This window comes from Dipodomys spectabilis, unplaced genomic scaffold (genome assembly GCF_019054845.1).
Source record: "Dipodomys spectabilis isolate Male_0828 unplaced genomic scaffold, ASM1905484v1 ptg000023l, whole genome shotgun sequence".
Classification (NCBI taxonomy): domain Eukaryota; kingdom Metazoa; phylum Chordata; class Mammalia; order Rodentia; family Heteromyidae; genus Dipodomys; species Dipodomys spectabilis.
In genome coordinates, this window is record NW_024870700.1 from 5244132 (window position 1) to 5374919 (window position 130788).

At 43.1% G+C, this 130788-nt stretch overlaps 3 protein-coding genes and 1 long non-coding RNA gene across 10 annotated transcripts; 1 reads left to right on the top strand and 3 right to left on the bottom strand.

Moving 5' to 3' along the window:
- The first annotated feature begins 2756 nt into the window (after positions 1 to 2756).
- Positions 2757 to 19029, top strand: Tmem218 (transmembrane protein 218). Of its 4 annotated transcripts, XM_042674853.1 has the most exons (6): positions 2790 to 2869; positions 3700 to 3806; positions 11877 to 11938; positions 12274 to 12449; positions 13284 to 13386; positions 18562 to 19029. In XM_042674853.1, exons 4-6 carry the CDS (start codon positions 12340 to 12342, stop codon positions 18691 to 18693), a joined length of 345 nt encoding a protein of 114 aa, XP_042530787.1. In that variant the 5' UTR covers positions 2790 to 2869; positions 3700 to 3806; positions 11877 to 11938; positions 12274 to 12339; the 3' UTR covers positions 18694 to 19029. The 4 variants fall into 4 exon arrangements, with proteins under 4 accessions (XP_042530788.1, XP_042530787.1, XP_042530785.1 ...); XM_042674854.1 differs by lacking the exon at positions 11877 to 11938 and having other exon boundaries at positions 2757 to 2824; XM_042674851.1 differs by lacking the exon at positions 11877 to 11938 and having other exon boundaries at positions 2791 to 2869.
- On the bottom strand, positions 14253 to 54379 carry Slc37a2 (solute carrier family 37 member 2). Of its 2 annotated transcripts, XM_042674849.1 has the most exons (18): positions 54254 to 54379; positions 35910 to 35991; positions 35391 to 35484; positions 35212 to 35290; positions 33762 to 33897; positions 33113 to 33189; positions 32270 to 32436; positions 31794 to 31831; positions 31400 to 31552; positions 31179 to 31269; positions 29708 to 29770; positions 29332 to 29417; positions 28831 to 28879; positions 28649 to 28722; positions 28332 to 28410; positions 28116 to 28213; positions 27886 to 27950; positions 25288 to 26333 (listed from the first exon to the last, which is right to left on the bottom strand). In XM_042674849.1, the coding sequence occupies exons 1-18, from the start codon at positions 54310 to 54312 to the stop codon at positions 26318 to 26320; spliced, it is 1506 nt and encodes a 501-aa protein (XP_042530783.1). In that variant the 5' UTR covers positions 54313 to 54379; the 3' UTR covers positions 25288 to 26317. The 2 variants fall into 2 exon arrangements, with proteins under 2 accessions (XP_042530784.1, XP_042530783.1); XM_042674850.1 differs by lacking the exons at positions 25288 to 26333; positions 27886 to 27950; positions 28116 to 28213 and adding an exon at positions 14253 to 14264 and having other exon boundaries at positions 28272 to 28410.
- Positions 54380 to 57169: 2790 nt separating this feature from the next.
- LOC122104199 lies at positions 57170 to 71031 on the bottom strand. Its single transcript, XR_006146892.1, has 3 exons — positions 70397 to 71031; positions 69039 to 69040; positions 57170 to 57179 (listed from the first exon to the last, which is right to left on the bottom strand). It is a non-coding gene; the product is annotated as an uncharacterized LOC122104199 (long non-coding RNA).
- Positions 71032 to 71706: 675 nt separating this feature from the next.
- Positions 71707 to 119917, bottom strand: Ccdc15 (coiled-coil domain containing 15). Of its 3 annotated transcripts, XM_042674884.1 has the most exons (15): positions 119391 to 119917; positions 115711 to 115860; positions 114786 to 114965; positions 105548 to 105598; positions 101556 to 101678; positions 98693 to 98812; positions 96683 to 97243; positions 95639 to 95758; positions 94849 to 94971; positions 93009 to 93128; positions 88515 to 88607; positions 86562 to 86665; positions 75151 to 75324; positions 74240 to 74388; positions 71707 to 72363 (listed from the first exon to the last, which is right to left on the bottom strand). In XM_042674884.1, the coding sequence occupies exons 1-15, from the start codon at positions 119568 to 119570 to the stop codon at positions 72188 to 72190; spliced, it is 2424 nt and encodes an 807-aa protein (XP_042530818.1). In that variant the 5' UTR covers positions 119571 to 119917; the 3' UTR covers positions 71707 to 72187. The 3 variants fall into 3 exon arrangements, with proteins under 3 accessions (XP_042530818.1, XP_042530820.1, XP_042530821.1); XM_042674886.1 differs by lacking the exon at positions 94849 to 94971; XM_042674887.1 differs by lacking the exon at positions 119391 to 119917 and having other exon boundaries at positions 114786 to 114968; positions 115711 to 115778.
- Positions 119918 to 130788: the final 10871 nt, after the last annotated feature.

A 130788-nucleotide genomic window follows, 5' to 3' on the forward strand; every position in this document is an offset into this window, starting at 1 on the left:
CGAATACTTTCCCAATTAGGCGGTGAGATTGGGTGGATAGAGCAGAGAGGAGCTTAGGGAAGGAATCCCTTTAATTTTATGCTTTTGAGAGTACCAGGGTTTGAACTTAACCTTTTGATTGCTTGGCTTGCTTGCTTGGCTGGAACTCTACCACTTGAGCAATGCCTGTAGCCTGGCTTTGTACTGGTTATTTTGGAGCTAGAGTCTCAACAACTTTTCTACCCAGGCTGACTTTGAATATCAGTCCTCCCTATCTTAGACTCCTGAATTGTTACTACTACAGATATAAGCCACCAACCAGGTGCAGAAGAATCCCTTCTTATGGACTAGGGCTTGAACTCAAGACCTCTTCACTATCCCTTAGGATTTTTGCTCAAGGCTGGCACTGTGCCACTTGAACCATAACTCCAGTTCTGGCTTTTTGGTGGTTAATTGAAGAGAAGAGTCTCACAAACTTTCTTGCTGGGGCTGGCTTCAAACTGTGATCCTCAGATCTCAGCCTCAACTAGTAGCTGACAAGCATGAACCACTGGTCCCTGGTTCTCATGTTCATTCTTCATTTATCTTTTAATTCAAACCAGTTTGATCATTAGAAGTATAAGGAACTCAACTTTTCTAATCTCAAAAAACTCTTGACTGGGCTGGGAAGGTGGCTCAGTGGTAGAGTGCTTGCCTTGCATGCATGAGGCCCTGGGTTCGATTCCTCAGCACCACAGAAGCAGAAAAAGCCGGAAGTGGTGCTGTGGCTCAAGTGGTAGAGTGCTAGCCTAGAGCTGAAGAGCTGAAGGTCAGTGCCCAGGCCCAGAGTTCTGGCTCCATGACTGGCAACAAAACAAAACAAAGCAAAAAAGATCTTGACTACTTTCCACCAAAACATTAAGACCTCAGAATTAGCTATGACCAGTGGGGCAATAGTGTTATATTTTTCCATGATTTGTCTCCACATTGTTTTCCAGACACTCAACACTCATTCTTGTCTCAGCCTCTTTGTTGAAATGATCTCCCCTCTGTGAATTCCCTCCCACTTTGGTTTCAACTTTCCCATCCCACCAGTATGCTTGGGACTCAGCATTATTCTTGCTTACAATGAAGATGACACACAGACTCCAGCAGGAACAAAATACTCTGGGAATAATACAAGTGAAGAAGTACTCTAACAACTACAGGATGTTCTGAAATAGGAAGTATTATCATTTGAAACAATTAACTGGAAATTAGGTTTGGTCCTTTGCTATATCTTCAAGTGTTTCTTGTGTTGTTAATATCACATTACAAAACCACATGAAGCTCATTAAGACAAAAGTCACCTCTTATTTTTTATGTATCTTCATCATCTCTACTAGTGCACAGCTACATCTGACATTCAATTCTAATGCAATGAATTAATCAAAACAATGGCTTTCTTAACCACAGAACACCTCACTGGGCCAACTAAGGTCAAGTTTTTAAACACATAAGAAAATGATTGGTTCGTTTATAGAACTGCAAATGAAGTCATGATGGTAGAATAAACTTGATTTCTGCAGTCAATAAAATCCAACCATCTTCTTCCATTTCATTCATAAAGCTCTGAATTAGAACCTAATTGCTCTAAATCAGAGATTCAGACTGAGTACTTTGCTTCATGATATATCCGTATTTTGTCTAAGGGCAAAAATTCAAGTCCCTGCAGCTGTTCAATATGGTATTATTTGATTTTCTTCTTTTTTTAAATTTTACTTTTATTTTTAATTTAATTAATTAACTTTTGGCCAGTCGTGGAGCTTGACTGAACTCTGGTCCTGGGCTTTGCCACTCAGCTTCTTTTGCTCAAGGCTAGTGCTCTACCACTTGAATCACAGAGACACTTCTGGTTTTTTTTCTGCGTAGTTTATTGGAGATAAGAGTCTCATGGACTTTCCTGCCTAGGCTGGTTTCGAACCACGATCCTCAGATCTCAGCCTCCTGAGTAGCTAGGATTATAGGTGAGCCACCAACGATTGGCTATTGTCTGTTTTCCTATGCTGCCTCTGCAATGAGGTATGCAGCCTTTGTCCTCTGCTCTTTGTTGGCCTGATTGATGGATTTTGTTGTTCAAGATCCTAGAAGCGCTGGTACAAAATCTTGGCCAATTCTGGTCACAGCAATCTGCTAAAAGGGGAACAGCTCCAGTTCCAGCTGCCTGGTGAATGTGGTTTATTTGATCGATCTGGAGCCTCTTTCCCAGTCTGTTCCTTGGTTAGAATGATCATTACCTCAGTTTATCACAAAGGCTAAGAGAATGATGCTAACTGAAATGATAACGCTAAATAAAATAAGGGGGGATAAATGAAACGCAAACTGTTGCTTTGGACTCTTCAATCCTGGGACTGATCCGACTAGCCTCCAGAATCCTGCCCCTACAGAACCTGGGAACAGGCACTAAGGTATAGATTACCTACCCCCCCCCCCCGCACCCCCCCCCCCCCCCCCCCCGCCTCCCGCGCAATCTCCATGGCGATAGTCAGGAAAGGAGAAGCGGCTCCACGCAGCACAGCAACCCAGCAACCCGCCCTCAGGCTACCTTGACCAATGGTCCCCTGGGTTAAGGAGGAAAGGGTGATTGACACTGAGGTAGGGGAGTGGCGAAGCACCATTATCCAATGGAAATCGAGTCTAATCCCAGGACGCACAAGCGCCGACCAATCGGAGGGTATAACGGAGGACAGCGTACCCACCGACTGTACTCGGCGTGGCCTAGAGCCGCGGCAAACATAAACTAATAAGGAGGAAGTTGGACATTGAAAGAGATATGCTGATTGGAGAATCTGAAATAGCTTGAATAAAAGCCCACTTGTGATTCGTCGTAAGTACACGGAAGCCCGTGTGGGTTGGAGCAGGCCAGATTCAGGTGTGTGTAGGGGCCGAGGTAACTTGGGGAGCCAGGTGGAGAGGGGCGGGGAGGGGCGGAAGCGAGGGGTCCGGAGCGCTCGTGGAGACGACAAAAGGGGAGCCTCGGGTTGCGGGGCCTGCAAAGAAGGAGGGAGTTGAAGGCACGAGGGGGGACCCCCCCCCCCAGACCCCTGAACATGCCGGACCTAAAGCCTGGCGGCTGATACCTAACAGGGTGCCCAGAAGGAAGGGCTGTTGTGTTTCTGGCCCTTGAGAAAGTAAAATGTCTGCGCCGGGTTCAAATGCCTGTTGTCTGACACTTTAACCCATGTCCTACTTCTAAAGAGTAGCCGAGTGAGTGTCCCAGGGAGACGGGCTGTCTGCTGTCACCCCTTGGATCGTGCAGCAGGCCTGGAGGTCCTGTTGCTAGGTGGCCCTGGGCCTCAGTACTGAGCTGTGCTCGGTGATGGAGACAGGAGGCCCAGGCCCTGTTCCTTACTAATAATAAAACCAAGAGGTTTTCTCACGCTTGCACATTTAGATTACAGGGAAGTGTTTAACGTAGAAAAACAAATGTGTGACACTCCCCTCACCCCGGTTTTTGGATGTTTGTTTTTGTTTTTGTTTTTGGTAAGGATTGAAACAATCTAGAAAGGAAATTGAGAAGGATTTCTGCAGAAGGGCAAATGTCTCCTGTAACCTGTTGTTTTTGTTTGGGTTTTTTTTAACTGTATTTTTTTGTCTTTTCTTTTTTGGTACTGGGGATCGAACCCAGGACGTTGCACTTGCTAGGCAAGCACTTTGCTACTGAGCTACATCCCAGCCCAACCTGTTGTTTTTGTTTTCAAGGGCATTTGAGTTCGAGTGAAAATCAGGAAATGGCTGAGGTTTCACCCACTACCAGCACCACTTAAGCCACGGTATCCCCTTCTCCGAGTCTACATTTGTTCTGGGCAGTAAGTAAAGTCATCTTAGTATTCTTTGTGAGCCTGTTTGTGAAGGGTGTGTTTAATCCCATAAACTTTGGTTGAGGTGTCAATCTTCTCAGTTTGTGCTTTTCTCAATGTTCTCTGTTACTTTTAGCAGGAAGAATGCAAGTCATTTTTGACATTGAACACAGAGGGAGAAAATCAACCCTATAGTTGTTAGCTAGTAAACTGTGCATTCAAATTTAGCTTATTCTTTCCTGAGTTAGGGTACTTCTTTAAATGCCATGGTATCACATAAATGGACTTACTCTTGAAATGAAGTCGGCTAAACTATCAGTTTTCAAAGAAGGTTTGCAAAGGTTCTCAATCTTTCAAAACACTTTTTTGTGTTGTTGTCTAAATCATACCCAGTTCAAATAATTTAGCTATTCCATAGGGTACATAATCACAAGTATTTTCTCACAGTGAACTAAAAAAGTAAAAATGATTAAGCATTTCTTCTACAGCAGCATTCTATACTATAACCAGCATCTCTTTGTCATGCTTAGGAAGAAAATGTGTGTTTAGGTTATAAAGTGAAGGGCTTCATTATTAGAAGAGCTTGGGTCTATTTAATCATAAAGCCCTACCACTTATACAGATCAATGTCTCTATAGTTTTTAAGCTTTTATAGGGGTATTGAGAGCAATGTTTTCTTTTTTTCTTTCTTTCTTTTTTTTTTTTTTTTTTTGGTTGGTTGTGGGGCTTGAACTCTGGGCTTAGGCGCTGTCCCTCAGCTCTTCAGCTCAAGGCGAGCGCTCTACCACTTGAGCTACAGCACCACTTCCAGTTTTCTAGTGGTTTATTGGAGATAAGAGTCTCACAGACTTTCCTGCCTGGACTGGCTTTGAACCATGATTCTCAGATCTCAGCCTCCGGTGTAGCTAGGATTACAGGCGTAAGCCACCAGCACCCTGCTGAGAGCAATGTTTTCTTAATCAGCTTCAATACTATTGCCCTGTATCCTAGGTATTCAATTGGTTTAGGTTTTACAGGTTATGTGTGTGATACCCAAAACTGCACCAAAGTATCCTTAAATCATTTTCTTGAACTTGGCACTGATGACTCACACCTATAATCCTGACTATTTGGTAGCCTTTGAATGGGAGGATCACACTTTGAAGCCAGTCCTGACAAAGACCCCCCTTTCAATGCGCAGCTGTTGATTGCACCTGTCACCCTCAACTCCACAGGGGAATGAGCCAGCGTGAGCAGACAACTCTGTGAGACTGTCTCCACAGTGGGAAGCTAGATGATGGTGGGAACTAGATGAGGTAGTAGTGGGACTATTATCCAATAGCAGGAAGCCTAAAATGGACAGACTACAATACCTATGCCACTAGGCAGAAAGTGACAAGCGTAGTCGGGGGCATGGCTCAGTGGTTGAGTGTCTCCCTAACAAATTTGAGGCCTTGAGTTCAGTGCTATGACCAAAAGAAATAGAAAAGTGATTTTTTTTTTTCCAGAAGGACCAGTACTGTCAGCTCAGCTAACCAAACTGGAAACCTTTGTCCACTTTCTCTCTTCTGCAGTTTAGACTCTTACCATTCCCTGTCTGGAAGACTACCATAGTCTAAATGGTGACCTCTGGTATCTGATCCCAGTACGTATGTGTGCCCTGTCTTCACATACCTCTTTACAAATGAATAATTATCCCAAATCCTTAAAAATAAGAGACCATTATTGGGTAGTAGGACAAATATCAATACCCCCGTAAACCAGATTAGTGAATGTTAGCATACTAGCCATCTGCTTCACTTTTGTCTTGTTTATCATTCTGAGGATCAGACCAAGACCTCACAATGGTCGACAAGCAGTCTACCATTGACCTACTATTCCAGCCAATGCTTTTTATTGTGAAGAACTGAAAATATCAAAGATTCTGTTCAGATCCCTTCTTTTCTCTTTGCTGGCCCCATTCTGCTCCCCTCCTCTCAGAAGTACTCCTGAAATTATCCTATCATCCCTGCACATATTTTTATACTTTTGCTGTATGTGTCTATCATCATAAACAATATATGTTATGTAAATTTTTTTCCTTTTTAAAATATAAGTATACTGTGGGTTTCATTTTTGCAGCATTTATGTTCATGTGTGTATGTCCTCAAATGAAGAATTTCCCTGCATCCTGTACAACCTTTCCGTGTCCCACAGAATATTTATTTATAATTCTCCTAGACCCTAACTCCATTTTGTGTATTAACATAATGGTACTCTTTGGGGCACAATTTAATATGGTGAAATTTCCAGGAATGTAACTCAACTGAGGAATGTAAATGAAAGAGAAATTATACAAATTTGTGGTTTGGAACTTTAACAAGAGTTATTCGTTACTCTAGAAAAATCATAGACGTGAAGGCAGGCAGCACAGCTCGTGGTATTTGAGTTGCCAATACAACACACCTGCGGAGTCTGCCTTTGTAGCTTCTGTGCTCGGTGGTGATGCTAAGTTTAGGTGCAAGCATCTGACTACCGTACTTCATTATGTATTCTAGCCCAGTCAGCCTGAACATTCACATATTTAAACATATGCCATTTCATTATGAATTATTTCCGTTTAAAACTGGCTTCTGTATATGATACAAAGTAGAGGTCGAGTTTTTATTATTTTCCGGTTGGGTAATCGTTCTTGCTGTCACCCGTCTGTGACATTCTTTGCCCCCCAACCCAGCCAGCGCCTTCCTGTGCCAGATCCTCGCAAATGCACGGCTCGCTCTCTCTCCCTCTTCTCTCCCTGGCTCTCGGACCATGTGTCTTTGTACCACTCTCACACTGTTTTAATTACCTTGGTTTTATAATATGTCTGCAGCAGTTGGTAACAAGAAGGGCAGGTTGCCATCCTAGTTCTCAAAATTGTTTCAGCTATTCTTGGGTCTTTACTCTTCCGTATGAATTTAGGATTTGTTTTCAAGTTCCACAAGAAATTATTTTTAGGCTTTGGTTAGAATGCACTGAATTGATAGATTAAGAAAAATCGAGATCTTTTTACTTAACTACCTCATCTAGGAACATGGATTATCTATTTTTCTACTCAGGGTTGCTTTAGTTCTCTATCCAGGTACTTAAAAAGAAAAGACCTTGAAGTTTTATAATTTTGGCTATAAGACTCTTAGAAATCATTTGTTTATTCTGATTTATGTGTATACATACAAACATATATATGTATACATACACATATCTCTTTGCTCTGAAAGTTTCAGATACTCAAAAGTTTAGAAGCCGGGTGCTGGTGGCTCACACCTGTAATCCTAGTTGCTAAGGAGGTTGAGAGTCCATGAGACTCTTTATCTCCAATGAACCACCAAAAAGCCAGAAGTGGAACTGTGGCTCAGACGGTGGTGGTGGTGGCTGTCCCCTCAGCTCAAGCCCCACAGCTGACAAAAAAAAAAAAAAAAAGTTTAGGAAACTATATAACCAACATCCACTTACATGTTGTCTAGCTTTCACAGCTAATGAACCACCAGTCACATTTCATAGTCCCTCATCCTCTCCCCAAATAATATGAAACACCCAGAATCATAATTTTTGTTGTTTTCTTTGTGTGTGTGTGTGTTATAGTCTTCAGTTCCATTTGTGTGTGTGTGTGTGTGTGTGTGTGTGTATACGCTGGTACTGGGGCTTGAATTCAGGGCCCGTGTGCTGTTCCTTAGCTTTTTTGCTCAAGGCTGGAGCTCTACCACTTAAGCCACAGCTCTACTTCAGGCTTTTTGGTGGTTGATTGCAGATAAGAGTGTTAAGGGCTTTCCTGCCTAGGCTGGCTTCAAAGCTTGGATCCTCAAGTCTGAGGATTCTCCTGAGGATTATAGGTATGAGCCACCAGCACCTGGCTGACACAATGCTTAAAAAAATTTTTTTTTCATTGAAAAAAATAATTCCTTAATATCAAATATCCAGATACTGTTCAGATTTTCCTAGTCATCTTAAAAGGAGTTTTTATAGTTAGTTTGAATCAGGACCCAAATAGTACATGTATTGCATTTGGTCGATAAATTTCTTAAGATTACTACTAAGACAAAGTTTTAGTCAAGTATAATACACGTAAAACAAAGTGTATAAATTCTAAAGGCATAGCTAGATACAGCTGACCCAAATAAAGCCAGATGAAGAAACAGTTTGACAGTACCCCAGAACACTCTCCAGTGAAAGTGTTCTACAAGGAAAACATACTCTTGCTCCTAGCCCCCCCAAATTAGTTTGACCTATTTTTGAACATTGTTCTCGGCATGCAGTGTGAACCTTTTGATCTTGAGATAAGATTTCACTGTAAAGACTAGGCTGACCTTGAACTTACAATTCTCTTCTTTCAGCCTCTCCTGGTGGCTTGTGCCACCATACCTGGCTTAGTGTAACTTATGCCCGTATCTTTTAAGTTGGTATTTGTAAAATTATCCAGATTATTGGGTATAGTTGTAGTTAGTTTATTTTCATTGCTTTATAATAGTGCATTGTATGAATGAATAGATTGTTGTACTTTATTCTATCGGTAAATATGTGGATTGTTTCTACTTGGGGCTGCAGTGACCTTTTTGTACATGTCTTGTGTGTGTGTGTGAAAATACCATACAGAGGGGTTACTGTACATGTCTTTTGGTGAACTTACGTACACATTTGTGTTGGGAATACATCTAGAAATATAAGAATAATATTCCATTTACTGTACATTTTTGCTAATACTTCACTATCTATTATTATTTTCCTTTTTGCTTTGCTGGTGGATATATAGAGGGTACTGCATTTTGGTTTTCACTTGTAATTTATCTGATGACTAATGAAATTTAGCTCCTTTTCATATACTGGCCATTCAGATATTCTCTTTGTTAAGTACTCTTTATTTTTTATTTGATGGATCTCTTAGTAAATAAGTATATTAAATCACTAAATTTGTGGGCTTATTTATTGTAGAGTTATATCAATTTTGGCCTTACATATTTTGTTGGTGGTGGTCGTGGGGTCTGCTGAACTCTGGGCCTGGACCTTGTCCGTCAGCTCTTCAGCTTAAGGCTAGCACTCTACCATTTGAGCCACAGCGCCACTTCTGGTTTTCTGGTGGTTTATTAGAGATAAAAGTCTCACAGACTTTTCTGCCTGGGCTGGCTTTGAACCACGATCCTCAGATCTCAGCCTCCTGAGTAGCTAGGATTACAGGTATGAGCCACTGGCACCCGGCCAGTTTTCATTTCTTTTAAATTCACTGTGAGAATCTTTGAATAATCATGTGTGATCTGTTTGCATTTACTATGATTGTTGTATTTGTGCTTATATTTACAGTCTTCTGTATTTTTATTTTCCTGGCTTTGTTTACCCACCATCACCCCTCTTGTTTCTTTTCTTACTTTTTTCATTCTACTCATGTGAATGTTATTTTATTTCTGTTGTATGGCATTTATATTCATCATCATCATCATTATTATTGGTATTACTTGAGGTTTGAACTCAGGGCTTTGCACTTGCTAGGCAGACACTCTACCACTAAGCTACACCTCTGGCCTTAAAAAAGTGCAAAGAGCACTGATTACTTTTGAGATAGGATCCCTTTTCCTGCCTAAGAATGAGCCTGACAGGAAACAACCCACCTATTTAGGCTTCCTATTATAGCTACAATGAAAGGCACATACTGCCACGTTCAGCTTCTTTTGAAATGGAGTTTGTTGTTGTTGTTGTTGTTGTTGTTTTTGCCTGGACCAGCCTGGAACCACAACTCTTCTGATCTCAGCCTCTCAAGAAGCTAGCATTGTAGATGTGAGCCCCTGGTGCCTGGCTTCCTCTATATAGATATAGATATCCTATAACATGTATACTTCGCTTAATAAAACCTACAGGTTATCACTGACAGTTACTCTAATTTCCCCAGGAGGAGGAAATTAGAGTCAGTCTGCTTTAATTTGAACTGTTTCCCATCTTGCATGTAATACTGAGTAATATTTTAGTCCTTCCTTTTTTTTTTTTGTGATGGTCCTGGGGCTTGAACTCAGGGCCTGGGTACTGTCCCTGAGCTTTTGTGCGCAAAGGTTTGTGGTCTACCACTTGAGCTACAGCTCCACTCCAGCTCCATTTACGGACTAGCTTCGAACCATGATGCTCAGATCTCAGCTTCCTGAGTAGCTACAATTATAGACGTGAGTCACCAGCACCTGGCTTTTTACTGAAGGTCACTGTGTGTTTACTGTTGTATAAAGACTTTCATTGCCCAGCAAATTGACCAGAAGTTCCAATCATCTTTTTTTTTTTGGTTGGTCAGGGGGCTTGAACTCTGGGCCTGGACACTGTCCCTGAGCTCTTCAGCTCAGGATTAGTACTCTACCACTTTAGCCACAGCATCATTTCCAGTTTTCTGGTGGTTAATTGGAGATAAGAGTCTCTCAGAGTTTCCTGCCTGGGCTGGATTTGAACCACGATCCTCAGACCTCAGCCTCCTGTGTAGCTAGGCTTACAGGCTTGAGCCATTTGTGCCTAGGACGACAATCATCTTTCTAAATCTTCGTGTGACCACACTTGATTCTTGCAAGCTTATTCTTCTGGTTTATAATCTCTGTGCTAAGAAGTAACAATATCAGAATGAGAAATCCAACGTTTCTGCTTTCCTGAGGTTAATTGAAGGGACAGAAAATAAATTGGTAAGTGAATGAATAAAAAGGTAGCTCAGTGGTAGCACTTGCATAGCATTCATGAGGCCCTGGAAAGGAAAAACAAAATGAGTTAGCTACCATTGGTGAAGAGTGCTCTGGAAGAAAGAGAGTGATGGAGAGGAACTTTTGGAGGTTACTTGTGGGCAGTGGGAGAAGATGTGACGAAATGAATTTCTTCTCTAAAGATTGGAAACATGATGAGAGTCTGCTCGTGCAGGTGGCTGGGGATTAAGGCTTGAATTTAGGCAGAAGACATAACATACTAACACACGGAGGGAAAATGCTTGACATGTAAAGATACTGAGATGAGCCATGAGGCTTTAACAAGAGGAGACTGCTCCCCCAATGAGGCTATAGAAACGGCTGGGAAGGTGGGCGCTGATGGCTCAGGCCTGTAATCCCAGCTACTCAAGAGGCTGAGATCTGAGGATCATGATTCAAAGTCAGCCTGGGCAGGAAAGTCCCTGAGACTCTTAGCTCCAATTAACCACCAGAAAACCAGAAGTAGAGCTGTGGCTCAAAGCTCAGGGACAGTGCCCAGGCCCAAGTTCAAACTCCATGACAATCAAAAAGAAAAGGAAAAGGAAACTGGTAGGAGTCAGGCCACCCCTAACTCAGCCTAGCATGCACTTGTGGCACTGACCCCTTTCCAGGAGGGCCCAGTTCTAACAATACTTTTCTTGTCAAATTGTGGTCTCAAGAACAGTGAGAAGCTAAGTGCTGGTGGCTCACACCTGTAATCCTAGCTACTCAGGAGGCTGAGATCTGAGGATTGCGGTTCAAAGCCAGCCTGGGCAGGAAAGTCTGTGCAACTCTGATTGCCAATAAACTACCAGAAAACCAGAAGTGATGCTGTGGCTCAAGTGGTAGAGCACTAGGCTTGAGCTGAAGAGCTGAGGGACAGCACCCAGGCCCAGAGTTCAAGCCCCATGATCGACAAAAAAAAGAAAGAAAGAACAGTGAGAAACCCCAGGTGCTGGTGGCTCACCCTGTAATCCTAGCTCCTCAAGGGGTGAGATATGAGGGTCACAGTTCAAAGCCATCCCAGGCAGCAAAGTCTTGAGTCTCGTTTTCTCCAATGAACCACCAAAAAGTCAGAAGCGGTACTGTGGCTCAAGTGGTAGAGTGCCATCCTTGAGTGGAAAATTTAAGAGACAGAGCCCAAGCCCTGAATTCAAGCCCCATCTTGTATACACACACACACACACACACACACACACACACACACACCACACACACACACACAGAGAAGAGAATTTCATGAGATAGAGAAGTCATGAGATAGAAGATTAAGCCACACTCCTTTGAAGTTATATAGCACATACCTCCTCTGTTAATCATAGTCTAAAACCATGATTAAATAAGATAGGTCTGTGAAGTACTTAGCACATAGTAAATGTTCACAACTATTGACAGCACCTCTTCTGTTAAGGGCCGGAAGTTTCCTCCCTTTTGTGACTAAGAACTAGACAGCAGAGTGGAGATTTCTGCCTGGTGAGTCAAAGTTCATACCATGGATTTCACCAAAGCTTCAACTTCTGTTTGGCCTTGGAGCTCCCAAGCCCTGTACCTTCTAACAGTCCTGGCCAGGTTTTTGTAATGAGGTTCAGCCTTCTTTCATGGGTTGGGGGAAGAAACTCCAGCTCAGAGTGCAAACTTGGAAGATGTGTGCAGGGCTGGGAGCAATCTCAGACAAAGAAAGGCTTTGGGTTCTACATCTCTAGCTTCTACTCAGGGACTCAACCTCCAGAAAATGGAAGACCTGGAGACTTGTAGCAACATCCAGTCATCACATCCCATATTGAGTTCAGGCTTTCTGTGTTTGTCAGACCACCAGGAGCAGGTGCAGTCAGGCCCAGCCACGGCGTGGGCTGGTGCCTTCCCTCCCATCCCTGATGGCTGGCACAGTGCTGGGAGTGGGTGCCGGCGTGTTCATCCTAGCCTTGCTCTGGGTGCTGGTGCTGCTGCTGTGTGCGCTGTTATCCAGAGCCTCCGGGATTGCTAGGTAAGGCATTCTTTCCAGTTGGGAGTCCTAGGTAAAAGCAATTAGAGGCAAAATCGCTGATGCTCATTAAACATTTAGAATTCAGAAGATCATTTTTGTAATTACTGGCAGTTTGAACGAGTTGCATTTTAACCTCTTATCATAAGCACTAACTGTGTTATTTATGCTCTGAGGCAGAGGTGGGAGGAGAAGGGAAGTATATTTTTCAGCTCTTACTGTGGAGGAGATGGCGGAGAGACAAGAGATGACAAGAAAATCTGCTTTCGCTGCCTATTGAATTTCTCAGGGGGATGCACATGGGAGTTTTTCTTAATTGTTGTGATTTATGCCATGTTGCTTGGTCCAGTCTCTTAGGGCTCTAGGCGTAGGCCCAGGCAAAGTAAGAAGCATTTGGTGAGTTGAACTGTCCCTCCATACCAGGCACTTGACTTTAAGGTCATAAACAGACCCCCAAACACAGTTATACTATGGAGAGGACTTGTCAGTAAAGAGCAGAGAGTTACAAATTTGCTAATTTTTCTGGCCAAAAAGCAACCAAAGTGGATATGAATAGAGTTGCCTTGATTTTGTTGTTGTTGTTGTTGTTTCCTTGAACATGACTTTAGGCAGAAGCACAGATGAAAACTCTGAGTTCTCATTATGAGGAGTTTGGCGTAACAGGAACACGCCCAAGATGGTATCTCTAGGAAGAAAGGCCTTGTGTATAACAGGTGTCTGGACATTGTCAGGGGACTGAAACATAGAATGTTGACCCCCAGGGAAGAGCCAGGCCAGGCCCAACTGGTTGGGAGAAATTGTAAGCTGAGTTTTTAATACTTTGTCTCATTGCCCCAGGTTCTCCATCATTTTTGTCTTCCTTGGTGCTCTGGTCATCACATCAGTTCTATTGCTTTTCCCCCGAGCCACTGAACTCCCAGCCCCAGAAGTTGAAATGAAGGTAAACCTGTTGGTTTCATTTGCCTCCTAATACAAACCTTCATCCTTCTCTGCCACCTGAGATGTTAGCACAGCACTGTTGAAACATGTGTAGGGGAGCTCAGAGATAATTTTATATTTTATTTTATTGTTGGAAATGGGGCTTGAAATCTGGGCTTGGGCGCTGTCCCTGAGCTCTTCAGCTCAAGGCTAGTGCTCTGCCACTTTGAGCCACAGAGCCATTTCTGGTTTTCTGGTGGTTAATTGGAGACTTTGCTGCCTGGGCTGGCTTTGAACTGCTATCTTCAGATCTCAGCCTCCTGAGTAACTAGGATTACAGGTGTGAGCCACTGGCACCCAGCTTATTTTTATTATTTATTGTAAAGGTGATGAACAGGGGGATTACGGCTACATATGTATGGTATGTGCATATCTTATTGAACAATTACCCCTGCTTCCTCATTTTCTCCCGCTTTCAGAGGCAATTTTAAATCCCCAAGATCTTCTGGCCCCACTTGCAATACACGGTCTGAGTTGGTCTTGTCTTCAACTTAAACTTCATGACAGTGTTGAAAGACTACCTCCTATTATGAGGACCAAGCAAGAGAAACTGAGTGAGGAATGGATAGGCACAGGCCTGCATTCCCATCCTGGTAGCCTCGGCTCAAAACCTCAGATTAGAGGCCAAAATTTATGTGCTCTCAGGTACTGAGCCATGTGGCTTTCTCCTTGTGGTAGACTTTTTCTACTTGTGATGTGGAGAGAAGTATCTCCACAGAGAAGAGCAGTGGGGAGTGAGCAGCATTACTATGAGAAGCAGAAGGTAAAGATGCAGTTGAACTCACTAGTAATGATTCCTCTGGTCCTCATTCCTGGGACCACATCTGCCAGCTGACACCTCTGAAACTAGGTTTTGTGTGTGTGTGTGTGCGCGCCCGCCCATGCGTGTACACACACGTGTGTGCACGCACATGTTGGTACTATAGCTGAAATTTTCAGGGCCTTGTACGCAAGGCATTTTTCGCTCAGGGTTGGCACTTTACTACTTGAGCTGTATCTCTTCTTCCTGCTTTTTTACTGTTTAGTTGGAGATAATCTCTCAGATTTGTCTGTGTGGACTGGTTTCAAACCTCTATCCTCAGATCTGTCTCCAGAGTAGCTAGGATTACAATTATGAGTCATCAATGCTTGAAAAGAGATCTCTGGGGCTGGGAAGGTGGCTCAGTGGTAGAGCGCTTGCCTTGCATGCATGAGGCCCTGGGTTCGATTCCTCAGCACCACATAAGCAGAAAAAAGCCAGAAGTGGCACTGTGGCTCAAGTGGTAGGGTGCTAGCCTCGAGCTGAAGAACTGAGGGACAGCACCCAGGCCCAGAGTTCAAGTCCCACGACCGACAAAAAAAAAAAAATAGCTCTTTGTCATCGTGTCATTCTCTGGAGATGCCACTCATGCCTTACCATGATTGCTGTCACAACCATAGGATTTTGATCATTTGCCTTTGGCCATTATTCCGTCTAGTAGCCTTCTTCCTTTCAACCTCCACTTTTTCCCCCCACTTTTTAATTGCTATTGTTAAGGTGATGCACCGAAGGGTTACAGTTATGTAAGTTAGGTAGAGTACATTCCTTTTTGGTCAGTGTCGCCTCTTTTGTCGCTCTCTCCCAGTTTTTCCCTCCTGTCCCCACCCATAAGCTGTATAGTTCATTTTCAACATAGTGTCTGGTGAGTGCCACTGCTGTTTGTTCACCCTTTGTCTTCCAATTCTGTGTCTACTTTGATTTTTAAGTGGTAGTGATAATAAAGGGTTGATAAAGTTATATAGTGATGATAAAAGATTACTGCTGTGCCAGGTCATGTGCTAGACATGTGTGCATTACCTCATTTAAACTTCAGGACAGCTCTAAGTAGTATATGAACCCATTTTATATGTGAGGATACGGAAGCTGTAAGAGATTAAGCTAATTTGCTCAAGATCATACACAGGAAGAGACATAGCAAGGACTTGACCTGAGATCTGTCTTTAAAATCCACATTGCTGGTGCCTCAACTGAGTATCAGGGTGAGTCTACAGAACTTTTGCTTTATTCATTTGGTAGATAGATTATTTGATAGATAACAGTCCACAAATTTAAGACCTTTTGAACTAAAATGGATACACACTTCCCACTCTACCTGGAACTAACCATGGCCAAAGGAAGGAAATTAATTCAGAAAAGTTGAAGGAAACCTAGACTTACCTTACAAATTCATGAAAGCACTTCCATAGCTGCCTGCTTTTTTGTTCACATTTGGCAACCACTGTGAATGTATGGGTCCCATGTATAGAGTTAAGGGTGAGTGCCCACCCTGATACTCTTTGAAGGGGCAGGAATGATGGAGGCTGGAGATTTCTGGATTACTGCAGGTGTGACTACTGGAAGAAGGCATGGAGCAAAAACCCTGTTTTACAATCAGTCCGTTTCTGTCATAGGAGTTTCAGACTCAGGAGAGAATGGTGTTTAAGCAAAATCTGTTTGTCAGCATGGCCCGCAGAATTGGAGTTCTCATTTTCAGGATTTGAGAGCTGGCCCCTGCAGTAGTCTGGCTCAATACTGTATCAATAATACATGGGCTGGGCCTTCTGCACCCAAGGCCTGCTAATTGGCTAATTAAAAAGTGAAACAGTCGAACGAGCAAACATGTAGCCCACTAGAGACTTGTTCAGTACCAGAGCCAAGGTCAAAGTTATGTTAAAGTTGTTTTATCAAACTGACCTTTATTGTAAGTTGACTGTTGGGGTAATCTCTGGAGCAGATGGGGTGTCTGCAGCTGCCTCCTTTTTGGCGTCTTTGGATTTCACCGATCGAGTCCCCAGATTTGACAGATACTTTTTGTATCGACACTGTATTTTTCTAATGCTGCTATAATGCATGACTGCAAATGTAGTGGCTCCCACACAAACTTACTATCTTATAGTTCTGTAAGTTATAAAGTCCCTCATCAATCTCACTGGCCTAAAACCCAGGGGTCGGCATGGCTGCATTCCTTGCTGGTGGCTCTAGAGGAGACCCATTTCCTCACCTTCTCCAGCTGTCCAGGGTGCCACCAGCTGTCCAGGGTGCCACCTCAGTCCTTGGCCTGCATCCTCCCTCCTCATCTTCAAAGTCAGCACCTAACATCTCTTGGATACTGACCCTCTTTTCTGCCTCTCTTAAAGAGCACTTTTGTGATTACACTGGGTAATCCAGGCTAATGTCCCTATGTAAAGTCAGCTGATTAGCAACCTTAAGTCTCCTTTGTCATGCAATTTAACATACTTTCTAGGGATTAAGTTGTGGACATCTGTGGGCCATTAGTCTATCAGAGTTAGTTAAGTATTTTGGATTCTCTCTTACATATGTGGGTTTTCAAGGCTTTTTCAAGGTTTTCAAGGTTTTTTGCTGCTCCATTAGGTCTATACATTAAATTGCTTTTACCTGCCCAATGTTGAGTACCACTATTTGGCTCTGTGGGGAATAGATTTCTGGCAGTAAACAGCATACAAGTGGGAAGAACCCACTTAACACCAGTTACAGCTTTCTGTCAGTGAAGACTAACAGAACTATGGTATCAGTTTTGACTGGTTACCAGGCAGTCAGTTACATGATTTGGGACAAGCTACTTGTGCTATTCACATTGTAGTATCTTGGGCAAGTTTCCATTTTCCCTCTCCCTTGGTATGCTGGGTAACGAACATTAGGGTTCAGAACTCTTTCGATGAAAGCTTTGAAGAAACACATTCTTGTTTTGAAAATGAACCTTTCTGAATGGTAGTGGCTTGATGATTTTTTTTTTTTTTGGTTGGTCACAGGGCTTGAACTCTGGGGCTTGAACTCAGCTCTTCAACTCAAGGCGAGTGCTCTGCCACTTGAGCCACGGCGCCACTTCTGGTTTTCTGGTGGTTTATTGAAGAGTCTCATGCCCTTTCCTGCCTGGGCTGGCTTTGAACCATGATCCTCAGATCTCAGACTCCTGAGTAGTTAGGATTACAGGCGTGAGCCACTGGTGCCCAGCCTGGCTTGATGATTTTTAAGGTTTGGTCTTAGATACATAGAAATGTGTTGGGGTAGTGGGGTACAGGGGTTGGGAAGGTGACTCAGTGGTAGAGTGCTTGCCTAGCATTCATGAAGCCCTGGGTTCGATTCCTCAGCACCACATAAACAGAAGAAGCCAGGAGTGGCACTGTGGCTCAAGTAGTAGAGTGCTAGTCTTGAGCAAAAGAAGTTTAGGGACAGTGCCCAGGCTCTGAGTTCAAGACCCATGACTGGCCAGAAAAAAAAAAAGTGTGTGTGTGTGTGTGTGTGTGTGTGTGCATGTGCGTGTGCATGTGCACGTTGGTATTAGGTCTTGAAATCAGAGCCTGGGCACTGTCCCTTAGCTTTTTCACTCAAAGCTGGTGCTCTACCACAGCTCCATTTCAGGCTTTTTGGAGGTTAATTGGGGATAAAAGTCTTACTTTCCCATCCAGCTGGCTTTAAACCATGATCTTCAAATCTCAGCCTTCTAAGTAGTTCGTGAACCACTGGGACCCAGCTTGCAACCTGTTATATTTTAGTGTCATTAAAGTCCTCTATAATGAAAATTGTTGTTTGGGGGTCTTTTTGGTGCCTATCCTGGAGCTTGGACTCAGATCCTAGGCACCAACCCTGAGCTTTTGTGCTCAAGGCTAGCACTCTACTACTTGAACCACAGCTCTATTTGCCAGCTTCTTTTGGTAGTTAATTGGAGATAAAAAGTCTTTCCTGACTTCCAGCTGTGCTCCTCAGATCTCAGCCTACTGAGTAGCTAGGAGCAACTGGCAATGATGAAAATGCTAACACAAATAATTCATTCTAGGATAAGCCTAGTTTCTTCTAACTCTTTCAGATAACTGATTTCAGAACAGAAAGTCCTCCAAAACATTTATGTATCTTCTAAATTGAGCCATTTGTTCCTGTACCTTATTCATCCTTTTTTTTTTTAAACCTTCTGTCTCCAACTTGGGGATTTAAGAAAAAGACTCTTTTACTCATATATATACAAAGGGTACCCAAGGCAAGATGCTATGGAAAGATACACATATGATCAAATAAACATATTTCATCATTACAGATTAGGTGTGTTCATCATAGATTTCAGATTAGCACAGGCAGGTTGCTGGAGTGCTGTGATTTCATTTGATGCTTGCTTTCTTCCTCTAGATTGTGGATACCTTTTTCATCGGCCGCTATGTGCTGCTTACTCTGCTCAGTGTCATCTTTCTTGGAGGCCTCTCCTTGGTTCTAACCCACCATGTGCTGGAGCCAATCTATGCCAAACCACTGCGGTCCTGATGATCATTTCTGAGGAAACCAAGACTCTTCTCCTGTCCTTTTTGATGTCATCCTGAAAAAGGGGCAGTTTTCACATCTTCTGACCAAAGGAATATCCACTTACCACTAAGACAAAACTGTCTTGAGTTCTGGCTTCCAGAAACAAATTGCAAAATAGACCCCGAGGCCATGGAATCTCAGTTGACTTCTTAGACCATGTACTTCAGGGTTTCCATCTGTTTTGAAAGGGAAATAGTTACGATGATCTGCTTAGAGTACACTTTCAATCAATTTGTTAGTAGTAGATTTTGGAAAAAAAAATTTTCTTCTGTTGTCCAATAAAAGATCCTGATTCTTTTTGGTAGTTTGTAGAATTCTTCATTCTAAGATTGCAATCATCTGAAAGGGAAATACACTTAAGTCAAGAAGGATGTTTTAATTTGGAAGACATGTTTAGATGTTGGTTATTGATCACTTATGCATATAGTTCCACAAAACACTATAAAATCAGTAAACAACCACCAGTGGTCTGACTTGGACTTTAAACTCTTAGGCACAGCTTTCTGGAAGCTTGTATTTTTTTCAAGTTTGCTTGGTGATTAGAAAAAAGATATAGAATGTTGATTGTCTTTCGCCATGGATCTCTGGATTATTTTTCTTCCAAGATCTAATGACCTCTGTGTACCTCATTTAATTACCATAAAAATCCATTTTAGGTTTGATCCATTTTTGTTGGTGTTTTATTGCATTTTTGGTTTAGTTTTGTGACATTTTCACTGTATTGCTCAGGCCGGCCACAAAACCCTTCATTCTTCTGCCTTAGCCTCCTGAATGTTGGGATTACAGCCCTGTGTCACCAAGGTGAGCTTTTTCTTTCCACCTTTAGTAGCCCTTCTCCAAGCCCAGTAAGTCATGTACATTCAACAGGAAACTATAACTTGACCCCTGACTCACCTCCCAGACCAAGCAAGATTTGTCATTAGAGGGTGCTGCTCTGACCTCTGTTTTGGAGATGTCCTCCTGAGCACCTAAAGCTGTAAGCTAAGGAGTCTTGCTTTAAGTTAAGAACCATGAGAACAAATTGGGAAGATCGATTAAATTTGTTCTGTATGCCAGTAGCATGCTAATTCCCTTGAAGTTTGCTTAATTTTTATAATAGTCATTATCAGCCCGACTTTAAAGTAGAAACAAATGGAGACTTAAGGAGGTTCACTGACTTACCCGAGATTCACACAGCTGGCAAATCTAAGTGTCGCAGATGCCGGGGCCTGTCTCAAACTGGAAGAAAACCACTGAGTTCTGGAACTTGAAAACGTGAAGGGGGTCAGAGTCATTTCTTTCTGTCCTGGTAGGGAAGAACCCTCTCCTGCCACCTCAGGGGGATCTCAGGCCTAACTGACTATTTGAAAGTCATTGGTCTCTGGTGAGTGCCAGGAGAGGTTGTTCCCGCACTGAAACTGCCCCCTTCATTATCTTCCTCAGGAAAAGCTTTACAGATAAGGCTTCTTTAGAAAGGTTCAAAGGAAATAATTTCTTAAGTCTGGCCTAGAGTCCTAGGGTAAAAAAATAAAAAAGAAGAAGAAAAATTCCTTCCAAACAGATGGGAGGAAAGGGAGCATGCAGAGCCGCTGCTGGAAGTGGGTAGGCTGGTTACGCTCTCGAGTTTCTTTGCACACCACACTGAAGCTTCTAGGTGCCCATGAGCCTCTGTGCAGTGAACTTGAGCCAGCCCACATAGAGCATTGTCTCCTCACAACTGCCATTTGCACCCTTCTTCCCAGAGCCTGGCTGAGAAAGCTTCCTGACCGTCACCCCATCTTTTTTTTTCTTCCAAATGTCTCCAGCTACTGAGCCAGTGAATTTCAGAGGGTTCAGCGCGGGGCACAGCTGTGGCTGTTTGATAGGGCATTCCTTACTCTCAGGCTTTCTTGGAGATGGCTCAGAGGTTGGCCCTCTACTACCAGCAGAAATCATCTTAGTGTTCCATTTAGCTCTTCTCCAGTGAGTTTCTTAGGGTAGATGGTACCACTCTGTTCCTATCAGGAGACTTATTGTCCAGAGACTTTAGAAGTTGAGGAGGGACAGCAAAATCAGACTTTTATATGAAAAATTGGGCTATTTCATAACTTTTTTTTCTCGGTCACGGGGTTTGAACTCTGGGCCTGGCACTGTCTCTGAACTCTTCAGCTCAAGGACAGCGCTCTACCACTTGAGCCACAGCACCACTTCCAGTTTTCTAGTGGTTTATTGGAGATCAGAGTCTCACAGACTTTCCTGCCTGGGCTGGCTTTGAACCATGATCCTCAGATCTCAGCCTCCTGAGTAGCTGGGATTACAGGCGTGAACCACTGGCGCCCAGTTTATTTCATAACCTTCTATGTCTAGACAAACTAAATTATCAGGACCTCATCCTAACCCAGGGAAAATCATTTGTCTGATCCGGAGGTGGTGCTGTGTTTTAGAACTTTCTCAACAAGACACACTGGGCAATGGTGTATTTTTTTTTTCTTCCAGGACCCAGGTTTGAACTCAGTGCCTCCCTCTCCCTCAGCTTGCTTTCTTGACTAGTGCTGTACAAATTGAGCCATACCTCCAGTCTGATGTTTTTGTTGGTTAATTAAAGATAGACTCTTGCAGACTTTCTTGCTTGGGCTAGCTTCAAAGTGGGATCCTCCATCCAAGTGTCAGCCTCCCGTCTAGGATTACAGGAGTGAGCCACCTGTGCCCAGCTCACACACACTGGGTAATTTTTGTTGTTGTTGTTGTTGTTGGTTGTTGGGGCTTGACCTCTGGGGTTGAGAACTGTCCCAGCACTCTTCAGTTCAAGGCGAGTGCTCTACGCTTGAGCCACAGCACCACTTCTGGTTTTCTAGTGGTTTATTGGAGATAAGAGTCTCATGGACTTTCCTGCCCGGGCTGGCTTTGAACTGTGATCTTCAGATCTCAATTTTCTGAGTAAGTAGGATGACAGGTGTGAGCCACCAGTGCCCGGCACACTGGGTAATTTTTTAGATATGTATATAAGTTTTTTAAACTTCTCACATCAGTAAGGAGGCTGTAGTTCAAATGGTAGACTTGCCTAGCAAGCACAAGACCCTGAGTTCAAACCCTAGTGTCAGTCAATCAGTCAAGTAAAAAGAATTAAAACTAGCCTTTTTTATGCAGGTTTTTACATGTGCATACATGAACTAGAAGAATTGCACATAGCTGTTCATTCAACATTGATTGTGTGCCTGCTGTGGTGTGAGCCAGTTAAAACACTGGCTGAAAGGTCCATGTTGTCTTCCCAACTTCATCTTTGGATGAAGGTATACCAGTTGCCTTTAAATTTTTTTATTCTAATACTACCATTTCTCATTGTTCTTCAGGACACCTAGCCCTGCCTCCCAATGTATTCTGAACATCTCATTTCTTGTTTTAAAGATCATGTTGGCTTTCAGACCACTCCTGTTTTTCACAGTAGATATCAATGTATTTTAGCTATTTGTACCCTCTGATTCCCTAACTCGTATCCAAAAAGGTAAAAGTTCTAATTAACATGAGAAGAACTCTAATTAACATTCTAGGACAAATAACAAAAGATTTTGTTTAAACTCCTTGGCTTACAAGTATTTGGCTGTTGTTATGCAGAAACAAATTTCCAGATGTGGACTCAGAACTATAGAAACAAATCTGGAGAAGTACTGATTATCCTCAAGGGGGCAGAAAGACTCAGGCTTGGAAAGGAGCTTATGGTTCATAGAGTTCAACTTTTAATCTCTAGGTCCACCCACAAAACTTGGAAATAAATGCACTTCACATTGCTTAAATCACAATTTGTATTATATTTAATGAACGTGCCATTTTTTCAATGTTCATTTTTTTAATGTAAGTATTGACTCATGTTATCATACAGAGGCCTATGAAGTAGATTATCTTGATGTCCCCATTTCACAGACCGGAACAGGCACAGCCTGCCAAGGTGGTTGGCTTGAGATCACTCAGTAAGGGGCAGGTAGGGGTCAGGATTTGAAGTCAAGCAGTTTAGTTCAGTGTTTAAGCTCTTAACTCCTTTATATTTCACTGTGCTGTTCCATAAGGAAAAATGGGGATGGGGGAACCAGGTTGTTCACTTGGAGAATCAGCTGCTTTTTATTAATCACCCAGAATCTTAGGAATCGGGTTCAGGTCTTGGGCAAAGCAGTTAAAAGGTTCCTATGACAACTTTACTGATCAACCCTGGGGTTGGGGCAGGGCTCTGCTCTGGTGAGCTGAGGCTTTTCCCTGGCGTAGACATACTAGATGGTACAACCCCTAGCATATACAGTTTTCAATAAGCACGTAAAGGAAGCTGTACCTAGGCGCCACATGGATATCCCCTACTTGTTTTAAGGGATTGTGTATACTTTCCAGTGCTCCTCTATGTCTTTTAATTGATCAAGTACCACTTTTACATTGGGTATGTATATTTCCTATTGCTGCTGTAAGAGATTACCACAAATATAAAGTCATTTAGAACAATATAAACCTTACAGTTCTGGAGGTCAAAAAATGGGAAGGAGTATGAGGGGGCTGCAGTCATGGGTCATATGGTAGAACGCTTGCTTTTCTACCTTCTAGAAGTCACCCATATTCTCTGGTAGGTGGACTCTGACTCTTTCTGTATCTTCAAAGGTATTGGGATAACAACTAACGTCCAAACGCTACCCCTCCTGCCTCACTGATTTCGGGGTTTTTTTTTTTCCTTTTTTTGTCAGTAATAGGGCTTGAACTCAGGGCCTGGGCACCATCTCTGAGCTCTTTTTGCTGAAGGTCTACTACTTTGAGCCATAGCACCATTTCTGTTTTTCTGGTGGTTCATTGGAGATAAGAGTCTCACAGACTTTCCTGCCTAATCTGGCTTCAATCTGTAATCTTCAGATCTCAGCCTCATGAGTAGCTAGGATTACAAGTGTGAGCCACCAGTGCTGGCTAGCGCCTCACTGATTGCTAAGGAGCCTGTGGTTAGCTATCAGGCCCACCTGACAAGCCAGGATCGCCTCTCCATCTTGGGTTCTTTAATCATATCTCCAAAGCTGTATTTCATTGTACTGTAACCTTTTACTGTTTGGAGAATTAGGATGTGGACATCTTTGGGAAGGCATTGTTCCTGTTATGGAATGTATAGCCCATGTTCCAGCTATGAGGACTGCCTCCTCCTTCTACCCTTCATCCACCCTCTCCTTGCTCCCACAGCTTTGTAAAGAACAAGGTCTGCTGCTTTGTCCACCTCTCAGAGCTCCAGGCAGCAACTATCCCCATCCCTACCCTGAACCTCCATGAGTTGAGTTCCTTCCTCATAGTGCTAAGCTTTCTTTTCCTTTCCTTTTTTTTTCCCTTCCTCCTCCCACACTAGCCCAACCTCCCAATGGATCTCTAAAGAAGAAACGCAAAGAGTTATTGCTTTTTAATTACAAGTGCTATTGTAGCATCTATAAGGAAGAACATTTTAAGCTTAATTGAGACCAAATGTGAAGTTAAATTAAATGAATAACTAATTAACGTAATGCTCCTGCATTAGCCCCGTGTGAGTGCAGAGGCCCAGAGAGAAGGCAGGTACCAGGTCTCCAGTGAGCAGTCAGTGCCCAGAGCTGTACAGGGTCTGGAACCTGGCACTGGAAGGCTCTGCAGAGGGGCAGATCACCCTTCAGGCCTTTGGCGTTTTCTCAAATCTCCCGATAGCCCAAACCAGGCTCTGAACTCCTGCACATCTTTTGCATGTAAAGCCACACTTACCTACTGATAATCGAACACATGATAGTCCCTAATGCTCCTGACTTGGGAGTGCTTGAGTGGTTGTGTTAACTTTCTGCCTCACCCTGCTTCTGTGAGTTCTTCCTTCATCATCGGTTCACATTGCTTCTTCCTTTTCCCTTTGTGGCTAAAGAAGTCTCTTATCTCCATGGATTTTTTTCTTGTATAGTTTTTCTTGTATTTTTATATTCCCTATATCATATCACTCAAGGAGACAAGGACAGGGAGTATGTTTAATACTTATTTTTGTCCTCTCACTCCAATTCTGAGGCAGGAAATGTGCCGTGTTCAACTTGAAGAAACTGGCGTAAGGTTCTCGAGAATGAAACTGGGAATGAAGGCAAGGCTCTCTATCCATTTGCAGCAGCAGCAGGGAAGACAGTGAGTATGGGAACTTAGATTCCAGTCTCCCTTTCTAGAAGCAGGACCACACTGCAGGCCCACATGGTAGTGTACCACGGGCTTGTGTTGCCACCTAGTGGCTAAGAGAAGCAATGCTGCTTCCCCTTAAGTAATGATGTCACATAAATCTATCTGGTCTTAAGTGAGATTGGTGAATGCTGAGCATCGTACTGTGTAACATAGCTCCTGCTCCTAAGGCCTCTGAAGACACAGAGGTCGCTGACAGACTGCTGCTTGCAGAGCCGTGGGGCGTCGTCCTTAGCTGTTCCACTGCAGTAAATGCAGTGGTGACATTTTGGATGTAGGTTGTACTCCCCATGTCACCGATGCCATGATCATGGCCTTTGGGATGCCACATGTCACAGGCCCCAGCACACCAACCGTGCGACCTGGGCTTCCATACCCCATACCAGGCCCTACCAAAGATGAGCACAGGCACAATTGGCAAGTAAAATCTGTATTGGTGCTGATGGGCAGCTCTGGAGGTCAGGCAGAAATGCCAGGAGTCTGGTGTGTCATAACGGGACTTGGGGTAGAGGAGTACACACCACCAGAACCCTACGTGCGGGGCAGGCTGCAGAGGGCTCTGAGCAACTGCATCTTAGCAGCTACTCCAGAGAACCAGGAAGCACTCTGATTGCTGCTGGTCTCATCACCTTGGCACCTGTGCTCAGGGTGTAAGTCCTTCTGTATTCTGTCCATTGTCCATTCCTACAGTAGAGCTGGCATGCAGTAGGAACCCTGTCATCGTTGGTACACATACACTGGTGTTTTCGGCCACCCTCCTCCACCCCCAGTCCAGTCCGTCCAGCACTGACTTGGTGTCATGGCCCACTGAAACAGGTGGCTAAGGACCAGGGTGGGGCAAGGAGGACTCCAGTCAGGGAGCACTCACACGAGCCCAAGAGAGTGCACCTTACATTCTGTGCCCGATGCAGCTTCTTTGCCCCACCCTTGTCTTGGCCTAAAAGAGCAGCAATCCTGTTTCAAAGTGGCTAAGGGAGTTTTAGTAATGAGCAAATGGGAAGGTAGAGGAGTGTCCAACTTGGGAAACACACAGAGAAAACTGAGGCCAGGTACCTTAGAAACAAGTAAAATATCCCCTGGTAGTATAACTGATTGCAGAAGTGAAAAACTCAACAAGGGAAAGAAAGATGTACCCTTGCCAAGCCTCGATCCTTCTTAGAGTCTGAACAAGCAGGAATGTGAGTTTCTGCCCTCATCCCCATCCCTTCTGCTGGCAGCTCCCAGACTGCAGGCCCTCAGTCTTGCAGTTCTTCATGCCTGGTCTTTTCCCATGGAGAATCTTCTGTACCCTGAACAGCTCAGTGAGTTGGGCTGGGCTGGGCTGGTTGGTGTTGGATCAGGAGGCTTTGTCTCAGCTGTCAGTGGAAGTTTCCATTGCCTTGCCCTTGGAAAGCACTTTGGGGACCCAGTGGGGACCCTCCATGCTTCTCTTCCAATCAAGTCCTCATATTTCTTTATACCTACATGAAAAGGAGAGAGCAAATGTTAGACAACAAGCTCCTGTCTTTCAGCTCTCTATAATTAGGGCTTCCTTTACCTCCTGGACAGGGACCAGCAAGGCAGATTAGCATGAAGAACTCCGTGTTTCCGCCGTGTTTCACAGCTTTACAAAGCAGCATCCATGTCCCATCTCACCTTAGCTTCCGAGGGTGCTGTGACACAGCCCATCTATGCGTGAGCATGAGCCTCTAGGGTGTGCCCAGGTCTTAGGACTGAGTGAGCAGAGAGGCCAGGATTGTCCAGGGATCCCATTCCCAGTGCCCAGCCCAGTGACAGCTCTACTCTACTAAGTCTGTTCACACCTTCCACAGGCTTTTCACGCAGGACCGGCTTGGGATGGCAGCAGTGCCCGGAAAAGCAACAGTCCCACAGGTGCCCCACAGCCTCTCTACATGAGTGCCTGCCTCTCAGGGTGACCAAAAGAAAGGTGCGCTCACTAAGTACTTGTTCTTTTCCCTGTATTTTCTTCCTCTGTCAGTCTCCTCTCAGGCCTGGCTGGGAGAATCCAGACGGAAGTAGCTAAATCCTGCCATCAACCCCTCACCCCCAACTCCATAGTAGGGTAAGGCAGGTGAGATACTGCAAATGCTTTTTTTTCCCCTCTTTGTGACACTTTTCCTAAAATGGATGTGTTTCTGTGAACCCAGAAGGTTCTTCCTCACATTTGCCATCCGGCTCAGGTCCAGGCTCCAGCCAGCTCCTCATTAACAGTAGGCTCCTGCTCAGGAGGAGAGCTGGGAAAGGGTCCAGGGAGTTGCCCAGCCCTGGCCCCAGCAGACAGCCTCAGCTCCTAAACCTCTTACCACCTCCATAGCCACCACCGCCAAACACCAGGCAGACAGCACACCAGGCTAGCCACCTTGATTCAGATTTTTTCAGAAGCTCTAATTGCTGGCTGATTCCCCCCACCCCCACCCCCTGCCCGCCGCCCAACACTAAAGGGCAGAGGAGCCAGAAGGCCTTGGTTTCTGACCTTCAGGAGGCATTTGCAGCTCAGCCTGAGTTCAGAGGGAAAATGGTTCCCTTGGTCTGTCTCCTCTGCCCTACAGGCATGGCCAAAGCCATTCTGCTGTCCCTCAGGAAAGAGGCTGCCACCTCCAACCCCTTGGGAAGCACTTCCCAAGCACTATGCTCTGCCCAAGTCGAGTCTCCAAGACCTGGCTCCCAAGAAAACAGAGAAAGTTGGAAAACAAAATCACACCATGGAGGAGAAGATTTGCATGCAGCCCACAGACTTCACGACAATACTCACAAAGGTCATGGGACTTGAGGAAAATACTATCACGGGTGGGTTAGGGCCAGACTAGAGCTATGGAGACACATGAGGACAACAGAGGAAGGTTAGCAGGGCTGGGGCGGGGAGGGTGGAGGTCCGCAGCTCACATTAGGAGAGAGGGTTGCTTCCACAGCCCCGCGGGTCAGGGCTGGACCAGCCTTAGACTGGAGCATTGGATGGCTTCCTAAACGAAGTGAGTTGGGGAGAGGTGGGACCTGCAGAGCTGGTGGACTCACCCTCTGCTTCTGCCCAGGGCCGCCTTCCAGGCCACGATCTCTTTATACACCAGCCGGCAGAGGAGCTGCAGGGAGCCCAATGCACAGAGAAAAGGGTCAACCCTGGGTGGCAGTCATTCCGAGCAAAGAGCAGCTGTTCCAAAAACCCTGATGCTTTGAAACATTTGGTTCCAGCTTGCAGAGACAGAGCCCCCCCGCAGTACCTACATGGATACCCCAAGAACTCTTACCAAGCAAGCCAGGATGTCAGCAGAGATGAGCATATAGAAAACGTTGTTCCAGCCCGTGGGAGAAATGAGCCCAGCCAGCAGAGGCCCCAGCGCCGCGCCTGTAGAAAACGCAACGTCATCAGAGGGGAACCCGTTCACCTGAGATTGGGCACCCACAGGCCTGCCCAAGACCAGGCTCGGCTCCAGATGGCAACAGCCAAGATGAGAACCACAGACCTATGGAGCCGGTGCCGTCGATGATGGCTGTGACGGTGGAGAGGGCTTTGGCGTTGCCCTTGAGGCTCTTGTGAGTACCCTGTGGGGGAGAGCAGAGTGCGCACCTGAGCTGAGCAGCACCAGGACTGGGGGAGGGCAGCCTCATGCATGGAGAGTGGCACGAGGGGTCAGGGAGAGGGAGAGGGTCCTCAACGGTTTTGAGGGTCTTATCCCTAAAGGACAGGAGAGGAGAAAGGGATCCAGCGAAATGAAGCTGGAGACAAAGGTCCTGACTATGCCCCCAGAGTGTCCCAGACACCCTGGGGTGGCCAACTTACCAAGTCGGCGGAAACAGCTGTAGTGATGAGTGCATATGGACCGTTGACCAGGATCCCACAGATAATGAGCATCACTGGGCAAAGGCAGAGACAGCACCATTAGAGAGGAAAGGCCCCTCCCAGCCCAGGCCACGCCCCCTCATCTCCCACAGCCGCCTCTCAGCACCTGTACCCATCCTCACCTATGGAGCTAGTAATCCCATTCTGGCCTATGTAATTGTACAGGAACATCTGTGAGAGGAGGAAGGAGAGATGAAGTCGTGGCCCACTTTCCAAACCTGGCTGGTCTGGAGGCCCCATGTCTGAAACTGTCTCCGCCAGATCTGGAAGCTCACAAGTCACTTCATTCCTCCAGCCTCACAGACCCAGCCTTCAGGTATTTAAGTGTACCGCAGATGGAAGTCCAAACTGTGGTCATCTGTTATTTCCCTATCCCCAAGAAATCTCTCCTATCTAACCTCAGTTTCTTTCCCTTTTTGTGCTCTTCCTCTTCTCCTCCAAGGCCAAATAAGCTTAATCCCTTTCCCAGGTTTCTTAGGCCTAACCTTCTGCTGACTTTCACTACTCAACCGAGGTGCACACAGGGGTGTGTGTGCACATGTACAGAGACAGCAGCATGCACAACACAGAGACGGGCACACAGCGCTCAGAGCACACACACTTTGCACTGAGTTCATACGTACCATGGGGGCGGCCAGGATCAGCATGATGCAGCAAGTGGTGGCCCTGCCGTTGGTGTAGTCAGAAATGAGCCCCGCCATGATGCCGCCTGGAACACGTACGTATCACACACTTCGCGGACAGACTCGCCCCTCCATCCCCTTGCCTGCTGCCCAGTATAGGCCTGGCCCAGGGAAGACCTTCCCCTTTTTAGCCTCTCCTGCAACCCTCACTACAGGGAACCCAACAAGAGGGCCATCTTTCTTAGGCCCAACCAAGCAGGTGCAGAAGTGAGAGTACACCAGGAGCTCTTTCTCAGGGGCCACTGCTGAGGTTATAACCTGCTGAACAGTTTCCTTCTTTCTACAGAAGGAAGAGAAGCAGCCCACCAGGCCTTACCTATGATGCCACCAACGTCAAACAGCGTGGAAAGGTCTCCAGCCTCTTTGGCACTGAAGTGAGCTGTGGAAAAACACAGACACTCAGTGAACATCCAGAAGAAGCCCTTCAGGGCATCGGTCCCAGCACGGCCTCCTCAGAGGGTCGACTTGAAGGCCTGTAGCACAGGGATTGGTCCAGGCCACATGGTGAGTCTGCGTCAGTTTGTGATGTACCGCCCACTGCCTGTGTAGAGTGGTCTTGACCTTCAGAAAGCCTTCCTGCCCTCCAGGGGCCATCTTGCCCCTGGAGGGCAGTCACTTCCACTGAGCCTCCGCCTTTCCAGCCACTTTCCCTGCTCCGCTCTTGACCTGCTAGCCCGCCTGGCTGCCTTTGGTCTCTGCTGATGCAGAGCCAGGAGGAAACCAGCAGGAAGTTGGAAACTCTGGGTCAGACTCTAGTGCTGAGTTTAGAAAAGGGAACATCTATAAGTCTAACTGTGTAGCTTCATCTGCAAGGTTGACTCATACTCTGAATTCAGCCACAAGACAAAGGGTCACAGTGTCTACAGCACTCAATCACACAGGGCCTGTCACATACACCCCCAGACACGCTGCAGCTACAGGTCGGGTTGTGACTAATCCCCACTCCTTTCCAGAGCAAGCACGTGTGAGGCAGGGCTAGGAGGGAGTGGGTGAGAGGTGGGGCTCTGAGGCTACTGGGGTTGGGAAGGCTGAGCAGGCTGCTCCGTAGTAGACTCGCCCTCCCTGTGGAAAAGCAGAGACCCAGGGCCAATGGACCTCAGCCTTTATCAACCACAAAAATGATCTCGTTGCTGGGCGCTGGTGGCTCATGCCTGTAATCCTAGCTACTCAAGAGGCTGAGATCTAAGGATCATGGTTCAAAGCCAGCCCGGGCAGGAAAGTCTGTGAGATTCTTATCTACAATTAACCACCAGAAACTGGAAGTGGCGCTGTGGTTCAAGTGGTAGAGCCCTCACCTTGAGCTGAAGAGCTAAGGGACAGCACTCAGGTCCAGAGTTCAAGCACCATGACAAAAAAAAAAGTGATCTTGTATATTGTTCCAGCTCCCCCAACCAGTGGTCACCACGAGGCTCCACATAGGCCAAGTACTACATAGCACAGGGGCGCTCCAGGCCCTTCCTCAGCCTGGAACTGAGTTCTCAAGGCAGATCCTTTTGTAACACCTTTACCTACCTCTGAACCAAACAATATGCATTCAGGCTAGAGAAAGAGCTGGAGGCCAGCTGACCAGAGCTTTAGGTTCCTAATGCCCGACTCAGCCCCAAGGAAGGCAAGGGGCAATGCATGGGACTCAGTTTCCCACTTAACACAAGTAACTAAATAAATCCACTGAGTAGCTCCACAGAATCCCTGTGGTGTCCAGGAATCACAGTCAGTACCAGCATGGTGTCCTCCCCCTCCAGCAGCGGCCTTGGCCTCCTCAGAGCTGCTTATTCCCATGTACTCACCCACATTGAAGATGTACAGGGGCAGCCAATAGAGGAAGGTATAGCTGACCAGCTTGGCAAAGAGTAGACACAGTGAGAACTCGATCACACCCTGGGGAGTGCGGCAGACAGACCATGGAAAGAGTGCAAACAGGATGTCGTGCACAGTACTCCCATCTCCTGACACCCAGTGGACAAATCTAGAGGGCCCTACCCATCCCTCTAATCTACGGGGTTCTCACCGGAATCTTAAGGGCTCCCAGGAAGCTGATGGCAGCAGGCTCAGGGCCTGGCTCCTTGGAATAGCTGGCTGATGTCTCTGTGCTGCTGTCTCTGTGACCATAGGGACTGTTCCCAGCATCCTCAGCATTGTCCTGGTCCTTGTCTTGTTCGCTCTAAGCAGAGGAGAGGAGCCTTCGCTGTGAGCACAACCATGCACCACCTCCCCCAGCCGGAGGATGGACGGCAAAAGCGAGACATACGCGCACATCTTCCTCGCACTCAACTGACCTTCCAGGCCCATTGGGTTATGGGTGAGCCAACCCAAGGAATACAGCTCTCCCCACCCTCCTCTCCCCGCAAGTCTATTCCCTATGATGGAGAGGGCAGGCAGGAACAGATACATGGGACACTTACATGGTGCTGCGGAGGGGTGCAGTCCACATCTTCTGGGTCTGTGGGGGATAAAACCCATCTGAGAACCTCATCGAGCCAGGCTTTTACTTTACACTGGGCCTAAGCTGGTGCAGGAAGCCAGCCTGACACCTGCCAGCACCAGGGAGCGAGGCCTGACCCCTAGCATCCATCTGGTGTGAGGCTAGGGTAGAACCTGGTTTTGCCAACAGACAGGTCTCAGAGAATGGGAAAGACAGCGGTGCTCTGCTCGGCCCTCCAGCCCCGCCAGCCCCGCTCACAGATCTCAGATCACCTGCTTTGGACCAAGTACTTTACATTTTCCCCTTAAACCTTCTGAAATCCTGGAGTGTAGATACTACTGTTGCGGCTCAGAGTTGCACAACTGGTCTTTCAACCCCATGAATGTCCAGCTGTCTCCTCAAACCAGACCAGTGGGGCTCCCTGGTGTGGGTGTGGGGAGGGTGGGATGTGCTCACATTCGATGAGGAAGAGGAAGGTGGTGAAACCCATGATGGCCGTGATGATGCCCGGCACGATGAAGGACAGACCCCACTGGTGGTTCACCCAGACGCCAGCGATCAGCGAGCCCAGGATGTTGCCCACAGACGTGTGTGAGTTCCAGATGCCCATGATGAACCCGCGCCTGCAGGAGAGGGAGGGAAACAGGTAGCAAAGGCAACTGCAGCCTCCAAAGCCGAGCCCTGGGCCTCTGGGTGGTGCGGAAGACTGAGACCCAGGCCTTGGCTGGTGTTAAGCAGGAGACAGCCTGGCCTGGGGCACCCCACCGATCCCCACAGAGGGTGCAGAGCCCCACTCCTGTTTTACTATGTGATCTCAACTGTGGGGATGATTCACTCCCACCGCCCCCCTCCCTCCCCGCCAACATCTGGGAGCATCTGGAGGTTTTGTCACTGGTGTCAAGTGATAAGATGCCAGATATATACATACCCTATGGGGAGTGAGACGCCCCCTACACAAGAATTTAATAGCGCCCCAGAGGTCAATGCCAGGCACGAGAAATCTGCCTCACAGGCAACTTTTGTTCCCCCCACGAAACCAGTTCAAGAAGAGTTACAGAGGCCTCTCTGTCTTCATCTATATTATGCGAAGCATAAGTAAGGCTGCCAATTCTATGAGCTGCCCTTCTCCAGGAGAAAACCAGTCATGCTCCTTAACCACGGAAATATTTTCATCTCCGCACGTGAAAATAACAGTAAGGCAATTCTCATCTTTTCCCTTGAACATGCACCAGAGGGCGGCGGGGGACCGGCAGCCCTCCCTCCCCACCTCTCCCTCCCGGCTCCTCCCTCAGTACTCACTTCCCCTTCCCGAACCAGTTCCCAACACAGGTCACCACGGAGGGCCAGCCCGTGGTCTGCACAAGTCCGTTGCAGATCTGCGGAGAGCAAGCGGGGGAGGGGAGGGGGAGAGCAAGCCCGGGAGGAGGGGGTTCAGTGTCAAAGCCGAGGGGCCCTCTGCACCCCACACTGCAAACCTTGCCCGTCCCTCTCATGCACTTTCGTGCACACGCCAGTGTCATGAGCTGGCTTCTCTCCTAGTTCAAGATCATTTGAGCCAAAACCAAGCCTCTCACACAACTGAAGTAATCTATTTTTGGGGGGGAGGAGGGGTCCGGTCGTGGGGCCTGAACTCTGGGCCTGGGCGCTGTCCCTCAGCTCTTCAGCTCAAGGCTAGCGCTCTACCACTTGAGCCACAGCACCACTTCCGGCTTTTTTCTTTTTGCTTATGTGGTGCTGAGGAATCGAACCCAGGGCCTCAGGCATGCAAGGCAAGCGCTCTACCACTGAGCCACCTTCCCAGCCCTGAAGTAATCTTGTTGAAATGCTCAAGGCAGGAGTGAGCGGAGGACACGTGGCTCTGGACCTGGGAGTCCACTAGGAGCCTACGGGTGCCCAGGAAGGACCCGTGGCCTCAGGGTCCTCTCTGCCTCAATAATGGAGTTCATACCTGGATAAGCACAAAGTACCAGAGCATGTGGATGTTCCAGAAATATCCCAGGCCGAAGAGGGAGGTGAAGAGGCCACTCAGCAGCATTCCACTTGAAAGGTAGTAACGGAGGGGGAGCCGCTCCCCAAAAATCCCACTGGAGAAGAGTTGGGTTTGCACTTAAATCTGTAATGTGCACTCGGCCGCTGGTCTCCGTGCCCTGTGCAGCTCGGCCCACTCAGCTGCTGCTCCCGTGGGGATCGCCTCAGCCCCCCTTCCCATGCAGTGCTCTGTGGACAGTGCTGCCCGTGATGGTTCTCTTGCCCATCTTCCCCCCTTGACTGAGCATGCCCAGAGCCGCCATCTTGTGCTTCATTTTTATGATGTTAACTGCCAAAGGTATATGCCACACAGTCTCTACCTGCCCCCCACCCCCACATTCACCCAACCTCAAGGACATCTTTATCTGGATGGCCACCAAGCATCTGAAATTGAATAAAGCAATTCTAATTCCTCCTACCATCCTGGCCCCTCCTCCACTGCTGACCTGAGAAGAGAACCTCCCTCCACCTGAACACTGAAGCGAGGCTCAGGAGCATCCTCAGGCGCTGCCTCTCCCCACCCCCCATTCAGCCCCCAAAGCCCACCCAGCCTGCCCCTTGCATCCTTGTCCAGCGTGCCAATCCCATGCATCTGTTATCACCATGGGAACTTCCACTCTCCTCCCTCCCTCCAGCTCAGCAGCTCAGGCTGCTGGCAGATAGGTCCTTTGGCGTGACCCAGCCTGGCCCTCCTTCACGTGTGCAGTACTGCCTCAGATGATGTTTCTGACCTGTAAATCTGGGTAAAATCCTCCAGGCCGCCCCCCCCCCCCCCGAATGAAGCATAGGACCTGTGCAGCCAGCCTCATCCTCTGGCAGATCCCCCTCCATCCCTGTGAACAATGGGAAATCCTACCCCCCAGCCCATGCTGTCCCTCACTTGCCGTGCTTGGCTTGATCAGTACCTGGATCCCCTTCTCCACGTTCCAAGGAGCCGTCCTCAGCCCTCTGCTCTCCCCGCAGCTTGCACTGAACAAGCACCTCAGAGCTCCTGCACCCTTCTATAATGGTCACCCACTAGTCTGAGGGCCCTATGAAGTCCACACCTCGCCTTTTCTGTCTGTGCTTCCTGGCAATGAACTCACTGAGCTAGTCTACATGTGGAAGGTCCTCCTGGGCATTTCCGTGGCCACTGGTGCTACTCTGAGTGGACAGACTCCAGGGGAGCATGGAATACACCCTTCTGGAAGGAGGGCTGCTATCAGTGCATGGCCACGGGGTGAATGAGCGGCCTTGGCGCCCGTGGTGCCGCCGGCCCTGGGCTGATGGGCTGGGCGGAATCTTGGCCTCGTTCCCACAGCTCGGTCAGGAGCAGCAGTGGCTCTGAGCCATCTCCCCGTGGAGGGGCCGGCACGCTGCATTCTCCTTACCTGATAAACATGCCAATGGCATAGGCCACGAGGAACGCGTTGTCCACCGCCCCCAGCAGCTCCTTGTAGTCATCTTTGTCTAAAAGCAGGCAGGAGAGACAAAATTGGTTTCTTGACTGCGCCTGTGGAAGCCCTTTCAGGCTCTCGGGTGGGGTGGAGAAGGGCAGACTCATTCTTACCAAATGGACTCCAGCTGCACCATGTGGTGTCATTCAAACTATGGGTGTCGTTGACCGGGTTGATGAGCTCCGAGCAATTCTGGTGCAGCCGGCTCTGGCAGACGATGGCAAGCTCAGGTCAGGCGTAACCCTCCCCAACCACCAGCATGCCTGCCTCCCCACTGAGTCCACGCTCCCTGCTGCTGCCACCTGCTCCAGCAGGGTCCGGGCCCCAGGGGAAGGTGGTCACATGAACACAAAGCCCAGGCCTCCAGCACTCTTACCCCATCCACTGACTGGGCCTACTGGGCCTAGCCTACTGACTGGGCTAGGTGAGGAAACTCAAAAGGAAGGAGCACCCAAGGAAACATTGCTGGGAGGAAAAGAGCTACCGACGGTGGGTGTGGCCAGGAGGTAACCATGGTAACCCAGTGCCCAGGGTAGCAGGATGCCATCCTCATCCCGTGCACTGATTGGATGGAGGGTGATAGCCTGAGATCCAGACCGGTCCATGCACATAGTGCTGTCTGAGAGCCTCACCTTGACGATGCTGATGGGCTTCCTGGACATGTGGTAGCAGGTGTATATGAGAAAGGTGAGCACCAGGGTGAAGCCTCGGAACCTGCGGGAGAACAGCATCCGGGTCAGCAGAAGTCCAGCCCAGGCGTCTCAGCTGTGCCATCTCGGGCAGCCCAGGGCCTTGCCCCCACCGCTCTTTCCCTTCAGCCAGGGGGAGACTCCGAACCAAGGGCCTCTGAGGTTCCTGAACAGCCTACTGCTTGCTGGCTGGGTGTGACAGTCTCGTAGGACCTGCCTGCTAACCGGTACCTCCCATTCCTCTCCTCCTGAGTTCTCCACAGGGCAAGGGGCCTGTCTGTCTGGAGGTGTGTCTTAGAGGTGGGTGGCCACAGGGAGTTGAGGTCATTTTCTAAGTATCAGAAATGATTGGCGACTATCATCCTACCAACATAGAGGCTGAGATCTGAGGATCTTGGCTGGAAGTCAGCTCAGGCAGGAAAATCTATGGGACTCATCTCCAATGAACCACCAACAAGCTTGAAGTGGAGCTGTGGCTCAAGTGGTAGAGTGCTAGCCATGAGAAAATAACAACAAAACCCTAAAGGATAGCATCCAGGCCCTGAGTTCAAGCCCCATTACTGGTTTTACAGAAGGAGGAGGAGAATCTGTCTTCAAAGTGAAGCTAAAAGGCCACTTAGGCTTAGAACACAGCAGACGGAGCTCAGCCACATTTGGAGATGATCAGCTGGGGATGGAACTCAAGATGACTGCCCCATAGCTCACAGACAGAAAGATCATTCTTTCTGGTGGCTCACACATCCTGTCCTGACCCCATGCACTTGTCAGATGGAAAGAACAGCCAGGCAGCCCTCAGAGTTTCCAGGGTCTGGGGAAGGAGCTCCATGGCCTCCTTGACTCACCATCTGCTTCCCCAAGGAAGTTCAAGGAAAATAGACCTCAGAATGGGGGCTGGGGCGCAGCTCAGTGGTCAAGCAAGTGTTCAGTCTTCCATCCCCAGCACCACCAAAAAGAAAAAGAGGCCAGAGAGACAGGGCCAGACTTCAGAGGAAACACAGTGTCTGGGCTCTTCAGAGATCTCATGGGGAAGTGGAGGAGAAAGCTAGGAGCTTCCTGGCGCCCTTTCCTTCCCTCAGCCCCCTGAACCTGAGGGTGACACTCCATGCTCATTCTGTAACTTGTGGGAATCTGCCTCTGAACCCCTAAGTAACTTTCCTCTAATATGTCAGGCTACCCCTTGTGAAATAAATGGTATTGCAGCAAAGGCTTGAATTTGGGTTGGGCTCTTCCTCACCTCAGCTCTTCAAATGACCTTTCTACATGCATCTCAGCCTCTGTACTGTTCCCCTCAGTTAATCTTATTAAGCAAAGGAAGCTGAATGTGCTCCTTTCTTCATTGCTTACATTTCCCCCCTATGTTTTTCACTTCAGCAAGAATGAAGTTCCAAGTCAGGTGTGGTGGTGCCTGCCTGTAATTCCAGCCCTTGGGAGGCTGAGGCAGGAGGACCACTAGTTGAGACCAGCCTAGGCTACATATTAAGACTGTCTACAGGAGAGAGAGGAGAGGGAGAAGGAGAGAGAAAAGAAGGGAGGGGGAAGGGAGAGAAACAGGAGGGGAAGGAGAGGGGAAGGGAGAAAGATTCCACTCACATAGACCCAGCTACTGACTACTAGTTCCCAAAGGCTCTTGGCTGGATCACAGGTCTTCTAAGAACTTGAGTTCTACCAGGAAGCTGGGGCTACCCAAAGAGCCCTCACAGTGATTGGTACCAGCAAACCTGATGACAGGAAAGTTTTCGTGCTTCTAAATGGTTGCCAAATTGCTCTGGACTCTTGAGTCCAGGGATATATGAGACTCAGAGAACTGTAAATGATGCCCAATAGGGCTTTTTGTTGTTGTGGGTTTGGGTTTTTTTATTTCGTTTTGGTTTTGGTAAGTCATAGGGCTTGAACTCCGGGCCTGGGCACTGTCCCTGAGCTCTTTTGCTCAAGGCAAGCATTCTACCACTAGCGGGTTTCTGGTGGGTAACTGGAGATGATAGTCTCACAGACTTTCCTGCCCAGGCTGGCTTTGAACTGCCATCTTCACACCTCAGCCTCCTGGGTAGCTAGGATTACAGGCGTGAGCCACTGGCACCCAGTCGGCTTTTTGCAATAAATGCAAGAACACTGCAGTCCCCCAGAGAACATCGCCCAGAGCACTGCCGAGAAAGCCGTGAGGGACGCCATTTAGTTGTTTCTGCCTTGGATTTCCTTACTAGCTGTTCCCAGATGGAAGTACCCTGTCCATGGCTCAGGTCATGCATGGCACAGTGTCACTCCTAGCCCCGCCCCTAGGTCCTGGGTGGTGCCACCTGTGAGAGCCCCCAGACCTTGGCTAAGCCTACCTTGGCTGGCCACGTGGCGGTGCCAGGCCCTGGCCAGGCTGTGTGGCCACTGACCATAGTGCCAAATCAGATCGTCTCTGAACCAAGACTCCTGACAGGCCAGGCAGGGAGGCCCTGGCCAGCTCTGGAGCCTGGGCTGGACTAGGAAGCCAAGCTGCACCCGAGCAGACATGCTGAGCGCTTTCAGAAGCGGGACAGAGCCAGAGTGCCCAGCCGGACAACTCAGCCGCTGGTAGCCCTTTACCGCCCATCCCCACCACCACACAGCAGCAAGGGGGGCCTCGCTCACCCCTTCCCTTCTCCCTGCCTTTCCTTGCTTCTCCTTCTCCCAGACTTTTCCTTCTCCCTTTCATCTGGAATTTTATCCCGCCCAACCCTGCGTAGCCATTATGTGCCACAAGACAACGCCTTATGCCCATCTCTCACATCCGATTCACTTGGTAAAAACAAGGCTGCGCTTCCCTCTGCCTGTGTGCCTGCCGGGTACCCAGCACACGCTAGGGATCAAGAGACAGCAAAGGAAATCGTACGAGGGATCTCGGAGTCAGGCATGGTAGTGTATGCCTGTAATCCATTCAGGACACTGAGACAGGAGGATCGAAAGCTCTAGTTAGTTACAAACAAAAACAGAGGATGTCTGCCTAACTGGAGTGCACAGGTCAGTGGGAAAAAAGACATACAGAACGAGTGTGACCGTGCTGTGAGAGGCCATGCGTGACACGAAGGCAGGAGGGACACGGGGGCCAGTGGGATTGGAACTCAGTCAGGAGAGGATTCCCAGAGGTGTGACTTCAAAAATAAACAGGAGGTGGCCAGGCTGGGCAGGGCTGAGCAGGAAGCAGTATATGGAAAGGCACAGAGGCGTGAAATAACACTACCTGTTTGGGAACATTGTATGGGTCAGGATATCTGGAAGCTGGGGCTGCCAAGCACAGGAGGAGACATGGCTGGGAGCAGGCCGCTGGCATCTCTTGAGGATGATGGGAATCCTCAGAGGGCCTGGGCTTTCCTACGTCAGGGTGTTGCGTCACGTGGGAGAATTGCAAACCCCCTCCCCCATGGTTTATTGCCAGGAGTTGTTATCTATAAGAGAAAACAGCAGGGCCTTAGGAAGCAAAGCTGGTTGTGTTCACTCATCATCTTTCCAGTAGACCAGCCGCTGGGGTCGTGAGAGGATGCAGTCATGGCCCGTGGAGCATTCCTGTCACCCGGTGGACACTTACAAATGGCCGCTGATGCTCTTTCTGATTGGCTGGAGTAAAGGCAGCCTTTTGCTGCTCTATTTTAAAAACCAAGACTGGACCCAACCTTGACTGGACCAGCAGAGTTCCCTTCAACTCACCTGAAAGGTAGAGATTTGGGGATACCCTCTACTCCCCACCAACCCACGGTATATTACCCGGGCCCGCGGGGACACTGCTAGCGCGCTGGCCGTGCCTGAAGCACGTGGAGGTCTATGTGGAGTCTGCCATGATAAAGGGAAGTGGCTCAGGGGCCACCCCATGGCGCCCTCACGGAGCAGACGAGAGGATGAGGACGGGTCCACGCCAGCACCCTGCCCTCCTCTCAGGGCTGCCCCCGAGAGATCTCAACCTCCCACAGAACCTGACTCCCACCTGGACCGGCGGCTCACGCTTGCAATCCCACCCAGGAGGCCGAGATCTGAGGATCACAGTTCAGAGCCAGCCCAAGCAGCGAAGTCTGTGAGCTTCTCATCTCCATTTGCCCACGAGAAAACTGGAAGCGGGGCTGTGGCTCAAAGTGGTAGAGCGCTCAAGGCTAGTGCTCAGGGACAGCGCCAGGCTGTGAGTTCCAGCCCCATGACCCATTAAAACAAAAACAGAACAGAAAAACAGCTAACTCTGCCAAGATTCGCAGGAGAACGTGATTCCTGGGGCTCTGTGGTGTGGTACAGGACTCCAGAGGATGGAAGGATGAGTTCAAAGTCAGTCACACCACCGCTGGGACTGGGGCTCTTAGGGGCCGGGTCTCTTCCTGCTCCAGTGTTGCACTTGGTCAGGTGTTCGGAGAAGGCGCAGGTGCCATTGTTCACTGGGGACGCAGGGCCGGTGAAGGACTGAGCTCACATCGCCCTGAGCTGGGCAGCTATGGGTTTCACTTCTCCTCTCCCAAGTCCGTCCCTCGTGAATTGAGAGGCCCCAGTGAGGAGCAGGGTACAAAATGTGTAGAGCCCCTGAGCGTGCGCACGCACGGGGCTGGGCCTGGCAAGCAGGCCAGGGGCCAAGGGACACCAGGGGCATGGTGCTTGTGGTTCCAGGTGGGGCCAGATGCCCCATGACCCTCCAAGTCTTTTGTTAGTGAGAGGAGGCACCTCTTAAGAGTCCTACCCCCCCCCACACCCAGATACTGGTTACTGAATAACCAGATGAGATAGTGAGCGGACCTGGCTATCTCTTAGCTAGGAGCTGACAGTTCTTACTCTTTGGAAGGAACCCGGTAGTAGCCTCGTTGACCTTGTTAAGACTTTGCACTAAGAATGCTGCTGAGGTAGGGACAGGGAACAGTGTGTGCTAAATTAGCAGTAGATTAACAACAACAACAACAACAACAACAACAACGTCTCCCCCTCTCCCAGGGCCTGTCAATACCACCAGAAAACAAGAACCACACAGCAGAGGGACTCTGGCCTTGTAAGAAGTGGACACAGAGCTTTCCCTGATGCCCCGCATCATCCCTCTTCTTGGCTTGGCCAGCTGCTGACTGCGGCTGCAGGTGACTTTGGCACTTCCATTATGGAAATGAACCTGCTGACCTATGCTGGGGTTAGCAGAGGTTTTTTTAATTGTTTTTTTTTTTTTTTTTCTGAGACAAGGTCTCATCATATAATACAGGCTGACCTTGTACTTGTAATTCTCCTACTTCAGCCTCCCAAGTGCCAGGATTACAAGTGTGATCTACCACATGTGGCTCTTGGGGGGTAGTAGATCTGAAAAGGGAAAGAGGTTTGGGCACAATAAGGACCAAAGCAGCCAATGGCTCCAGTACCATCATCCCTGCCATCCTGGCTTGCGTGGAGGGAGGAGGGGGGGTCACAGGGGAAATATCCCAGTGGAGAAAGGGTTTCCAGGAACAGCTATCGCTCAGGCAGGAGTGCTGAGCCATGTCTTCAGAGGACAAGACAGGGCAGAGGCAGGCCAGGTGTGGGAAGGCCTCTCAGGACAGAAGGCACAAACTTCTGGGACAGGAAATCCTGTGTTTGTTGATCCTCTTCATCTAGCTGGCTGAGAGAAATCAAGTTGACTCAGAGCTCAGACCCAAGCCGCTTCTTAGAGAAGCTACCAGACCACGGTGGTCTGGTAGCCACAGGAACCCAGAACTTTCTAGATGAATTTCACAGCTAAGATGATGGTCTTTTTATTCTGATAGAGGAAAATATAGATCCTTTTGCTCTGAGAAGAAAGCTGTGTAGGGAACCCTGCGTGCTCTGACCGATGACTCAACATGGCCTTGTATTACATCATGAGGGTTTTCTTAGGCAACCAGGATGACGATGGAAGACTTAGTTCTTAGGCTTCAGAAGAAGCTGTTCAGCAGGTGTACGCCCCGCTGTCTCTGAAAGAAGGCATGTTGGGAGCGCGGTGAGCACAGCAGAGCTGTGATCCTGTCCAGGGAGCTACGAGGATGGCCTTCTGGAGGCCTAGCCCGGCTCCAGCCTCCACTGCTCCCCAGCACGGAGGACCCAGAGGCCAGCGGTGATTCCTCCAAACTCTCCCCTTGGTGTCTTATCTCCAGTTCCATTCATCCTTGGAGATTGTCTGGTTTGGGCCTCGATATTCTGAGGGTACAGCTTGGCTGGAGAAAGATGGCTTCAAGCAACCATGCAGACAATTGTAAACCCCTTGCTGCCCCCCTAGACTGGTCCAGGCAGCCTGAATCAGGCGGCCCCACCCAAGCCACACAGATGAGGGGAAAGAGGAAGCAGCTGCCCGGGAGAGGAAGTACAGGAGCCACAGTCATGAGGGGGTGGGGGCAGGGACCTGCGTGGTCACATGCGCAGTGCAGGGTGTGAGAGAATGTGCAGCTCTGGGCCCTTTTGGCTTTAGCTGGATGTTAAAGTAGGGAGAAATGGTGAAGAGAGAAGAACGCCTCCCAGACGCCTGAAATCTCAGAAGGCTGAGATCTGAGGATCAAGCTTCTGAAGCCAGTCTGGGCAGGAAAGTCCCAGAGACTTTTATCTCCAATAAACTATTCAGAAAAAGCTGGCAAGTTGGGTGGGGTTCAAATGGTAGAGTACTAGACTTGAGCCAAAGAAGTTCAGGGACAGTGCCCAGGCCCCGAGTTCAAGCCCCACGCCTGATTAAAAAAAAATAAAAGAAAAAGAAACATTCCCTACTTTCCATGCAGAAAATAGGAGTTGACTGAATGGCAGTTCCTGTCTGTAACTGCTGTACTGTGTGTGTGTGTGTGTGTGTGCGTGTGTGTACACTTGAACTCAGGGTCTCATGCTCTCACTAGGCTTTTGCATCCAGGACAAGCCCCCCGTGACTTGAGCCATGAGCTTCAGATGGCAGCCTCCTGAGTAGCTAGGATTACAGGCATGAGCTACCAGCTGCTTTTACACTTTTTGAACAGGGTGAACACAGGTGGCAAAGTCATCTAGCAACTCCTAATCCTGAGACCTCAGTTTTGGGTGGATGAGATGGGTGAGGTCCACCCAAAATACAGGTAACCTTCAGGACTTCCTTCTGCCACACAAGCCTTTCTTTCTTTGTTTTTACCCAGCCAAGACAAGCTCCCAGCATTTTCCATTTCAAAGGAGGAGGCCATTTAGACAGCTTCCTAGATCTCCTAAACTTACAAGTTTAACTTTTACCGGGAGGTGCCCTGGGAGGGGAGCTCATCGGCTGTCAGTTTGCTTCCTGATTTTGACTTCTGACTTTTTGACAGTTGTTGAATGGTAATTTCCAGGTCTTTCTACCCTGCTTAATCCTGCCCTGCCCCAGCTTTCCTTCTGTCAGGAGAATGTTCATCATTGCTCATCTTCAGCAGCTTTCTGCTGTCCTTACCAAGTATGTCTGCAGGAATTGGGAGAACTAGAGAAAGCTTAGTAAGGCTGCACTCAGGGCTGGCATGGAACAGGGAAAAAGACATCAGACTTAACCGAAAGAGGCTGAGTTTTCATTTTTGGTTCTGTTTCTTACTCGGGTAACTTGTTTAGCCTAAGGCTCCAGGGTTTTCTGTTCTGTTTTGTTTTTTAGTGGTGGTGGTAGTGGTGGTGGTGGTGGTGGTGGTGGTGTGTGTGTGTGTGTTGCTGGTACTGAGTCTTGAACTCATTTGACTTTTTTGCTCAAGGCTGGCCCTGCTCCACTTGAACCACACTTCCATTTTTTTTTTGCTGGTTAGATGTAAGCGTGTCACAGACTCCCCCCCCCCCTTCCTCCCTCCCCCCTCCCCCCGTTAGCTCTGAACCTCCTTCTTTAGCTCTCAGCCTCCTAACTCAGATTACAGGCCTGAGGTACCAGCACTCAGCCTGGGCTTCTTTGAATGACAGAATAAACAATGGTACAAGATTGTAATTGGATTAACAGACGTCGTGGTGTGTATTTCAGTGTCTTTCTGCTTCAGCCAACTCCAGGGGACAGAACCATTTGTCAGCCTTATTCAGTCCCGGTGGGAAGATCAGGGTGTGGGGAAGCTGAGGCAGTGTGGGAGTTCTCGGCTCCAGTCCTTCTCCCCGTCCGTCCGATCTGCGCCCCTCCACACCCATTCCTGCTTATCCAGCCGCTGTGTCACCCTGCTCCCTCCTCCCACGGGCTGCTCTTCTCTACCTCCTGAGTCCAGCCCCACACCCCAAGGCCCCAGGAAATACACTCAGTCCCATAAGCAGCAGCCGCAGTTATCTTTCTGGAAAGTTGCCTGTGTTACCAGCTGCCACCAGACATGGCCCATTCGGATCTTGGCACAGAAGGATTTAATTGGAAAGGGCCAGGGACCTTTCAGGTGCTCGGTGCTTCTGAAATGCCATGGCAGCTGCCTGCCCCGCATCCTGACAGGAGGAGGAGTAAGCTGCGCCGGGTAGAAACCTGGCAGAGCTGTGGACAGAGCTTGGGTGGTGCTGTCTCTGCACCTGCTGCCAGCGTCCCCAGCCTCTGCCCACTAGACAGAGGCCATCCACAGACAAAGACTCCAGGTCCACCATTTCCTCCCTATGGTCCAGCAGATGCTGAACAGGCTACAAAGCTTCTCTGTGCCTCATTTTACCTCTGTGATCCATGGGGAAAAACTAACTTGCAGTTCTAGAAAAACTACAAATTGCTAAGTGCAGGTGGCTCCCACCTGTTATCCTAACTACCGAGGAGACTGAGATCCGAGGATCGAAGTTCAAAACCAGCCTGGGCAGGAAAAGTCTGTGAGACTCTCATTTCCAATTAACCACCAAAAAGCCCTAAAGGGAGCTGTGGCTCAAGTGGTAGAGCACCAGCCTTGAATGGGGGAAAAAAAACCTAAGGGACAGTACCCAGGCCCTGAGTTCACAAAAACAACACAAATAACAATAACAAAAATGACAAATTAACCATTTCCACTGGGGATGGAATCCCTTCCACCACAGAAATTTATCAGCACTTAGTAAATACCAAGTATGTTGAATGCTAGGCTAAGAACCTTTTGTTTTCTTTTCTTTCTTTTTTTTTTTTTTTTGCCAGTCCTGGGGCTTGAACTCAGGGCCTGGACACTGTCCCTCAGCTTCTTTTGCTCAAGGTTAGCACTCTACCACTTGAACCACAGTGCCACTTCCAGCTTTTTCTGTTTATATGGTACCGAAGAGTCAAACCCAGGGCTTCATGCATGCTAGACAAGCACTCTACCACTAAGCCACCTTCCCAGCCCAGTACTTTTAATTTCCTCCGTTCCTTCCTTCCTCCCTCTCTTCCTTCTTTCCTCCCTTCCACCCCCTTTTTTTTTTTGGGTCCGGTCGTGGGGCCTGAACTCTGGGCTTGGGCGCTGTCCCTCAGCTCTTCAGCTCAAGGCTAGCACTCTTACCACTTGAGCCACAGTGCCACTTCCGGCTTTTTTTTTTCTGCTTATGTGGTGTTGAGGAATCGAACCCAGGGCCTTGAGCATGCAAGGCAAGCGCTCTACCACTGAGCCAACTTCCCAGCCCTTAAAAGATTGAGACTTTTTTTTTTTGTCGGTCGTGGGGCTTGAACTCTGGGCCTGGGCGCTGTCCTTCAGCTCTTCAGCTCAAGGCGAGCACTCTACCACTTGAGCTACAGCACCACTTCCCCACCCCCTTTTTGTAAACTAGGATTTGAACTCAAAGCCTTTTGTTTGCTAAGTGGGTATTCTACCACATGAGCTAGTCCACTAGCCCCTAAGTAGTTTCTCATTTAACTGAAATTCTCTGATACAGGTAATCATTTCCCTTATGTAGCTAACCAGAAATGGACTCTCAGAGTGATTAATTTGAGGCCAGTTTCCCCCAGCACACACTCTCATGAGGACAATGGGATGTGATGGCCAACCATGAGCTTAGGAACTGCGCTGCTCTGACCCAAACGCTACCTCCATCATCCAGCAGCTACCTGATGCTGGACAGGCCCTGGGTCCCATTCTTACCTTTACTGCAAGCTAACCTGCAGTTCTATAGAGATTACAAATTAACAATACCTGAGTCACAATAGTAGGAAACTGAATAATAGTACTCTGTGTGCTCACTATAAGCTGGGCTCCTATCTACACGAACTATTAACCTCATTTACATTTTACCCAGGTAGGCATTATTGTTGATCCCCATTTTATACACCAAGGGTCCAAAGCCCAAAGCCAGTTGACTTTCCAGCCTGTTCCCCTGATCCCAGGCTGCTGTTTGCATGCTCTCTTTGGGGACACGCAAAAGCAGGTAAGTTCATTTCTCATTTTATTCGGGCTGTGAGTTTTTATACTATTTGTCTCCACCCTAATCGACATTTTGTTTAGCCTAGGAAATTCTAATAGGATTAAGCTTCACCTAATATTATATAATAATGTAGCTGATAATGAGATTATCGCTAATAATGCTCGTAAAAGCCAGCATTTATCGAGTACTTCCTGAATACCAGGAAATTTACACCTACTTAATCTCTAATACTTCATGTGTCAGACATGCTCCATGAGGCAGCTTTTCTTCAAAACCAATTCACCCGACCTTGAAGAGACATAGCTCATAGGAAAGGTCACCCTTAAACCCTTTAATACATATGCTTGTGCCTCCTAAAATTGCTGACTTGGTCTGCATTGTGGCTACGTGGTAGAGGGCTTGCTCAGTATGTGTGAGGCCCTGGGTTTGGTTCCATCCCCACCATAGCTAAATAAATACAAATTGCTGACCGGGCCCATACGAGTGCTACTTGCACACGTATGCATGCGCAGATACACACACACACACACACACACACACACACACACACACACATACACACCTGCCTTCTCCAGCTTCACCCTTTGTTTTGAGAAGGTGAGATCAGGTCTTCATTGTCTCTACAGGCCTCAAAATTCAGCACAGTAAGAGCCACAATCCAAACCCTTCCTTGGGAGGGAGGGGCGAGAAGATCCATGGAGGAACCCTGCCCACGTTCAGAACCAGCACATGGATCCTCAGGAACCACCTGCTGACTGATAAGGAAACTGAGTCTCCACAGTGTTCACTACTGACAGCACACACTGGTGGAAAAATTCCAGTCCGGTGCTGTGTTGAGTTTTGGAGACGCTGGATGGAGAGCACAGTAATGGAATTTACACTTTGCAAGAAGTGTGTAAATTGTTGTCTGTAGCTATAGAAAGCTGTGTGTGACAGATTGTTTACAACAACGATCCACCTTCTCTATGCTTCATTTGATCTGAAATGTACGTAACTTTGGTTAAGTTAAAATTAAGAGCCAGGCACTGACGATTCACATCTATAATCCTAGCCACTCCAGAGGCTGAGATTTGAGGATCAAAGTTCAAAGTCAACCTGGGCAGATGAGGCTGAGACTCTTATTGCCAACCAAGTAGCAAAAATCTGCAAGTGGAGGTATGTCTCAGGTGGTAGAGTGTCAATCTTGAGTAAAAAAAACTTAGCAAGAGTACAAGGCCCTGAGTTCAAGCTCCAATACTAGAACACACACACACACACATACACACACACACACACGACAGAGTTGGAGCTGTTACCTCAGTGGTACGGCACTTGCCCAGCATGTGCAAGGCCTGAATTTCAATCCTTAGCTCTATAAATAAAATATACTATATATGAATGAGACCCTACTAGGATGAATAGAGGCTGAGAGGTGCAATTATGATGAAGTAGTAATGAGGTGTGTTTTTGTTAAAAGGGGAAAAGAGAAGCTTTTTTCTAAATGACTAAGAATTCCAGAATAAGATGGAGGGCAGCAAAACACAAGATCTGAGTGGCAGGTTTATAAAATAGGGGTTGGTTTGATCTGGATTATAGTACGTACAAATAAAGGATCTCAAATGAAACTGTGAAGTGTGTTAAAATGGTGTTGAAGCTGGCTCGGTTTTGATGAGTGTGTTCATATTCTTAAAAACAGGGTCCCTGCAAATCAAGATTTGTTCTTTCACCCTTTAGAAGGCGAGGTGCTGCTGGGCACTGGTGGCTTGCGCCTGTAATCCTAGCTACTCAGGTGGTGGATCAAGTTTAAAGCCAGTCCAGAAAAGGAAAGTCTGTGAGATTCCATCTCTAAAATAAACAGCAAAAAGAACTGGAAGAGTGGCTCAGGTAGTAGAGCACCAGCTTTGTAAATATGAGGTGCTGAGTTTAAACCCACCTTAAGTTTATCGTGTGTGTGTGTGTGTGTGTGTGTGTGTGTGTGTGTGTGTGTGTGTGTGTGTGTGTGAGAGAGAGAGAGAGAGAGAGAGAGAGAGAGCAAGAGAGAGAGCGTGTGCGCATGTTTTGCTGGTCTTGGAGCTTGAACTCAAGGCCTGAGTCCTGTCCCCGAGATTTTTTTTTTGTCTGTTGTAGGACTTGAACTCGTGCTGTCCTTGAGCTCTTTTGTTCAAGGCCAGCACTCTACCACTTTCAGCCACAGCTCCACTTCCAGTTTTCTGGTGGCTAATTGGAGATAGTCTCACGGATTATCCTGCATAGGCTGGCTTCTAACTGTGATCCTTAGATCTCAGCATCCCGAGTAGCTAGGATTACAGGCATGAGCCATTGGCTCTGGCCCTGAGCTTCTTTATCTCAAGGATAGCACTCTACCACTTGAGCCACAGCTCTACTTCCAGCATTTTCTGAGTAGTTTATTGGAGATAAGAGTCTCATGGACTTTCCTGCCTGATCTGGCTTCAAATTGCAATCCTCAGATCTCAGCCTCCTGAGTAACTAGGATTATAGACATGAGCCACAGGCACCTGGATGATATGTACGTTTTTTTAGACAATTATTTTATTTTTGAATTACTATACATTTGTAGTATACGAGTATCTCATTGTGATATTTCCATACCTGAATATAGGTGATGTTATTATTGAACAAGCATAGAATTGTGAAATTGGAAGAGACAGCTTTAAGTTTAAATACATACTATTTACATAAATATTTCAGGAAATTCAGAATATTGCTACTTTATTAAAAGCTCAGATTTCTGAATGCCTTCTCTATCCACATTGCTTTCTTTTTTTGGGGGGGGGTGGGGTCCGGTCAGCTCAAGGCTAGCGCTCTACCACTTGAGCCACAGCGCCACTTCCGGCTTTTTTTTTCTTTTTGCTTATGTGGTGCTGAGGAATCGAACCCAGGGCCTCATGCATGCAAGGCAAGCGCTCTACCACTGAGCCACCTTCCCAGCCCACACATTGCTTCTTTTTTGAACTCAAGGTTTCATGATAGCTGCACAGGTGCTCACTGCTTGAGTAGGAGACTGTATGTCCACAGTGTGTCTGTTGATCTGCATTCTGACAGGGCTTTGATGACAACATAGAGAGGTATTAGTCATGGTTTCAGTTACAACTAAAATGTTTACCTGAGCCAGTGCCAGGGGATCACATCTATAATCCTAGCAGTTCAGGAGGCTGAGATCTGGAGATTTCATTCAAAGCCAGCCTGGGCAGGAAATTCTATGAGACTCCTATCTCCCATTAACCACCAGGAAACTGGACGTGACCCTGTGGCTCAGGTGGTAGAGCGCTAGCTAGCCTTGAGCAGAAGAGCTCAGGGACAGCGCTCAGGCTCTGATTTCAAGCTCTAAACGGACAAAATATGGTATGCAGCTTTTTTAACTTAAATCCAACATCTTCCAGTCCAGACCATTGTTTTCACCTGTGAGTGTGAAATATTAGCGTTTTATTTAAACTCAGATGTTTAAGGTTTATTCAAAACTTACTAAATCTCTTTAGTTGACTTTTTGAATATTATGGAAATTTTGTCTCAGAATTTGGTTATAGCTTAAGCTTTTTTTCTCTAAAAATTATGTTCATCCATTTTTGATGTACTACTCATTGTCTTCTTTGAAATTAGACATATACTATGCTTCTAAGATACTGTCTAAATGTTGTCACTGACTTCATGTTATAGTATAGGAGTGAACAAATCTCATCATAACTTTTATAATGCCAGTACCTGAATTTGAGCTCAGAGCCTGGGCACTGTCCCTGGGCGTTTATGCTCAAGGCTAGCATTCTACTATTGGAGCCACTGCTCAAATTCTAGCTTTTTGTGTGGGGGGGGGGAGGGGGGAGGCTGAGAAGGGAGGTGAAGGGTAAACAAAGGAGGAGGCTGCAATGCTTGGTAAGAAATGTACGCATTATCCTGCCCATGTAATTGTAACCCCTCTGTACAGTATGTTCACAAATAAAATAAAATTAAATTAAAAAAAATAAAAATAAAATAAAAAATTCTAGCTTTTTGGTGATTAGAATAAGAGTCTCATAGATTTTCTAAACCATAGTCCCCGTATCTCAGCCTCCTGAGTAACTAGGATTATAGGCATGAGCCTCCCACTAGCCCCTAGAGACAGCATTCATTTTTAAATTAATAAGTAGTAAGTTAACCAGAAACTCTTATATGTTCCCCCCACAGATTGTGTCAGCCATAGGCCAACATGTTTTATTGTTAATCATCTCAGCAAAGCATTGCACCAAGCATTTACTCTTGGGCACAGGGTTCTAATGGTATCACCTGATCAACTTGAAGAACACAGGGATTGAGTTAGGAGTTTCTAGCACTCTAGTCAAGAGGAGATGGGTTTCAGAGACTGCTAACCCTAGATTCAGCCACTCAGCACCACTGATTAAATGAACTGGTAGTAGATGACTGTCCTTTTTGTTTGAAATAGTTCTAGTGTTCCACTTTCAGGGTATCAACACAAAGAAGACTTTTCTCTTTCTTCTGAGGTGATCCACACAGCAATTTAGTAAACTGCACTTTTGTGATGGTTCAGGGCCTTGACTCAAGACCTTCAGCTCTCCCTCAGCTTTTCTTCTCAAGGCTGATGCTCTACTACTTGAGCCTCACCTCTACTTCTAGCTTTTTGCTGGTTACTTGATTTTTAGAGTCTCATGGAGTTTTCTGCCTGGGCTTTATTTGAACCCTGATCCTCAGATCTCAGATTACAGTCATGAAACACCAGTGCCCAGCAGAAGTGAAAAACTTTCATTGGGTCTTCTCGATTTTCATGGTAGTATGCTATTTGCAAAGGTTCCATCCCTCCACTTTTTTTGGTAAACCAGGACATATTTGGAAAAGTTATATAACCAAGAACTTACATGAAGTATTGTGTTAGACAAGGATGCCCATTTATCCAGATGTAACCAGCTCCTTTAAGGAACTAGGCTTCACTGGACAGAGCCAATACTAATAAAACACTCCCAAGAAAAGTGGCTTACTGGCTTCTCAGCCTTACAGGCACAGGAAGGTCACTCATTTTTGGCTGGCCCAGGAGCCTTAGCTTTGGGAGACTCTGCAGAAAAAGGAATTTGTCTAAATTTATAGGTATAGCAAGTCAAACCTAGTGAAGATGGCTTCTTGGTATGGCTTCTTGGTATGGCTTCCTGATCTCACAATAAACAATAAAATGAAATGTTGTTTTTAAAGCCTAAGATTCCATATGAAAACTTCAGGCAAAGTTAGCATGGCCAGTCTGTTAATTACCATTTTCACTGTGCTTACGTAAATCATAAGATCAAATCTAATGAGATTAGCTTTATATAATGCTTAAAAAATAATAATTTCCCTCCCCCATGGTATAACCCCTGCTTTCACTGTATTTGATGTCGGCATACTTTGTAGAGGGGAAGGGAAAAAACAAATCATTTAAACAGGGATTCAGGTGGACCCATTGTAACAATGAGATGTACAAGTCGTTATGTTGAAAAAGAACTTTACAACTTTGGTGGGGGGTGGGGAGGAGGATGGAGGGAGGGACCGAGGAGGATGGGAAGGGATGGGAAGGGGAAACAAAGGAAGAGGCTACAATGCTTGATAAGAAATGTACTCATTATCTTGCCCATGTAATTGTAACCCCTCCGTACAGTATTTTCACAATAAAAAAAATAAATAAATAAAAAATAATCTCTAAAATAGATTGCTTTTGATCTTCAAGGGAGTCTTTAGAGAAAAAGAAAAGACTGTGTATTGTCTAGAGGACACCCCTCCAAGTTTTTTGAATCTAGCATTTCACGTATCCTGATTCTAGCTTTTCATGACCTTGAGCTACTTCACAATTCTTTGAAGTGGTAGCTAAGTGATAAGTCATGTAAAATATGTCTATAAGTGCTATTTGCAATCGTTTTCCAGCCTAGCTTGTGGGAAAAACAGTGTGGCTTTACAATTCCTGAACTTTAAATGTGTATTTCTTTTGGATTATGTTTTTTAATTGTGATAAAAGATACATGACAAAATATATCACTAGTCTTGAGCACAAAGTGCTCAGGGACGGCACTCAGGCCCTGAGTTCAAGCCTCATGACAGACAAAAGAAAAGAAAGAAAAGAAACTGTAAAATATGAAGATGGAGGTCCAGGCCGGCTAAGGCATAGATGACAGCTCTCAAAAATAACTAAAGCAAAAAGGGTTGAGGATGTAGATCAAGTGGTTGAGTGCTTGCCTGGCAAGCACTAAAACCCTGAGTCCTATAAATAAATAAAGAAATTTATTTATACATTTATTATTATCAATTTATCAATGTTATTTTAAGTGTGCTCAGAGGCATTAAACACATTTGCATTGTTGTGCATTTGTCCTCACCATCTATCTCCGCAACTATAAGCTGAAATGTCCTGGATTTTTGAAAAATTGGTTATTAGCCAGGTGCCAGTGGCCCACACCTGTAATGCTAGCTACTTAGGAAGTTGAGATCTGAGGATCACGGTTCAAAGTCAGCCTGCGCAGGAAAGTCCCTGAGACTCTTACCTCCAATTAATGACCAGAAAACCAGAAGTGGTGCTGTGGCTCAAAGTGGTAGAGTGCTGGCCTTGAGCAGAAAAGCTCAGGGACAGCACTTAGGCCATGAGTTTAAGCCCCAAGACCAACAAAGAAATAAAGTATTATTATTATAAAGGTGATGTTTTGAGGGGTTAGAGTTATGTAAGTTAGGTGAACAGTACCTTTCTTTTTGGAAAATGTTGCCCCTTCCATTGTACTCCTCTGGTTTTTGGATCCTCTTTTTGATCTGACGCTAACCCCTTCTAGTCCTTCACAATGAGTGAAATACAGTTTTTCATGGTACCAGGGCTTGAACTCAGGGGCCTCATACACATTCAGCTTGTTTCCTCCCAGCTGATGCTCTAGCATTTGAGCCATACCTCCAGACTGGTTTTGTGTTGGTTAATTGGAGATAGAATCTTGGAGACTTTTCTACCTGGGCTGGCTTCAAATCTCCATGGACTTCTGGGTCTTAGCCTCCCAAGTTGCTGGGATTACAGGTGCGAGCTATTGGCACCTGACTGTTAAAATACAAATCTTCCAACACTTTTATTTTCATATTCTGATGAGACATGATTTTATCTCTGAAAAAATAAAAATCTTTTTAACCATTCCAAATTCTGGCACCAAGTTAGTAACTAAATGAGTGAAGTGGGAAATGAAGAGCAATGTCACTAATACACTTAGCCTAAAGTCACCAAATGCCCTGATTTGTCCAGGAACCAAGAGCGCTGAGAAAGAATTGTTTCCTTTGGGTGGGTGGGGGGGCACTGTTTGAACTCAGGGCCTTCGGCTCACTCGTGCATTATACTATTTGAGCCATGTCTTCAGCCTGGAGACTTTAAGACAAACGGACCACAGCAATAGCACCTGCCCCATCTAAACAAGACTCCCACACGGTTACATCATACATCGTGTGTGTGTGTGTGTGTGTGTGTGTGTGTGTGTGTGTATGTGTGTGTATGTGTGTGTGTGTGTGTGTGTGTGTGTCCAGCCCCTCCTCAGGAGAAGCCAGGCATGGAGCTATTTTTAATTACTTGTAAATAATGGCAACGACTTATTGCAAACCCACGGGCAGCCCATGTAAACCACACTGCCCTGAGAAAGAGTGGCTGAAACCTTTCCACCCACCCCAACCCCCACGGGAGGACAGCTGCTGTGAAGGCGGGCTCGTCGGTTTCGGGGGTGCCCACCCGTCTGTGAAGCCGCTGAGGCTCTCCCCATCGCCCACGAACTGGACCCCCCCCCCAGGCCCACTGAGCTCCGAGCCCCCCAACAGATCAAACAAACCAGAAGCCACCACTCCTCCAGCGCCCGCGGCCGGGCTCGCCTCCCCAGCCAGACGGCTCAGGTGCGGGGGGCGGGGGGGGGGATCAGAAAGCCGAGGGGGGACCCCGTTGTGCGCACGGATGTCTGGGGGTGAGGATGCCGGAGGCGTGGGGGCTCTAGCACCGGGGGGTGGCGGGGAGGGGGACGTGGAATTGGGGTCTGTGCTGCCAGAGCCCCGCGGGCGCGCGCGGCCCAGTCCGCTCCCCCAGGCCGCCCCGCCGTCCGTCCGTCCGTCTGTCCGTCCGTCCGCGCGCCCCGCCCGGCTCTGCTCACCAGCTGTCCCTGGAGAAGGCGCGCAGGAACCAGATGCCCGGAGCCAAGGAGGAGCGCATCTTGCCCGGCGGGTGCCCGCGGCTGGCGTCCCCGGCGCCGGCGTGTGTGTCGGGGCGGGCGGCCGGCGGCCGGGTTTAAATGCCCCGCCGGGCCGGCCCGCCCCGGCCGGCAGCCCGCAGCCCGAGCCCCCGCCCCCCGCCCCCGCCGCGCCGTGGGCCGGGCCGGAGCCGCGGGCCAGCCCCGGGCCGCGCGGCCAGCGCCGGCGGGCCCTTCTGGGGCGCCCCCGGCTGCCAGGCACATGGTTTATTTTGCGGGAGGGGGAACCGAAAATAGCAGCTCCGGTTGTCAGCAGCCCCGGGCTGCCGTCCCTGCGCGGCTGGCCCGCGGTGCCCCCTGGCCGGCCGGGCCGGGCCGCCCGGGCTCGCACCGAGGCCCCGTCTCACCATCTCAGCGAGGGCGCCCTCGGGGAGCCCCTCTCTCCAGGCTTCGGGCCTGCCCCCCTCGAGGTCTCCGGGATCGCTTGCTGAGCCGGCAGGGAGCCCCCCACACCACCCACCCCTCTCCCCCGCCGCGGGCTCCCCTGCTCTGGCTTTCTGGAGGGAGAAAGCCAAGCAGCCCCGAGCTGCTACGGGGCAGGGACTAATGTGCTCATGGAAGTGACTGGCTCTGGCGTGAACATTTCAAGGCATTTTCTACCTATAAAAAGCAGTTATGGGGCGGGGGGTGGGGGTGTAGCTCAATGGTAGAGTATTTGCTTCATGTATTAGGCCCCAGGTTGAGGAAAACAAAGTTTTGTGAGAGCCTTGTGAACTCCAGAGGGTGGCAAGGGAATGTGCCCATGAAAAGTAAACTTAACAGAATATAAAATGGGAATGTGTCAGCCCTAACTCCTAGGAGTGTCCAGGTCTGCAAGCAAGATCGGGGAAGTGAATCAACAGCCCCGCCAAGCAAGGGAGGACCCAGAATAATGGGCTGGGCTGGCACCAGCCCTGGCATCAAGCAAAAAGAGGGTAGACAGACTTGTAAAACCCTAGGTCAATGCTAGCCCTCAAGGGCACAGATCTACTGCCAGAAATGAAGAGGGCACAAAGCCAAGGACAGCGGTAATGGAAGAGAGAAAGAAAAAAGGCAACAGACACAAATAGCAGGCCATGTAAGGGGCTGAAATGCCTGGAGAAGAGTTAACACAGCAGCTCAGCCAGATCCTAGGAGTACAACCATTTAAGTCTTTCAAGTCAGTGAGGTATTATTCAGGGTAGATGACTTGTGTGCCCGCGGCAATCCCAGGAGATACTTGCTGATCCAGAATGTATGATGGACACCTCTGGGGTTGGTAGCTCCAGGTTAACCCCCCTGCCCCCACTTATTAAAGGATTCTAGAGTGAGCTGGCATCCCAGCTCAACCATCAGGCTGGAGTACAAATGAACCAAAAGTTGGCACTGGTGGCTCATGCCTGTAATCCTAGCTACTCAGAAGGCTGAGAACCAGGGTTCAAAGCCAACTGCAAGCAGAAAAGTCTGACTCATCTCTAACCAGCAAAAAGCCAGTTCATTATTATTTTTGTCTGTTGTGGGGCTTGAACTCAGGGCCTGGGGGTTCTCCCTGAGCCTCTTTATGTTCAAAGCTAGAGCTCTACCACTTAAGCCACAGCACCATTTCCAGCTTTTGAGTGGCTAATTGGAGATAAGAATCATGTGTGGAATTTTTCTGCCCAGGCTGGCTTTGAACTGTGATCCTGAGATCTCACTCTTTCAAGTAACTAGTTACAGGCGTGAATCACCGGCATCTAACTCATCCTATCTTTTAAGGCTGTGTGTATGCATGTGTGCGTGCGTGCGCATGCGCGCACAAGCGTGCTCCTGTGCACATGCTAGTCCTGAGCTTGAACTCAGGGCCTGGGCACTGTCCCTGAGTTTTCTTGCTTAAGACTAGTGTTCTACCACTTGAGCCACAGCTTCACTTCCACCTTTTTGGTGGCTAATTGGAGATAACAGTTTCATAGGCTTTTCTATCTGGGCTAAGGGCTTCCAACCACCATCCCCAGATCTCAGCCTCCTGAGTAGCTGGGATTACAGGCACGTGCCACCAGTGCCCAGCTCATATTAGGCCTTTTGATACCAAAAAGAACATGTGCTTGGAGTCAGCCATTTCTGTCTCACATACTCGCTTACTTCTATGAACTCAGTTCCCATTTCTTTCATACAGATATCAACCCTACAAGTTGGCTGTTAAGAATTAAAAATTATGTATATAATATGTGTAATAGTGCCTGGCCATATTATGTACGTTTGATAAGTAAGGAATCATTAAGTGTGCATGAGCTTACATATTATATTAGGGTTAGCTATGACTACACTATAAGAAAACCCAATGGCCATAATAAATGAAAACAGAATATAGGGTTCAAAAGATCAGAGTCCTTAAAAGAAGTTAATGAGTTTAATAGGTTTGACCTGCAAAATCTTTTTTCTTTCTTTCTTTTTTGCCAGTCCTGGGGCTTGAACTAGGGGCCTAGGCACTGTCCTTGAGCCTCTCTGTGCTCAAGACTAGCACTCTACCACTTGAGCCACAACGCCACTTCTGGCTTTTTCTGTGTATGTGGTACTGGGGAATCGAATCCAGGCAGGGCTTCATGCACTCCAGACAAGCACTATACCACTAAGCCACATTCCCAGCTCTGTAAAATCTTTTTTTTTTTTTGTCGGCCATGGGGCTTGAACTCTGGGCCTGGGTGCGGTCCCTTAGCTCTTCAGCTCAAGGCTAGCGCTCTACCACTCGAACTACAGCGCAACTTCTGGTTTTCTGTGGTTTTATTGGAGTTAAGAGTTTCATGGACTTTCCTGCCTGGGCTGGCTTTGAACCGGGATCCTCAGATCTCAACCTCCTGAGTAGCTAGGATTACAGGCGTGAGCCACCGGCTCCTGGCTTCTGTAAAATCTTAAATAGCATGTGTTTATATACATCGTAACTCATTGATGATTGTAAACATGTGCTGAACATAAAAGAAGCCATTGTCTTAAATGCCAGATGCTGAAATCTCTTAAGAGTTCCTGTTAAATTCCTCCCAACCAACACAGTCAGCAGATAAGCAAGGTGACAATGTATCCAAAAGGATTTTGTTTCTTGATGAATGATCTTAGCTTGCTCGGCAACCTTGATAGAGTTAGCCAAAAATAGAGGGTCAGCTTACTGAAGATGACAATAATGATTAATAATGGCCTGAAGAAGAGGCTTTAGAAATCTCATAAGCCAACCACAAGGCAACTTTGTTTTCTAGATCATCGTAGGATGCCAGTGATAGAAGAATGTACATAAGAGACAACCTAAAAGCAAATAGTCTTTACTGAATGGAAGAATAGGGACAGGGAAATGTTTGTTACAATTTTCCAATGTTTCTTTGTTTAGAAGAGAGATAACAAGGACTATATGGCAGTAAGAAAAGTGAAGGAGCCTCAGACAGCTTATCCTCACAAGCTGGGGATCATTTTTGGTGGCTCTAGTCCTTGAATCATTTACTCATTTAACGAACATTTGTTGATTGTCAGCTATGTGCTAAGGATGATGCATGGATGAATAAGATAAGCATAACTCTACATTCAAAGATTAAGCCAGGAGCTAGTGGCTCATACCTGTAATCCTAGCTACTTGGGAGACTCAGATCTGAGGATCAAGGTTTGAAGCCAGTCTGGGCTCACAAATTGGAGAGATTCTTATCTCCAATTAGCCAACGAAAAGCCAGAATTAAGTGGCAGAGCACCAGCCTTGAGTGACTAAAGCTAAGGGAGAACACTCTGGTTCTGAATTCAAGCCCTAATAATAGCACAATTGTTTACTTATTTATTTATTCATGGCTGTGGGGCTTCAACTCAGGGCCTGGGTGCTGTCCTTGAGCTCTTTTGCTCAAGGCTAGTGCTCTACTACTTTGAGCCACATCTCCACTTCCAGTTTTCTGGTGGTTAATTGGAGCTAAGAGTCTCACAGGGACTTTTCTGCCTGGGCTAGGTTGGAACTGCGATCTTTAGGTTCTCAGCCTCCTGTGTAGCTAGGATGACAGGCGTGAGCCACTGGTGCCCAGCTTTTTTTTTTTTTTTTAATTACCTAACACTTCCTCTGCACTTCTGGATAAGGAGATAGCACACATCCCATTGTTCAGATAAGGAAATGTAACTTGCCGAGGAAAACAGACATGTCTGAGTCACACAGACAATAGTGGTGCAAAGATATCAGACTCCTCCTTAGCAATGGGGTCAGCTTGTCACTGGGACCCATTCACCTGCAGACCTGTGGACATGCCTTTCTGCGCTACACTAGCACATTCTTGAATCTACAGATCCGAATACATTCTTAGTGTCATGTTGTTAAGCAAAAGGAGAACAGGTTGAGCACATCAACACTGGACATTAGGTTTAGCAATCAAAAGCATAGGACTTAAAACCTAGGAGGCTCCACATAAACAAGGGTCTGGAGGTCTCCAAGGAAAGACATTTACTAGCAAGGTTAAAGGTCTGGGTATACAAAGCAGCCCTTCAGAAAAAGGGCTGACACTATTCCTGCAGCCCCTTGATGTCTACAGCCATAGTCAGACTCCAGCTCTGGACACACTCTGACCATTTTTTAATTCCCTCTGGTCCAGCAATACCATCTAAATTCTCTAAAACTGAGTGGAGCTGTAGTTCCAAGTGGTAGAGTGCTAACTTTGAGCAAAAAAAGCTAAGGACAGCACCTAGGCCCTAAGTTTAAGCCCCATGACCCAATGAACCTGCTAGGTGTTGGTAGCTTACATCAAAGAGGTTGAGCTCTGAGGATCACAGTTTGAAGCCAGCCCAGGCAGAAAAGTCTGTGAGACTCTTATTTCCAATAAATTTCTCAGGAAAAGCCAGAAGTGGCACTGTGGCTTAAGTGGTAGAGTGCAGGTCTTAAGCAAAAGTTGCCCTGAGACAGAGCCCATCCCTAAGTTCCAGGACCTGCTTCCCCCCCCCTTCCAACTCCCTCCCCACCAAAAACAATTCTCTAAAACCAATCTGAGAGCTTTGTCTTCCTACTTTATCACTGGCATTCTTGGCTGTAAAATATATACAGGACAAGCTGCAGGACTTAGAAATTAAGTCCAGTGTTGCAACTGAACTCAGGGCTTGGGTGCCGTCTCTGAGATGTTTTGCTCAAGGCTAACGGTCTACCACTTAAGCCATCGTTCCACTGCTGGCTTTATGGTGGTTAATTGCAGGTACACTTTGCTGCCCAGGCTGGCTTTTAACTGCAATCCTCAGATCTCAGCCTCCTGAGTAACTATGATTACAGGCCACTGGTGTGTTCCCTTCTTTAAATTTCATCTCAATGTTTACAATATGTCAAAGTATGCCCATTTTCCCCTATTTTATGAGCACTTTTTACTAAATCCTTTCACTTTCCTCCCTAGAATTGGAACAGGTTCTTTCCAGTTAATAATTGAGCTTTAGCCAGAGAAGTAGACAGGCTCATCTCTAGAAAAATTAGAAAACACATCAGTGTCTTTCAAGTTTTTTTTTTTTTTTTGGTTGGTCGTGGGGCTTGAACTCTGGGCCTGGGTGCTGTTCCTGAGCTTTTTAGCTCAAGGCTAGCTCTACCACTTGAGCCACTATGCCATTTCCAGCTTTCTAGTGGTTAATTGGAGATAAGAGTTTCTTGGACTTTTCTGCCTGGGCTGGTTCTGAACCGCAGTCCTCAGATCTCAGCCTCCTGAGTAGCTAGGATTACAGGTGTGAGCCATCAGTGCCCGGCTTTTCAAGTTCTTACCATGTCTTGTTAAGTCCTTGTCTCTTGCAGAGTGAGATTTAAGGCCCAGATACACCCCAAAATTTAAAAACCTAATTGTGTTTAAAACAAATGAACTATGAACTAACATATAAGTCCAGTCAATTAGTGAACCAAATTAGTGAACCAAAACTTCCCACAAACCAACACTTTTGCTGCATCTATAGAAATAACCAGATTTGATCTATTGAAAATAGTCTTACCTTTGTTATCAAGCTTTTCTTTGATACTTTTTTAAAATCAAAACTTGGGGGGAGCAGTAGAAAAGTTTTATATTTTGATAGAAAATCATGTCTTCCCTGGAGGAAACTCATCCAAAGTAATCTCATTTTAAAACTATTTTACAAATCTTTATATTGCAGAAAACTGGAAAAGGGTCATTTGCCTCCACTTGGGCATTTCATTCAGCATTCCTTTATCTACATTTCTATATTTTCTTAAAATCAGTTATAATATCTACTTACTTCATGAAGTCTTTAGCGTTGATCATTTTTGACTATGAGTCATAACTATCTTTTTCTGAATTATCTCTTAGCAATTATAGGCAATTATGTAAGATAGAAACCTATGTGCTAAACAGTTATAGGTGGAATACTACAGTTGGACAGGTCATTGAGAAAACAAGTAAGTTTCCATACAGCTGGAGGTGGTAGTATTTTGTCTTAAGAGTGATTAGGGCTTTCAAGCTAATTCAAAGGACATTTCAGGCAAGCAGAAGGCCAGTTAATTCTAAGGGACACTCCTGCCAACTAACATAAATGCCAGCATTCAGTTCCTGTCCTAAGGAAAAGCCGTTAACCCCATGAGACTGAAGTATGGTCAGTACCCAACTCGGTACTGATCTCAGTGAACCTCCCTATAAGTCATCTTACCCGGCAAAGCCCAGGCCAACTATGTGAAACATAGGCATGAGGCATACCAGATGAGGGGGATGAGTGGGTCATCAGTTCAAGGCAACAAGTCCTGAAAGGACTCAATGGTCAAGAGAAAAAGGGGGTAGAGCAGGGGCTTCAGACAGTAGAAAACAGAAAACACATATTTACTGACCATGTTCCTTGATCAACAGCTTTTCCAGGCTGAGCCACCATATGTAAATCTGTTAGGCTAATAACAAATATCACTAAGTCTTCAAAGACCAGGACTAGCGTGAACTGCAGATTCTTATCGTGTTGCTTCAAGCTTCAATCCTGTATTACTTCTCTGGATCCATGGTTAATCTCAGGTCTCCTCTTTCCCTGTGATCCCCCTCCTAGACTTACTTGTTCTAGTCTCCTTTATTTGTTGCTAACCGAAGTTCCTTACTTTAAGAACAAGGGGTTAGAGCTACATTGACAAAGCAACCTGATCTCAAGCTCTTGTACAGGATATAAGTTTTATGTATAGGATATAAGTCCTAATGAGCTTTATGTATAGAATATAAGTCTTAAAAGAATGTATTTGTTACCTTTATGGTAAATGCTTTGAACTCCTTGAAGAAAACCCTAGGCCCACCTGGGAACAGAAGGCAGGCATGTTTTCCTTTGAACTATAAGTCAATCCTAGCAATATGATAAGGTGGGTGGATCTCAGTTAGATGAGGGTACCTAGAGCTTTGAACCAGGAAGGATTTAAACACAAACATCAGTTAACCCTCTGGTTGAGCAAGAGAGAGGGCCTGACTTACAATTTAAAGACACACCCATCTATTTGGCAAATCTCTTCCCTTAATCTTCAAAAGTCTTATACAAGACTTTTAGTGTAAGATGGAGCAATGAATAAAATCAAATAACCAAATGCAAATCAAATGCTATGCCATTGTAACCTAGGGACATAAAAACTTCTCTTAAGCTGCAATATAAAAGACCAAACGGGATGTGCCTATGTTTCTATCCTCAATTAGCTCATTCCCAGCGAAAATATCTGAACCAGCAAGGATTCAACGTACAACCAACCAATGTAGGAGAAAAAAAGCTTTGCTTCTTGAATGTGAAAGAATAATATCTACAATGACTGACAGGAAACATACAATGGTAGTGATAATAAGGATAATGTAGGTAGTAGTTCAGATATTAGCATTTAATATTTACTATATTTACCATGTGCCAGACCCTTGGCTAGCTATTATACATGCACCGTCTCACAGACTTCTCCTAACTCTATGAATTAGCATTATTAGTCCCATTTTACAAATGATGCAGTTGCAGTTCGGAGAGCTTCAGTAACTGGCTTTAAGTCACATAGCTGACATGTGATAGAAAGTAGGACTTAAATGGTGACCACAGTCTGTGTGTGTGTGTGCGCGCTGCATGCGTGCACTGGTCCTGAGGCTTAAAGTCAAGGCCAGAGCACTGTCCCTGAGTTTATTTGCTCAAGCTAGCATTCTACCACTTGAGCCATGGCGCCACTGCAACTTTTTTTGGTGATTAACTGCAGGTAAGAGTCTCATGGACTTTCCTGCCCAGGATGGCTTTGAACTGTGATCCTTAGATCTCAGCCCCTTGATTAGCTAGGAGTACAGGTATGAGCCACCAGCATCTGGTATGACCAGTCTTAACCACAGCAGAAAGTATGGCACAGCTATAGAGTCTTTGGAGAGCAAGAAAAGAGCTTTGACATCAAAGAGCAACTTTCTTGGTGCGCCAGTAGTGGGGCTTGAACTCAAGACTGGGGTGCTCCCCCTAAGCTTTTTTGCTCAAGGCTGGCACACTACCACTCGAACCATACCTCTACTTCCAGCTTTTTGATAGTCAGAGACAAAAGTCTTTCAGATTTAGCTGCCTGAGCTAGCTTTGAACCTCAAACCTCAGGACTCAGCCTCCTGACTAGCTAGGATTACAGGAGTGAGCCACTGTTGCCTGGCTTTCAAAGAACAACTTTCCCATCTCTAGAGAATCTATTCAATGCAATTGTTTTTTTCTGCCATTTATGAATTCAATGGCATAAATATACTCAATGACATAAATATACTCTCTCACCTAAAAGTTTCAAGCTGCCTGTACTAAGTTACCATTTTGTCCTTTTTGTCTTCAATTCCTCACACTCTCTGTGGTTTTGCAGCCTTTCTCCTTTCACTTTTGTAGATCCAAGAATGTTCCACCAGATATACTCTATAAAACCAGGTGGCAAGCTGGCTATCTGACTGCTCTGGGTGTGAGCTATGTTAAGGCGCTTCCATGCAGACCTTGTCTCTGGAATGAACCTCATTTATATTTAATGAGTTTTTCTTATAGAAAGGCCATAAAAATGTTGTAACCTCTAGGGTTAGTCACGACCTAACGATAACTATGTCAAAAGTCTCAGAACCGAGGGGGAATGGAAGACAGTGATGAGGGTAACATTCCAGGCACAAGGTTTTGATTTTTTAATAAAATGCCTTTTCAATCCAAACAAACATGATAGTGAACAGTGTAATGAGCCCTACAAAGTTGTCAACAGAACTATTATCAAGATTCTGCTTCACTAACTTCATCTACTTTTTTGTCCCATCTTATTAAAGTAAATCTCAAGGCATAAATTATTTCATCCAGATATACTTTACTAGCTACCAAAAATCTCTGTATAGATGTTTGCTTATGTATAACCACACACCATCAGCACACCTGACCAAATAAATAGTTTACACGCTATTAAAATTCTTCTAGTGTTTCCAACCTACCCTTCCAGACTGTTCAGTCACATCAGGATCCAAATAAGGGTCATCCATATTTGGTAGCTACTGCTACAAATCTGTTTTTCTCTAGAACCATCTCCCCATTGAAAAGACTTAGGCCACTCACAGACAACACTTTATCATTTTCCTAAAAAATGACTCAGGTTCTAGATTTCTGCTTCCTTAGGGTATAATTTGTTTTTCCCTATTCCCTACAAATGGAATTTGCAAGGCTTTTCTTTTTTATACACTGATCATCTAGACTAGAAAATGATCTATTTCTCAATCCTCTCATGATGGTATAATAAGTACCATTCTAAACAAATAGAAATTAACTTACTAAATACAGTGGACTCCTGAGAGCATTAGGGCTTAATTTTCTTCCAGAATCTATTTTTAAAAGGCTGAAAAACCAGGCATGGTGGCTTATATCTGAATTCCCAGTTACTTCGGGGGGCTGAGCTTGGGAGGATCATGGTTCAAGACCCGCTCAGGCAAGAAGTTGGTGAGGCTTTATCTCAGCCAATAAAGCAGCACACATGTATGCCATCCCAGTGACTCAGGTGGTGTAAATAAAAGGATTATAATCCCAACTGGCCAGGCAAAACACAAGACCCTATTCAAAAATTAACTAAAGCAAAAAAGCGCTGGTAGCAGGCAAGGCCCTGAGTTCAAATTCCAGTACCATCAAGAAAAAGGAAGGAAAAAAAGAAAGTTAGCTTAAAGGGTTGAGCATATTCAGTTGCAACCTTTTGGGGGGGGCAAAACCAGTTTATTGAAGGCAGGAGGTACACAGTAACTGCTTCTTTTCTAGTGATGCTAGGATGGATTAGTGAGTTCAGAGAATGACCTTATCTAGTAGGTTTAGCCATTAATGATGTGATAGCTGTTTTTGTGTGTCTATGACAAGAACTGAATGAAAACTTTTAACGAGAGCGATGTCATCTTCAGACGTTGGAAGAGATGACTCATGAGATAAACACTGAACTGCCTTAATCAAAAAGAACCAATTTGATGTGTTCTCCTTGACACCTTCCCTTAACAGTTCATTCCCACCTCAAGAAAGCTTTAAAGACTTAAATCAACATATTTATAATCTTTCACCAGCAGAAAGGATTCAGGATGCCCTGGGGACACTTGTTTTTGACCTCTTTATTTCCAAATTGCTCAAATGCTTTTTGTCTTAAAAAAAAAAGTCTCAAAAATATCAGTGATTGGCCACCAAGCACATTATACTCAGTACACTTAAAAGAGAAATCATAGGAAATACCTTACTGCCAAAAGTGGAGTATAAGTAAATAGAGAAAAATATTATCTACCCTTTATTACACCTTAAATGATAAGATGATAAGCAAGCAGAAGCTTCTAGTCTGCACCTAATTGTTCACAGTCTCACTTCTGCCTATTATAAAACACCTAGACAGGTAAGGGTGAGGCCTAGATAATTAAGTAATATACTGAAACAACCCAAGGGAGAGGACGCACAAGTTTCCCAAATCAAAGCAACTAGAACAACATGATTCAGGTTGGACTGGATTGGCAAACGGATCCTACATGGTTTTGATGGTTGTTAGTACAGAAAACTGGTATTCTTGCTACTGTCACAATCCTAAATCTGTCTCCATCATATACATGACTCCATCACCTGATATGGGCTCTGGAAATGAATAAGTTCCCTTGTGGCTAAGAGGTAAATCTGAGTTTTCAAGGAGTTGTGCCCCTCTTAACTCTTACCTATGCTCTCCATGCCCTTCTGTTCTGCCTTCTTGTTCTACCTGAACCCATAGAAGTTGATCTACTCTGATATGATCAGTGTTGGAGTCACAGGAGAGGAGAAAGAACACAAGGAAACCTACCACTAGTCCAAGAAGAGAAATAAACTGAAAAATGTGAGTCAAAGGTATAAAACATAATTAAAAATTCCTAGAATGTTAAGAGGTATAAACCTCTTATTTTACAGATGAGAAAAGTATTGCCCAAAGACATTGTTTGCCCTAAATCAACAGCGGCAATGAGAGAATAGAAAGCAAAGCAAAATGATTCCTAACAGCCTTTCTGAAGAAAGATTACAACCATTAGGGAACACAACTAATTATATAGAATTACTACTGATTTTTAGAGAGGTCCCAACTGTCCTGATCACATATTATCTATAGAAAGCTGGGGAAAGCTCTAGATCATATCTATTATCATTTTGATTCTGTGAATTGATTACTGGGAAAAGGAATCATGTCATTGATTGTGAGGCATAGCCTTCACACTGAATATGCACTGAACAGAACCAGACAAAAAAGTCCCTTCAGGGACTAGGCAATTTAGGAAGAGAAAAAAATAGTCACTAATTAAATATGTATGCTCTACAGATATAAATGAACGTCATGAACAAAAAGTGGAAAAGGAGATAGGGATTGCTTGCATTGGGGAGTGTGTGGGAAGCTCACATTTTTCAAATACAATGGAGCCAGACACTGGCGGCTCACACCTGTAATCCTAGCTATTCAGGCTGAGATCTGAGGACTGAGGTTCAAAGCAAGCCCAAGTAGAAAAGTCCATGAGAGTATCTCCAATTAACCAGCAAAATGCTGGAAAATGGAGGTGTGGCTGAAGTGGTAGAGCACCAGCCTTAAGTTGAAAAAGCTAAGGGAGAGTGAGATCCTGAGTTCAAGCTCCAGTAACAGCACATGCACGCACGCACACATATGCTACACATATACACAAGTAGTATATGGAAAGGTCTTAAAGTGAAACTATTCCAGGTCAAAGTGGCAGATAAGAATGAGCAAGAAACTGGGCACCAGTGGCTCATGCCTGTAATCGTAGCTACTGAGGAGGCTGAGATCTGAGGATCACGGTTCAAAGCCAACCCTAGCAGAAAAGTCTGTGAGACTCTTATCTCCAATTAACCACTACAAAACTGGAAGTGGTGCTGTGGCTCAAGTGATAGAGCACTCACCTTGAGCTGAAGAGCACAGGGACAGCACCCAAACCCAGAGTTCAAGCCCCATGACCGACCAAAAAAAAAAAAGAACGAGCAAGAATTCTGCAAGAAATTGCAGAACATAAGGCTTCAAAAGAAATCAGGGTCAGATTTTGTTTTTTTCCCCAGTCCTGGGGCTTGAACTTGGGGGCTGGGCATTGTCCTGAGCTTCTTTTTGTTTAAGGCTAAGTACTCTACCACTTGAGCCACAGTGCCACTTCTGGAACCCTGAGCTTCATACAAGCTAGGCAAGCACTCTACTACTACTACTACTAAGCCACATTCCCAGCCCCCAGGATCAAATTTTGTAAGGACTCCAGCTTTTCCTGAGTAAGATGAGTAGCAAAAAGGAAGTTTGAGGCAGAGTGGCATGTGATCTTATTCTGAAGGACTGCTCTCTGAGTGCTGTGCTAAGAACAATCTATAATGGGCAAATATAGAAGGAAGAAAATCAGAAGGGAGCTAATGCAGTAACTTAGGTGAGGCACACAATTTAGATCATGGTTGTAGCAGGGTTAGTCATGAAAAGCAGATTCATTTTGATTGTGCTTTCAAGGAAAAGTCAACAGACTCCGCATATATGTGTGCGTGTGTGTGTGTGTATACACACATATATATATATGTATATATGTGTATATATATATATATTTTTTTGTTTTGTTTTGTTTTGTCTGTCATCGGGCTCGAACTCTGGGGCTGGGCACTGTCCCTTAGGTCTTCAGCTCAAGGTGAGAGGTCTACCACTTGAGCCATAGTACCACTTCCAGTTTTCTGGTGATTAACTGGAGATAAGAGTCTCAAGGACTTTTGTGCCTGGGCTGGCTTTGAATTAGTGATCCTCAGATCTCAGCCTCTTGAGTAGCTAGGATTACAGGCATGAGCCACTGGTGCCCGGCCAATAAATGAATTACTTACTGGATTATTAGATGAAGGAATAGAGAGCATAAGATTGGTTTGGATGTTAAATTCAGCTTCTGAGAAAATATGCCAGGTGTAAGCAGAGTGATTACTTAGAAAACCTAATAATCTATGAGAAAAGAGGTAATTTGGATCAGGTATCTGGCAGTGAAGATGTGAAATGTAGGGATACTCAAAATTTGCTGATGGAGTGATGAAGGACAAGACAAAAAAAGAATCACTGGTCCATACAAGGTTTTGGGTCTCACTAACAGCTGGAACTGCTGGGCTAACTGACATGGGCAAGACTGTAGGAAGTACAAATGTGAAGGAAACTAACTTTGCAGAAATGTCAACTAGGCTCTATGAGTTATAAATCTGGAGTATAGAGGAAAGGTCAAAGTCCGAGAAATAAATTTGAGTTATCCTTATACAGATGATATTTAAAGCCATGAGACTAGAAAAAGAGCAAAAGAAAAGATGGGAAAGAAATCCAAGGACTAAGCTGTGGGACACTATATTGAGATCAGAGATGGGGGTAAGGAGAAGAAACTGGGAAGTAATGGCCAGTTGAAGTTGGGAGGGAGATCAAAAGCTCTGGTAGTGCAGAAGCTAAGTGCTAGTATACTTTCAAGGGAAAAGACAGATCAAGTGTGTTTAATTTTGTCAGCGAAGTAAGATGAAGTCTGAGAATGACAATTGGATTTAGCAATGTTGAAGTCACCTTAAGTAGTCTTTTGGTTTGATCATGTTTTGTTGTTTAATCATGATATTAGAGCTCTTGGTCTTCACGAATCCCAAGTGCTGAGATTACAGGTGTGTGGCAGCATGCCTCGCTTGAAAAGAGTATTTTCAATAGAGTTGTGAAGACCAATGGTCTTACTAAAATACAGTCAAGAGAATGAACAGAAGTAGGAAGTACAGAAAACTCAAGGAGTTTTGTTATAAAAAGGAAGCAAAGACATTTAGTGATAGCTGAAAGGGTGTGTGGTAAAGAAAGGTAATGTTTTCATTTGGGGGGTTGGGTTATTTGATTATAAAGGTAGAGGAGTTGTTACAACAGGTTGGTATAATGATAGAGACAGTCTAGTAGGGAATAATTAATGATGCAGAAAAGAGAAATGTTGAGGCAACATTCTTAAGTAGGTAGGAGGGAATTGAATCTAACCATCAGTTAAAGTAGGCCAAGACAGAACAAAGAGTTCTTCTATAGTAATACCACTGAACAGATATAAATAGGTGATAGGTATGATGGTGGGAACTTGTGCGAGGTCCAATTTGCCTATTTGTTGTCTTATTGATGAAGGCCACATCACCATCTGAAAGTGAGAAAAAGGAAAAGCCAATAGGAAATCTGAGGAGAGTAAACAAATCAGTCCTTAAGGAAAGTTTCCATTCTCTTTTTATTTTTATTTTTTTTGTCGGTCGTGGGGCTTGAACTCTGGGCCTGGGCGTTGTCCCTCAGCTCTTCAACTCAAGGTGAGCGCTCTACCACTTGAGCTACAGCGCCACTTCCAAAGTTTCCATTCTTATTTGGTCGAAATGCCCTTTCTCCTCTCTCCCTCCTTGCCTTTCTTGCTGGGCATTGGATCCAGGGATTAACATATGCTAGGCAAGCAAATTCTAGATCCAAATTTAATTGTTCCTCTCATCTCGAACGTAGCAGTCCCTGAGATTCATATCCAATTAACCACCAAAAAGACAAGTGGTGCTATGACTCAAGTGGTAGAGCACTAGCCTTGAGCAAAAAACCTAAGGGACAGACACCAGGCTCTTAGTACAAGCCTTATTACCACAAAGGCACAAACAAAACAAATGGCAAACAACAACAACAATAAAAATAAACTAGTAAACGAAGGCAATTTCATCAACCTGAGAAAGGGTATAAACTCAATGATTGCTCCTTAAAAAAAAAAAAAATCACAAGGGTTTCCACTTGGCTTATTTCTTTTAATTTTTATCTATCCTAATATCTATCTATCTGTCTGTTTGTCTATTTTTTAGTGTACTGAAGACTGAACTCAGGGTCTTGTACTTATTAGGCAAGTACTCATGCAATCACCTGAAAAAATGTTCAACATCAAAAGCCATCAAGAAAATGCAAATTCAAAGCACAATAAGGCACTGGGTCACAACTACTAGGATGGCTACAGTCAGAGACAGGAAATAAACCAGTATTGGTGAAGATGTGAATTTGAATCTTTACTCTAAATTTTGGTGTTTGAAAAAGTTTGCATTTTCTCAGGAGGGCATTAAGCATTGAACTACTATATAACCCAGCAATTCTATTTCTAGGTATATGCCCAAGAAATCAAGCTATGTATCTACAGAAAATCCCAAACAATTGCTCATAGCAATACTCATAATACCAAGTAATAGAAGCAACTCAAATGTCCACTACCTGATGAATAGATAAAATGTCTATCCATAGAATGTTATATTGCTCAACAGTAAAAACCAATGAAGTATTGATACATGTTGTAACATGGTTGAACCTTAACATGAGGCTGTATGAAAATAAAAAAGTCAAAAGAGATCACATTTTCACATTCCATTTACAAGATCTGGCCATTACAAGTTCTATATACATAGGTATAGATACAGAAAATAGTTTAGTGGGTGTTAAGAGCTGGAAGTGAGTTTCAGGGGTAGAATGGGTACTGATACATTCATTGCATTCTTAATTTTTAAAAAGGTTTGACTATGGTGAAAAACACATAACCAAAAATTTGCCATTTTAATAATTTTCAAGTGTACAGTTCAGTCCCTAGTGTCAAATATTCACACTGTTTCATCCAATAAAATGGACCTCTATACACATTAAATGATAACGCCTTATTTCCTCCTAACTCCAGCATTTTACTTTCTCTCTCTCTAAGTCTACTTTTTGCAGTTTAAATGAGTGGAATCATACAATATTTGTGTTCTTGGAACTAACAGATTTCACTTAGCATAATGTTTTAACATACAATAAGATTTCCTTCCTTTTTAAGTCTGAAAACTATTCTCTTGTAAGTATGCTCCATATTTTGTTTATCCATTTATTTACTGATGGATACTTGGGGTATGTCCACCTTTTAGCTATTATGAAGAATGCTATTATGAATATGGCCACACAGTATCTGCTTCAAATCTTGCTAGATAATGGAGCTTTTTTTTTAGTAGTGAAAATGTAATAGTGGTAAAGGTTGTACAACCCTGTGAATATACTAAAAACTACTCACTCATTTTAAATGAGTGAACTGTGTCATATGTGAATTATTTCAATAGAACACTAAAAATACAACTCTCTAAAAAATGTATTAAATTTATAATTACTTTAAGGATTTTGACCTCACAAGATAATACAGTTAATAACCAGACAATCTTGCCATTCAGGTAATTTTGACTCTTTCGTTCAAATGACTTGTGTAGAAGTTTAGGCTTTTTTTCCCCCCCAGTTGTGGGGCTTGAACTCTGGGCCTGAGTGCTGTCACTCAGCTCTTCAGCTCAAAGCTAGCATTCTACCACTTGAGCCACAGTGCCACTTCTGGTTTTCTGGTAGTTTACTGGAGATAAGAGTCTCAAGAACTTTCTTGCCAGGGCTGGCTTTGAACGCAATCCTCTGATCTCAGGTGCCTGACTAGCTAGGATTGCAGTCCTGAGCTACCGGTGCCCAGGTAGGCATTTTTTGAGATTCACCTTAAGTACTTTTTTTTTTTTGGGCGGGGGGGGGGGGGGGGTCCGGTTGTAGGGCCTGAACTCTGGGCCTGGATGCTGTCCTTCAGCTCTTCAGTTCAAGGCTAGCACCCTACCACTTGAGCCACAGTACCACTTCCGGCTTTTTGCTTATGTGGTGCTGAGGAATCAAACCCAGGGCCTCAGGCATGCAAGGCAAGCGCTCTACCACTGAGCTACCTTCCCAACCCTCAACTTAAGTACTTCTTTACTACTGGACATTAGAGAAAATAGTAAGAAGAAACTGTTAGTACCTATCTTTAATTTATAATATTAAACACCTTTACACATTCTGTGTCTGGAAATGGTTGAAAAAATAATAAATCCATACTAATTGTGGCAATTCTTACTTGATTTGATCCAAGTTCACCAGATTTTTAAGAAAGAGAAATAAAGCTTCCTAACTCATTTTTTGAAATCTCACAATTATTTCACATAAAAGATATGCAAAAGATAGAGGATTTATTTGACTTTTTACAATTAAAAAATATATTAAAAAAAGACCCTGAGGTTCACTTCACTGAAAGGGGAAAGAGTCAATAAATTAAAAAATAAAAAAAAGGAGAGAAAGTTTTGAGAAGGAAATATATACCAAATTCAAACTGTTACATAAAATTGGGAAAGCCAACAGCTCAGAAACCCATTTCATCATTTTTTTTTTTTTGCTTTAGCCAGACATTTTCAACATTGTCAAAGCTCAAGACAGTTTTAGAAAGATTTCTCATAAGGTCCTCTGATCAGAGCAAGATAAGAGAAACCTTACCTGTCTGATCAAAAAAGAGACAAGTGTGAGTCAATTTTCAGTCTTGGTCCCAAAGCAGATATCTAATTATAAAGATAATTACTATGTACAACAGTATTTCTTTCCAGATACAACACCTTATACACTTTACAGTTTTTCTCGGTAATTTCTCAGAGATGAATTTAGGAGGAGGCTGAAATACTACTTGATGTTTCAGCTGACTTCAGATTCTTATTAGAGATTCTTTTCAAAGTCCATCTGTTTGCAGAAGCAAAATTACGAATGGCACTTCGAAGAGTTGAGTTCCCCTCAGAGATATCTGCAGAATTGATGACTGAATATAATGCCCGATTATATGCTGCAAATAAAGGTTTCCACAGTGATGAATAAAGTCAAATTCTAATCAACTCGATTACCCACTTGTCTATTAGTACTACTTCTCTACCCAGAATTTCATAGGTATTAACTTTAACCAGTGAATAAATATTCATCTAGTACTTACAACATGACAAGAGAACGGAGAGCAGAGACACACAAAAAAATTAAGTCTTAGTATAGTACTTCCAGCCTCCAGGCATATAGACCATGTCATCACAGAGTGAAGTCAGAAATGAACAGAGTAACTGAGGAGGGAGCATACATTCTCAGCAGTACCATTTAAGGTGGGCCCTGAAGGATTAATGGTCCTAAAGAAGGCCTAGGTATATATGAGGTATAAAGGGTGTTCAAAAGTATGACAAATGGAAACAGTAAGTTTGGTAAAGCTAAAGTATGGCCTAAGGACACAGAAAATACGCTATGCATTTTATACTGTCATAAGAGCTTAAAGGCTTTAGAATAGGGAAATTAATGTGAGCTTTGTGCTTTTAAAATAACTTACAGGACTGACTCATTCCATACAGGTGAGGAATACTAGGAATTTAAATACTGGCAGTATTTTCAGTATGTACATGAGGCCTACATGTGCTTACTGAACCTGTGCACTCTATAAGTCAGTAGATGAGCAAGAAACATTAGTGACAATAGGAAGGACTCTTATTTGGTCCTACTGTGACTTCTAACAGACTTCCTCATTTGCCTCACTGTCCCAGCAGAACTGGTTAGCAGTCTAATATGAATGTATATGATAATGAGTCTGTATTAGGTAACATAAAGTATGTAGAAATCAGAGGATTCAACTAGAAGACAGAGTGCTAACTTAGATGAACACAAGAATCAAACTTTTATCCTCTAAGCTTGGTGTCAGTAGTTCATATCTGTAATCCTAGCTATTGAGGAGGTTGAGATCTGAGAATTCAGATTTGATGCCAGCCCGGGCAGAAACATCCATGAGACTCTTATCCCTAATTAATCATAGAAAAAGCTGGAAGTGGAGCTGTGGCTCAAGTGGTAGAGCGTGAGCCTTGAGCAAAAAAGAAGCTCAGGGACAGCTCTCAGGCCCTGAGCTCAAGCCCCAGTACCAGCACAAAAGAAACACCCAAAAACTCTTTTGTACTCGAGTTAAAAAACAATTACAATGGAATGAGTTGGAACTATTTTCCACTCTAAATGGGGACAAGATGATGACAAGACTCAAGGAGAAAAGAAAATTCACTGTAATAATTATCACTCAAATAACTGCTTGTTTTTGTTGGTTGTGGGGCTTGAACTCAGGGCCTGGGCACTGTCCCTGAGCTTTTTTGCTCAAGGCTAGGGCTCTACCACTTGAGCCACAGAGCCACTTCTGGTTTTTGAGTGGTTAATTGGAGATAAAAGTCTCAGAGGGAAGCCAGGTGCTGGTGGCTCACGCCTGTAATTCTAGGTACTCAGAAGGTTGAGATCTGAGGATCGTGGTTCAAAGGCAGCCCGGGAAGGAAAGTCCGAGAGACTGTTATCTCCAATAAACCACTCAGAAAACCGGAAGAGGTGCTGTGGCTCAAGTGGTATAGTGCTAACCCTGAAGAGCTGAGAGACAGTGTCCAGGCCCAGAGTTCAAGCCCCATGACCGACAAAAAAAAAAAAAAAAAGAATCTCACAAGGACTTTTCTGTCTGGGCTGGCTTTCAACTGTGATCCTCAGATCTCAGCCTCCTGAGTAGCTAGGATTACAAAGCAAATAATTATTTTGTAACGAGATTATCAGTAAATTCACTAATATATATTAAGTACTTTGTAAACATTAAATTACCACAGTCACTACTCTAATTTTTTTTCTACATTGCTATTAGATCCCATCTATTCTTTCAAGAAATTTACCTCTGTGATTTTTATAGAAAATACAATTGTTGGCACAGGTATCAGGATGAGCATCCCAAAAATCAGGACCACAACAGCATAACGGAGGTAAAGTGATATTGTACAGCTTCATTTTCTCCTTGACCTGGGCTCGTAAAGCTTCCACATATCTAGAAAAATAGACTATGTTGAGGTAAAGTGAACATGAACAGGCAAAAAGTAAACATGAATCTTGCTTTAAACCAGCTTTAACTGTTAAAACTAGTTCTTATCCCTGCACCTTGATTCCTCCTCTTTGCACTTGGAAACAGCACGAAGGAACATGCAGCGCTATTCCCAAGAGGAATTAGCCAATCAGTACATTTGTCAAAGTTGTATGTCCCCAAAGGAGGAACAATATGACACAGTCAATCTTTTTTTTTTTTTTGCCAGTCCTGGGGCTTGAACTCAGGGCCTGGGCACTGTCCCTGAGCTGCTTTTGCTCAAAGCTAGCATTCTACCACTTGAGCCATAGTGCCACTTCTGGCCTTTTCTGTTTATGTGGTACTGAGGAATTAAACCCAGGGCTCCAGGGCTTCATGCATGCTAGGCAAGCATTCCACCAAGCCACATTCCCAGCCCCCGCCCCCCTCATTTTGGGGGAGGCTGGTCCTGGAGCTTGAACTTAGGGCCTGGGTAGTCTCTGACCTTTTGTGCTCGAGGCTAGCACTTGAGCCACACCTCCTCTTCTGACTATTTTTGTGGTTAATTGGAGGTAAGAGTCCACAGACTTTCTTGCCCTCTTCAAATCTCAGCCTCCTGAGTAACTAGGATTACAGATATGAGCCACTGGTGCCCAGACAATCAATGTATCTTTTAAGAAAATTAAGAACAACTTCCTATAATTCTCCTCTACAGTTAGCCAGAACTTTATGCAATGTGTTTCAAATTACCTGATGTATTCTTTTTCTTTCTGTTGCTGTTTTTCTCTGGCTCCTTTTATTTCTTCAAGTTGTAACTGAGCTAAAAGATCACTCATCTCCGCAGAGTGTGGTTCTTTATGACATTTCATTCTCAGGATCCTCTGCTCTTCAGCATAACGTTGTTGCTCTTTCCTTTTCTTAATTCTGAGGATAAAAATCATAACATGATGAGGAATTTCATTGAATTGTTCTTTAAAATTAGCTTCTAGATCAAATAACAAGAAATGCATAAAGCACCAAGGAAATCAGGAAGTCAGTTTAATACCCCAAGAATGTCTTCAAAAATTTGTGCGGATTTGAGTTAATCTTATGATTATCTATATACATAGCTTCTCAAGAAGAAATCAGTAGTGACTATTTAAGAGATTTTTCTTTTTTTTTTTTTATTGTGAAAATACTGTACAGAGGGGTTACAATTACATGGGCGAGATAGTGAATACATTTCTTATCAAGCATTGTAGCCTCCTCCTTTGTTTACCCTTCCTAAGAGATTTTTCTGTAAAAATTCTAGTACAAAAACCCTCTCAAGTTAAAACTACTAGTAGTTAGGATTTCTGCTTCTAAAATGGAGTTAACAAGAACAGATCCACCATCCCAACAACGAAACAACCTTAACCAACCAAAAAAAAAAAAAAATCCCCAAACTTAAAAAGTAATAATAAAAAATTAGATCAGATAAAATACAAGAAACAATGGTTTTCAAGACACTGTACATGAACCAACAAAAGGCAGTGGTCCCTGACAGATGGGAAACAAAGCCAAGTCCCATAACTTCCAGATATTGCTGTCTTTAAAGTTTACAGGCGGTGGCACAGGTGGGAGAGCTCCAGTGGAGCCTGGTGGATTCTGAATTAGAGAGGAAGCTGCGAGTGCAGAGAGGACAACCAGCACTTAACATATCAGAATGCCAGAGAGAGAACCCAAGACAGCATCTCTCCCGGTATATAGCAGAGAACACACACACATATGCAAGGGGAAGGACCATTCAAGACAATAAGAAATAACACACATACATATGTTTAATCTGCTTATCCATTTATTTGCCTTACTATGGTTTTGAACGGGAGTCTTAGACCTGCGAGGCAGGTGCTCTTCCACTTGAACTATGGCTCTAGCCCTTTCTGCTTTATTTTTCAAATAGGGTCTTGTGTTTTTATCTGGGCTGGCCTGCACCATGATCCACCTACTTATGCTTCCTGCATAGCTGAGATGACAAGTACACAGTACTGTGCCCAGCTTTATTGGTTGAGATGGGGATCTCATAAGCTTTCTGCCCAAGTCGGTCTCAAACCATGATCTGATCTCCTGATCTCCTCAGCCAGAGTAGCTAAGGATTATAGACATGAGCTATCATGCCTAGCTAAAATACATTTTTAAGACTATATCTGCCATGGCTATTCCTCTGATGGATCTAGGCAAAGTGAATTATAAATCTCCTGAAAGGATTCTCCATTGCGGATGCTATTAGGAACATTCATGATTCATGTGTAGCTCAATAGTGAGAGGCATGCTTAGCATCTGCAAGGCCCTAAATTAAATCCACCACTCACCAAAAAGAAAAGAAAAGAATATGACTGATTTGAGCCTAGAACATAGAAACACATACTCAAAACAAATTAGCTATTTTTTCTGAAGAGTAATATGAGGCCAATTCACACTCCTACTTCTTCAAGAAAGCATGGTCTGATAAAAACTCTAGGTTTTTACCCATTTGTGACAGGCTATCAGACTCTAGGGGCATTAAACCTTTCATGCTGTTAGATTAACACAGGGAAATGTTAAAATCTAGAAGCCAATCTACAAAGGCTGAAAGATCAGGCACTAGAAAAACAGGCAGGATATGGTAGATGTGGGACTAAATTCATCCATATTCTGGCTGCCCCAGGAGAGAGATAAGGTTACTTTTAACAAGCGTTTTCTTTCAATTGCCCTCTCACACTTGCTAGTATTTCCTGAGCAACAACTGTAAATCTAAATTGAGTATTTCTCAAAGAGCATAAAATAGTTTTTATGGTATGAGTGAAACTCAAATGTTACATAAAGTTGTAATAGGGTAGAGGTAAGAAATCTCATTATTGCAACCCGGGCAGAGGGAAATCTTTTTATATGACTGAATATTAAGATTTAGAGGAATATAAGGCAGCACACTAGGAATGTGGCAAAAGGAAAACCAGACACATACGTATATCAGAATTGACTTCAAAACATATGCTTGTATTGTTCTCTTCAAATAAGCTAGAGAATTAAGGAAAAGATGGAATTTTTTAAAAAGTGTGTGTGTGATTGTGTGTGTGTGAGGCCATGCCAATCCTTGGACTTGAACTCAGGCACTGTCCCTGAGTTTTTTGGCTTAAGGTTAGCAGGCCAGCACTTGAGCCACAGCTACATTTCCAGCTTTCTTGGGTGGTTTAATTGGAGATAAGAGGCTAAGAGACTTTCCAGTCCAGGCTGGCTTTGAACTGTGTTCCTCAGATCTCAGCATCCTGAGAATCTAGGATTATAGGCAAGAGCCACTGGCACTTGGCTTTAAATTCAAACTTTAGAGGATAATCCTAAAATCATAGCTATTAGTTACAGATCTACCAACATAGAGATCTTATTCTAAACAGAGTAAAGAAAAGTATTCTGAGGGGCTGGGCTCAGTGCTAGAGTGCTTGCCTCACATGCATGAGGCCTTGGGTTCGATTCTTCAGTACCAAATAAGCAGAAAAAGCCAGAAGTGGCACTGTGGCTCTAGTGGTAGAGTGCTAGCCTTGAGCTGAAGAGCTGCGGGGCAGCGCTCAGGCTGAGTTCAGGCCCCGCGACCGACAAAAAAGAAAAGAAAAGTATTCTCAGAGCCTAGTTCAATGGCTCATATCTGCAATTCTAGCTACTCAGGAGGCTGAGGTCTAAGGGTTGCGGTTTGAAGCCAGTCCAGGAAACACAATTCCCTGAGACTCTTAACTTCAATAAACCGGCAAAGCTGGAAGTGGAGGTGTAACTAAAGTGGTAGAATGCCAGCCTTGAGTGAAAATGACAAGCGAGGGCGGGAGACCCCCCGAGTTCAAACCCCCTAAAACTGGTACACACACACACACACACACACACACACACACACACAAAGGTACTTAGGACACTGATAATTCGTTAAGTTCAATAACTTCAGACTTCATAACATAAATAAATAAAAATCAAATGTAATGAATCAAATTGAATTTTTCAATGATGAAATGCAAAGAGTAAAATGAATAACAAAAAAGATAAACGCAAATTCATAATGTGTTAGCTCAAGTACTAAAAGAAGTAGCATAAACATTTGGTGGTGGTGGTGGTGGTCATGGGGCTTAGGTGCTATCCCTGAGCTCTTCAGCTCAAGGCTAGTGCTCTACCACTCAAGCCACAGTGCCACTTCTGATTTTTGAGTGGTTAATTGGAGAAAGTCTCACGGACTTTCCTGCCTAGACTGGCTTTGAACCAAGATCCTTAGATCTCCACCTCCTGAGTAGCTAGGATTACAGGCATGAGCCACTAGCTAGCATAAACAATTTTATATAAAGTTCTTACAAGAATTATTATCTCTACCAGTAAAACCTAAGCAAATATACAAGCATTGTTTTTCAAGGTATATCTTAGGTCTTGGTAACAGGACAGTTCCTAGAAATGATGGCTTCTACTCCATAGCTACTCCTCTCCTCACAAGGAAAAAATTATCTAGACTTTCTGTCTTTAGTTCCACACTTCCTTATCCACTCCAAAAGAGCTTTAAGATCATTCCACCAAACAGCTCTAAATCCACAATCCATTTAGCATATATATTCTCATAAGAACAATATTGTCCCTAAGGTGACAAAGAATTTTTAGATATTACAATAGTTTGTGACCCTCCAAAAAGCCAAAATACATTGAACAGAAACACATTATATCTATGTATTAAAACTGAGAGTGGGAGGCAAGTGTGGAAAAAAAAATGTTAAAAATGCTCCACAAAGGGAAAAATAGTGGGGCTAGGAAGGTGGCTCAGTGGTACAGCGCTTGCCTTGCATGCATGAGGCCCTGGGTTCGATTCCTCAGCACCACATAAACAAAAAGAAAGAAAAGAAAGCCCGAAGTGGTGCTGTGGCTCAAGTGGTAGAGCGCTAGCCTTGAGCTGAAGAGCTGAGGGACAGCACCCAGGCCCAGAGTTCAGGCCCCATGACCGGACCCAAAAAAAAAAAAAAAGGGAAAAATAGTGAAGGCTGAGACACACTGATGATCATTACTCACTTTCTTTCAAGTTGTACTCTGCACTCGCATAACTGACTATTCCTTCTTTCTTGAAATTTTCTTCTATCAGTCTCTGTAACAATCTGGACCAACCTTCTCTGCCTCCTTTGCAAGCCCATCTTGCAAAGTTCTAGATACTATACACTCTCCTCTTCTTACATTATACCCTCTCCCCAAGATACAGAATGTACGTCCCCTGTTATGTTACCATTACAACCACCTGTAATTCAGGAAGCTACATAAAGATCTATTACAAATCATGTCCCTATGATCGAAACCTACTTAACTTAGCTGTCCATTTGACATCTCCATTGGATGTATTTTCTTGTTGAATAATTACTTTCTAAACAAGCTTCTATTCTCTTCCAATGTCTTCAAGTCCTCTATGTAAACATGCCTTTTACTTATATACAACAGAAACTAAAGAGGTCAAAAATCAATATCAATACCTCTGTTTTCTCACAATGATGTGAATACTATTATAGCAGTTCTGCTGCTTATGCTAAAAGGTATTCTGAAACCAGCATCAGATTTTCAGCAAGAGAAGTAACAATGTAAGAGGTTGCAAATTGATGTATGAACTTAATATACTGGATGTGTGCAGAAATAAACAACAAGAAGACATCAATATTTACATTTTTAAGCATATCCTGGAAACACTGGAAAACTATGGTAAACAATATGAAAATATATTCTTAGTATATCAACAATAACACAGGAATTCTTGTCACTCAGTTCTCTTCTACATCATAAGGTCATACTTCATCCTTTACAAAATTAAACTAAAATAAAGACCTAAAACTCAACTGAGGGCTTTGACTCTTTGGAATCTTTCTTTCTGAGCCGTCACAGAAACTTGACACCACCATCATTTTTAAATAAAAAAAAATTTGCTTCTAAGAGAAAGAAACATTTATTTCAGAAGTGAAGTTAGAAAAAAATAACTTTTTAAGGAGGTGGATGAAATCTACCGCTCTGACACAACAGGATTAAGGTATAATCTAGCAGTCTAAATCTTTGCTCACTGATCTTATTTTCTGTTCAAACTCTTTCTCTGTCTACCAGACCCTGATGCCAGGTGATTTCAGTCCCTCAGTGATTTCAGAAATCACAAATAGTAAGAATGATCACAGACTTCCCTGCATGGGCTGGCTTTGAATCACAATCCTCAAATCTCAGTCTCCTGAGTAGCTAGGATTACAGGCATGATCCACTGGTGACCTGCAATCTGAGACTTATTTTTAAATTCCCCTTGACAGAACTCAGTTAACTTACTTAAAACAGCTTTTAAAGGTGCCTTTTACTCGTTGCTACCTTTGCATTATCTTACGTGACAGACCACACTACAGACTTTAAAAGGTAAGGTGATGGCGTCAAATGTAGATTTAAACCCCAGTTCTTCCATCTCTAAATGTGGACTTTATGTCAGACATATCGCTTAACATCCATAGGGCTCATTTTCTCTTCTTTAAAAGGAAAAGAATAACCAAATCTACATCATAAGTTACTGAAATGAGTGAATGGGCTAGTACCTCTAAAGCACTCAATATTATGCTCAGCACATTGTAAGCACTCAATGGATAGTAGTAGCATTGCTACCCTGTGGAATTGCTGTATGGATTAAATGAGATGTTATCAGCATAAAGCACTTGAAATATAGTAAATCCTAGATATTTATTTTTATTTTTATATTAATTTCATTCTCTTCTCTAAGTGTGCTACTTCATAGCCTGCTAACATTTAGTCTTACCTATTCCCAGAATGCCTCTAATGGGGCTAACTGTTTTCAGGGTAAAGTCCAACAACTTCCATTTTCTAACATACTAAGCTCTTTATGATCTTGTAGCTCACATCAAGCTTAGAAGTGTCATATTTTCTCATGAATAGCTTTTGCAATGTTCACTCTCTAATCTAATATTCCTGTCCACTCTTTCCCATCTTCTTTGTATTATACCATTCCTATTAACTCTTCAGTCCAGGAAGTCTTCCTTTTCCTTCTCTTATCTCAAACTTCCCAATTTGATTTCAAAATGTTTTCTGTGCTTCTGCATCATTCTTGTGCTTTGTCTGTCTTCTAATGGTAACAGGGGCAACTAACATTTATTGACCAAATGCTATATGCCAGATTCTTTGTCAAGCACATTTACAGATTAACTTACTTAATCCTCACAGCACCTTTATGACATATATAACATTATTATCCTTATTTTGTAAAGAGGACACTCATTTTATAAAGAGCAGCATAAGTTAACTTTCCCAAAGTCACACAAATAGTGGATAGTAAAGCTAGAACTTCCACATATCAAGTTCCTACCTACCTACTGTAGTCTTGTAACAGTATTAGGTATTATAATAATCCAATTGGTTATATGCTTCTCCATTCCTCAGTCAAATCTATCTAGTAGGTTCTTTTAAAACAAAGCTCAAGCCTTCTGTGACATACATCCCCTAAATCTAGCAAGTCTACAAATTAATACCAATTAGTAGAAGCTTAATAAATAGCTACTAAGTAAATAAAACCAAATCATTAATTCTTATACAACTGGTTGAGGTAGTTATCAAACTCATATTTACAAAACAGAAAAAAATGTTTATTTTAGAATGCTACTAACAGTTTTTGTCTCCAAATTCACTCACATAATCATTCATGCAAAGACAGTATAAATGGTTTAGCTTCTCCAAGAAGAAAAAGGCAAAAATAACTTCTAAGTATCTGCCAACTATCCACTAGATAGTTTCAAGTATTTTGTGCCATCTGTAAAGCAGAGACATTTTTTCTGAGATCAAGACTATAAATCCAAGAAAAGAAAAAAAACTAACCAGCAGGAAATGAGAATTAAGTAAAAGCCTAAAGCAAAAAACCTTTCAAAGAAGGTCAGCAGTAATGCTAAAGAAGACACTTCTCACGGCCTGTGCCACGTGGGAGGCATGCCATACAAAGATCTACATTAGACGTAAAATACCTATAGCAAGAGTGTATTGATTTCAGCTAAATGAACTGAACAAAATACATTTCCATTCTATCTTCAACCCAATGAGCTATAAAATGTTTATATATTGGCTCCACATAAATGAAAATTTTTTAATGCAGATTGGATCAAAATTTAGCTAAAAGATTAATATCCAAAATATACAAAGAGCTCTCTGCTAGTCCAAGACTCATCACCTTGATCTGGTCCAGAAGTTAACAAAAATCAAGAAGGCTTTATAGTTTAGTTAAAGCTTATTCTTTAGCTAGTTTGGCCATCTCCTTAGTAGTATGGTATTTTTCATTATTGTAAAGAAATGGATTTATAATGATATTTTCATGCATATATGTTTATGTAAGTACTTTCATCATATTCATCCCTAATTACACTTTCTCTCCTTGTGCACTCCTGCTGCTCCCCTACTCCTCCCAAATAGTACTCATTCTACTTTCATGTCTTAAAAATCTACCTTATATATATATGAGAGAAAACTTAACAGTATTTGTTTGTGTCTCTCTTTTAACACGTTGCCAGTCACCGGTCAGTTGTCAGCTTCAGAGCTGCATTTACTTTAGAGAAGCTTCCTTTCTTTGCATAATCACAGTTGCTGCTGGTCTGATCTGTGCATGGAGAAAGTCCCACTTGTTCTAGAGACACCCCCACCGCACGTGTGCACCCAGAGGAAACAAATGTCCAAGTCTAGAGGTTCCCAACAGTACGTTAGAGACTGGGGAAAACAAACAGTACACTGAGCTCTGTGCTACAGGAGAATGGAAGGAAACTAGCACTCTGCCAGCCTCAATGTTTTCCAGTTAAACCACCAATTAAACCACCTGTGGGAGGGAGGAGGCTGGGGAAACTGCATAACCTGCTCAGAGTTCTCTCTCAGCTGTCCCTCTCATCTGCAAGAGGTATACTATGGGTCTGAAGAGGCAATTCTGGAGGCCAACCAATCCACGGGCAATGGGCTTTGGCTTAACACTCTTAAGTCTCTGTGGTGATTCAGGGGAAATAGGGCTTCCCACCTCTTGCAACAGAGGAAGAGCACTGACTACTGTGCCCTCTACAACTTTCTCACAGTGGGTTTGTGTCTGAAGCATGCCTTCTCCATAACTACCTCTCATGATACATGAGAGGGTGGCCCAAGATTCCCCAACTTGTAATTGCTTCTTATTGTACTCCCTTACCCGAGATAGTATCTGGTAAACAGAAAACTAAGAACAATAGCTCTCGTGAGATACTGGACTGACAAAATGGCTATCGAGTATTGAACTGTCCCACCAAATTCCATAGACTAGTCTGAAAGCTTGTGAGAAGTGGCAGGTATTCTGCAGCTAGGACTGCCAATCTGTTGTCACCAGGGTTACCTGGCATGCCTTGTGATGTGGCTTCAGCTTCTCCTGTCCTCCCCAGGATCCAGGGTTGGTGCTCTTGTCTGTTTCCTACTTGTTTCTACATTGTCTCCTGTTTCTCAGTGCTTTTCAGCTGTCCTGTTCTGTCATTATTGATTAGTGATGCTCTTCCTGTCTTCCCTTTATAGTCCATCCTTTACTGCCCTGACTCATCTTATTCATGAAAGTCACATGGAAGAAGGTTCTAATCTGTCATTTTGTCCCAGAACCTAAAACCAACTGCGAAAAATTTTTGTGTGTGTACCAGTACTGAAGCTTGAATTCAGGGCTTCATGCTCTCATTTGACTTTTTTGCTATGGCTAGCACTCCACCCTGAAACACATGTCCGGTTCTGGCTTTTTACTGGTTAAATAGAGATAAGAATCTTGTGGGCTTTATGTTCCCAGTATACCTTTGAACCATGATCCTCAGATCTCAGCCTCAGGATTATAGGTATCAGTGGTTGGAAAATTTAAATTACTTTTGAACTCCTCTCTCTATGTGAAGCCTAACTGGCCATCAAGTTGCATAGATTCTATTTCTTAAAGTATTATAAATAAATCATTCTGTTGCCATCATCTCTCAATGCAATTACTCTAATAACCTCTTATCTCTACTCTGCCTTGCTTCTCTTCACACTGCCAGAGATCTTTGTAAAATACAAATCAGATCGTAAGACTTTTGCCTTAAGATTTTCAACACCTATATTACAGCCATGTGCCACTTCACTTTTACCAAAATTTAGCCACTAACTGTTTCAAAAATTCCTCAAACATAACCAATGTCTTCAACTACAGTGCTTTGACTATTTGGCAAATTCCAATTCATCAAGCTTGAGTATTACCTGATTTAAAAAGCCTCCTTAACTTTCATCTAGATGATCCTTGCCTCACTTTGAGTACTATATATATATTTTTTTATAATTTTTTCTCCCTCCTTGCTTGGTGCTCATTTTATCACCATCAACACCAACATTACTATCATCAAGGTGGGGATAATAACTTTTTTTATGATACTAGTACTAGGGCTTGAAATCACTCAAGACCTGGGCATTATCTCTTCACATTTTCACTCAAGGCTAGTGCTCTACTACTTGAGCCACAGACCTATTTCTAGCTTTTTAGTGGTTAATTGGAAATAAGAGTCCCTCAGATTTGTCTGTCCAGACTGGCCTTGAACCTCAGATCTCAGTCTCTTGAGTAAGCTAGGGCTGCAGATAGGCATGAGCCACTGGAAACTAGGTATTATAATCTTCATATTATAATTACAGATACTGAGACTTAAAGTTACATAACCAATGAGTGGTACATCCAAACTTAAGTCAATTTTATTCTTATCCATGCTATGAACAGCATTATCTTGCCACATATTCATAATACCACATATTCAAATTTTACATTCTTAGCATATAGTACAGTGCTTGCCAGATAAGAAGTTCTTAGTAAATGGGCTTTGCTACTGAAAAGTGAAAATAAAACAGACTCTATAGAAATACTGTTACTTCCTTTCACTCTCATTTGGATAATATTGGTTTCAAATGGAGCACTCATACTCCCTTACCCCAAAACATATTTATCCACCTAGGAAATACTGTCCATATCAAATGTTGGCAAGGATGTAGAGCAATAAGAATTCTCCCTTGTTCACACTGCAGTTAGCCATCAAAAAGCAGAGAAGTATGGCTCAAGTGGAAGAGCGCTAGCCATGAGCAGAAAAGCTAAGCAAGAATATAAAGGCCTGGAGTCAAGGCCCAGTCCTGCTCTTTCCTCCCTCAAAAGAAGTTTCATTCACATTTGGTGGGAATACAAAAATGGGTCACTTTGCACAATTTAGCTGTGCATCTAAAATTGGTCGAAAGCTAGACACAGTAGCTCATGCTTTTAAAAACAAAGGTGCTCAGGAAGTGAAGACCAAGAGGGTCATGATTCTAGGCAAGCCCAGGCAGAAGCTGGTGAAACTATCTCCATCAATAAAAAGCTGGGCATGGTGGTGCCTGCCTGTAATACAAACTATGTAAGAAGGGTAAATAGAAGGACTGGAGTATAGGCCAGCCAAAGCATAAATGCAAAACCTTATTGGAAAAATAACTAAAACAAAAAAGACTGAGTGTGTGGCTCAAGTGGTATAAAACTTTCCTACCAAACACAAGGCCCTGAGTTCAAATTCAATGCTGCATAAGTAAATAAATTTATTTTATTAGTCAACTAATTTTATTGGAACAACTAGTTGTTCACTACTTTCAATAAACTACCCAGATCAAAAAAAAAAAAAAAAAAAGTGTCTCACAGACTTTCCTGCCTGGGCTGGCTTTGAACCATGATCCTCAGATCTCAGCCTCCTGAGTAGCTAGGATTACAAGCCACAGGTGCTGTGCCTGTTAGACACTTATCTCCAATTAACCACCAGAAAACTGGAAGTAGCACTGTGGCTCAAGTGGTAGAGCTCTCACTTTGAGCTGAAGATTCAGCTCAGAGACAGCACCCAGGCCCAGAGTTCAAGCTCCATGACTGACAAAATAAGAATAAAAATAAAAAAATAACTTTCCAATATATGTCAGAAGATAAATCATATCCTAATTCCTTTTAAGTCCTCCTCTTTTCCCTTCCTTCCTTCTTCTTTCCCACCCCTCTTCCTTTTTTACTTTTTGAGACAAAATCAGCGCTATACATACACTCTATCACTAAGCCACACACCCAGTCAACACCTGATAACTTCTAAGACTTAGCCTCTAAACACAACTAGTAAATTAAGCCTCAGAATAAGAATCAAAGAACTTACTTTTCAATTTTTTTCTTTTGTTCTCTTTCTCTTTTTTGTTCCTTCACTTGCTCTCTCTCAATATCCATGAACAGTCTTCTGTATCTCAGATACTGCTTTTGGCGCTAAAAGCAAGAAGTAAAAATTAGTAAGATTCTGTTCTCAGAGAACTTCACAAGAAAAGAAGGTAATCTTACCATATAGACAAGAAAACTATATGATATAGAAGTAACATGGAGTTGAAACCCTTTTGTACAACTACTTAAAATTTTTAAAAAATTTGGGCTGGGAAGGTGGCTTGTCTTGCATGCCTGAGACCCTGTGTTCGATTCCTCAGCACCCCATAAGCAAAAAGAAAAAAACTGAAGTAGCGCTGTGGCTCAAGTGGTAGAGAGCTAGCCTTGAACTGAAGAGCTGAGGGACAGCGGCCAGGCCCAGAGTTCAGGCCCCACGACTGGACCTCCCCCCCCCAAAAAAAATTAAAAAATTTATGTGCATCTCATCATACAAAATAATATTTATCAAAATGAACTCCACATAATGGAAACAAGAGATTTTTTTCTTTGTTGCTGTTTTTGTTTCTTTTTTGTCTTGTTTGATTATTTATATAGTCTTTGGGAATATAAGAGTCACAGAAATGGAGGGAGAAAGGGTAAACAAATATAGCTGTGGTATCACTAGAAACTATGTTGAAAATGAACTATACAACTTATGGTAGGGACAGGAGGGACGAACTGGAAGAGAGCAAGGGAAGGGGTGACAATGTCCAAAAAGAAATGCATTCTTTTTTTTTTGGGTCCAGTCATGGGGCCTGAACTCTGGGCCTGGGCGCTGTCCCTCAGCTCTTCAGCTCAAGGCTAGCACTCTACCACTTGAGCCACAGCGCCACTTCTGGCTTTTTCTGCTTATGTGGTGCTGAGGAATAGAACCCAGGGCCTCTGGCATGCAAGGCATGCACTCTACCACTGAGCCACCTTCCCAGCCTCAGGAAATGTATTCTTTACCTGACTTATATAACTGTTAACCTCTCTGTATATCACCTTTATAATAACAATTTTTGAAAGTTTTTAAAGTATTTTTAAAGAAGAAACATGAAGCCTATCTCCCATGACTCAGGATAATAACACATATTTCCAAACACACAGATACAATAATAGGCTGAAAAAAGAAGCATTAATCTAGTATATAGTGCCTTGTCAATAGAACCTAAGGAAATGATCGTACTTGATATAGTAAGATATGGAACATATTTCCAAGTAGTAAATACCATAAAAATAGGGCAATGTTAAGAATGTAGGAGGAATTTTAAGACAGAACAATATTCATCCAACTTTCCAAAATTAGAATTATACTCTACACCTAGACTAACATGGCAGGGAGGAGAGCAGTAGGGCTGAAGTACATCACAGTATCACACTCATAAATGGAACAAGTACAATAAAAAGCAAGTGCTACTATACTATGTGTGACCTGTTCACACCTCTCGACTTATAAATTCTCTCTTAAGGACACAGCCTACTCCAAAGGCTAAAGTATATCTATATGCATACACTAGGACAGTATGAAGCTTTTTGGCAAAATTATTAAGTCAAATTTATAGTTCTCAATATTTGAAATGCATCCGAATCAGCACTGATAGTTTTTAAAAAGATAAATGCCTTAAACCTATTTTCAAATAGTAATTCAGTGTATCTGGCTTTCTCTAGGCATCTGTATTTTGAAAATTAAAAATAAGGCTCCACATCTAATTGGTGGATGGCCACTGTTAGAAATGGAAATTTAAACTAACTTGAAAAGGGAAACAAAAGGAGGTTATAAATGTTCATTTTCCCTCTGAATCAGTGACCAATTCATTACTGGCTGGAGAAATTCACTTGAATCAGTGTTCTTATTTCACATCTATGTAGCTTAAGTCCTAAGACCTTGTAGAGAAGTTATTAGCTCTAACTTCACATGTACCATATTATTATATACCTCTTTCTTGTCTTCTTCTTGATCTACTCCAGACTGAAATGCCAGTGGAACTTGGAATTCAGTGCTCAATCCTGACTGATCTTCATCAGAAACCTGTCAGAAAGTCCAGTCACACAAAGTAGCAAAATTACCACAAGCTAGCCCTGTGAATCCTCTCGATTTTTTTATCTATTGATTCTATTTTCCGACAACTTTGAAGTCAACTAGATAAACAAAAAACATATAAAATAAAAGCAAAATAGATAAAAACAGGCAATTTCAGAAGGAATTACACTGACCACAAACATGAAAAAGAAACCCATAAAATGAGAAGACATTTGCATCTATCTGGAGATACACTATCTATATACATATACACACATATATATGGAGATATATACATACACACATAGACAGAGATATATTATATATATACACACATATACACAGCCTGTACATAGAAAATACTAAGAAATTCCATAACTCAATAACCAAAATACAAACAAGCCAATTTCTAAATGGACAAAGAATTAAAAAAACATACCCATAGCTTCAAGAAAATACTAAATAGAAAAATATAGCCAGCACTTCACACCTACTTTGATAGAAAATAATTTAAAATAAAGATATGGTGTCTGGGGTTAGAGCTCAATGCCAGTGTGTTTGCCTGGCAAGAGTAAGGCCCTAGGTTCAATTCTCAGTCCTTTAAATGACAAGCGTTAGTAAGGAAGTGGGAAATTTAAACTTTTGTACTTTGCTAGTAGGACTGAAAATGTTGCAGCCACTTTGGAAATTAATTTGTTAGTTCCTCCAAACACAGAATGAACATACATCCCAGCAATTCCACTGAGATACACACTTAAGAGAAATGAAAAAGATGTTCACAGAAAAACTTACAAATGTGCATAACATTATTTCTAACAGCCAAGATTCAGAAATAAGCCAAGTATCCCTCAATTAATGAGTGGTTGAATAACATGTGCTGCATAAAATGGGATTATTTGTAGGAATGAAACCCCTCTATACGTTATCATCAATGAACTTTAAGAACACTATACTAAGTAAAGAAGTCACAAAAAGGGCTGGGAAGGTGGCTCAGTGGTAGAGCGCTTGCCTTGCATGCCTGAGGCCCTGTGTTCGATTCCTCAGCACCACATAAGCAAAAAGAAAAAAAACCAAAGTGACGCTGTGTCTCAAGTGGTAGAGCGCTAGCCTTGAGCTGAAGAGCTGAGGGACAGCGCCTAGGCCCAGAGTTCAGGCCCTACGACCAGACCCAAAACAAACAAACAAAAAAACAAACAAACAAACAAAAAAGGAGTCATGGGCTGGGAAGGTGGCTCAGTGGTAGAGTGCTTGCCTTGCATGCATGAGGCCCTGGGTTCGATTCCTCAGCACCACATAAGCAGAAAAAGCCAGAAGTGGCGCTGTGGCTCAAGTGGTAGAGTGCTAGCCTTGAGCTGAAGAGCTGAGGGACAGCGCCCAGGCCCAGAGCTCCGGCCCCATGACTGGCACAAAAAAAAAAAAAAAGAAGTCACAAAAAGCCTTAGACTCCATGATCTGATTTATATGACATGATTAGATTAGGAAAATCTAAGTTGAATAAGGCAATATATTCTACCTTGTTATTTCAGCTTAAACCGGTCTCTTTGAGCTTATTTAGTACCACATTTCTTACACAGTTCTGTTAGTAATACCACTATTTTAAATGGCTCATTGAACAGATATATTACCTACTATTCCTGAATACACAAATGCTGTGATGTTACCTGTTGATTCAATCATTGACACATATAAAAAAAAGGATGTGATAAGACAGAAAATGTATATATTAAGATAAGCTTCACTCAGACATGAGTTACAATACTGCTAAGTGAGAGATCAATGGTAATGGATCTCTCTTTCTGTAGTACTAATGATCAAACCCAGAACCTTTCAAGTGAAAGAAGTCAATTCCTGAGGTATCCCATGTTCAAACTATATATAAATAATTATTTGTCTTTTAAAACAGAAATATCCATAAAATAAAGTTGTTTATTAATTATTTGACAAAAAAGTTATGGAAAAGAAAACCCTAAAGAAGTACTTTACAAGTAATAAATTCTGCTGGGTGCTGGTGGCTCACACTTGAAATCTTAGTTACTCAGGAGGCTGAGATCTGAGGGATCATTGTTCAAAGCCAGCCCAAGCAGGAAAAGTCCATGAGACTCTTATCTCCAATAAATCACAGAAAAGGCTGGAAATGGCACTGTAGCTCAAGTGATAGAGCGTTAGCCTTAAGCAAAAGGAACTAAGGGACAGAGCCCAGGTCCAGAGTTCAAGCCCAGGACCGGCAAAAAATAAAAATAAACAATGTAACTCTCATATAATCTATCAATTCCACCAAAAGGAATTTAAAGCTGAGACTGGAACAAGTATTAACTCCTAGGACTACCAAGTATGCTCATTAAAGCTGATGCATGGGTTAGCTTGCTCCTAACAGGAGTGTGGGTGTGGTGTGGTGTGTGTGTGTGTGTGTGTGTGTGTGTGTGTGTGTGTTTGGTTTGGTTTTACCAGGCCTGGGGCTTGAATTCAGGGTCTCAGCTGGCTTTTTCAGTTTATGTGGTACTGAGGAATTGAACACAGGGCTTCATGCATACTAGGCAAGCACTCTACCACTAAGGCACATTCCCAGCCCTGTTTTCTACTTTTATGTTTTATCTCACTTTCCTATGTCTCACTTCCCAAATAATTAGCCAATAAAGTCAGCCTTGTCTGAAAATAGTAAGGTAAACATCACAGAGTAGTACTAGTCATACTATCTCCTGGTTAGTAACTTCGACCTACTGACATGTTGCCAATAAATCTCTTTCTTCTTTCATTACTCTATTTCTTGAGTTATTGACTTCTCAGGCAACAGCAGAACTGGACATTTCATGGTTACATACCCAAGTTCATTACATTGTTATGTGTAACAAACAGGAGGTGAAAACAATCCAAGTGTCCATCAGTGGAAGAGTGGAGAAGCAAAATGCAGTATATGTACACATGGAATATTATTCAGGTTAAAAAGGAAATACTGTCCGATATAATAGCAGTATGATGAAACAAGATAGGCACAAAAGGATAAATACTGCATGATTCCACTTTATGAGATATTTAGAGTAATCCAACTCATGGGGACAGAAAATAGAATGGTGGTTTCTAGGAGCTGAGGGAAGGAGAAATGGAAATAATTGTTTATGGGCATAGAGGTTCAGCTTTACAAGATGAAAAAGTTCTGTAGACAGATGGTAGTGATGGTTGTGTAACAATGTGAATGCATTTAATGCCAATGTTTTGTACACTTGAAGATGGTTAAAATGAGCTAGATGTGGTGGTACATGCCAATAATCTTAACACTCAGGAGGCTTGATGAAGAGGATCATGAATTCAAGCATGGCTCACACCTGTAATCCTAGCTACCCAGGAGCCTGAGATCTGAGGATCCCAGTTCGAAGCTAGCCTGGGCAGGAAAGTCTGTAAGACTCTTATCTCCAATTAACCACAAGAAAACCAGAAGTAGAGCTGTGGCTCAAAGTGGTAGAGTGCTAGCCTTGAGCAGAAAAGTTCAGGAATAGTGACCAAGCCCTGAGTTCAAGCCCCATGACCGACAATAAACAAACAAACAAATATGAAATCATAAAGTGGTAAGTTTCATGTTAGGTATATTTTTACCATACTTTTTTAAGCATGTACCTACATTCACATGTAAATAAATGCTTATAAGGAGACAAAAAGAATACATTCATCTCTTGACAGTGATTAACTTTGAAGAGATTTCCTTCCTTTTTGTGCTGATTTGTATTTTGTTTTTAGACAAGCTCTCACTAACTTTGCCCAGGCTGACCTTTAACTTGAGATCCTTCTGTCTCTACCTGCTGAGTAACTGGCATTATAAGTGTGTACCAACATGCCCAGATGACTTCGGAATATTGCTAAGAGGAAAGAGCTAAGAAGATGAAAGTGGTGAAAGATATATTTATAACAAAGGATAATTAATAGAGCAAGGATATAAGGGGTTGGGGGGAAGATGACAAAGGAGTCCAGAATGTAGTCCCAAAACCAAACAACTCTTCCTCTGAAATAGAATAGGGAATAATGTAAAAAAGAAAAAAAAGGAGTTGGGAATGTGGCTCAGTGGTAGAGTGCTTGCCTAGCATACATAGGCCCTGGGTTTGATTCCTCAGTGCCACATAAACAGAAAAAGCTAGTAGTGGCACTGTGCCTCAAGTAGTAGAGTGCTAGCCTTGAGTCAAAGAAGCTCAGGGACAGTGTCCAGGCCCTGAGTTCAAGCCCCAGGACAGGCAAAAAAAAAAAAAAAAAAAAAGATAAATGGTTACAGCTTGTATTTTCTTTACAAAAGGCTGAGAGTGTGGAGGTACAGCAAGAAGCTTAAAGAGTATTCAAGGCTAAGACTAGTCAGTGTCGGATAATGACAATCCTTCATAAATGGCTCAATTTCAAAGAGTTCAATCCAGTTACTTTGTATTGCCCTACCTGTCGTCTTCTGCAGGTATTTCTCTGATGCCTATATGGAAGATGCTGATGACCCTCCAGAGGGAAATCCTGACGTCTTTCAGCTGTCCCAACAGACAGCTTGTGCCTAAAGTATGGGCTCTAAAAGACACAACAGCACTTATCAAATGTGAGTAGTGAAATTAATTGAGAAAATACCATGGCTTCACTAATAGGCCTGAAGGAATCTAAATAGGTCAGAATATTCTGATATATTATGGCATAAAAGTAGACATACTTCTTGTTACTCTTATGGATCACAACTGCATAAAACAATCTTAAATTTCATCTATAAAGCAAAAAATAGTATTATCTGCCAGGGTTATTGTGGAAGTTAAAATAACACATACAAACTTATAAACCATTATGGCTATGGTAGGTACATCATAAAATAAGCAATTATTTCAGATAATAACATCACTAATATTAATAAGAGATAATACTATCATCATCTCTGTGAACATCTCACACAGCTCTGACAAGCTGAGCCCAAACTCTTATAATTCTTTTTTATGCTGCTAACTCTTTACTGTACTCTGCTCTACTTGCTCTCTGGCAGAGCCTGGATCCTGGAATTCATGTAAACCATATTCTGGCACTCTGGAAATAACTTCTTTTTCCATCAGTCATCTGTCACATCACATCATGCCTGTATTCCTGTGCTAAAAGACATATAGATGTTGATATAAATCATCTAAGCAGGAGCATTACACCTGCAGCAATACAAAAAGCTTCAGTGGAGAGGGCTGAAGTGGTATCAGTAAGAATGGTTGATATATCACAAAACATTATATTTTTCCCCATTATTAAAGGTTGCCCTATCAATGTTGAGCAGAAACCTAAGCAGTTTTTTCTCTGTTCCCTACTCTTCGCTATTATCAGGCTCTATTTATTCTATGAGAGAAGCTAAGTCTCAAATGTTAGGTAAAATGTCTTGATAGCGCTCCAGAGGCAAGTCTTCTTGCAGTCTCCTGTTTGTCCAAAGATGAAGGCTGTTTGCCATACTTGTTCTATAGAAATATAAAATAGGCAACAGTCTAAACATGATGGGCTAATCACAATACCACAGAATTCAGTGACAATACTAAAGTAATGATACAAGGTAAGAATAGAACACAGCTAGAGAGATGTGTGTGTGTGTGATTTGTGCATGTATTTGTGCTTAACATATAATTTTTAAACAAAGATTGTACTCTGAATCACCAAGTACACCCATTCAATTTCAATAATTGCCAACATTTTTCTCTCCCTCTCCCTTTCTCCCTTCCTCTTTCTCTCTCCCCACACCTTGCTCTTCCTCTCTCTTTCCCTCTCTCTCTTGCTTTCTTTTTCTCCCTCCCTTCCTTCCTCTTCTTCTCTCTCCCCTCCAACTTTTTCCAAGAGTTTAAATCAAATATGGATTATTCTGGTACATGTGAAACAACTGAAGATATTTTACTCTTAGCCTAATTGTGGAGGTCTACAAAGTCTACAGAGTACACATACAAGCTAGCTGATACATTAAGTCCAAGAATAAGTAGTCTTGTTTCTCTCTGTTTTAAAAAGTATATAGCCAGGTACTAGTAGCTCATGCCTGCAATCCTACTTAGGAGGCTGAGATCTGAAGATCATAGTTTGAAGCCAGCTATGGCAAAAAAGTCCATGGAACTTTTATCCTCAATTACCAACCAAAAAAGCTGGAAGTGGAGCTGTAGCACAAGTAGAAGAGTACCAATCTTGAGTGAAAAAGCTAAGGGACAATGCCCAAGACCTGAGTTTAAGAATCCAGTACCAGTACCAAAAAAAAAAGTATATATCCCTCCTTCTCTAGATGCTACTCTACCTCTTCTCTAGAGGAGACTTGGTCCTGGATTTTAGGTGGAACATACTGATGATACTCCGGAAGCAAGTCTTCCCCCTCTCTTTTGTCTCTCATAAAAGATGAGGGTTGTTGGAGAAATATGTTCTAAGAGAATGACAAGAATAGAAAGAAAATAAAACAAGGGTAATATGCTACTCCTTAGGTTTCAGTGAAAACTTTAGGGAAATAATATCAGGAAGAATATTTGATGTTTTATCATCAGTGAGGATGTTTTACTTTCAATCCAACCTTGTAGACTTTAATTCTAGATCCTATATTATTCATGTAAGGAAACTATGTTTGTGGAAAATACTGTGACTAATCCTTATCAACTAGTTTAATGTTATCAGTCTTTAGATAGAAGAAATGATTTGATTTATATGGTTCACTAGACTAGAGTCTCTTGTACTATAAGGTGCAAGGTAGAAGGAACCGGACAGAAGAAGTGAATCTAATTAAGGTATATAGTATGAACAAATGGATATGTCAGAATGAGATCTCCTTGTACAATTATTTTTGTCAAATAAAAAGTAAATGTGTGTGTGGGGTGGGGAGAACAAACAGCCCATCAGGAACTGAAATGCAAACACTCTGCCCATCCTTCTCAAAGCAAGGGCACTGTTCTAATAGGATTTAGCAATACTAGTTTAGTAATGTGGGAAGTAATCAAAAATAATATATGCTTAGATTAGCTTCAAAGTTCTGATTCTATTCCTTGTATACTAATATTCAGATACTTTATTTCCCATTTCTTTATCTCTTTCTGCTCTACCTGGTCTCCTATGAAGTCCTGGAACCTGAATTTAGATGGCAGATACTGATGATCCACAGAAGGGACTTCTCTCCCTTTTTCATCTGTCCTATCAGAGAATGGCTCCTGAAAGCGTACTTTCTGAAAGAGAAAAAAACACAACTATATATTGTTTAATAGGAATAATAGTATAGCAGTAATTTTCGAGGATTTGTTGGGAGTCTTAAGAGTGAATGATAAAATATTATGAATAAAACTGAAAAACATACTTCTCGTAATAGAGAATAATCTTTGCAAGCTCCAAACTGAACCCTAAACCATTTAGTTCCTGCTGGTTTCTGTCATGTTTCTGTTCTAGCTTATCCCTGGGAGGCCTGATGATGCCTGCATAGAAAATCCCAGTGGACATGCAGAGGAGGCTCCTCTCTCCCTCATCTACTTATCAAAATTGATGCTGGCTGCTTTAAATTTACATTCTAAAACAGAATAAACAAAAAATATGAACAGTTCAGTGAATGGGAAAAGCGGGGGAGAACAAAGAAAGGGGTGACATTGGCCAAGAAGCATGTACAACTACTTAATAATAATAATTTTAAAAAGAATGATAATTTAGATATAGACTTAAGGTCAGAGTGTAACTGGATAATTTTTGGAGTAAAACAAAAATTATTTCCTTCCTACAAAAGCACAATTATATCAAATTTACTTCCTATTTACTTCTTCTGTCTACTGTATCTCTGGTAGAGAGCTGGCCTCAGAAGCTGAATAAACTTTGAGAATACTGTGGGCCACTCCTTTATCCATTTTTCACCTGCCAAAGCAGATGATGGCTGCCAGAAACATTTTCTTAATTAGTAAGATTTTAAAAACAATAAATTATCTAGATTTATCTAGATAGGAGTAATACTGGAACACTTGTTATGAACCCTGAAGTTTTGGGAAACCAATCAGGAAATCCTTAATTACCTCCTACAAATCTCTAAGTCAGTGGCAATATAATGCTTCCAAGTCCCATACCAAACCCGATTACTTCTTGGTGTTAAATTTTTTTCAACTTGATTTTACCTGATTTTTAGATTGAAAATCATGCTCCTGATATTGGTGTAGAATATTCTGATCTTTGAGGAGAAAATCTTGGACTTCACATTTGGGTAGAATATTCTGGTCTGTAGAGAGAAAATCCTGGTTCTGATATTTAGATGGAATACTCTGGCTTTTGGGAAGAACACACTGGTCTTTGAGTAGAAAATCCTGGTCTGTTTGGTCTATTTGACTTTTGGGGAGGATATGACAATTTCTAGGTAGAAAATTCTGGTCCTGATATTTAGGTAAAATATTCTGGTCTTCATGGAGAACACAGTGGTCTTTGGGTATAGAGTGCTGGTGATGACAACTGGAGAGCAAATCTTGGACAACCATCTCAATATTCCCATCTTCTAGCTCAGTACTCACAGTTTCTGTTTTCATAACCTTTCCTTCTGGCCCAGTGGCCTGAGAATCTGGCTCGATGCTTGGAGATTTGAGCTTTACACTTTGAATTTCTGCTGAATAATTCCGAGTTTCTGAGAGATCACCTTGAGCTTCTGGAAGACAATCTTGAGCTTCTGTCAGAATATCCTGAAGGCCCTGAAAGTACAACTGTTTTTGTTATCCTCTTCCATCAGAACAAATAGTGGATTTTTGAATTTTACTTTCTAAAATTAAGCACCAGATACAAAATATTAATAACAAAAATTTAGATTTTTCTTTTTTCTTTTCTCTTTTTTTATGGCCAAGATGATGTACAGAGGGGTTAGTTACATAAGAAAGGTAATAAGTACAGTTCTTGTCCCCTCATTTTTCTCCTACTTTCCCTCCCCCCAACCTCCCTCAAGTTGTACAGATCATTTCCAACTTATTGTCTTGTGAATATTGCATTGGTTCCCCCCTTGTCCTTTGTCTCACCATTTTGTTGTTCCCTTTCCCTTCCCTAATTCAAATAAATGTATATACAATACCAGGCTACCAAAATCAAATATGGTCACAACAAGGGATATACCACTGGGAGAAGAATATACAAAAGAAACAAGAAATAACATGGTACATAAAAACAACAACAATGAAGGAAAACCTCGTGTCCAAGTCTTGGAGTTCGTTTTGCTTAGCATCTTCTTATATGGTCATATATACATAGCTATTGTTCTGCTCATCTGCTATGATTATCCTAGCCGTATACTAAGGGAAACCATGGGACTTATGTTTCTTTGGATCTGGCTTATTTCACTAGCCATACAAGGACTTCATATCTAAAATATACTTAGAACTCAAAAAATTAAATCCCCCAAAAACAAATCTTCAAAGAAACAACCACCTCATTAATAAGTAGGCTAAAGACTTAAAGAGATTTCTCTGAAGAGGAAATAAGAATGGCCAATAGACACATGAAGAAATGCTCAACATCTCTGGTCATAAAAGAAATAAAATCAAAACAACACTGAGATTCCATCTCACCCAAGTTAGAATGGCTATAATCAATAAAGCTAATAACAAGAGATGCCAGAAGGGAATGCTACTGCATTGTTGGTGGGAGTGTAAACTTGTTCCACCACTCAGGAAAGCAGTATGGAGGTTCCTCAAAAGACTACACATAGAACTCCCCTATGACCCAGCAATCCCACTTCTGGCCATTTACCCAAATAACCACAAACAAAGCCATACTAAGCTCCCAGCACAACTATATTTACTGCAGCATTATTCACCATAGCTAAGATTTGAAACCAACCCAGATGCCCCTCAGTAGATGAATGGATCAAGAAAATGTGGAATATATACATAATATATATATATATATGCACACACACACATATATATATATTTACACACATACACACACACACACACGCACACACACACAATGGAATTCTATGCTTCCATCAGAAAGAATGACACCGCACCATTTGTAAGGAAATGGGAAGACTTGGAAAATTTAGATTTTTCAGTGAGATTACTGAGGTAAAATGTGAATTCATGATTTTTGCCCAACCTCTGCAAGTCTAAACTTAGTCTAAATTACAATTAGTATACTTACTGCTTTACCTGAGCTCTGCTGAAAGACTTCTCTTTATCTTCAGAAAGGAGATCTTGCTGGTTTCCACAAATCAAAGCTCTCTGTTTCTCATCTGTCATATCAGAAGAAATGTCCTCATGGTCAGATTCCTAAAGAAAGAGCAAACAAAAACAATTAAGAATTTTTTAATACACTAAAGGTAGCTATTACTGGCAGAAATTAAAATCAAAATCCTATGTTTCAGGATACTGCTAACATGGTTTTAGTGGGACAGCATATTCAAGCTGCATGAAATGCTTATGACACAAAACTATACATATAAAACTATAAAATATTGTTGAAAAGTTAAAGATCTAAATACACAGAAAGACATCCCATATTTATGGACAGGGATTGTAACCACATCAATACTGGTGGATGTTCTGGTGCATGCCCGCAGTCCCAATCCTTGGTAGGCTGAAGTACAAATCCCAGAGCTCAAAACCAGCCTGGACAACGTAGAGACCTCATCTCAATTTAAAAAAGCTTATTTCGCCAGGCGACAGTGGCTCACACCTGTAATCTTAGCTACTCAGGAGGCTGAGATCTGAGGATCGTGGTTCAAAGCCAGCCCGGGCAGCAAAGACTGTGAGACTACTATCTCCAATAAACCAATAGAAAACCAGAAGTGGCACTATGGCTAAAGTGGCAGAGCGCTCGCCTTGAGCTGAAGAGCTGAGGGAAAGCACCCAGACCCAGAATTCAAGCCCTACAACCGACCATAAAAAAAAAACTTATTTCAAGTAGAGGAAAAATGAAGGAGGGGGTAACAATGCTCAACAGGAAATGTCATTACCTTATTTATGTAACTGTAACCCCTCTGTACACTATCTTTACAAGAAAAAAAAGAAAAGCATATTTCAAAATTGATATATTGAGTCAAATATTTCTTTCAAAATGTTAAGTGACTTTTTTTAAGAAATAACTAAAAGCAAATTGTAAAATTCATATGGAAATACAAGACACTCTTAATAGCAGAATATGCTCAAAGAAGAATAAAGTTGGAGGCTTTAAAACCTACCATAAAGCTGTATTAATCAAGACAGTGTGACACTGGCATGTGAATACACATATAATACAGAACTGAGGATCAGAAACAAACCTTATATTCATAGGCAGTTGATTTTGAAAAGGATGCAAAGATAATCTAATGGTGAAGAATAATATTGTCTACAATCATTGTTAAGACAATTGGATATCAACATGCAGACCATTTCTTACACTATACATAAAAACAAACTCAAATGGCTTACATACCTAAAAGTATAGGCTAAAACTATAAAATTCTTGGAACACAAAAGAATGATACTTCCTGACCTTGGATTAAGAAATGGTTGGGGGGAGGGAAGGGCTGGGAAGGTGGCTCATCGGTAGAATGCTTGCCTTGCATGCATGAGGCCCTGGGTTCAATTCTTCATAAGCAGAAAAAGCTGAACTGGTGCTATGGCTCAAGTGGCAGAGCACTAATCTTGAGCTGAAGAGCTGAGGGACAGTGCTCAGACCCAGAGTTTAGGCCTCATAAGACAAAAAAAAAAAGGTTAGATACTATACTTAAAGCATAAAGAACAAAAGGGAAAAAAAGAACTGGAGGGCTGGGAATGTGGCTCAGTGGTAAAGTACTTGCCTCACATGCATGAGGCCCTGGGTTCGATTCCTCAGCACCACCTAAGTAGAAAAAGCTGGAAGTGGTGCTGTAGCTCTAGTGGTAGAGCACTATCCTTGAACTAAAGAGCTGAGAGACAGTGCCAGGCCCAGAGTTCAAGCCCCACAACCGACCAAAAAAAGAAGAACTGGATTAGACTACAATTAAAATAAAAATTTGTCCTGCAAGTGATGTATTAACCAAGTGAAATAACAACCCACAGAAACATTTATAATAAGGGATTTATAAGTAAAGTATAAAAAGGATACTTAAAACTTGGTAATAAAAGCCAGGCACCATGGGGCTGGAAATGTGGCTTAGTGGTAGAGTGCTTACCTAGCATGAAGAAGCCCTGGGCTTGATTCCTCAGTCAGTACCACATAAAAAGAAAAAGCCAAAGTGGCGCTGTGGCTCAAGTGGTAAGAGTGCTTGCCTTGAGCACAGAGAGGCTCAAGGACAGTGCCCAGACCCTAAGTTCAAGCCCCAGGACCAGAAAAAAAAAAAAAAAAAAAAGCCAGGCACCAGTGGCTCACTCTCGTAATCCTATTCAGGAGGAGGAGATCTGAGGATCTTGGTTGAATCCAGCCCTGGAAGGAAAGTCTGTGAGACTCTTATTTCCATCTAACCACCAGAAAACAAGAAGCGTGTGGCTCAAAGTGGTGGTAGAATACTAATCTTGAGTGAAAAAGCTTGGTGACAGTTCAAGACTCACAACCAACAACAACAACAAAAAAAAACCTTGATAATAAAAACAAATAAATCAATTAAAAATACTGCAAGGGAGCAAGGGAAGGGGTGACAATGTCCAAAAAAGAAATGTACTCTTTACTTGAATTATATAACCATAGCCCCTCTGTACATTACATTCATAATAACAATTTAAAAAAATTAAAAACAAATAGCCATAGCATTTGCATAAACATCTTCTCCACAACAAGGACCAATATAGGCAGTACACATTTTTTTTTTTGGTTGGACGTGGAGCTTGAACTCTGGGCCTGGGCACTATCCCTCAGCTTTTCAACTCAAGGCAAGCACTCTGCTTGAGCCACAGCACCACTTCTGGTTTTCCAGTGGTTAATTGGACTTTCCTTGCCCAGGCTGGCTTTGAACTATGTTCTTAGATTTCAGCCTCCTGAGTAGCTAAGATTATAGGCGTGAGTCACCGGCACCCAGCTGGCAGTATACATTTTTTAACTACATTTCTCTACCTGATTATCCATAAAGTTTTGGTAATGTACAGTAGTTAGAAGATCTTGATGATTGTTTAGGGGGAACTCTCTTCTTGTTTCTGTATTTATCTTGATGTTTTCTGGCTTCTTAGAAGGTGTTGTCTAGAAAAAGAAAACCAATATATAACATAAATGGTCTAGGGAAAACAATATCCTCATGATATTAACTGAAACTTTGTAAAAGATCTGGAATGATCTTAATAGGTTATTATAGCCTTATATAGAATAAAGGAAAAATATAGTTCTACTTCAAATTTACAAGCAAATCACAAATCAACCTATGGGACAAAACAAGACTAGGAAGAAAATATGTATACTTTATTAATGACCACTGCCACCATTCTAGCTAATAGCCATTTAGAAGACTTATGACTTTAGACTTGGCAATTTGACAGAGGCCAAGCAAGTATTATGTTCTACTCATATCCTCAAATCTGGAACAACCAGAGTAATGTCACTGAAGTATAACAAGGAAATAAAAGCAGAACTAAACGGGGTTCTACTTTGTTCTTTCTGGTTGGCAGATTCCCACTTCACACAAAAAATAAGATCTTTTTAAAAATTTCAGCTTGAAGGAAAAGACTTGGCAGTGATAAGAAAAATTTCACTAACTTCTTAGCTCATTCCCAATTATATGAAGTGGATCTGTTTCTGTTGTTTTGCTGCTATAAACAAACAAACATGTATTCTTTGGAAACAAGTCTGAAATCATTATCATCATAATAATGAATATATTTAAATGGCATCCCTGACATATAAAACTGGTTTGTACAAGGATGTTATTTCAGAATTAATCCTATTCTTTCTGAAAAAGCACCAATCAAAATACTGCTATAAAATAGCAATCTCTAGTACCAATCGTGTCTTCCTAACAGTATCCTGGAGTGAGCTTAATAGCCCAAACATGATAGGCATGAGAACTGTTAAGCCTCTGAGAACAACTGAGGTACAAAGAAAGGGTATTTCCATACTCACAACAAGATAACACTAGAAAAACGTAGCTTTACTGACTACAGGTAAGATTAATTGCCAAATGAGAATATACATCTATATATATTTTCTTTTTTCTATTTAAATTATAAATTTTTAAATTATTATTAAGGAGGGATGTATTTATAGTTTGGTAAGCTAACTGCAAACATAAAGACAAACTATTCGGTGACTGTGCTGAGATACTTAGGAAAACACAACATTATGTAACAGTGGTCCCCTAAGATTGTCACCTAATGACAAAGCCCTTAGTTTGCATTTTATTTACACAATGACAAAACCAGTTGGCACATATTTCTCTAGGCCATGTCCCTGTCACTAAGTGACACGTAACTGCATATAATCTATGAAAGCCAGTGCTCATGCCTATAATACTAGCTATGTAAGAGGCTGAGAACTGAGGATCTCAGTTCAAAGCCATCCTGGGCAGGAAAGTCGCCTGTAAGACTTTTATCTCCAATTAGCCACCAGAAAACTAGAAGTGGTGCTGTGGCTCAAGTGGTAGAGTGTTCACCTTGAGCTGAAGAGCTTAAGGACAGCGCCCAGGCTCAGAGTTCAAGCCCCAGGACCAACAAAAACACAAACAGAAAAAAGAAACTTGATTGCTAAAACTAAGTAACCACAGAACACATCTGAATTGAGCACCACTTTTGTGAACTCTGAATAAACAGGCACCAAAACAATGTCATTTACAAGTAAAGGTTTAAATAGCCTTTTAAGTCACCTCCATATTTAGATTCCAATTATTTACTCTAGAACTGGAGCCAAAAGAATTCCTTTATTTAAAAAAAAAAAAAAAATAGTGAGCTGGGCACCAGTGGTTCATGCCTGTAATCCTAGCTACTCAGGAGGCTGAGATCTGAGAATCACAGTTCAAAGCCAGTCCGGGCAGAAAAGTCCATGAGACTCTTAACTCCAATAAACCACTAGAAAACCGGAAGTGGCACTGTGGCTCAAGTAGTAGAGCGCTCGCCTTGAGCTGAAGAGCGCAGGGAGAATGCCCAAGCCCAGAGTTCAAGCCCCACAACCAACCAAAACAAACAAAAAAATAAATAGTGAGGGGCTGGGAAGGTGGCTCAGTGGTAGAGTGCTTGCCTTGCATGCTTGAGGCCCTGGGTTCAATTCCTCAGCACCACATAAGCAGAAAAAGCCCGAAGTGGAGCTGTGGCTCAAGTGGTAGAGCACCAGCCTTGAGCTGAAGAGCTGAGGGACAGGGCCCAGGCTCACAGTTCAAGCCCCATGACTGACAAAAAAAAAAGAATTAAAAAATAAAAAAGACAAAGAAATGTACTCATTATCTTGCCCATGTAATTGTAACCCCTCTGTACAGTATTTTCACAATAATAAATAAATAAAATAAAAAAGACAAAGAAGAAAATTAAGGTCACCTATAATAATAAACTGATATAATCAGTATTGCCAGTGATACAGTTTAGTAGTAGAGCACTTGCATAGCATGTATGAGGCGCTGGGTTCAATACCTAGCACCACAGATATTTCTTGTTTGGGTTTTTGTTTTTTAACTGTATTTTTTTTTGTCTTTTCTTTTTTGGTACTAGGGATCGAACCCAGGACGTTGCACTTGCTAGGCAAGCACTTTGCCACTGAGCTACATCCCAGCCCACCACAGGTAGAAATAACTTTTATTTAATAAATAAACTTTATTTTTTATTTGTGTGTGTGAGCAGGTTCCGAGGCTTAAACTAAGGGATGAGGTGCTATCCCGGAGCTTTTCAGTTCAAAGTTAGCACTTTTATCACTTGAACCACAGCTCTACATCCAGCTTTTTGGTGGTTAATTGGAGATAAGAGTCTCACCAACTTTGCTGCCTGGACTGGTTTTGATTTGTGATCTGCAGATCTTAGCCTCCTGAGTAGCTAGAATTACAGGATGAGTCACCAGCACTTAGCCTCTCATGTAATTTATATCCAGACTTTTGTCTATCTACATAGCATCCTCTCCCTAGCTCTTTATTTTGCTTTTTCTTTATAACACTACTCACTTGAAAGCCAGCATTTACTTGCATGTATATACATACATCTGTACTTGTACAGAAGAAAGAAATTCCCTACGAGATCATCGTCTGTATTTTCACCAATATAAAGTGCTATTTCTGGAACAAAATCTAGCAAGTAAACATTCTACAAATATATATATATATATATATGACAAATATTAGATGTGTAGATATCACTTATCTATAACTTTATATCTATTCTCATTTAACCTTATGTTGTACTTTCCCCTAATTTCAGATTGTCTTTGAACATGGTACTTTTTTGCAACTGCTCTATGCGGATATATTATAATTTGCTCGAGTTTCCCCAACCCTGGGGAAGGTTATTTCCATTTTAAATTATACTATGGTGCAAATTGTTACCCGTATTTTTTACCTGTATTTAAAAACAGTGTATTGGAAATTAATTTACTTCTTCAATAGGAGATTTTTCTTTCTTTCTACCTTCTTCCTTTTGAAAATACTGATGTTGCTTTTATTTTTCCTAGTCCCTGCCTTATACTTACAGGACCTTAAGCTACTCTGCCAGCTCTTTTTTAAACTGGTTCTTTTTAAGATAGGGCCTCCTTTTATGCCCAAGCTGGCTGGATTATACTTCCCTGCATAGCTAGGATGACAGATACATACATATCACTGTATTGAGATAAAGTCTCTCAAAATTTTGTTTGCCCATGTTGGCCTCAAACTGTTAACCCTTTGGATCTCATAAACAGCTAAGATTACAGGCTTGAGCCATCATACCCAGTCTACTATCTTTTTTTTCCTTTTTGCCAGTCCTGGGGGGGAGGGGTTGAACTCAGGACCTGGGTGCTGTCCCTGAGTTTCTTTTTGCTGAAGACTAGTGCTCTACCACTTGATCCACAGCTCCATTTTGGCTTTGAATTGTGATCCTTACATCTCAGCTTCCTAAGTAGCTAGGATTACAGGCATTAGCCATTGGGGCTAACATCTTTTTTTCACTCACCGTTTTAAAGGATGCCAGCTGGTGTCGTGCCTGTTTCATGGTTTGACTAAGCTGTCAGGGAAAGTTGGGGAAAAAAAAACAGAAACAAGTTAATGGGGAAAAAAAAACAGAAACAAGTTAAAGTCTTAATACCAAATGGACTAAGCACCAGAAAATAAATCCCTATTATTTAAAAAAGCCAGATCTAAGAAAATTATTTGCAAAAGAGACTTTGATCTGCTGATAATGTTTTACCTTATTATTATTCTAAAATAACTTGATAATTTCATAACTTAAGAATTGCTACTGGGGCTGGGAAGGTGGTTCAGTGGTAGAGTGCTTGCCTTGCATACATGAGGCCCTGGGTTCGATTCCTCAGCACCACATAAGCAGAAAAAGCCAGAAGTGGTGCTACGGCTCAAGTGGTAGAGTGCTAGCCTTGAGCTAAAGAGCTGAGGGACAGCGCCCAGGCCCAAAGTTCAGGCCCCATGACCAAACCCCCCCCCCCAAAAAAAAGAATTGCTACTGAAATGGATTTTTAAACAGTATATACTTTATATTAACCTTGTACACAAAATTCCAAACTTAAAATATGAGCTATTACACTTGCAAATAGATATCTTCCTTACTTTTTAGTTATCTTTTAATTAGGAGTTATTTCTCTAACTGACCTTCATTTGCCTAGTTGTTTTCATTATTCCTTGCTAGAAACTCAGAACTCTAGTTCTAAAAACTTTGTTTTTATTTATGGGACTCTCTTCACTTCCCCCAATGTTTGATCTCCATCTGTGGGAAGAAGTTACTACAGAGCACAAAAATCTTTAAAGAATCAAGGTGTTGCCAAACACCGGTGGCTCATACCTGTACTAGCTACTCAGGAGACTTGAGATCTGAAGATCAGAGTTCAAAGTTAGCCCAAGCAGGTGGACTCTTACCTCTAATTAACCACCAAAAAAGCCAGAAGTGGAGCTGTGGCTCAAGTGGTACAACACTAGACTTAAGCAAGAAAGCTCAGGAACAGTGTCCAAGCCCTGAGTTCATGCCTCAAGACCATTGCCATCCTCCCTCCCCGCCAAAAAAAAAGAATTAATGTGTTTTAACTACTCTAAGTAACATCTGATAAATGACTATTTATAGTAAAGTTATGTAACATCTGATAAATAACTATATTAAAGTTGTGTTCATTCCTTAACTCTAGTAATTCAATATATAAATATTTTTATTTTTTCAGGACCACATCCTATATCTCTCAAATCTACAAAAAATGTCTACTCAGAAGCCAGGTTTGGTGGTGCATGCTTATCATCCTAAAATTTGCGAGGCTAAAGTAGGAGGATCACAAGTTCCAAGAAAGCCAGAGCTACATCTCAAAAATCAAAAGTCCCTTTAGGAAAAAGAAATGAATATGTATCATCATGTAGGATAAGTACAGCATTAGGCCCTATACAAATACTTCCATAGTAAGAAAATTATGGCAAGGTCAGGACTATTTCTAACCCATTAATTAAAAGTTTAATGGTATCAGATCTCCCTTGTAGGAAAATGAGGACTAGGATTTATAGGTATAAAGAACACATACTGATTTTCACTAATAAAGATAGGGATAAAAACACTATTTTTCACTACCAGTCTTGTTTTTCTACAGCATTTCATTTCCATTTTAGAGCTGCTTCTACAGATCCATAAATAAATAACCTTGAAACATTAACCTTGCTTTGTTCTATCAAGAGAAAACCTTCTAGATCTGATTAGTTACAGAGTTGGCTAAAAAGGCCAAAACATAGCTATTCACAATGCAAAGAGATATACATGCAATTGAAGTTATAAACAAAATACAAAGGTACAGATATGCCTGCTTTTAAACACTGTCAGGTACTGTGGGTGCTACTGGCCCGCATCATGTAATGGAAGATCAAAAGCTCTTTTGTAACCATTAAAAAGACTTCTGAATCTTCATTTCCCTTCAAATCTTAATTGCTAGCAATTAGGTTTGGCATGACATTTGTTGAGTTTCTTTTTTGTTGCCTAAAATCTTCACTAAATCTCACCCTTGTAATTGTGGCTGAGGATACAGGAGGCTGAATAATGGACAACTAAAAGCACAAGGGCCTAATCCCTGAAATTAAAATGTCACTTTTTTAATATAAGGAAAAAGAACTTTTGCAGACATGATGAAGTTAAGGATCTTGAGATTAGGTAACAATCCTGGAGTATCCAGATAGGCACTAGATGCTGTCCTAAGTGTATTTGTAAGACAAAAGAAAAGGTACAGGCAGAGCAGCACAATGTGGTCACAAGCAAAGAAAGTCAGTAGGCATTCCTGGGAATATCAAGGAACAAATTTTCCCCTAAAAATCTGTGGAGGCAGCACGACCACAATGACACCTTAATGTTGGTTCAATGAAACTGATTTTGGAGTTCTGGTCTTCAGAACTGTGAGAAAATCCACTTTTGTCATTTTAAGCCATTCAGTTTAAGGTAATAAAATCTGAGGCTATCATAGCAGCCACCAGAAATGTAACTGATAAAAGAACTAAAGTTAATATTTGTAAGCATTATGTAAAAACAAAATAGGGGACTGTAACTACTATAAAATTATATGATAATTACAGCAAACAAGTATGTAAGTACACTCCTCTTGCTGCAAGACAATAGTGATCATTACAACTGTAGCTGCTTAAAAGAACATTTATACCGCCCGGGCCGAGTGCCAGTGGCTCACACCTATAATCCTAGCTACTCAAGAGGCTGAGATCTGAGGATTGTGGTTCAATCAGGCAGCAAACAGGCAGGAAAGTTCACCTGTGAGACTCTAACTCCAATTAACCACCAGAAAACCAGAAATGGCCCTGTGGCTCAAGTGGTAGAGCACTTGCCCCGAGTTGAAGAGCTTAGAGACAGTGCCCAGGCCCAGAGTTCAGCCCCACAACAACAACAACAACAACAAAAATTTATACATGTGTACCTACAATCTGTGTATGAATACTCAAATACAAAAACTTATTCCAATTATATTTTATAATAGAACTAAACCATTCATTCACCTGTAACTGTTAACTATAATTAATCTACATTAACACCAAATCTCAGATCAAGACTTAAAAGAAGCCGGGTATTGGTGGCTCACATCTGTAATCCTAGTTACCCAGGAGGCTGAGATCTGAGGATCACAGTTCAAAGCCAGCCTAGGCAGGAAAGTCCGTGAAACTCTTATCTCCAATAAACCACTAGAAAACCAGAAGTGGTGCTGTAGCTCAAGTGGTAGAGCGCTATCCTTGAGCTGAAGAGCTGAGGGACAGCGCCCAGGCCCAGAGTTCAAGCCCCACGACAAAAAAAAAAAAAAAGATTCTCTGACAGAGTATACTGTTCACAACTGCACAGAAAACCTAAGAAATGGAATTATCAGTGCAACTCCAGATAAAACAAAAAGCCAAAGAAGGAAAAGTAATCAGTTTACTACCTGGATTAGCTGTAATGTTTACAAAGTCATAACACTGTAAATGGTATCATCTAAGCAAAATTACAATAAAACTATAGAGGGTGAAGGATGGAAAAGTACATGCATAATGGCAGGAATAGGTAGAACGAAAGCTAAATCCTCATCTTTTCTAGTGGGACATCAATAAAAATGCCTTAAAAAAAACACTAAAATAAAACCACTATAAGTACATTACTTAGAAATATGAATGCTAGCACCAAAAGAAAAAACCTGTTTTAAATAGTCAAATAGCTGCTTTGGCCAGGGGAATGAATGGGCAAAGTACTTCGGTGCAATATTGTGCCCATCTTCTTTTACTTGTTTTAAACTATGTGCATATGTAATCTCAATAAAACTAAACATGGAAAAAAAAGAAAATATTCCTTGACAATTTCCCTCACAAAGCCATCATTCCATGAGCAATGTAAGTATGCAGCTTCATTTTAGGTTCTCATATTGCAGATATATACTGCAGATATGCAATACACACACACTCTCTCTCTCTCTTTCTTTCAGGAATATGCTAGAAAACACTGGTCTAGATTTTCTTCCATCTAGTAAAAAAAAAAAAAATTAATGCCAAGAAAATTTGGTTCTCATTGACTGGTAAAGACATATTCCAGAGGTACCACACAACCAACTGTTGTGCCTTCTAAGGGAAACTGACAACCCCACAAACACTAATATAGGGACAGCCTGTATGGCAGCCTCTTTCCCAGCAGCCTTAGCTGATTGGAACCAGGGTGGTATATCAAGTAATGTAGATCTTAACAGTGTTCTCTATATTCAATAATAAAACCGTCTATTTCACACACAGAAACCTAACTATTAGCAAGAGAATTTTATCTGATGTAACAAAAGCTAGACGACATAACAAATTTTGAGATTTATATCTTAAAATCTAAAGAAGGTATAGTCCTATATTAAAATTTAAAACATCAAGCTAAGTATACAGGATAAAGTTTGATAAATATATATGTCTACTATGACACTTTTTTTATTCATATTTTCATCAGTTTTTTAAGTAATTGTTAATATAAATTTTTACTTAAAGATTAGAAAGAATTTATTATATTAAACAATTACTTAGGTCATACAACAAGATAACAGATAAGATCTGACATTTACAGTATTTCAGCTACTTTATTGTCATGAGCCTATACCATTGTTGTTGGTGGTAGTGGTCATGGGTCTTGTGCTCAAGGCTAATGCTCTACCACTTTGAGCCACAGTGCCACTTCCAGTTTTCTGGTAGTTAATTAGAGATAAGAATCACTGAATTTTCTGCCCAGAATAGCTTTGAACCATCATCCTTACATCTCAGCCTCCTGAATAACTAGAATTTCAGGCATGAGCCACTGGCACCTGCAGTTTGCCTATACCAATTTTTTTTTCCTGGTCCTGGGGCCTGAACTCTGGGCCTGGGTGCTATCCCTCAGCTCTTCACCTCAAGGCTAGTACTCTATCACTTGAGCCATAGCACCATTTCCAGCCTTTTCTATTTATGTGGTGCTGAGGAATCGAACCCAGAGACTCACACATGCAAGGCAAGAATTCTACCACTGAGTCACCTTCCCAGCCCTATCTATACCAATTTTAAAAGCATGTGATACCAATCAAAAAAAAAAAAAAAAAAAAAAGAACCTCGGGGAAGGGAGGGAGGGAGGGGATGGTAGGGGGAAAACAATGGAGGGGGTAACAATGTTCAAGAGGAAGTGTACTCATAACCTCACTCATGTAACTGTGACCCTCTGTATAGTAGCTTTACAATAAAAAAAAAAAAAAAAAAAGAAAAAAAAAAAAAAAAAAAAAAAAGCATGTGATACCATAAAGATCCACTCAAAGCTGAATTTTATTCAAGAGCAATGTGGCTTATTTGCAAGCTAGTTATTTTTAAATGTTCTACTTTTCAATAGCCACAAAAAGCTGAAACTCACACAAGTCTCTTATTATAGTCCATAAACCCCAATGTAAGGCATCAGCGTTACATAAGCTTTCTCTTTCACTGTCCATACCTCTCTATAGGATAGCCTGTAAGCCAGAACCTAATGCAACAACAACAACAAAAAAAAGGCCAATAAAGATTCTTTATCAGCTAGGCACCAGTGGCTCACACCTGTAATCCCAGCTACTCAGGAAGCTGAGATCTAAGGATAACTGTTCAAAACCAGCCCAGGCAGTAAAGTCTGTGAGACTCGTATCTCCAATAAACCACTAGAAAACCGGAGGTGGTGCTGTGGCTCAAGCAGTAGAGCGCTCCCCTTGAGCTGAAGAGTGCAGGGACAGTGCCCAAGCGCAGAGTTCAAGCCCCACAACCAACCAAAAAAAAAAAAAAAAAAAGATTCTTTATCAGAGATAAGGAACTAGGAAATATTAGAGAAAATCAGACAGAACTTGAACCCAAAAGGTCCCAAACTGAAGAAAAGACACAAAAGGAGCCTTAAGTATGCCAAAAGTACAGTTGTGATGAAGTGAAAAGAATACCAGCTAAGTGTGGGAAAGTAAGTCAATGAGAAAGAAACATCTATGTAGAGACAGGAAGATCAAAGAACTGGCTGGCCTGAAAATGTCCAGGTTTTAGGACTGGAAGACTCATTTCCTAGGAAATCCCTCACTCTTGAGACACACTAGGAGAGCAATTGAATCAATTAAGTTAATGACTAAATGCTAGTATAAATTCAATTATATCATTCTCTTATCATCACTGGATCTTACATGCAGAAAAACATTCACTTAAAGACCTTTAAAGGAAGTTTGAATTTGTGTGAGGTTCAAATTGTATTTTGATTAACCCAAGTCCCAGCGTCTTTTTTTTTAAATAAGTTTTTTATTGTGAAAATACCGTACAGAGGGGTTACAATTACATGAGCAAGGTAACGAGTACATTTCTTATCAAGCATTGTTGCCTCCTCCGGGTTTTCCCCTACCCTCCTATCTCCACGACTACACTCCCCCACCCCCAAAGTTGTAAAGTTTGTTTTTCAACATAGCATCTTGTACATCTCATTGTTGCAATGGGTCCACCTGTATCCCTATTTAAACAATTTGTTTTTTTCCCTTCCCTACCCCAAATTATACCAACATCAAATACAGTGAAAACAGAGGTTATACTATGGGAAAAGAACACACAAAGCAACCAAAAAAATCACCTTATAAATACGTCAGAAACAATAGCAAAAAAGAAGAAAACCACTTGTGTCCTTATCTTGGGGTTCATTTCGCCTAATATCATCTTATTTGATGTTTTCTGCTTGTCTCAGACACATACTAGTTATAAGAGAAACCATGGAGCCAGGCGCCAGTGGCTCACACCTGTAATCCTAACTACTGAGGAGGCTGAGATCTGAGGATCGCAGTTCAAAGCCAGCCTGGGCAGGAAAGTCAGTGAAACTCTTATCTCCAATAAACCACCAGAAAACCGAAGTGGCGCTGTGGCTCAAGTGGTAGAGCACTCATCTTGAGCTGAAGAGCTCAGGGACAGAACCCAAGCCCAGAGTTCAAGCCCCATGAGACAAAAAAAAAAATAAAGAGAGAGAGAGAAACCATGGGACTTATGTTTTTTGGGCCTGGCTTACTTTATTTAATATAATTTTTTCCAAGTCTTTCCATTTCCTAACAAATGGGGCAATGTCATTCTTTCTGACAGAGGCATAGACTTCCACTGTGTAGATATACCACATTTTCTTGATCCATTCATCTACTGAGGGGCATCTGTGTTGAGTAATCAAAACAGCTTGGTACTGGCACAAGAAGACACCTTAGGACCAATGGAATAGAATTGAAAACCCAGAAATGAACCCGCAGACCCATGGCCACCTAATCTTCGATAAGGGAGCTAAAAAAATAGAATGGAAGAAAGACAGTCTCTTCAGTAAATGGTGCTGGCAAAACTGGTTAATCACTTGTAGAGAAAACTAAAGCTAGATCCTTATATATCACCCTGCACCAGAATCAACTCCAAATGGATCAAAGACCTCGGAGTCAAAGCAGACACCTGAAAACATTACAGGACGAAATAGGAGAAAACCAAGGTCTCCTCGGCAAAATTTTCTTAATAGAGACCCAGTGTCTTTTTATCTTTTTGTTCTGCACTATTTGGGATTGAATTCAGTGACTTTCCAAGACAGGCAAGTGCTCTACCACTTGAGGTATTTCTGCAACCCTTATGTATACTCTTGAAACTTTTTCTTGCTTGAATTAGCCTGAATTCTTGGAGCAAAAAGAGCCTAACTAAAATATTAGTGTTTTCAATGACGAGTGACAGAAACTTAGTAGGTTATTGCCTATCATTGGAATCTTTACTTATCTACAAAAGGTAATGATTTTCAGATTAAAAAGCTAGAAAACTGGAATTGTAATGGAGAACTAAAAATGAAAATAAGGAGCCAAGTATGGTGGCTCATACACATAAAGTTTGAAAATAAAATTAAAGCATAAGATAGTAAAAAGTTTAGTAAGCAACAAAAAGCTGACATAAACCATGCTAGAAAAGAAATAATAGTGAACAGTTTATAATTTTTTTAATTATTATATGGTGAGAATGAAAAAAAAATGAGATGTCCTTCAATTCTCTACTAATGCACAGTAATCAAGGGACATCATAGAAACTCAATCCTGAAATATAAGTCCTTAGTTCATCTCACTCTAATATTATTTTGAAGTATATTCCAGACATCAAACATTGCATCCTTAAATAGTTCAATTAACTTTAAAATCCTTGCAACTCAATGATTCTATGTTTATATAGTTTCAAGACACAAGGAAACTGAAAAGACCATTAGCATTTAGATAGTGAGTTATGTTTATCATTTAGTCTATTCTAGAAAACTAAAAAAGCTAGTCCTTGAACAATTTCATTTTTTAGTTTCATAATGACATCTAGTGGATAAAAATTGTAAAAGAAATGGTAAAATTTTAAAACACCCATTGTCACAGAGTTGTAAAAGCAAAAGTTCAAGGTGTGAAATAGTTAATTGAATATGCTTTATTAGTATACTTTCTTCCAATTAATACACTTAATATTAATATACTTTATTAATACACCTTTTCTTTTCTTTTTTTGGTCAGTCCTGGGACTTGAACTCTGGGCTTGGGCTCTGCTCCTGCGTTCTTCAGCTCAAGGGGAGTGCTCTACCACTTGAGCCACAGTGCCACTTCTGGTTTTTCTAGTGATTTATTGGAGATAGTCTCATGGACTTTCCTGCCTGGGCTGGCTTTGAACCATGATCCTCAGATCTCAGCTTCCTAAGTAGCTAGGATTACAGGTGTGAGCCATCAGTACCCGGCATATACCTTCTTTTCAAGGAAAAAAGCAAAACAGGACTCAAAAACTTTTTAATATTTTGTAACACTTTTTTATTTATTTATTTTTGGTCGGTTGTGGGGCCTGAACTCTGGGCCCGGGCGCTGTCCCCCAGCTTTTCAGCTCAAGGCTAGCCCTCTACCACTTGAGCCATAGTGCCACTTCCGGCTTTTTCTGCTTATGTGGTGCTGAGGAATCGAACCCAGGGCCTCATGCATGCAAGGCAAGCACTCTACCACTGAGCCACCTTCCCAGTTATTTTGTAACACTTAAAGCTTTTATAACCTGACTTCCTACCTAACTCATGCTGCTATAGGGATGTAAGGTTGGCACCTGGGCTGCAGAGCAAAATCCTGTCTCCAGGAAAAATAAAAAAGATAATAAAAAGTGAAGCTGAATGGGATCCTTGTTCCATATCCTAGATTTGGAGGTTGAAAAGAAAAAAAACTAGACTGAAAATAAAATGAATGTATACTTACAGCCTGGGCTTGCTGGAATAATTCACTGTGATTCTCTCCATTATCTACTGTATCCCCAAGCATCTGGGAAGGAGGTAACACAGAACTTCCAATAGCAGCATTCAAAGTACTTGGAAAAACACTTGTCCTTTTAAGAGTTCGATCTGAAGACTGCATGGCTATAGAGCCTTCTTTTTCTACCTACTCAAAGGAAAAAATGGGATGATGAGTTTCCATTCCAATTCAGTGCTCCCTTTAAGCAGCCAAGATTTTCATTTAGAGCAGAGGATGGGGACATAAGGCTTTAGCTTCAAGAGAAACTAACATTTACCAGCAACTACTATGTGCTAATAAATTATTTAGGTTATTATAATCCTGTCAGATAGGTTTTTGGTTTTGTTTTGGTCAGTTGTGGGGCTTGAACTCCACCTGGGTGCTGTCCCTCAGCTCTTCACCTCAAGGAGAGAGCTCTACCACTTGAGCCATAACGCTACTTCCCGTTTTCTGGTAGTTAATTGGAGGTAAGAGTCTCTTGGACTTTCCTCGCCTGGGCTAGCTTTGTACTGTGATCCTCAGATCTCAGCCTCCTGAGTAGCTAGGATTACAGGTGTGAGCCACCAGCGCCTGGCAGGTATCATATTTTTTATTGACAAGATGCTAATAAATTAAGTAACCTACAATCACATAGCAAGTAGCAAAGTTAGAATTCAAACAAGTCTAAATTTAAAATTCTGAAATTGCTACTCATTTGGTGAAAGCAAAAAAACAAATCAGAACATGGGAATAAAGGTCTTTCAATATGAAAATCTCTTGTGCCCACTAGAAAACTGATTATATAAAGCATGCAATCAAAAGAAAATCAATTCTGTTACTGTTACTGCCTAATAACTTAGCTCATAAAACTTGCCATTCAGTCTACTAAGGCTCAGTTTTCTTTTGCACTTACTGCTTCATAAGACTTCTGAAGCTGTTGCTTTTTTCTAAGCCTGACTTGTTGATTTACTCGGTATTTGACTTGTCTCTGAAAATGTTTCAAAGCTTCTTGTTTTCTTCTTTGTTGTTCCTTTAGTTCTTCTTCAATTATATATGCAGAAGTCTTTAAAGATGAAAGAGAAAATGAACTTAATGGGTAGCTTTATTTATTAACGCTACTATAAACACAGACCTAAAAAATAATTCAGCCTATAATCCAAACCTCCCAGAAGAATTTAAACTATAAACTGTAAGTAAGGATATCAACTTCAGAACCAATGATCTAGACATAGCTAGTGAGTATCAAGAAGTTAGGCCAGGCCTGAAAGCAAGGGCCAAGAAGCAGAGCACAACCCAATCATAAGCTAAATAGGAACTGTGTGAACATTCAAATCCTAGTGTTTTTTTTTTCTTTTATTAAACTAAAACTAAACATGATTTCATTAGTGAGTCAATTAAATCCACTTGGGTTGCATATTGTCTAAAATTAATGTACAGTATTAATAGACCAGACTGCTCACTACTTACCAAATTCGTCTTATTATAAAATGTCTTCACACTCAGAATTATGATCTATTTTTAATTCCACACAGTAATAGCCTACACAGTCTTTACAAGACTAATATTCACACCCACAACCTCCTAAAACACTGACTTCCTCTGAGCTTTTATGCTATGGAACCTCTCATTTTACTAAAGTTACTGTACACATTACTTATTAATGCCCCACTAGATTATGAACTCTGAGGGCAATTCCACAAAGTATTCTAAATGACTTAGAACACCTTTCAATGTCAGTCCCTGGTCTGCAGTCATCTCCTCTAAGTGCTCTGAATATTAACAGTAAACAAAATAAAAGCAGTTGGCAATATTAATGTTTTGATTCTACACCTAACTCCTCATTGCCTTCCTACACTATACATACTATTAACAGAATGGAGTGTTTATATAATATTGAAAGAACACATGAATGTGATCTCAATTTGTATGCCCAAAGGAATGAGGCATGGTGTTGGCTCTGAGACTTCTCAAGCAAGGTCATGAAGCAACTTCTACCTGGAAGTCTACCTGGAGGTCTTAGAATGTTCTCTGGATGAAGCCAACAACATACAAGAATTCTGATTATTCTGCGACTACCATGTTTCAAGGAAGCACAGGCTAGTCAAACAGGCCATGTGTAATACAAAAAAACACCAGCCAGCTGGGTACTGGTGGCTCACACTTGTAATCCTAGCTACTAAGGAGGCTGAGATCTGAGGATCTCAGTTCAAAGCCAGTACAGGCAGGAACATCTGTAAGACTCATCTCCTCCAATAAACCACTAGAAAAAGGGAAGTGGAGTGGTGGCTCAAGTGGTAGAGTGCTGGCCTTCAGCAAAAAGCTCAGGGATAGCACCCAGCCCCTAAGTTCAAGACCCACGACCAATTAAAAAAAAAAAAAAAAAAAGATACCAGCCAGCCCTCAGCCATTTTAATCATCCTAGACTCAATGCCAGAACGTAAGAAAGCCATCTTGGACACTACAGCCTATATAGTGCCATATGACAAAGAACCAAGGAATTCAACCAATAGCTAAAACCCAGTCAAGCTGTCCAGACATATCATGTCCAACTATTTAAGACACCCAAGTTGAGCAAAGGCAAAGCTTCCCACTGTAGCCTCTTAAATTCCTAACACAAAGTATTATTTGCCTTATGCCCCTAGGTTCTGGAGTCATTTGTTATACAGAACAAGACAACTAGATCAAAAAATAAAATAAGGTAATAGCCATATGTGATATAAGACAGAAGTGATTCTGATGCTAGGCTTTCAACTGTCAGGGAGTGGGGCTCTATGGCATTTCTAGGAATCCTGATGGCCTCTCAGTATTTTGTGGAGAAAAATTAATAGGAGTCCCCTTTTAGGATAAATATAATTCTTAGCCAAACTTTAGAAGTAACTACTTACATCTCCTTTGACAGTGCTACAACTGTCAATAAAGGTGGATATCCAGAGTAAATAAGCTAAAGCAAGCGTTCTAGAATGATTTAAACAAGTTAAAGGAGAAATGTTTGTACATGTTCTAAATTAATGTGTGGGAACTTAAGATTCAATTTAAGATTCAGCACAGATAAAGAAAAAATATGATGATCAGGGTCAAATTGTAGGCAGTTTGATACTACTGACATTACAGAGATGTCAAAATCTGAGGACTTAAAAAGATGTGTAACTGAAATGTGAAAATATCTTTTTGTATCAAATCTTACTGATTCTTGATCCCCCTTTTTCAAGGTTTTTCCTCTCTCTTTCTTACCTAAAGAAATTTTAATAATATCCTTCCTGCCTTAATTGTTACAATTATATTCCAGCTTGTACCTTTGGATCCAATCTCTCCCTAACTTTTTTTTTTTTTTTTTTTGCTGGACGTGGAGCCTGAACTGTGGGCCTGGGCTCTGTCCCTCAGCTCTTCAGCTCAAGGTTAGCCCTCTACCACTTGAGCCACAGCGCCACTTCCAGCTTTTTCTGCTTATGTGGTGCTGAGGAATCAAACTCAGAGTGCAAGGCAAGCACCCTGCCACTGAGCCACCTTCCCAGCCCTCTCCCTAACTTTTTGAAACGTTGAAGCAAAAAATCTAAGTAAAAAGCAGTATGATCATGAAATTACCTGTAAAAATTAAAACAATAAAGTCAATCTTTTCTTCAAAATTTCCTATAGTTTCCCACCACCCTGATTTTTCATAATCCTGTCAACCACTATGCCGCTACTAAACCTTTCACATCAACTGATCAAATCTACTTTTAGAAGCCTGAAAATAATTGTATTGCAATACTATGGGGGGGGGGGGGGGCAGGACTAAGGTGAAACAAGTATCTTCCAACCATTATTAAGCATCAAAAACTATAGGTGCCAGGGCTGGGAAGTTGGCTCAGTGGTAGAGCTCTTGCCTATCATGCATGAGGCCCTGGGTTTGATTCCTCAGCCCACATAAGCAGAAAAAGCCAGAAGTGGCACTGTGGCTCAAGTGATAGAGCGCTAACCTAGAGCTGAGGGACAGTATGCAGGCCCCACGACTGACATAAAAACACAAAACCAAACCAAAAAACACTAGAGGTGTTGCGGTGGAGGGGGGGGGGGGAACGTGGGACGTGAGATGGGGGACGGGGGAGGGAGGGAGGGGGGGAGGGGAACGGGATGACGACACTCTTGCCTGTACTTAGTTTCAATTGACTGTGGTTTGAGGTTTTTTTTTGGTTTTTTTTTTTCGCAAAAACCTCATCTCAGTCAAGAAACTGAGTGTAAGCCTATGATCTCAGCCACCCAAGAGGACAACTGCTAAGAACTTGCCCCTGCAGGGGGAAAAAATGCAAGGCCCAGCCTGAAAATTAACTAAAGCAGAAAGAGAGAAAGAGAGAAAAGGAAGGAAGGAAGGAAGGAAGGAAGGAAGGAAGGAAGGAAGGAAGGAAGGAAGGAAGGAAGGAAGGGAGGAAGGGAGGAAGGGAGGAAGGGAGGGAGGGAGGGAGGGAGGGAGGGAGGGAGGGAGGGGCGGGCTGGGGATGTAGCTTGTAAGCAGGAGACACTGAGTTCAAACTCCAGCATCACGTTCAAAGCAAGCTGATCGGGAAGGCAGTGACCGGGGAGCGGGGAGCCGGGGAGCCGGGGCAGGCGGACACTCACGTGCGCCGGGATCTCCTTGCACTGCGGGGAGGCCGGCTCCACCCACGCCCCCACCGGCGCCACGACCTCGCTCCTCTCGGCCAACACGGCCAGCACGTCGTGGCTCTTCATGGGGTTTAGGGCCAGGGGCAAAGCTGTGGCACTCCGAGGCTTCTTGAGGGGGGTCACACGTCCCGGCATCGGTGGCTCCTGGTGAGGGAGAAAACAACAAAAACAAAAACCGAAACGCCTAACGCCTCCCAAACCACGGCGGTCAAAGCCCCCGCCTCCCCGGGGAGGCAGCGGCGCGGCCGGAGAGGCTGACCGGGCTCTGGAGGGAGAGGGGGCCGGGAGAGAACCGGGACCCAAGGCACGGGCGCAGGCCTGCCGGGGCGGGGGGAAACCTGGGCGTGTGGCAGCGTCCCAACATGGACGTAATCGGAGTCCACCCCTCCGGACGCTCCCAGACAGACAAAACCCCGGGCCGTGGACGCGGCAGCGGGCAAACAACGCGGGGACACCGAGGCAACCACCTCAAGGAAACCGCCACTTTGCAGCGGGACGCCCCGCCCCGCTGCGTCGCCCACTCCGTAGCCTTGTGCCCGCCCCTTCCGGGATTCGCGTCTACTTCTAGGGCTGGGAAGGTGTAAGGGGCGGGATTTGGGGGGCACCCGTGGTCCTGGCACTTCCGCTTTCTAGCCTGTTGACGGAGGAGGGAGATGATTGGGTGTACGAAAGGAAGGGGTGGGCTGCTGGGTAATGATTGAGCTGAGGTTCAGCCAACCAGCGTTGAGACCGGAGGTCCCAAATCCCTTCTTTCTACTATAATCAGGAGACTGAGGTTTGAGGCTTCACAGTTTAAAGCCAGCCCGGGCGATGATGTCCTCGCAACTCATCTCCAAATTAATCACCAAAAAGCCGAAGTGGAGCTGTGGCTGAAGTGGTAGAGCGTTAGCCTTAACCACAAAAGCTCAGGGACAGTGCCCAGGCCACGAGTACAAGCCCCAGGACCAGTACAAAACCAGTACAAAACAAAACAAAAACACTTAAAAAAAAAAAAGAGGAAAAAAAGGAAGAGGAGGAGAAGGAGAAGACGAAGAAGAAGAAGAGAAAGAAAAAAAGAAAGAAGGAAAGAAAGAAAGGCCACTACTATTCAGGATCTGAGGATCACAGCCTGAAAGTCCATGAGACTCTTATCTCCAATTAACCCCAGAAAACCACTTGAGCGCCCAGGCCCAGAGTTCAAACCCCACAACTGACAAAAACAAAAAACAAGATGCTAAGGCTGATGATCTGATGGACCGACAGGGCTAGGGTTCACTGTAGAAGAGAAAAACTTGGGATAAAGGATAGACGGGCCTGGCAAGTGCTTCCTCAAGAAACAAATTTGTATAATTAACAAATTATTTTGTATAATTAAGGTACACAATAGCGTGTCCTTCTAGTTCTTCATAAGGCTCAATATCTGTACAACGATATTTCAAACTTATTCTTCTGTTTGAACATCTCAGCCTAATGAGCAGTTACCCTTTTCACACTAAGCCCTGCTCTAATCCAGAGCTGTGATTGGATTCTGTTAGCCCTGTGGGTTACTCATTGAACCAATATACCTGTATGCTATGTTGTTGTTTTTTTCTTTCTTTCTGAGCTGGGGAATGCTCTACCATGAAAGTTATACCCTCAGCCCCTTTGGTTTTTTATTTTTATTTGTTTTGTTGTCCTGGGGCTTGAACTGGGGGCCTGAGCTCTTTTTGCTCAAGGCTAGTGCTCTACCAGTTTGAGCCAAGGACCACTTCCATTTTTCTGGTGCTTAATTAGAGATAAGAGTCTCAGGGACTTTCCTGCCAAGGCTGGCTTGGAACCTCATTCCTTAGATCTCAGCCTCCTTAGCAGCTAGGATTACAGGCATGAGCCACCAGCACCTTGGCTTTTTTTTTTTTTTTTTGAGATAGGATCTTGCTAAGTGCCTGTGCTAGCTTTGAACAATTTATCCTCCTGCCTCTGCCTCCTCTGTAGCTGGGGTTATAGACATATAATAGCACACTGAGTTCTTGTGCCTCTAGTTTTCTAGGCACTGGAGATACATAGAGAACAAAACAAATACTCCTTGCTGGGGCAATAGTGATCGAGGGAAGAGCAAAAACAAATACATAAGACAAATGAATATCTCTAATACTGATACTGTGTAATAAACACAAAGAGGACAGGGAATGTGTGTGGAGGTGAAATACTAAAATGAACGTTGCAAGACTTTATTAAGATAACTTTTTTTCTTTTTCTTTTGGTTGATCATGGGGCTTGAACTCGGGGCCTGGGCGCTGTCGCTGAGTGCTTCAGTTTAAGGCGGTGCTCTACCACTTGAGCCACTTGAGCAAAAACTTAGATAATATAATAAGTTACTGTAAATTTTTGTTGTTGGTGGTTTGTGGGGCTTGAACTCAAGGCCTGAACACTGTCCCTAAGCTTCTTTGTGATCAAAGCTAGCCCTCTACCGCTTGAGCTACAGTGCCAGTTCTGGTTTTCAAATGGTTAATTGGAGATAAGAGTCTAACGGAGACTTTTCTGCCTGGGCTGGCTTGGAACCACAGTCCTCAGATTTCAGCCTCCTGAGTAGCTAGGATTATAGGCATGAGCCACCAGCACCTGGCAGCTACTGTACCTGAAAGGGAGGGCTTTTTGTAAAAGTGTTTCACATAGAGTCAACAGCAAGTACAAATGTCCCAAGATAGGAACATTACCTGGTTAGAAAAGCTAGTAATAATCGGAACAAAACGAGAAGCAAAGAGCTGAGACAGGAGTTAAAATTTTGAAGTCCTGAGCAATCATAGAACATCATAAGCCATCATTAAAGGCTGAGCTGGGGAACCACTAGAGGATTTTACACGAAAGTATTCTATATGACTTGAATTTTAAAAAAATTATTCATGGGCTACATAGGAAGAACCAGTTAGGAAGGAAGGAAGGAAGGAAGGAAGGAAGGAAGGAAGGAAGGAAGGAAGGAAGGAAGGAAGGAAGGAAGGAAGGAAGGAAGGAAGGAAGGGAATCTCTCCATTAAGGCTTTTTTTTTTCTTTCTGATACTAGTGCTTGAATTTGGGGCCTGGGCACTGTCCCTTAGTTTTTTCCACTCAGGCTGGTGCCCTACCACTTGACTCAGAGCTTCACTTCTGGCTTTCTGTTGGATAATTGAATATGGAAGTCTCATAGATTTTTCTGCCTACGCTGACTTCAAACTGGTTTAGGAGCTGCTTATGTTTATGTTCTCCAATTCCATAGCCAGCTCCTATGTATCTATGCAACATGCTTTTCCTCCAAGGGAAGCTTTGCCATTGCATCTTTTTAGTTTTTATATTTAGTGGTATTGGAGCCTTGAACTCAGGGCCTCACACTTGCTAGGCAAGCACTATACTTAAACCATACTTCCAGCCTTTTTGCCTTAGGTTATTTCTCAGATAGATATCTTCAAAACCACCTTTCTTGCCAGCTTAGCTAGGGCCTATTTCTAAGAAACCTTGCTTATTTTGCCTGTCCCGGGGCTTGAACTCAGGGCCTGGGCGCTATCCTTGAGTCTTTTTGAGCTCAAGGCTAGTACTCTAGCCCTTGAACCACAATGCCACTTCTGGCTTTTTCTGAGTAGTTTATTCTATATAATAACCTCACAGTCTTTCTTGCCCAGGCTGGCTTCAAACCACAATTGTCAGATCTCAGCCTCTGGAGTAGCTAGGATTGCAGGTATGAACCACTTGCGCCTGGCAGAAACCTTTTTTTTTATATTGATCCACGTATTATAAAGTTGTCTTACTGGTGTCTCAGGCCTTACCATTGGAGGCTCATCATTCTCTTACTAATTAGGCTTTTACTTTGTTTATTGTTTTTGGTGGAAGTACTGAGGTTTGAACTCAGGGCCTCACTAGAGGCTAGGCAGCTATTTACTTAACCTCCCAGTCCTTTTTTCTTTAGTTTCTTTTCAGGTATGGTCTCTCATTTTCGCCAACGGCCTGTCTTGAACCACAATCTTCCTATGGCCTCCTGAGTATCTGGGATGACAGGTGTGTCCTATTATGCCCAGTTTTTTGTTGTCTGAGATGAGGGTCTCACTATTTTTATTTTATTTATTTATTTTTTTGCCAAGGTTGGCATCAAATCTATATCCTTCTGGTCTCTACTTCTCTAATAGCTGGGATTACAGGCATGAGCCACAGCACCATTCCCTGATTTTTTTTTTTTTAGTCAGTCGTGGGGCTTGAACTCTGGGCTTGGGCACTATTCCTCAGCTCTTCAGCTCAAGGCGAGCACTCTTCTGCTTGAGCGACGCCACTTCCCATTCCCTGACTTTGCTTTGCTTGTTAAGTCCCATCTCTTCCTTTCTTTATCCTCCTTTCTTTTACATCTACTCGAGACCTTTTTTTTTCTGCCCACATTTACTCCTAGGCCTGGCTAAAGGCAGCCTCTTTCAGAAGTGTGGTACTGTACTATAAACCCTAGACAAAGAAGCACAGGTTGAGTTTGGACTGTGATAACTTAAAAACAAAAAAAAAGCAAAAATTAACGTTAAGCAGTTAATCTCTCTCAGCTTCGTGTTCCTTCTTCAAAACAAAAACTAGAACACAGAGTTGTTAGATAAAATCAAATATTTTCTAAAATAATTTGAGAAGGGCAATGTGAATGTACTAAGCAAAATTGTGCTTCCAGATTTAAATATGGCTTTCTAATATATTTAAACTCTAGACAGGGATGCAGTTGACTATTGATTTAAAAAAAAAAAACAATAACAACAACAAAACTCTGGGTGCTGGGGATTGAACCCAGAACCTCAAGCAGTCTAGGCAGGGGCTACATATCACTGAGCTACAGTCCCAGCCTAACTGTTGCTTTTGAATATGGCCACTGGCCCCCCTCTACCACATACCCACCGTTCGAAGGCTGGAACACAGAGTACTCCCCACACAGCAGGCAATTATTGGATGGTGGCCAGCTGATTTGCATTTCTGTGCCTCTCTCTTAGAGAGGAGGGTAAAGGGGGGTGGGGGGGTGAGGCAAATCCTTCCTTAGGAAGTGGTTGGTGGGTGGACACGATCTGAGGAAGCAGGAAAAGGGAAACAATAGGGTCTTTCAGGATCGGGGCGTCATTGGTGGCTTCTCTGTGATTCCCCAACCTGTTTGCATTGACAAGTACAGAAGGCTTTACAAGAACACAACCCCAGAGATGCTCTTTAGAACTGTCCTTGTAGCATCTTAAATAGGTCAGCAAAAGCTGGATCTCTCCCACCCTTTAAAACCAATTAATTTCTTCTCTTTGTTCCTCTGGAGAGTTGCTGAATAGGGCACGTTTAGCAACCATGGCCACAAGCCTGAGTTCCTCTCAGTTTCTGAGGGGGTGGGAATTCTATTCAGAAATCAAATATTGACTCTCAGCATAAAAGGCTTTGATGTTTGGTTTTCTTCCCCCCCCACTTTTTTTTTTTATTTTCCAGGATGAAAATGAGATCCCCTCTTCCTTACCCCCTCAAAATGTGCTCAATATCCTACACCAGCCTTTTCCCCCAGGATCATGTATTTCTCCAAACATACCTGCACTTTTTCGAGACAACTATCTCCACAGAACTCTTTACTCTGAGTGACTCTCCATATTTCTAGAACTCTCCAGGACCCCAAATGGATGGTCAGGTTGAAGGTGCTGGAGAAGGTCCCTTTTTAACCCTATCTCCATTTTTTTAAATTTATTATTATTATTATCATTATCATTGTTATTTTATTGTTATTGTTATTTGGTCAGTCATAGGGCTTGAACTCATGGCCTGGGTGCTATATTAGCTCTTTCACTCAACACTAGCATCCTACCACTTTGAGCCACTGCTCTACTTCTGGTTTTCTGGACTTCCTTGCCCTTGCTGGTTTTGAAATGTGATTCTCAGATCTCAGCCTCCTGAGTAGCTAGGATTATAGGTATGGGCCACCAGTGCCTGGCTTCATCTCCACTTTCTATCTGATGTTTCTCAGAAGTGATTTCAAGTACAAAGAAAAATAAAGTCCTTAGGATAGGCCATTCCTCACTGTCCAGGCCATAAGAAAAGCTTACTTTGTTCTGCAGGGGGCTAGTTAATCTGCCTCTTGTTCAGAGGAGCTGGGCCCTGCCTCCTTGCAACACAAAGCCACACACAAATTCCTTGTTTCCTAGGCAATGTCCAGCAGCCTTACAAACTCTCTGGCTGCTGTTTGCCTCCTGAGCCCTTTATCCATCAGAAACAAAACAAAACAAAACTGAACTTCGGGTAGGGACAACTCCAGCACCATTTCATGTATAGCCTAGAAACAAAACCAAAAAATACCTTTGGTAATAGAGACACAAGGAGTGAGCAGAGAAGGCCACCTCACATCCTGAGCTCCGTCAGAGAGTAGGTGCTGGGGGTACAAAGTTGGATAGGACTGAGGATTAAGTACACAGAGCAGGGACTTCCTGCACAGGATGAGACTGGGGACAGACAAAAGTCTAAGTAATTTGGGTGATCCACCTGATTTCTGGGATTAACGTGGTGGGAGAACCATGTGAGGGGTGACATGGATCAAGGTGCATTGCACTCATAAACTAACATGTTGGGTTGAAACCCCTTTGTACAACTACTTAAAGATAATAATAATAGTAATAATAATGCCTGCCAGGTAGTAACTATGTGACTTTAGCAAGTTGCTAACCTCTTGCTAGTTCAGGTTACCTTGTTTGTAAAATGGGATTTTAATCTCTGTCTAAAATGGGTGCTGGGAGAATTAAGTAAAAAATGACACTGAAATCTATACACACACACACACACACACACACACACACACACACACACAAGTTTTGGGCAGGATACCTCGATGTGATAGATTAGAAGTCTCTGTCATTAATTTTCTCCTACTCCATAGAAACAACTCTCAGGGCTTAGTGGCATGGCTCAACCGGTAGAGTAACAGAGGATGAGCAAAGCATCAGGTACCGTGTTCAAGTCCTGGTCTCACAAAGAAAGAAAAAGAAACAACTCTCAGCAGCCCATATCTGTTGGCAGTTGGTAGATGTGTGTCCCAGCTCCCACGCCTTCAGATGTAACTGGGAGGAATGACTCCCTATCTCACTGATTTCTCAGAAAGATTAAGTTCTAGTTGTCTATGATAGTCATGTGCTTGAAATACTACCTGTATTGGCTTCTTCCCTTCCATGTCTCATTGCCCTAACATACTACAGACTGCCCATCTCAAATCTCCAAATCCAAATGCTTCAACATCTGTTTCAACCTGTGGAGCTCAGGGTCCCCTTCTAAGCTCACAAGTTGTTTTGTTGTTGTTTTGTTTGGTTGTTTGCCAGTCCTGGAGCTTGAACTCAGGGCCTGGGCACTGTCCTGTCCTTGAGCTTCTTTTGCTCAAGGCTAGCACTCTACCACGAGCCACAGCACCACATCTGGCTTTTTCTGCTTATGTGAGATGGAGGAATCAAACCCAGGGCTTCATGCATGCTAGCCAAGCATGCTAGTGCCAGCCCTGTCCTGTCACTCTTGCAAGACCTTCAGGAAGACTGGCTCCCTTTTACAATTCCCCACCCTGCTTCTTAGTTTGGTTTTTCTTTATTCCATTTCCCATGAACACCTGCTCAGGTTGTGACTCGGTTAACACCTCTTGCTTGCTCCTTTCTCCTGCTCCAGAGGTGTACACTTCTGACTTTCGCCTGGTGGGTGTGAGCATGGGTATGGGGTGGAGTTGGGGGTGCTCTTTTCTGAACTGCAGGGGCTCTCTGAACACAGCATATCTAGACTGCCTTTGACACAAGAGTGAGCAATCTGATCTCAGGGCCCCAAAGGTGATGCCAAAGGAGGAAGAACCAGAAACAACTATGCAGAATGCAGGGGCCAAGAGAACTGGGCCAGCTGAGAAGAGGACAGTGCAGTTGGAAATGAATCTGCTGGGGTGCTCAGAAAACCTAGGGTTGAGAACCTTAGTTAAGCAGGGCTGGACTGCCATCAGTCAGACAGGCAGTTTACCCCACTGTTGGAGCAGACTTTTTTTAATTTTATTTTTGTGCAAGTACTTGAACTCAGGACCAGAGTGCTCACTCTTATTTTTTTTATTCAAGGCTGGCACTCTACCACTTGAACCATACCTCTGCTTCTGGCTTTTTGGAGGTTAATTAGAGATGAGTCTCTCAAACTCTTCTCCCTGGGCTGGCTTCAGATCTCAGTCTCCTGACTAGCTAGGATTATAGGCACAAGCTACCAACACCCAGCAAGCAGCCAATTTTACAGTGCTCAGAGCTAGGCTGAGAAGAAGACCCAGGGCAGTGAAGAGTTACAGTCACTACCTAGGAGAACCTTCACAATGATGACAATATCTCACTCAAGAATTGGATGGACATGCAGATTAACAAGTATGGACATATAGTTGAGATTTAAAAAAAAGAAATGTAACATTAACAACAACAACAACAAAAACAATTAGCCATATCAACAATTAGGTAAGTTAGACAAATACACCCAGCAAGAAACTCCAAAGCATTCATGGAAGGACAGCACAAAGGGAAGCCAGGACAATGGACACAACAGGCCTTAAATTAAAGAGTCCTCTTGGACTGGGAATGGTGAGGCATGGCTGTAATTCCAGCAATGCAGAAGGCAGAGGCAGAAGGATTGAAATCCAAAGCTGACATGGGCAAAATTAGTGAGAGCCTAGTGAGTTAGCCAAAGCGCTGAGGTCATAGTCCAAATGTCAGAGTGCTTGCCTAGGAAGTGGTGAAACCCTGAGTTCAATTCCCAGTACCCAGAGGGTGCAGGGTGGAGAAGTTCTCTGACTATTAGGAGAGAAAGACATGTAAATTGTCAATTTTAAGCTTCTCCAGGTCTGCTCCTCTCAGCCAGGATTGCAAATTTGCATGTTATACATTCAGATATACCAAGTAGTGCCCTTATGTCTTTGCAGTTGCTGTGACCTTCACATGAGCATCTAACCTTCAGGTTACTGTTACGCACACTTCAGTGTAACCACATTAACTATTTCTTCAGGTAACTAGGTCCATGCTTGGGCAACTTGACAATTGTGCAAAGCAAGATTTCCCATTTGCTCCCCTAACCCCAGCTCCTCTCTGAGAATGGGTGGGGCAAGTATAGGTAGCCTAGCTAAGGTGACCTTGTTGCAACAGGGGTAGAGAATGAAGTGGACTCATTTTATATTCTCAGAATCCTACTACGGTGCTCCCAGGTCTAATGAGTTACATGCTGGCTCCTAATACAGCCTTGCTAGTCCCATAGTTATCACCTCTTGGTGAAGAGATATCAAAGTCCCTATACACTCGGGCCTCTTTGCTCTACCTTCTGCTTTCTGCCTGTACATTTTTTTTTTGGTCGGTCTTGGGGTTTGAACTCAGGGCCTGGGCACTGTCCCTGAGCTCTTCTGTGCAAGGCTAGTGCTCTACCACTTTGAGCCACAGCACCACTTTTGGTTTTCTGGTGGTGAATTGGAGATAAGAGTCTCACAGACTTTCCTGCCCAGACAGCTTCCTGAGTAGCTAGGATTATAGACGTGAGCCACCAACCCCTGGCTTCTGTCTGATCTTTACCCTCCCAGCACCTCTAAATCTCCCAAGGGCTTGTAGGCACTTTGCAGTACTTGCAAATTCTGTGCAAGTACAGTAGCCTTAGTCTCATCCCTCTGTTAAGGATTTAGCTGCCTCTTTGGTTTCTCTCTCACACATTTTATTTTCCACAGTTCTTCATGCAAAAAGAAAGAGAAGGAGGAGGAGGAAGAGGAGGTGAAGGAGGTGGTGATGGAGGAGGAGGCGGAGGCGGAGGCGGCAGCAGCAGATTTCAGGCTATTTCCCGAACTTCATATGCTCCTCTACCTCCCATCCAATAAGCCTCAAGGCCAAGCTATCACAGGCAAAATGGCCTATTTATTTATACCATAGAAGAACTCTGTGATTTGGTCCACCACCTGCCAAAGAGATATGTAAAATGGATGGATAGAAAGAAATTAGAATATCCTTTTGTTCTTTGCAAAGACTGACTTTTAAGCCTTTTATTTTGCTACTGACTTTTAAGCTTTTTATTTTGCTACGAACTCCATGTGAATTTCTAAATGTCAAAAGCTGAGTGCTGAATTTGTCTTCTCTTTTGCAAACCTGCGGGAACAAGAGCTTTTTAAAGAAAAACAGGTGCTTTACATTGCGTAGGGAAAAGTCATAGGTACCGAGCTACAAAAGGAGGAAAAGGCTGGGGTCATGACTCAATAGGTAGAGTGCTTGCTTAGCAAGCATGGAGCACTGAGTTCAAATCCTAGTACCACCCCCCTTCCAAAAAAGAGAGAAAAAGTGGGTTTTTAAATATCTTTTGGAGTTCCTCTGTGAAGTTCAACACCAATGCTTCCCAGTTCTTCTTCCTCTATATTATCTTCCTGTATTTTCAGATGAACTATACAATGAAGCTTCAGTTCTAAAACAGCCTAGTAGGGCTCGGTTCAAGAGGAAGCGGTAAGATCGTTGGTGCATTTATATCAGATCATGGAGAGTAGAGTTGTGAACACTAGTCTCACTAAATAAAATATCCCTGTAGGAATAAAAAACGAAAGAAGAAAAGGCACTTTTAATGACATGGTTTAAATATCATTTCTGTTGGTTTGCTTGCTTGCTTGCTTGTTTTTTAGAGACAGGGTCTCCCCAGGTAGTTCAGGCCAGCCTTGAACTCCAGATTGTCCTACACCTCAGCTTCTTGAGTGCTGGGATCCCAGGAGGTACTGTCACACTGAGCATTAAGTATCATCTCACTAACACAAAATGTGCTAGTCATTCTCATGTGCCGTATTTACACCAATCCTTCCAACAATTCTTCCAAAGAGGCTATTGTTCTCCCCATTTTACAGATGTGAAATAGTGAGCCATCCCAGTACCACTCAGTTTCTAAGAATGCCTACTAGCAGCCACCATGAGGAGATATGGTCACAAGCTGCATCAGGGTAGAGCTTAGATGTACAGCCTTGAGACAGGATGCCACGACTAGACTGTTGTGCTGGGATACTGGCTGGTGACCTTACCTTAATCTTTGCTCTGACATGTTCTCGAATAGTGGCTGAAGGCAGGGGAGTGAACAGAGCATGTACCCAGCATCTACGTGATTCTATGTCAGGAGAATGCCAGCCAGGGTGAGGAAAGGCATGAAAACAACAGAACTTGAGCTATCTTCCAGTCTTCTTCCTGTGAGGTAAAACAGGGGTTTTCCCATTTCTTTAGAAATTCCATGGAAATTCTGTGGAGTTCCTCATTTCCTAGCTTTACAAAAGTTCCTTTCTCTCTCTCTTTCCAGAGCTCATTGGCAGGAACCTTCCTTCTCAGGAACAAGGAGTATGAAGTGGAGACAGGGTGGGTTGGGACAGAAGGTCGCCTTCAGTGTGTTCCTGCGCTGTGCCTTC

Coding starts and splice junctions, on each gene's coding strand:
- Tmem218 (XM_042674854.1), top strand. CDS start 12,340: ATGGCTGGCACAGTGCTGGGAGTGGGTGCCGGCGTGTTCATCCTAGCC. Junction 12,450..13,283: donor AGAGCCTCCGGGATTGCTAG/GTAAGGCATTCT, acceptor TCATTGCCCCAG/GTTCTCCATCATTTTTGTCT. Junction 13,387..18,561: donor CCCCAGAAGTTGAAATGAAG/GTAAACCTGTTG, acceptor TTCTTCCTCTAG/ATTGTGGATACCTTTTTCAT.
- Slc37a2 (XM_042674849.1), bottom strand. CDS start 54,312: ATGCGCTCCTCCTTGGCTCCGGGCATCTGGTTCCTGCGCGCCTTCTCC. Junction 29,418..29,707: donor TGACGTTGGTGGCATCATAG/GTAAGGCCTGGT, acceptor TACGTGTTCCAG/GCGGCATCATGGCGGGGCTC. Junction 28,880..29,331: donor TGATCCTGGCCGCCCCCATG/GTACGTATGAAC, acceptor CTCCTCTCACAG/ATGTTCCTGTACAATTACAT.
- Ccdc15 (XM_042674884.1), bottom strand. CDS start 119,570: ATGCCGGGACGTGTGACCCCCCTCAAGAAGCCTCGGAGTGCCACAGCT. Junction 105,599..114,785: donor TATTCCAGCAAGCCCAGGCT/GTAAGTATACAT, acceptor TTTCCCTGACAG/CTTAGTCAAACCATGAAACA. Junction 95,759..96,682: donor ATTTTCAATCTAAAAATCAG/GTAAAATCAAGT, acceptor TTTCTCTTTCAG/AAAGTACGCTTTCAGGAGCC.